General features: G+C 56.5%; 3 protein-coding genes across 4 annotated transcripts; 1 reads left to right on the top strand and 2 right to left on the bottom strand.

Moving 5' to 3' along the window:
• Window positions 1-1,794: 1,794 nt before the first annotated feature.
• On the bottom strand, window positions 1,795-16,984 carry TWNK (twinkle mtDNA helicase). Its single transcript, XM_077823283.1, has 5 exons — window positions 15,736-16,984; window positions 14,563-14,803; window positions 13,674-13,781; window positions 8,736-8,877; window positions 1,795-4,320 (listed from the first exon to the last, which is right to left on the bottom strand). Exons 1-5 carry the CDS (start codon window positions 16,982-16,984, stop codon window positions 4,063-4,065), a joined length of 1,998 nt encoding a protein of 665 aa, XP_077679409.1. The 3' UTR covers window positions 1,795-4,062.
• An 862-nt stretch (window positions 16,985-17,846) lies between these two features.
• Window positions 17,847-25,834, top strand: MRPL43 (mitochondrial ribosomal protein L43). Of its 2 annotated transcripts, none has more exons than XM_077821898.1 (3): window positions 17,847-18,021; window positions 20,960-21,066; window positions 25,591-25,834. In XM_077821898.1, the coding sequence occupies exons 1-3, from the start codon at window positions 17,891-17,893 to the stop codon at window positions 25,818-25,820; spliced, it is 468 nt and encodes a 155-aa protein (XP_077678024.1). In that variant the 5' UTR covers window positions 17,847-17,890; the 3' UTR covers window positions 25,821-25,834. The 2 variants fall into 2 exon arrangements, with proteins under 2 accessions (XP_077678024.1, XP_077678023.1); XM_077821897.1 differs by lacking the exon at window positions 25,591-25,834 and adding an exon at window positions 21,904-22,217.
• Window positions 25,835-36,728: 10,894 nt separating this feature from the next.
• SEMA4G (semaphorin 4G) lies at window positions 36,729-92,791 on the bottom strand. The gene is made up of 16 exons (XM_077822019.1): window positions 92,595-92,791; window positions 62,275-62,423; window positions 55,299-55,361; window positions 55,102-55,200; window positions 53,618-53,711; window positions 52,974-53,087; window positions 51,522-51,685; window positions 51,213-51,382; window positions 47,387-47,531; window positions 46,072-46,294; window positions 45,656-45,771; window positions 43,344-43,498; window positions 42,551-42,612; window positions 40,277-41,443; window positions 38,708-38,777; window positions 36,729-37,072 (listed from the first exon to the last, which is right to left on the bottom strand). The coding sequence occupies exons 1-14, from the start codon at window positions 92,713-92,715 to the stop codon at window positions 40,605-40,607; spliced, it is 2,514 nt and encodes an 837-aa protein (XP_077678145.1). The 5' UTR covers window positions 92,716-92,791; the 3' UTR covers window positions 36,729-37,072; window positions 38,708-38,777; window positions 40,277-40,604.
• Between the last annotated feature and the right edge of the window lie 29,105 nt (window positions 92,792-121,896).

The following is a 121,896-nucleotide window of genomic DNA, read 5'->3' as shown; positions in this document are numbered from 1 at the left end:
TCCCCAGTCAGCAGAGCTAGCAGACAGGGCCCCCCCAGCCCATGGCTGGCACCACTTCCCAGCTGGCAGTGGCTGTGCGAATTAACAAAACGTGCTCCTTGGCCCTTCCACCCCTCTCTGTCCTGGAGAGCAAAGAGAGGGGAGCGTCCTACCTGGAGCTGAGGGTCTCATCGGAAACCCAAGCTTCCTTGACAAACCTGCCCGCTAGCTGGCTCTCATCCCCTGCATTGCCACCAGGGAGTGCCAGTGAGCCCATGGGGTGCAGCAGGGCAGGTGGAAATGCACAGCGAGGGGGGGAGAACTCAGGGACAGTCACGGTCGGGGAGAGGCGGTGGGGGCTGAGATTATCCCAGGGGAGCTAAGGGGGTAGTGTGAAGGAACACAAGACAAGGAAGACATAGGCTGACTACCTGGGGCAAGTGCCTCGCCAGGAGGTCTGAGCTGTGGCCATCATTCGCAATGGGACGCTTCGAGCGCAGGGACACAGGCCAGCCCAGGCCCCACGGTCCAGAGCGGCCCCGGCTCCAGACAGGGAAGGCTGGGAGCTGGCTGGTGAGTCCCAACAGGCCACAGAGAGGGACTAGTTGCCAAACACTCCCTTTGGCCCATCCCCCTTCTGTGCCGGGCACCTGGGGCTGTCCTGGGCCTCCTTCCCTTCCCAGTGCCAGCTCTTTCAGCAGGTTCCCAGCCCTGTGACTGACTCAAGCCTGGCCCGGCCAGCGGAGCCAAGCCTCGGAGCCCTTTCAGGCCTTACTGGATGTTGAGCAATGCTCCCTGCCTGCCCTGTGAGGTGGGCGTCCAGGTGGTGAAACAGGAGGAATGTCCCTTTAAATGAAGAGGACGCTCGTAACTCCACCTCCTGTGGGAGGAGTCCCGTGACTCCACCCCTTTGGGGGTGGAGCTCTCAAACTAGAGGGAAGAACATGCCAGAGCACAGCGGGACAGTGGAATCCATCTCTTCCCCCTCCCTAGGGCAAAGGCCCGTGTGGGGCTCCAGGACGCATGGGGCGTGTGACTGGAGTGTGGTGAGGGGGGCTGGAGGTGCCAGGAGGTGACCCACAGAGCTTACACCTCAGCCTGTTGAGAACCGCTGTGTTCCAGGGGCTCCCGCAGCCAGGCTGAGGCCAGGTGGGATCCTCATATGGGCTCTTCAGGGTGATGTTTAGGAAATTCCATGGCAACCGTCCTGTCCCACAACTGCCCAGGCACCTGGCCTCCTCCTGCCTGGGCCTGCTCCTGGTGTCATCACTGATCCTGATCGGCGCTGACCCCAGACTGGGCTGCACACCTCTCCAATTCTCACGCGGACGGTACTGTTCTGTTCTGTTCCGACATGTGATACACTCCCCTCGTCCTCCTAAGTAACTAAGATCGGAGTGTTTATCGTCCAGGAGGGTTCCCTTCTCTGACACCCTTCCAGCAGTGGTATTCCAGGGATGCGTTTGGATTTCTCTCCCTCTCCAGGACCTTCGCTCTTGTGTGTATTAGCTGTTCCATGGACGTGGAGTCACGCACTACCCACCAGGAGCAGGGGGATCTCACAGTCTGGCCCTGCTTGAGTTTCAAAGGGTCATTCAAAGGTAAAGCAAACCCACGCTCTGAAAGCGCTGGCTCAGCCAGCAGCCATAGCCTGAGGAATGGAGACTTCTGAGCTCAGCGTAAAATCAAGACGCTTAGTGCTACACAGAGGAACTGCACATGAGGCTGGGAATTTGAGGAAAGTTCCATCAAGTTTTCCTTTTGAAAAGAAAGAGAAAATTCAAGTCTAACGCAGACTGACACCTTGTGGGCAAAACCAGGACAAAGCAGCACTGAAAAGCCACCTTTGTTTTTAATCAAATGACAAGCTGTAGACATAATATCTAATCAACATGATATTTTTCACACCCTAGTGTGTACAAAATTACTGCCGAGTCAGTCATTGGGGAGGTTTTCCCTCCCAGTGCAATGGAACCCCAAATCACAGTAGTCAGCATTTGACACCGATTGAAAAGCACTTCCCCCGGAGTCTGCCTTCCTACGCACACACGGGAGTGCAGACGGTCATACAGGGAGAGCTCTGCAAACCATTTCATAATCTCCGTCACATTAGAGACCAGCCAGCACAGCCAGGCCTAGCCAGAGGGATTTATAAAACCCTAATTTACTTTGCACAACGGATTCCGTTTGCCTTCTGAGCTTCAGTCAGCTGAGACTGTCAGATTCAGGGTCTGGTTCCCGTGCACCAGCCCGAGGCTGCAATGTTTGGGTTCCAAATCCTGGGGAAGGAGGGAATAAATCCAAACTGTCCTCTGAAAAGTCTTTTGGGACCATGGTTTATAAAACCCCCTCAGAAATCCCCCCATCCCGTGCACTGGGGGGCTCCATTTCCTTCACAATGCCCCACTCTGGAACCCGCCTCAGACACAAGCAGCATTATTTAATCTTCAAAGAAACCCAGCGCCGCTGGGGCAGTGAGGGCTGGAATCCCAGAGCCCAGCTGAACGGAGCAGAGGTCACGACAGCGTGGCCTGCTGCAGGGCAAGGGAGCAGCTGAACAGCTGGGATTTTATTGCTGGTGCATTCACACAGGCCTGTTCTCCCCCAGATTGTGGGGCAATTCAAATCAGAGAGAATCCGGTAACAAAAGGTCCCAGCCACGTGGGCTCAGAAGCAGTCGATGGCAACGGAGGGCTCTCAGCACATTGCTGGCTTGGGCCTATTGCGATTTTAAAATAATTGTATAAGCAAAGTAGGTGCAGCCCACAGACTCCAGACATGACAACTGTGTGACGCTGGTAAGCACCCCTGGCTCCTGAGCGGCCACACAGGGGCTTCACAATCACCACGCACACACTACGAGAGCAGTGCTGGCGATTACCCCACAACCTGTTTTATGGGCACCAGGCAGGAACAAGCGCCATCAGCTGTGTCACTTCTGCTTCTCTGCCATGAGCCCCCAAGTCACTGGGCACTTGGCTTCCGCCCTGCACCTCCCGTTCCCTCCTACCTTCTCCCAGGGCTTGTGGAAGTGAGGGATTCATGTGACAGTGTGGGCCGGAGCTGGGTACCCCTCCACCCACACAGCTTTGGCTATGCACCTCACTCATCACATACAGCCCCCCACAGCTCTGCCGGTGCCCCTAAATCCCAACCCGCAACTGCCTGCTATCCCAGCCCTGCAGAGCTCTGTCGGTACCTCTCAATCCCGACCTAGTCCAGCATTGGGACCTGCCCAGTTCTGCTGGTGCCCCTCCAGACTGGCCTGCAGAACCACCATCCCAGTCCAGGACTGAAGGGAGGGAGATCTCCTGAGACAAGAGGAGCTAATTCAGCAGCAGTTTTATGACACAGACCAGACGTGCAGTAGGGACTGAGTCAAGAAGCCCTGGCAAACTCACACTGGCTTGTGACCCACACCTGGCTAGGAGTCCCGCTCTGCGGAGGGGAGGGATCTGTGCACCAGCCTGCTACACGTCCCTGGTAAGTTATCCCGCTCACAGAACAGGGAATCACACGCCGTGTCACTGGAGTTTTTAAACACACCAGTGTCCTGCTCGGTGCCAGGGTGTGGGGTCAGGATTTATCCACACTGGCTGAAATACTCCAGGGATGGGAGCAAGCAGAGAGGGTCTGGCAAACAGACATCCAGCCCAACGGCAACACCGACTCAGCACCCCAGCGTCCGGACATACGGCTCCCCAGGGACAAACAGACAGGGACCTGTGCTAAGTGAACAGACGGGGGCATAACACACAGGACTCCCCCTGTGCCCCATCCTGTGTCCATCTCGCCTTCCGTCAGCCGGGGTGTTGTTTATAGCTTATCATCTGACCGTAACGCAGAGGTAGGTGTGTGATTCCTCCTCCCCAAACACAACCCAGCCGAGGTTTCCCACAGAGGGGCGAGGAGCCTGCAGGAAACCCAGGCCTGGCCAGGCCAGCAGCACAGGGAACACCCCTTAGGGTTAGGGTTAACATCTCCTCTGCTCCAGCCCCCTTCCCCTCAGGGCTGGGGTGAACACTGGCCGAGGAGTGCCCCGGGGAAGGGATTTTGCCAGAGCAGCCCATTCCATGGGCTGGGTCACTGCTTCTTAGAGGCCCCGCTGCCTCCAGCCGGAGCCTGCTTGGGCGGCGCTCCACTGTCATCTTTCACCTTCTTCAGCCGGGTCTTCCCCTTGATAGGGGTGGAGAAGGTGAGGGACGCTTTGCTGAACTCCAGGGGGAAGACCCCCACGTCCCCATCAAAGCGGTTCTTTGACACCTGCAGGTATCGCTTCCCTGGCCCCGTCACCAGCTTCCTGTCCTGGAGGATCAGCACGTTATCGGCCTCCTGGCTGGCCTGGATGTGAGAGAGAGAGAGAGAAAGGAGAAGGCCATGGGGAGAGAGGTACCTGGACTTGGACACACACCTGTCAGACTGAAGGGTCCCAGAGTACTTCAGGCAGTGCCTGTGCGTTTATGCAAACATAAATGCCTTGTGCACCTCGGAAATGCAGCCACCTCTGGGGCAGAACGCACATCCAACAGCACCCAGCAACACTAGGGGATAGGAAGTGAAGAATTCCACAGCCAATTAAAACTATAGGAGATGGTAGGCAGAGCGTGACTCGCACGATTTGAATTTAGCCCCTGGCGCTTGGGGAAAGTGCACTGGGATCGGTAATGACCGAACTGTGAGTGGGACAGAGCGGGACGTGCTTGTGTCAGATTCTGTTTGTACCCTGTCTCCCAGTTGGTTCTGTGCTGAAAGCTGCCAGCCCCGCCAAGGGCCGCCGGCGAGCTGCATTCCCGATAGGTGCCGGGCTAGGAAAGGGCTGAATCACTAGGATTGCGAAGCCGTCCCAGAACAACCTAGGCCCGTCAGCTTTGATTTGCTGGCCCGACCCCATGGAACAATGAACTCTCTCGAGGCAGGAGCCTGGCTGGGGGAAAGGGCTGGAGTTTCTCACCCTGGGCACCTGGAAAAAGGGGGCAGAGACCGCGGGAGGGGGGCAGCCTGGGCAGAGACCGTAGCCACAAGCCAGCCCAGGCTGGAGAGGGAAAAGGCAGGAGGGGATCTGCCCAGCCTGACACGCTGACAAGACTCCCGACTCAGAGAAGTGCGTGTGGGAGGGATGTCTCAGGAATTTCGTTGTTTTGCAATGAACGGTGGCTCTCCAGTGGCTGGGAAAGCCCCTGTGCTCCTGGCCTTTCTGCCACGCTGTCCCTGAAGGGGTTAAACTAGGAGCCCAGAGTGGCCACAGCCTGGGTGGGGGCAAGCATAAGCCATGGGGCTAGGGGGGTTCAGGAGATCATCAGAGGCCCTGGTCCCAGGGGCAGCAGGACAGCAGAGTTGCCTGTCCCACGGAAGGGCGCAGAGATAGGGAGTGACCCCTACAGAGCCAGCATCAGACCAGCGACCAGGCTCTGCCCACACCCGAGTGGCTGGGACCCAGCAACTAGGTCCAGTCACGAGAGACCGGGGCCAGCCAGAATGGGGACCGGGCCAGGTTGCCATAGTCAGGACCTCTGGGACCGTTTCGGAGACACCGGCTCATGGCTATTTACTGTTCTGGGACACTCCAGCCCTTTGGACTCCTACATTCATAGATTCATAGATTCATAGATATTTAGGTCAGAAGGGACCATTATGATCATCTAGTCTGACCTCCTGCACAACGCAGGCCACAGAATTTCACCCACCACTCCTACAAAAAAAAACCTCACACCTATATCTGTGCTATTGAAGTCCTCAAATTGTAGTTTAAAGACCTCAAGGAGCAGAGAATCCTCCAGCAAGTGACCCGTGCCCCATGCTACAGAGGAAGGCGAAAAACCTCCAGGGCCTCTTCCAATCTGCCCTGGAGGAAAATTCCTTCCCGACCCCAAATATGGCGATCAGCTAAACCCTGAGCATATGGGCAAGATTCATCAGCCAGATACTACAGAAAATTCTTTCCCAGGTAACTTGGATCTTACCCCATCTAAAACCCATCACAGGCCATTGGGCCTATTTACCATGAATATTTAATTACCAAAACCATGTTATCCCATCATACCATCTCCTCCATAAACTTATCGAGTTTAATCTTAAAGCAAGATAGATCTTTTGCCCCCACTACTTCCCTCGGAAGGCTATTCCAAAACTTCACTCCTCTGATGGTTAGAAACCTTCGTCTAATTTCTAATCTAAATTTCCTAGTGGCCAGTTTATATCCATTTGTTCTTGTGTCCACATTGGTACTGAGTTTAAATAATTCCTCTCCCTCTCTGGTATTTATCCCTCTGATATATTTATAGAGAGCAATCATATCTCCCCTCAGCCTTCTTTTAGTTAGGCTAAACAAGCCAAGCTCCCTGAGTCTCCTTTCATAAGACAAGTTTTCCATTCCTCGGATCATCCTAGTAGCCCTTCTCTGTACCTGTTCCAGTTTGAATTCATCCTTCTTAAACATGGGAGACCAGAACTGCACACAGTACTCCAGGTGAGGTCTCACCAGTGCCTTATATAACGGTACTAAAACCTCCTTATCCCTACTGGAAATACCTCTCCTGATGCATCCCAAGACGACATTAGCTTTTTTCACAGCCATATCACATTGGCAGCTCATAGTCATCCTATGATCAACCAATACTCCAAGGTCCTTTTCCTCCTCCGTTACTTCTAGTTGATGCGTCCCTAGCTTATAACTAAAATTCTTGTTATTAATCCCTAAATGCATGACCTTACACTTCTCACTATTAAATTTCATCCTATTCCTATTACTCCAGTTTACAAGGTCATCCAGATCCTCCTGTAGGGTATCCCTGTCCTTCTCTAAATTAGCAATACCTCCCAGCTTTGTATCATCTGCAAACTTTAGTAGCACACTCCCACTTTTTGTGCCCAGGTCAGTAATAAAAAGATTAAATAAGATTGGTCCCAAAACCGATCCCTGAGGAACTCCACTGGTAACCTCCCTCCAACTTGACAGTTCACCTTTCAGTAGGACCCGTTGTAGTCTCCCCTTTAACCAATTCCCTATCCACCTTTCAATATTCCTATTGATGCCCATCTTATCCAATTTAACTAATAATTCCCCATGTGGCACCGTATCAAACGCCTTACTAAAATCTAAGTAAATTAGATCCACTGCGTTTCCTTTATCTAAAAAATCTGTTACTTTCTCAAAGAAGGAGATCAGGTTGGTTTGGCACGATCTACCTTTTGTAAAACCATGTTGTATTTTGTCCCATTTACCATTGACTTCAATGTCCTTAACTACCTTCTCCTTCAAAATTTTTTCCAAGACCTTGCATACTACAGATGTCAAACTAACAGGCCTATAATTACTTGGATCACTTTTTTTCCCTTTCTTAAAAATAGGAACTATGTTAGCAATCCTCCAATCACACGGTACAACCCCTGAGTTTACAGATACATTAAAAATTCTTGCTAATGGGCTTGCAATTTCTTGTGCCAATTCTTTTAATATTCTTGGATGAAGATTATCTGGGCCCCCCGATTTAGTCCCATTAAGCTGTTTGAGTTTCGCTTCTACCTCAGATATGGTGATGTTACTCGGCAAGACATTACTCGGCAAGACACTGGGAAGCAGGTACAAGCGTCCCTGAGAGACAGATCCTCCTTTGCACTCCACGCGTCACCACATGGGAGGAAAGAAAACCGGCCTGGATCCTCAAGAAGGAAATTACAGCCCCACTCCCTCGAGGGTGGCTGGCACATCAGAAAGCGTTTAATGAAGGCAGACCAGGACGGGTCTAACCACTGGCTTGGAGCCGCACTCAAGGGCTCTCCGTTTAAAGCCACATGAGGACAAACTCACTGAACAGAGATATAAGACTGGGGCTCGCAGGAGGGCACAGAGCCTGTTGAAGCCTGGTGTGGCCCCGACGCCCCGCTGTGCGTCGGGACTCGCCTTCGTATACACCCCCCCCTTAAGAGACTGCATGCTCCCAGATCACCTAGAGAGCCCAATACGGCTCAGGGAGGGTTGTTCATGCACACATCCCCCCAGTCTCCCACACTAAGAGTAGGTCTACACTCTCCTTCACCAGAGCATGCCCCTAGCTGACGTCCCGCTGTTCACTGATTTTATTCCCAGAAGAGGGCTCCTAACCCGCTCTGGTCCCAAAGGGATAAAGCGCCACCACCAGGACTGCAAAACAAACCCACCGGAACTTCCACACGTAGGTGCCTGGAAGAGGGGTCTAGATACTAGGGGAAGGTGCCAGACCTGGAACTGCCTAAACCAGTTTTACTCACAATTTACAAGACATCTGCTCCTCTCTGGGCTGAGACCAGAAGTTATCAGTGACCCAGGTGCACGAATTGCTACCAGTGACCATCAGGACTGTGCTGTAGGGAACAGCCCCGCATGGGCACGGGCTCATTTCTACGCAAGCAAAGCCATATACAAGGGCCACGGCAGCCAGGAAGACGCATCACGACAGAGCACTGCATTCTGGGAGATGGAGTCCGCATGGGCCACGAACTCTTTTAACAGGTTTCAGAGTAGCAGCCGTGCTAGTCTGTATTCGCAAAAAGAAAAGGAGTACTTGTGGCACCTTAGAGACTAACCAATTTATTTGAGCATAAGCTTTCGTGAGCTGTAGCATCCGATGAAGTGAACTGTAGCTCACGAAAGCTTATGCTCAAATAAACTCTTTTAAGACAGGCAATTGTAAATTGCTCCATTTGACACACGACTCCTGGCCAGCTGCTGACACAGCCTGAGCAGATCCAATCCTGGGTTATTCCCAATAGCCGCTCACCTTCGCAGACCCAAATATAGAGGCCGTCTGAAGCTCTCGCTCTTCGTCCTCCTTCCGAGGGTGGATGACCAGGCTCACGTGACAACTGTTGTCCGTGGCAAACTTCCGGAAGGCACCCACGATGTAGTCTTGGACCGCAAGCCTGGAACAGCAAGACGGCAAGGGGGTGAGATGAGGAAGAGACATTGCTCATGGCATGGCTCCGGGAAGTGCTTCCCGCACGCAGGCAACGAGCCTCTTGCAAACAGTGACAGTGCAATTAAAGAGGAGGATGGTCTAATAGTTGGAGTGCTAACTGAGGACTTGGGAGAGCTGGGTTTGAATCCCTGCTCTGCCATAGACTGGGTGATCTCAGGCACATCACTTAGCCTCTCTGTGCCTCAGTTCCCCATCTGTGAAATGGGGTAACAACCCTCCCCTGCCTCATGGGGGTGCTGTGAGGATAAATATGCTAATGATTATGAGGTGCTCAGACACACTGCACATCGACAGCTCCATAGAGGTGGTGGGTTAAAAGAACCATTATCCCCACTTAACAGATGAGCAAATGGAGGCAGGGAGAAGGGGAGTGACTCCCCAACGTTCACACAACCAGGTAGAGGCGGGACTAGTACCCAGGAGTCCTGATTGCCAGATTCCTGCTCCAAACAAACAAACCATTAGACTAGACAGAAATCTCAGTCCATCCTCTAGAAGGGGTCTAGTTGCACGCTTTGTTAAAAGCTGGTATCAGCTTCTTCTACCATAACTGGAACCTGCTGATTTTGAAAATGATTGTCACCAAGCTGAATTCTGACGTTTAGACCCTCAAACAAACATAGCCGCTAAAATTCCCCAGAAAGGTTTGAAACACCAACTGAGCGTGCTTGAACTTGTCATATTGTCTGGCATAATTCCCTTTCAGTCTCTTAAGAACAGAACTGAAATGACACACATCACGGTTTTAACACCTTTTGCACCCTAGTATTCAACTCTTTATAATATCCAGTCATCCATAGACCTTAATATTAGCAATAAGTTAATCATAGCTTGGAAGTTATTTTTCCTGTAATATGTGAAATCATTTTCTCAGATGCTTGGCCTTGGTTTCATAGCCCATCATGCTTTGTAGTGAGGGAAAAATTAACACAGAAGTGGTGGTGATGATATAGTTTACAAATAAAGCAACAGCAGTTAGATGGGGCAGTGGTTTACGACACTCCAGTTGGTCACAGTTGTAAGTAAAACATGGAACTGCATGTAAGTCTCAATAGAGCCACCTGAGTTCCTAGTCTCTGGATTATTTGCCAGGAATCAAGTAGAGAAGATGTGCGTGAAGCAGGTGAACAAGGATGCACAGAATAAGGGAGGCAGTAGCCAGTAAAGAGAAGATGCAATACAATGGGTTGGAAACAGGAGGACAGAGTCGGTGGTCACTGCCACCAATACCACCATATTCTGTGGCTGCACAAGAGGGTGCAAAAGTCAGTGATGCGGACACAGGACAACACTGCTTGTTTGTGCAGGAGCATGCAAACGTAGAAAACTGGAACAAGGTTGTGTCAATGTCTCTGACACTTAGGATGGCTGCATTAAATAAGTAGGCGTGTCATAACGAGAGACCTAATCCGAAGTTGATTCAATCTGCCGCTGTCAAGACCCAAAATTTTGTGATCTAGTACAACATTAACACGCGTGCATTCAAATGTTCTCTTAACGTTCAGTCAAGAAAGTACTTTCACTTGTTTTCAAATAGGTGTTTCCAGATTAGGCGTTGTGTTTCTAATAGTTAAATCAGCTTTTTTGTTTCAAGGTGGTAATGCTCAATATATAAGAGCTGCATAAACACGCTCTTTCCTGGTGGTATTACATTCAAATATTCCTAGTACCCGTTGCCAAATAAAAGCTGAAATTCAGTATCTTGATAAAGATTGTGCATATTGTTTGCTCACTTTTATTACATCCTGTAGCTCAGTAAAATCCAACTGAAGTTTGTTAATCCTAAACACAAAGGTAATAAAGATTGAACCGTCAGTGATTTCCATGTGCTACCTTGTTCTCACTGCAGAGGCCTTTGTACACAATGTACAGCTTGGGAACAACCGTATCCGGATTCAGCACATCCTAATTAGCCTATAACACTTGTTACCAACTTTGAACAAAAAAATGACTCTTACAGGCATGGTCATGCAGTCTCCAGTTTTAAAAAGCAGAGCTCTTTACCAGATAAAGTCCCCACTATTCCATCTCAGCAATAAACTGGGGTTTTGGATGGGCTGAAATCTGAGAGCAGAATAAAGAGCCCAGCCTCCCTGCAATCCAGAGAGCCCCGGAGCCTGTCTTCATCCCTTCTCACAGAGGCACTCAGGCGATTCCAGTTTATAGGCAGTGACGGCACCCAAAGGGATAGCATAACATTGGAGAGTCACAAGTTCCGCTCCTGCAGGGTACCAGGCCCTGCTTAAGAGCCAGAAGCGTGGCATCGAACATGCCGCTCTCTGCCCAGCTAGCAAGCAGAGGGGGTCATTTCACGTGGGGCTTGGGGATGGTAAACAGCCAGCCAGAGAGGGGTGTTCCTCAGCTCTGGTTTGCACCAGCAGTTGGGCACGAAGTGAGGGCAAGATGCAGTTTTGAGGAAAGAGGGGAACTTACACTACCATTAGGAAGTGAAATGAGCCCTGCCTGATACAGACTGTTTCTTTACATCTCTCATTTCCTGGTGATTATCCATCTCTCTAGGGACTGTCTGACTCCCACTGCCTCAGCACCTCAGGCTCACTGATGGAGCCGATGCCCCTGGGAGGCAAGGCAGAGCTACTGTCCCCATTGCTCAGATGGGAAACTGAGGCATAGAGACAGAGTGAATTGCCCAAGGTCACCCAGGAAGTCTATGGCAGAACGGGGAACTGAACCCACAGCACCCAAGTCCGAGGCGGTCCCCTATCCATTAAGCCATACTTCCTGCTAGCAGCTAGAGCGCCATGCAGTGATGAGCGCAGAAGACGGAGTCAGGACTCCTGGGCTCTATTCCTGGTTCTGACACACACTCCAGCATGACCCTAGTCAAGTTGCTTAATCTCTTTGCATTTCAATGTACCCCTCTACTAAGGCTTCCCTGCCCCACATGAGGATTCAGAGAGGATGGGATAGGTGCCGGTGGGTAGACTTCAGTGGAGCTGCACCCAATCGTATCAGCAGAGGCTCTGGCCGCTGATGTTTGGGAAGCACTTTGAGGCGCTAAGATGAAGGGCCCGGTCCTGTGTCATCCCCATCGAGATTGGTTCCTGGGGACCCGAGCGCTTGAGAAATCTCAATGTCAATCTAGTTTTGGACTAAGCTCTTTGGGGCAGGGACTGTCTCTTGCTGTGTTTTTACGGTGCCTGGCACAACAGGGTCCTGCAGCAAACAGCAAGCAGTGCCTCTTTAAAAGGAAAGGCTGCTACATAGAAAGCAAAGTGCTCATCTCTTGTGTGTCACAAAGACCCCATAATCCGGGGCCAAACGCCAACTCAGGTGCATTCTGCCTCCCTATAACCCCCTGCAGCTTCAGTCCAGTAAGCGCCCTTCCAGCACTAAAATGCTACCTGGTGTTGCTGAGCACTGTCAGACAGTTCCCCCTCATTCCCCAGAAGACACCGCATTTCAGCAGTGGCTGAAGTGACCCCTGTGCACTGTCTGTGTATCAGGTTGCTACATTTGCAAAGCTCCTTGAGATCCTGCAGGGGCTGGAGAAGCACAAAATCATTCTAGTAAATAAAATAATTTAAATATCCCCCCACCAATGAACCATTTTTAATCCATTAGGTTTTTATACCATAACTCAAACACTGCAGCACCACACACAAAGTCACCTCAGAGAGGGACTCACCTTGGTACAGTAAAAGCTGTTTTATCTGGCACTTCACCAACCAGAAAGCTCTCTAAACCAGCATTTCTGATCTTCGTTGAAAATCCAGTTTATAGTCCAGTTGGCGTGGGGCCGGCAGGGGGTTGGGGCGCAGGAGAGGGTGCGGGATCTGGGGGGCGCTCACCTCGGGTGGCTCCTCACAAGCGACAACCTGTCCCGTCTGTTCCTAGGCGGAGGCGCGACAGGCAACTCTGCACGCTGCCTCTGCCCTCAGGCGCTGCCCCTGCAGCTCCCATTGGCCAGGCAGCACTTGGGGCGGGGCTGGGGCAGCGCACAGAGCTGCTTGCCGTGCCTCCACCTAGGAGCAGCTGGGACAGGTCACCGCTTGCGGGGAGCCGCCTGAGGTGAGTGCTCCCCATATCTGGTACCCCGTGGCCCCTCCCATCCCCCAACTCCCTGCCCCAAGCCTTCTCCTGCACCCAAACTCCCTCTCAGGGTCTGCGCCATGCACACACCCTCCCGCGCCCCAACCCCCAGCCATGCGCCCAAACTCCCTCCCTCTTAGTTAACTGTCATTTTTCACTTACCAGCATCCTCCATTCCCCTAACATGCCGGATAAAACAGCTTTTAATGTATCTCCTAATACGAACCCACCTGAAGGAATGCTTTCCCCCCTTTTGCCCTGATCTTCTTGTCACGTAAGATTCCCAGCTGAGGAAACACTTTGCACCAAAAAATCTAAACCCAGAAAACGGTGTAAATGCCAGGGCTCACCTTACAGGCACTGACTAATGGGACATTCTCTTCAAAGGTATTTTATCGATAGAGCGCCTAGCACAACGAGACCTGGTCTATGACTTAGGGCCCCTAGGTGCTGCCACAATGCAGACAGTAATAAAACCAAATTCCCTAAATACATTATACAGGCAGCGGCTCTAGATGAGGAAAGACTCCCTGGCACACATGGGTCAAGGTAAGAAGGAGGAGGAGTGAGATGGGGCCCTGAGGTACCAGGTTCCACGGTTACGCTGGAGAGGACTGCATGAGGAGGTTCTAGGCCGGGGAGAAGCAGCATGAGTGGAACGCGCCAAGTAAGAGGGAAGAGGGTCACCTGTCCACAGTGAGCTGCTCCTGCCCCATCATGAACTGGAGATTGTCAATGACCACGTGGCTGATATCATACATGTACACTGCGTGCAGCATGGTCTCTATCACCGTCCTGAGGGGGAAAGGAGAAGAAGGTGCCTCAGTCACACGCATTCAGCCCAGGCAAATGAGGCACCAGAGAAACTGGTTCCTGTGAAGGTGAGAGGAGGAATGAAGGGATTGTGGTTGGAGCACGGGACGGGGACTCTGAAGAGCCATTCCTAGCTGTGCCACTGACTCACTGCAAGACCTTGGGCAAGTCACCACCTCAGCCTACCGGCTATACAAGGGGTTTGCACCCTGATCTACAGGCTGGGCCGTGTGGTTAATTAAATCGACACTCACAAGGTGCTTTGGACAGAAGGCATCACAGACACACTTTTGGCTGTAAGATGCCAAACGAAAGGCCTGATCCTTCCTCGTCTGTAATGCTGCTGCTGTTCTCTTCCCCCAGAGGCAAAGGTGTGTTCCCTCAAGTGACCTGCAGCAGACGGCAGGCATTTGCGGCATTAGGTACCAAATGGCTCTGGTGATTCAATCCAGCCCATCTAAGCGCCCCAGATCACAGTCTGCATAGCAACACAGGACCCTCCAGGTCCCTCTCGGAGGTTTGGTCCAGTGGACTGGGCACAAGACTTGGAGTCAAGAACTGCCTAGTTCTAACCCGACTCTACTGGCAGCTCTTGTGTGATCCTGGGGAACTCCCTTCACCTCCCTGTGCCCCTGTCTGCCCCACAGCACGTTATATTAATACGAAATATTCTGGGGGCAGATCACTGCCGCCATGGTGAACGTGATGCAAAGGTCTCACGAGTGTGGATGTGCAAGAGCGGGGCTGCTGGCAGATACGTTACTTGATGCTTTGGTGCCCATGGAAGGTCATGAAGTAGAGTGGCAGGTCCTCAAACTTGTCTGCCCACTCGTCGAACTGGTCCAGTTGCTCCTCCAGCCGCCTGACCGCAAACTGGGTCAGCATGATCTTGGCCAGGCGCACGTTGTTAATCTCAAAACTTCCCCACAGGGTGTTCACCCCCTGCATGCAGAGGTCCAGGGCATACTCGCTGATAAAGGTAGTTTTCCCACTGCCTGTCGGGCCTGTTTCAATGGAAATAGGTTCAATGAGAGCTAGAACCGACGGGCTCTCCTGCCTTGCCAGCCAGAGAATGCTGCAGGGGGTTGAACATCAGGAAACTCTTCCTAATAGAGACTAGGACAAGGGAAGAACCTCCCTAGTTGAGAGCCACTTATCTGGGGTGGAGAAGTCACTGGGGAATATACTGCAGGGCCCAGCCCTCCACTGGTCAAGGACTCAATGAGACCCAACAGGTCTTTTCTGTCTCTAATGCTGAAGGGCCAGATTCTGTGCTGAGTTACGTACACCCTCACAAGAGGGTTCTCCAGATGAAACCAGTGATGCGGGACTAGCGTACGACCTCTCGTGACCATGCCCGCAGTAACAGGCGGGCTAGATGCACAGGGAATTTACACCTCACTTAAAGCAGCCTGGAAAAAAGAAACTGAGCCACGTTTACCTGGATGGACTTCAACAGGATCAACTGAGCCCAAGAGTCCTTCAGAAACTTCTGCAGGTATCTTACCTTTTCCAGTGGGGGCGGGAACAAGAGGGAATATAATTTCTAAATCCAATGGTATGAAAAGAGGCTCTATCGCTTCAATGTCTGGCAGCTCCTGCTGCTCATTCCTCACTGGAAATCAAACTGGCTCCTGGTAACATCACAGTCAGCTGTTACAGTGCAGGATATGACATTACCAGTAATTCCAGGTGGGGAAGAGAGGATTAAACAGGAACCCACAAGTCTGTAGGAGCCACCTCAACTGAGTCCTGGCTATAGGAGTACTATCAATGACAAGGGGAGTGACAAGAGCGCCTCTGCAGGAATGGAGAGACCCCACACCCCGACTAGGTCAAAGAAAGACAGAGGGATGAAGTGCTCAAACACAGAGGCCGAAGGTGTCAGAGGAGTCCCATTCTCCCAGCCCCCTCCCTCATGCCACTAGCCAGTCACCTGTGAAGATGGTGAGCTCCCCTTTGCGGTGGCCCTTGAGGAGTTTGTTCAGCTCAGGGAAGCGGGCCCACTTGACCCCGGACACCTGCTCCACGTTGGACAGCTCCCCAAAGACCTCGTCCCGCAGCTGGCGGAAGGAGATGATTGACTTGTGACCGGCAGGCAGGGCGGAGCGGAGGATCTTGGAGAGGTTCATGCCGCGGGTGAAAGCCTCCAGGGGCCGGGGCTGCTGGTCACCGGGTCGCACCAGGGAGCAGCGCTTGGGGTTCAGTTTGCGGGCGAAGAGCTTGGCAGCCTCCCAGGAGCGGAAGTCTTCGCCCAGCCACAGGGTGATGCGCTTGAACTGCTCTAGGTAGGGAAGCAGGGCTGGAGGCAGGCAGGTAGCCCCCCGGGGTAAGGACAAGCTGGGCAAGCCAGTAGCCTGGTACAGTGCCAGGGTGTCCAGCTCCCGGCCTGTCAGCACCACCTCTGTGTCTCTGCGGCCGATCAGGGGCAGCCCGAAGAGGTTGTGATAGGCACTCGGCCGCGGTAGAGTGTTCTCCACGTAACGTACCGTGTCCCCCTGGCACTCGGCCCCCAGCAGCTTCAGGCCCTTCAGGCCGGTGCCACGGGGGCTGAACCAGGGGAAGACTAGGGTGCGAGCAGCCCTCAGGTAGCGCACCCCAAAGCGTTTTAGGGTGGTGTCCGACACCTTGGAGATGCCGAACATGGCCTTGGCCGTCCGAGTCTCCTCCTCATCCAGCAGCTCCCAGAGCGGCAGGGCCCGGTCCCAGATATGGCGGGCATCCTCCCCAGTCTGGTCCACCCAGTCAAGCTGCTCCAGGCCAGCATGAGGGACTCCTTTGTGCTTCAGCTCCACGCTAGCCTGGAAGTCCTGCCAAGTGCCCTCGGCCAGGGTGGCCGTGCACACGAAGCTGCCCGTGGTCTTGTCGATGAAGAGGCTGTAGCGGGCGCTGCCAGTGGGGGGCTGCTGCTGCTCCCCCGGCCCCTCCACGAAGAGGCTGGGCACATGCAGGCAGCTGTAGCCGTCGCGGAAGGAGATGCCCTGGGCTCGCAGGTACTGGCGGATCTCGGTGATGGTCACGGGCGGGATGGGGCCCTCGGAGGCAGGGAGCGTCTCCTTCTTGTAGTGCCGCTGGGGGGGGCCAGCGAGGGCCCCCAGGCTCCGCGGGGCTCCCCGGCCCCTCGCCCAGCCGGCGAGCACAGAAAGCAGGCGCAGGGGGACTCTGGAGGGGGGCATTCCCATCATCCCACTGGGGCCAGCCTCCAGGACAGGGTGCCCCAAGTTCACCTGGCTGCCCCTGGCAGCCCCCCCCGGAGTCTCCCTGCCCCCCCGGCAACCCCTCTTTGGAGTCTCCCTGCACCCCCTCTCACCTCAACCCCCTCCTGCCCCCCCGGCAGCCCCCCCGCAGAGTCCCCCTGCCACCTCAACCCCTCCTGCCCCCCTGGCAGCCCCCCCGCAGAGTCCCCCTGCCACCTCAACCCCTCCTGCCCCCCTGGCAGCCCCCCCGCAGAGTCCCCCTGCCACCTCAACCCCTCCTGCCCCCCTGGCAGCCCCCCCGCAGAGTCCCCCTGCCACCTCAACCCCTCCTGCCCCCTGGCAGCCCCCCCGCAGAGTCCCCCTGCCACCTCAACCCCTCCTGCCCCCCTGGCAGCCCCCCCGCAGAGTCCCCCTGCCCCCCCTCCCACCTCAACCCCTCCTCCCCCCCGGAGTCCCCCTGCCCCCCGGCAGCCCCCCTCGGAGTCTCCCTGCACCCCCTCCCACCTCAACCCCCTCCTGCCCCCCGGCAGCCCCCCCCCCGGAGTCCCCCTGCCCCCCCGGCAGCCCCCCCTCGGAGTCTCCCACCTCAACCCCTCCTGCCCCCCCGGCAGCCCCCCCTCGGAGTCCCCCTGCACCCCCGGCAGCCCCCCCGCGGAGTCCCCCTGCACCCCCGGCAGCCCCCCTCTGACCCGGCGCCCCTCCCCCCAGCAGCGCTGAGCCCGGTCCCGCCCCTCAGGCCAGCGCCCCCCGCGCGCCCCCGCCCGCTCCCGGGCCCCGCACGTGCAGCGCGGAAGGCGCCATCCTCCCCCGACCCCGGAACCACAACAGTTGCGTCACTTCCGGGGCGGGGCGGGGCCGGAGCCGGAGCCGGAGCCGGAAGAGCCGCCCGGCGCCATGACCGCGCGCGGGACTGCGAGCCGCTACCTGGGCAGCGTCCTGCGCAACGGGCTGGGCCGCTACGTGTGTCAGCTGCAGCGCCTCAGCCTGGCCTTCAGCCCCGGCGGGCAGACCTCGCGCGGGGCCAGGTGCGTCCCCCGCGACCCCTAGCCGGGGCGGGCAGAGCCCTGACCCCCGACCCCTGAGCTGGGAGCGGGCAGGAGCCCTGACCCCCCGACCCCTGACCTCTAGCCTGGGAGCGGGCAGGAGCCGTGACCCCCCCGACCCCTGACCCCTGACCGGGGCGGACAGAGCCCTAACCCCCCGACCCCTGACCTCTAGCCTGGGAGCGGGCAGGAGCCCTGACCCCCCGACCCCTGACCTCTAGCCTGGGAGCGGGCAGGAGCCCTGACCCCCCCGACCTCTGACCCCTGACCGGAGCGGGCAGGAGCCCTGACCCCCCGACCCCTGACCTCTAGCCTGGGAGCGGGCAGGAGCCGTGACCCCCCCGACCTCTGACCCCTGACCGGGGCGGGCAGGAGCCCTGACCCCCCGACCCCTGACCTCTAGCCTGGGAGCGGGCAGGAGCCCTGACCCCCCAACCCCTGACCTCTAACCTGGGAGCAGGCAGGAGCCATGACCCCCCAACCCCTGACCTCTAACCTGGGAGCAGGCAGGAGCCATGACCCCCCCCGACCTCTGACCCCTGACCGGGGCGGGCAGGAGCCCTGACCCCCCGACCCCTGACCTCTAACCTGGGAGCGGGCAGGAGCCCTGACCCCCCGACCCCTGACCTCTAGCCTGGGAGCGGGCAGGAGCCCTGACCCCCCGACCCCTGACCTCTAGCCTGGGAGCGGGCAGGAGCCGTGACCCCCCGACCTCTGACCCCTGACCGGGGCGGGCAGGAGCCCTGACCCCCCGACCCCTGACCTCTAGCCTGGGAGCGGGCAGGAGCCCTGACCCCCCAACCCCTGACCTCTAACCTGGGAGCAGGCAGGAGCCCTGACCCCCCGACCTCTGACCCCTGACCGGGGCGGGCAGGAGCCCTGACCCCCCGACCCCTGACTTCTAACCTGGGAGCGGGCAGGAGCCGTGACCCCCCGACCCCTGACCTCTAGCCTGGGAGCGGGCAGGAGCCGTGACCCCCGACCTCTGACCCCTGACCGGGGCGGGCAGGAGCCCTGACCCCCCGACCCCTGACCTCTAACCTGGGAGCGGGCAGGAGCCGTGACCCCCCGACCCCTGACCTCTAGCCTGGGAGCGGGCAGGAGCCGTGACCCCCCGACCTCTGACCCCTGACCGGGGCGGGCAGGAGCCCTGACCCCCCGACCCCTGACCTCTAACCTGGGAGCAGGCAGGAGCCCTGACCCCCCCCGATCTCTGACCCCTGATCTCTATCCGAGACGGGCAGGAGCCCTGACCCCCCAACCCCTGACCTCTAGCCTGGCAGCGGGCAGGAGCCGTGACCCCCCCCCCCGATCTCTGACCCCTGATCTCTATCCGGGGCGGGCAGGAGCCCTGACCCCCCGACACCTGACCTCTAGCCTGGGAGCGGGCAGGAGCCCTGACCCCCCGACCTCTGACCCCTGACCGGGGCGGGCAGGAGCCCTGACCCCCCGACCCCTGACCTCTAACCTGGGAGCGGGAAGGAGCCGTGACCCCTCTGACCCCTGACCGGGGCGGGCAGGAGCCCTGACCCCCCGACCCCTGACCTCTAGCCTGGGAGCCGGGCAGGAGCCGTGACCCACTGACCTCTGACCCCTGACTCCTGACCGGGGCAGGCAGGAGCCCTGACCCCCCTGACCTCTAGCCTGGGAGCGGGCAGGAGCCGTGACCCCCCCTGACCTCTGACCCCTGATCTCTATCCGGGGCGGGCAGGAGCCCTGACCCCCCGACCCCTGACCTCTAGCCTGGGAGCGGGCAGGAGCCCTGACCCCCCGACCCCTGACCCTGGCGGGCAGGAGCCCTGACCCCCCGACCCCTGATCTCTATCCGGGGCGGGCAGGAGCCCTGACCCCCCGACCCCTGATCTCTATCCGGGGCGGGCAGGAGCCCTGACCCCCCGACCCCTGATCTCTATCCGGGGCGGGCAGGAGACCTGACCCCCCCGACCCCTGACCTCTATCCGGGGCGGGCAGGAGCCCTGACCCCCCCGACTCCTGCACTCTGACCTTTAGCCCGGGAGCGGGCAGGAGCCGTGACCCCCCTGACCCCTGCACTCTGACCTCTAACCCGGCAGCGGGCAGGAGCTGTGACCCCCCCCGACCCCTGCACTCTGACCTCTAGCCTGGGAGCGGGCAGGAGCCGTAAGCCCCTGATCCCTGACCTCTAGCTGGGGCGGGCAGGAGCCCTGACCCCCAACCCCTGACCTCTATCCCAGACGGGCAGGAGCCCTGACCCCCCCCGACCCCTGCACTCTGACCTCTAACCCGGCAGCGGGCAGGAGCTGTGACCCCCCCGACCCCTGCACTCTGACCTCTAGCCTGGGAGCGGGCAGGAGCCGTAAGCCCCTGATCCCTGACCTCTAGCCGGGGCAGGCAGGAGCCCTGACCCCCAACCCCTGACCTCTATCCCGGGCGGGCAGGAGCCCTGACTCCCCCTGACCCCTGCAGTCTGACCTCTAACCCAGGAGCAGGCAGGAGCCGTGACCCCCCGACCCCTGACCTCTATCCCGGGCGGGCAGGAGCCATGACGCCCCGACCCCTGACCTCTAGCCAGGGCGGGCAGGTGCCGTGACCCCCCGACCCCGACCTCTAGCCAGGGCAGGCAGGTGCCGTGACCCCTGCACTCTGACCTCTACCCTGAGGGGGAGGTATGTACAGGCAACCCCTGACCCCCAGGCACTCTGAGCACTCACGGAGGACAGATTAAGATCTGTGCACTAAGCTCCTACTCCCTGCACTCAGACCTTTCATCCTGGCTCCCGTGTCTCACTCAGCGGGCTGCTAGGTGCCAGGTGGGTGGTCCCTACATCAGGGGAGCACACCTGTACCCTGACTCCTTCTGTAAGGTGGGTCATAGAGCTCACATGTAGGTGGTATAGTACTGACCCCTCACCTCTGATTTCTCCCTGCTTTTTTGTTGTAGAGGCTACATAGAAGAGAAGGTGTTGGACTTTGCCAAGCAGAACCCTGGTGTGGTGGTGTATGTGACCCCACAGAAATGCAGAAGTCCCACAGTGGTCGCAGAATATTGTGAGTATGAAACATGCTGCTTCCAACTTAAATGAAGGGGAGACTTGTTGAGAATTCCCCTGGTATTTAACAGTCATCCCGGAGAACGGGTTTTAAAGCATCACATTGGAGGGTGCTTCCTCCCAGATCAAAGAGACTTGCATTAAAGGGAAGAGCTGTATGAAGGTAAAAGATAACTTAATCCTCTTTGAAAGTGGAGTTAAACCAGAACTAGGCATTCTTACTTTAGAATAAGAGAGTCCACACATGGAATTATTCAGGACTAGCTAGAGTGCTTTAAATGTACATGCTGTCTTAATCTGAATTAATTTTTAAGCGCTGACAAGCCCCAGCTTCTAGACTTATGACAATGGACTTCTCTGGCGGTAGAGCTGCGAGTCTTTTGTGGATGGAGAGAATCAAACTCCACGAAGTAAAGCTATACCCAGACCAGACAGATGGCTGGATTGGGGGAATAAGCTCTTGGAAGTATAATGCAGTTCATATTGTGCTGTCAAAGTGCCCAAGAAAATGATAGCTTTTGTTAAATGGACACCCAGTTTAGTCATAGTCTGAAAATCATGCATCTGTTAAAGCAACAAAGAGAACTAACAAGAAACTAAAAGGAAGTTTGTGTAAGCTTGCTTTTGACAGCACGTATGCCTCATGTACTCCAGTTCCCCTGTTTGGGGTCTCTTGCAGCAGGAAAGAAGAGAAAAAACAATTTAAAAATGTGATTGTAAGACCACAGCAGTTGGTCAGGACCAGATGTAGGACCTGAAATTATATTTAGATCAGCTTGAAATCCACTAGAGACAAGGTGTGTGAGAGAGTCTTTTACTGGCCTAATTTCTGCAGGTGGAGGAGACAAAGACAAGCTTTCAACCTACACAGAGATCAGCCCTGAAGAACAGCTCTGCATAGCACAAAGGTTTGTCTCTTCCACCAACAAAAGTTGGTCCAATAAAAGTTATTATCTCACCCACCTTGTCTGTCTCATTTCCTGGCAGGTGTGTGGTTATAGCAACACTGCTAATTTGAAATCTAGGCAGTTTCAGTGGGCTTTTAACATCTTGCCAAGGAAGTACTACCTTAGCATCGCAGTACGGCTTCTGAAGGGTAGGTGGTGCTGTCTCCCTGAATAGATTTCTCAGATGCACAAATAAGACAAAAAGCAGAGTAAAGAACTGTATCTGGAGAAGAAAATGCAAAGCACTCAGCATTTTGCTGTGGACAGAAAGGCTTAGAGAGGCATTGACGTGATCACGTGTGGAAATGCATTGATCTGAGACATGTCCTCTTCGGATCAGCTCTTGCTGGCAGTAGGTTATTGTTTGGCAATTCAGAGCTTGGAGTAGCTGTACAGAAAGTCACTTCTGCCTCTGAGTTTTGCTCACTGGAAATGGTGAGATCATTGCACAGTGCCCCCAAGCAGCTAGGTTGCTGGCAGAAGACAGGACCCTGTCCCAAAGTGCTTACAGGCTGAATGATGGACTAGACAGACAAGGGAGGATATAACACATGATAAGAAGGGACCCAGGCTGCTGAAAGAGGATCACTCAGTTTAGTTGCTTAGATGATCTGGCGAGGAGAGCCCTGTTAGCACTTGATCAGATGGCACAGTCGGTCACACCTGGGGCGGGGCAGGGAGGGGTAAGTATTTCCTTGTAGGTGATGCAGCAGAAGCAAGTTTTGAGGAGTGATGTGGACCAGGGGAGGGCAGCCATTTGCCCAGGAGGTTTCTGAAGGGAAGGGTATCCCAAGCCGTGGGGACAGAGGCACATGGTAGAGCAGCTATGGAGGCTGGGGTCACTGGGAGAGCAGAAAGGGGGGAGGGGATGCCAGCAGAGGTGTAACAAGGCCCTGAAGGCAAAGGGGGAGCAGTTTGGGAAGCCAGAGAAGTGGTTCGCAACGGGTGAGGGTGCAGGAGTAAGTGATGTTCAGGTGCAGCATTTAGGATGGGCTGGAGCAGGGCGAGGGGAGGAGGTAGATGTAATTGGGAGAGGGGTAGAGGAGGGGGCTGGTCGCTTGGCAAATCCCTTTGCTGCTGAGCCCTGCCCCGATCAGGCTCCCCTTCTCCCACCCTGCTGGGCCTGCAGCCCCATGGCCAGTTGTCTCCTGGTCTCTGACTGAGGAAGCATTCAAGAGCTCAGTGGTTTGGCTGAAGGCGATGGCTGTCTGCAGCCTGCGTGCAGCCCTGTTCCTATTCAGGAGTGCCATAGCATACTCCCGTTAGCCAGGCTGCCACCCGGGCATCACGCAGAGCATGGCTATCCCAGCTGGCAAACCCAAGCAGCTCTGTAAGGATCAGCAATTGTCTTAAAGTGCAGTTTCCTGCTGGTGCTTTAACCCTCCTCATGCCCGCCAGGGAACTCCCTTCCCCAGCCCTGCGTCCTCCTGCCCGCAGAGCGGGCTCTGAACACCGGGAGCGATTGGAAGAGAACTGGGCTGTCCTCGCCAGGACAGTCTGACACCAACTGAGTCCCTGCACATGCTTCTCCGCGTGGAGCTGAAACCTGCCAGTGCCGAGCTACAGGAGAACTCGCCCCCTCTTGTCCTCCAGCCTGCCCCCTCCTCAGGTCTCTGGCAGGCTCCTGATGGGAGCGCGTTACCCGGCTGTGTTCCATTCACTGAGCACTCGTTAAGATCACTCCCGTCCTGGAGAAAGCCAAGGCCTCTTCTCCCAGCAGCAGAGGGGTTAATTGGCACAAGTGCCATTGACTCTCCATAACTGGTGGGAGGGTCTCAGGAGAGACCCCTGGCCCTGGATCTCCCGCATGGGCCTTGCGGCACATTCTCCCCTTGGTCAGGCTGGAGTGGGGCTGTTGGGTTCAGCGCAGGGACGCGGGTGTTGTTACAGGGAAGCAGGAGTCCTTTGCTGGCCCTTCAGCTGAATGTTTCCTGTCTGGCTCTTCGTGAGGTGCCAGAGCACCGATCAAAAATCGTGCCCAGTGCAAGGGCCGCGGCTACCTGTCAGCCCATCCTGACTGACGCCTCTGAATGCCGCTGGCAGGTGTATTGAGGCCAGCAGTCCTGCAGCCTGTGTGCAGCGAGCTGGCGGGGTCTCAGCTTGGGGGCCAGCTGCCTGCACCCCCCCGCAGCGCTCCCTAAGACGGCTGAACCCACGCCGGAGCCCTTTAGCCGGGAACGGGCCCATTCCGAACCGCTCTCCGACGCTCCGCAGAGGCAAGGCGCCTTGGCGCAGGGAGAACCTGCCCTGCCGCTAGCTGGAGCTCTCCTGTTCGGTTCCCCCCACGGCCGGCGCAGCCCCTTTCAGCAGCACAGCCAGAGAGCTGAGCAGAGGGGGCTGCGGAGGGATTTTAAAAATCAGGCCATGAGGAACCGCAGGAGGCTGTAGCGCACACTCGCGGAACGGGACCTGCCACTGCAGATCGCATCACGCTGGGCTAAGAATAGCGGCTGCCCCTCTTCCCAGCTTGCACAACAATCGCCCCAGGGTCTGGCAGGAAGGGGGCTTGCCTGGGCGTGGGCTGCGCTGATTCCCTGGGAGGGCTAGGCACGCAACTGGTGGGAGGCGAGAGAAATGAAGACGGCCCTCTTGCTGTGCTGTGCCAGCATGGAGACACACTGTCAGTGTCGAGAGAGGGGCCTTCCTGCTGAGCTGCCGGGAGCACGGGCCCTGTTATTCCTGCGGGGCTTGATGACGCATGCAGCTGACAAGATGCAGATCCTTGTTCCTCTCACTGGAGGCAGAAGCCAGACGCCCCCTCAGCCTGAAGCTAGCTTTCAACTACCTGAAGGGGGGTTCCAAAGAGGATGGCTCTAGGCTGTTCTCAGTGGTAGCAGATGACAGAACAAGGAGTAATGGTCTCAAGTTGCAGTGGGGGAGGTTTAGGTTGGATATTAGGAAATACTTTTTCACTAGGAGGGTGGTGATGCACTGGAATGTGTTACCTAGGGAGGTGGTAGAATCTCCTTCCTTAGAAGTTTTTAAGGTCAGGCTTGACAAAGCCCTGGCTGGGATGATTTAATTGGGGATTGGTCCTGCTTTGAGCAGGGGGTTGGACTAGATACCTCCCGAGGTCCCTTCCAACCCTGATATTCTATGAGAAGCGTAGGAGTCTCTCCTGCATCCCCCTCCGAGGGGTAGCTGGGTGGGAAGGACAGAGGAGTCTGGCTTGCAGCCACGTGCCCAGACCTACAGCTAAGCAGTTGTGGATCAGGGCAATATTTCGACTGCCAAATTCCAAATGGGGAGGGTGACCTACTGCCCCAAGCCCCCTGTAGTTTAAATTGTTTCTCCTTTGCATCCCATCCTCAAGTGTTGTGTACTGTTGCAAACAGCTGCCATGTTCCACCCCAGAGGTGGCTGCATTTCAGTGGGGGAGGGGGTCAGAGTCCATGTAGCTCACATTGGGGTCCCTTTAAATGAGGCGCTGCAGACGTGTGCTTTATTACTAGCCTTGCCACTGCATTTCTTTTGCACCCCAGGCCTTCAGAGACCTCCATGCCGAGCGTAGCCTGCGTGTCCAGCGATAGGAGCAGGTCTGGGCTAACTCCCTGGGCTCTTCTCTCTCCTTCCAGTGAACGGAGCAGTGAGGGAAGAGATCATCGCTGACAAGACAGTGGCTGAGATAACGCAGCTGGTCCAGAAGCTGGCCAACCAGTCGGGGTTGGAGATCATTCGCATCCGCAAGCCCTTCCACACAGACAACCCCAGCATCCAGGGCCAGTGGCACCCATTCACCAACAAGCCGAGCACCCTCCCAGGGCAGAGCCTGCGCAGACTGGAGCAGCAGCCTAATAAAGTGTGACCTGCTGGAAAGAGTGTGACCGAGCATTGTGTGGGGGGGGGGGGGGGGGCGGCGGCGGAACGACACACCTCTCTGGTTCAGATCCAGGGATCCATGGGTTAAATACTTCTGAGAAGTGTCACCCATTGACCCAGCCCATCAGTAACTCTTGGCACTACAGGGGCCTTGCAACTGAACACCTCCAAGTACTTAAGTCCCTGGGATGCAAAGACCCCTTATCCCACCTTGCACATGGGGAAATAGAGGCATAGAGGAGGGAGGAGTCTTGCCCTGGTCACTCAGCAGCAAGTAGAACCGGGAGTCCTAATTCCTGTTGTGTCTAGTAGTCAGCTGCCCTGTTCCACCCCAGAGACAGCTGCATTTCAAGGGGAGAGATCTCTACCCCGAGTCTGTAACGCCCCAGGGGATCAAGGAGCTATGGGAGGCAGCTGTTCTTTCAGTCCCAGCCCCCACACTCACCTTCACAAAGTCCCGAACTTTTCTCCCATCCCAGCTTTAAGGCCTTGCAGCGTTACCTCCCAGGCCTGGGCCCCTGGTGGGCTGTTCACGGGGGGAATAAACGAAGCGTTTCTTGTTGAGGGGGGTTTCAAGTTCCCAACGGATGTGGTTGTCCCCCCACTTGTCCTCGGGGCATTCCACTGCCAGGCTGTTCCGCCTGATTCTCCACGCTGCCTCGGTGGGTCTGCTGCCGATTTCCTGCAGCAGGAAGCAATGAGCAGCGTTTCTCGCTGTGATGGGGAGATCTGGCAGGCCTTCAGAGCAACGGCTGCCCTCCCCCCCGAAACACGGCCAGACAAGGAGCAAAAATTCAGGTCCTGCTGCAAGGCTGGTGCGGCTCTGGAGAAAACCCGGGGGGGGGGGGGGACCCTGATCTTCAGCCCATGGAATGGGGGAAGGGGTGGACTGCAGGGACCCGGAGTCAGACACAGCCAGGTGGTAGATGGCCAGCTGTTCACCAGGGCTCCCTCAACCCTGGCTGACTGGAAGGTGGGTGGATGAGGGGGCTCTGTCCCAGGGGAAGCCCCCCACGATTGGCCTAAGGTGGGAGGGTGTTTATGCACCTTGGAGGGGATTTCCTGCCAGCGAGGGGCCTGGGCTCAGCAGCCCTGGGGTAGGAGAGTTGGGTTGCTGGCAGAGCAGGATCCGTAGTAGCCAGTTCCTCCCCACGCTGGCCCTGCACCGCGTGGGGTCTCTGTGACCCATTCAGCCCTTGGCCAGTCAGCATGAACAGAGGGGGGGGGGGGCGGTTCTGCCACACAAATGGGGCAGGGGCCACCACCCACCCACCAGCCCTGAGCGGTGCCAAGGACATGGACCCTGCAGTCCCCTCCCGGGCCAGGGCAGGCTGTACCACACTTCCCTGACAGTGGTGGGTGGGGTGCAGCCCCCCCAACCCCTGCTGAAGCACCTGGGACCTGGCTGCTCTCTCCCGGGGAGGGCAGGCCCAGCTCCAGCCAGGACAGGGGCAGTACCGTGGGCTGTATGGCCCAGTAGCCCCTTCCCCAGCCTGTGCTAGCCAGGTGCCTGGCCTCCTCCTGCAGGTGTGGGGGGCAGGGGAAAGGCCAGACAGGGGCTTCACCTCAACAACTAGTAAAGGCCACTGACCGGAGAGCTAGGGGCCTGCTACCCCCCTTATTCTCCCCCCCCACATGATCCCCGCCCCCCCCAGCTGGCACAGGGACGTGCCACCCACCAGCCCATCCACCCCCTGCCCTGTGCTCCCTGCCCCCACAGCCATTCCTGGGCCCAGTGGGGCGGTCATGCCGTGCTGTGCTGGGTCACGCCCCCGTCACCAGCAGGAGGTACCCGCAGGGCCTGAGCATGGCTCTGGGCAGACCCACGCCAACCCCCACCCCCCAGCTCGGTTGGGGGTCCTGGCAGCACCAGCCCAGTCCCCTACTTGAAGGGCAGGCGTCTGGACTAAGCCGCCCGTCTGGCCAATGCTGGCACATCCAGGCCTTCCCTGGCCGCGCCTTCTGTCGCCTGCCTCCCTGGCTAAGGGGGCCCCTGGCTCCTCCGCTCCCCGGGGGCCCCAAACCCCCTTGCCCTGGGAGGAAGCTGGCGGCATCCGACATGGCTAGACAGGGCAGCCCGCAGGGTGAGGGGGTTGGCAGCCCTGGCAGGGTTCCAGGCTCCGGAGCGGGGAGGGCAGGAAGCCCCTGCCAGTTCGTTAGCACAGCCACGGCTTCCAGCACCTCTGCAAGGGGCTGTAGCTCAAACAGCCGGGGCATGGCCCCAATTCCCCCCCCGCTCCCCCGGCTGATCCTCTCACGGGAGAATGGGGCCTTACCGCCCCACTCCCTTAGGCCAATCGCGGGAGGCTGCCCAGCAGCCAGCACGGCTCCCCCTGGGACGGAGCCCCCTCATCCACCCCCCCTTCCAGTCAGCGAGGGTTGGGGGAGCCCTGGTGAACAGCTGGCCATCTACCTCCTGGCTGTGTCTGACTCCGGGTCCCTGCAGTCCACCCCTTCCCCCACTCCATAGGCTTGGGGTGCACACAGAGCCCCTGCCATGGGGCTGGGGAATAGGGGATCCTGGCATGGGGGGAACAGAACCCCGCATGGAAGGGGGGAATGTGGGGAGTTGCTGAGAGCTCCAGCTATAGAGGAGGGAGACTGGGGGGGGCAGTGAGCTCTGAAGTACCCTGCCTCACTAACAGATGTTGACAGCGTCTTTCACCCTGCAGGATCCCCAAGGGCCCCAGAGCACAAACACTCCACCCACTGCTGAAATGCGACCACTTCTGGGGCAGGCCGTGGCTGCCGCTTTTAACACTGCTATGCAGTTTAGGCCAGGAAGCCATGCCGTGCTCGTTCACTGGTGAGGCGGGGTGCAATGGCCTGAGTCAGAGCATGGCCCGGACACCGGGGCTCACCCCCTGTGCCAGTGAGTAGAAGCGATCTTCGGGGTCTTGAGCCTGGCACCAGCAGGTAGCAATCCAGCTCTCCCTTCCTCCTGCCAGCTCTCCTGGCTCCTCAGGCCAGCTTGGGGGGAGGAGGAGGAGAACTTATGCACGAGCTAATCCTTCCTCCCTGCTAATCCTTCCTCCCACCTGCATGGTGCAGAGCAGGCTCAGCCCCAGGTGCGTAAAACCAGCCTTACCAGTGCAGGGCCCCATGTTCTGAGCCGCCTCCTCCCAGCACACACTGCTCCCCTGCCCCCAATCCCTGGGGTTTATAGTCAGCTGGCCCACTCACAGGGCTTGAGAGAGCCAGCCCCTTAACCCTTCCCTGGCTGGGCCTGTGCAGATCAGCCTGGGGCGGGGCAGATTCGGAGCTCAGCTGGGCAGGATGCCCCGGCATGGGGCAGGAGGGGAGCACAGCACCCAGCTCATGTGGGGACACCGATCTCCCAGCGTTGGCATCTCTGCCCCTCACATGGGTGGGTGGGCGGAGGAAGCCACGAACTCCCTTGCGCCCAGACTCCGGCTCTGGGGCTCCTTGTCCCCACTGGGGCCGGGCCAAGGGGTTTCCCCACCCCACACACGCAGGGCCCTCAAGGGCTTAGTCGGCAGCATCCCCAGCACTGGCTCTGGATGGATGCTCCCGGCCGCAGCTCGCAGCCCTTGCTGGGATGGGACCCGCCGGCTAGTCCCTGTTCGGTGGTGTTAAAAGAGCAGCCATGGGTGGCGGTGGGGGGGGCTATGAGGCTGAGATCTTGTTCCCCACCCCTCTGTCCAAGCGTGCACCATCCTTACACCCTGCCACCTTCGGCGCAGTCCCATTGCTGAGGGGTTGAGCTTTTCCCAAGGTTACTAAGGGATCAGTATTTCTGCAAAGTGGAATTTCCTGCACCGATCACCCCCCGGGGCTCCTGGCTCGGCTGATTAAACCCAGCTGTTCCTGCCTGACAACGGCCCGGGGAGAGCAGCAGAGAAATTGAGAGGGGAGCCAGAGTGCCTGGTTCCCGCTGGAGCCTCAGACCCCCCAGCCCGGCTAATCCGTGGCATTGGACGTGCCTTGGAATCTGCTACCGGGATGTGGCCCAGCCGGGGGAGCCAGGGCCTGCACACATGGTCCCCGCCTCGCTCCTCACGTGCGTCCGGCGGCAAGGTCCAAGCACAGGCCTGGGAAGTCCCAGCAGCGAGTCTCTGCCACGCACCCCCCCCCCCCAACACCCCCTTCCCGGACCGCTAGCTTGTGCCGGTGAAAGGCAGTCACGCCCGCCTAAAACTTAGCTGGGCTCTTTGTGACCAGGCCTTTCTGCAGTGTTTGGGCAGCGCCTGGCACGCTGGGGCCCAGTCGGGTTGGCCCCTCGAGGGCCCACGGCACCGGACCCCATAGATCCTAATAGCCGCGAACCGTCCCAGCCCTGTGGCCATGCGGGTGGGGGTGGGGGTCTTGGGCTACCACAAGCAGCCAGGATTAAATTCCTCCATGCCGATGAGGAGCCCTGGGGTGACCCGGTGTGGCTGCTTTCTGGCAGGGCCAGGATCAGACCTTCACAGGGGGCTTTGCCCCATTTCTGCAGGGTTCTCACCCCTTTCTCTGGGCCACACTCTGCTCCGGGATGGGGACTCCCACGGCAAGGGTGAAGCGTTTCCTGCTAGCCAGCTCCCCCAGCTGCCCTCCTGGCCAGGGGGGAGCAGCCAGGCCTCAGGGTTAGCCCCCCCCTCCAAGACCTGGGCTTCTCCACTGAGTCTGGCCATGACACCAAGGGCCAGTCGCCTTCATTGCCCCAAAGGGCTTAGCTAACTGGAAGGGGCTGGGCTCCTTCCCAGCAGCTGATCCCCTGGTGGAGCTGATGGCTCAGCAAAGGGCTTTGCAACTGGGGGGTGATTGGGGGGGGGACACCCATCCCCCCTCAGCTTCAGGCAAGGCAGAGATGGTCCCGGGCAATCTGAGGGGATGGGCAAACAACGGAGACACCTGGCGTAAACCAGCATGGCTGCTGACCCCCCGGCTGCTTGGGCATCCCACCACCCCGGTGCTATCTGGTGTTGAGACACAAAGCAACCAGCTGCCTGGGAATCTCTGCCACTGACTTGCTGGGTGAGCCTGAGCAAGTCCCTGCCCCCTCTGTGCCTCAGTTTCCCTCAAACCTCTCACCTGTTTAGCATGTGAGCTCTTGGGGGCAAGGACTGCCTCGCTCTGTGCCTGTACAGCGCCTGGCACAATGGGGCCGTAATATCAAGGTGCCACCACAAAGTCCTGCTACTGACAGTAATCCTGGGCTGGCCCGTAGTGCCAGAACCCCCTGGGAATTGCAGCACTGATCAGTAGGTGTGAACACGCTTTGAAAAGGAGGGGCAGGATCATTTGCTCTATGTTACAGATGGGGAAACGGAGGCACTGGGTGTGCGGGGGAGGGACTTGATCCAGCTCACGCAGTGATTCAGCAGCAGAGCCAGGAAGAGAACCCAGGCGTCCTGCCTCCTCGTCCTACACCCCGAAGAAGGAAGCTCTGTCATTTTTTTGGTGGCTGCTAACCCCGGCTGTGAAGGCGCTCCTCTCTAGAGCAGGGCGCAGTCTAATGCCAATGCCCAGCTGAAGGCCTCACAAGCGCAGACCTTAACAAAGCTGCTGGGGGGGGGGGTGCCCCAGCTCCGACAGCACCGTGATTGAACCCACATTGCTATGGGCTGGCATTGTAACAGCTTGACCTAACACCCCCCTCCCCCCCCCGCCATTAGCTGCTCCAGAAACTTCAGCTCCTCGCTGGTCTGTCACACCCAGCTGTGGGGCACTGTTCAGGAGGTGGCGGGTCTAGGGCCAGCTGCTGTCAGGGCTGAATGAGGTAGGTTGCCAGGGCCAGAGAGTGGGAGGGCTCACTGGCTGGCTGGGAAGCTCTCCCCATCCAAGGGCGGGGGCTTGCCCGTGCCGGCGTTGGGCCAAAGGGTGATGGGCCAGGAGAGGAGCCTTTCTTGAGCCTGGTCTCAGCCTGGCCAACCCTTAGGGTTCAAAGATCACGAGGCTGGCTTAAAACCATCAGCCTCTGAAAACTCCCCTTGTGCCAGAAGGGGCCGATGGCTGCCGGCTGCGGGAGTCTTGGGCCCAACCCATCCCAGCCGTCGGGAAAGCCACGGTGCGGCCAAGCATCCTGCTCAGCAGACAGCACCTCACGCCCCTTCATGGGGATAGACCAGCTGCAGGCGCTGGCTGGGCCACCCGCAGTAACAGACTGTGGGTGCGTCCGCACTGAGCCCCGTGGGCGAAGGCCAGTCCCTGGAGGGCAGTTGGAGACTGTGGGTGTGGCAGCTGTGAGTGTGTCCCCGATGGGAAGCAGACCATGGCTTTTTGGGCACAGAGCTGGTAGAAGGGCAGGCGTGGGGGTTTCTTAGACAGGGACTGGCCATCTGCTGTTCACTTGTCCAGAGAAGCAGGCCGGGGTCACTATACAAGTTTACACCAAGAACACCCCTGATTCATATGGTCACTGTCTCAGCGTAATGGAAGCAACCCAGTGAACCTCTGGATTTTGACCCCCCAGGTGGGATAAAAGGGGCACCCCTAATACATTCAAGGGGTGTTTTCTTTGCCTTTTGGCTTCGGCCCTTTCAGTCACACTTGGGTCCCGTTTTCGGTGAGAGTCTCTCCTAATCACGGGACTCCTGGAGCTGGGGCTTTAGGAGAAGCACCAAATATGAACATTGGCAACGCTGTTCTGGTGAACCTTTGTGCACTAGGAGCTGAGCGGAGGCCACTACCCATGGCACGAGGGCCACCAGCCAGGTGGTAACAGATCCCAGCCATTCCAGAGAAAACGCCCAACCCAATCCTGTGCATGGAGCTCCCAGCAGCTGAGGGGCAGTTGGGCTGGGATCCTGCTTCCCTCTCCTGACCCCAAGCCTCACACCTAGAACTCCCCTCAGCATCAGAGCAGAACCGTACACCTTGGGCTGGGTTCAGCCTATGAGGTCAAAGAAGCCAGATACCACGGTGATGGGCACAGTCTCAGAATCTGAATAGGAGTGAGGTGCCAGCTGGTGGCCAGATCCTCAGCTGGTGCTAATCAGCACAATTCCAGTGAGGACAACGCAGCTGAGCCCGTCTCCACCAGCAGAGTTCACTGTCATTGTTAACCCTTGAAACTACTGAGGGCACTTAGACATTATAGTGCCGGGGGCTCATACCAGTAGCTAAGAGCCACATACTGCCCTCTTATACTGTAGCAGAGACGGTCCAATGGACCCACATGGGGTGACCCCGGGGCTGTCCCAGTACAATGGCCAGAGAGAGCTCTCTGATGCCAAATGGGTTCCCTGGTTTGAATCTGGAGGGTCTGCAGTGCCCTAATGAACGGTGCCTCTTTACCCTCGCAGCTCTGCCCCCACCTCAGCGGTGCCACACACTAGCAGAGAATGGACCCCCGAGACCAGATTCACACCACACTGGCTCATTCAGACAGATCTAGGTTTATTGAGCAGCTAGGGGCAGAGGCAACCAGACGCAAGGTGCTATACGCTGCTGCTTTGACTGTCCATGGTGGAATGTCACTGAGGACAAGGCAGGCCGCTGGGCAGCCAGGTTGGTACATAGGGTTTAGATCAAGCCATCCTGGAGACGAGGTGCTTCCATTATGCAGGGCTCCAGCCCTGCTCCTTCCCAGGGGATCAGCCACGGATTCAGCCCCGACCATGCTGATTCCTCCCTCCCTTTCCCATTCCAGGAACCGGGTGCCAAGGCTGGCCGACAATCTGCCCTGGAGCAGGGCTCGAGAACTCCCCTGGCACGCAAACACAGCCCTGGGTCTGTGCTGTGCTCCCCGAGCCATGCTGACCGGGGCCTTTCCCAGGCATGGCTGGGGAATAGGCAAGGCCCAGCAATGCTGGGGTGCGGGGTACAGCACCAGCCTTACCAACCCCGCAGCAACAGCCTGGGACGGCTACAGCAGCACCTGGGGCCACTGCTGTCAGATCACCAGTCGGCTCGTTCTACATTTCTACCACGCTGTCCCAATGCTGGAAACCTCCCTCCCCGCACCTCCCAACAGCAGGGAGGGAGAAATTACCCTTGCTTTATGGAGGGGAAACTGAGGCTCAGAGAGGGAAGGTGACTTGCCCAAGGTCAGCCAGTGAGTCAGTGGCAGAGCTGCGAATAGGCCCCAGGCATCCTGACTTCCAGTCCCCTCCCCGAGCTGGGAATAGGACCCAGATATCCTGACTCACAATCTGCTGCTGCTATCACTGACCCAGACACCCTCCCACTTGAAATATTTTCCACACGAGGGACGTTCTGTACACGTCTCTCCTCCCCTCCTTCCGCCCCCCATTCCCATGCACTGAGCCTGGCATAGCCAGGTCTAGGATGGCCGGCAGCATGGCAGGCCAGCGGGGGACAGCCTGAGCCACGCAGACTCAGCGACATTATTGCCCCAGGCAAAGCACCACCCAGCCCTTCCTCCACTCATCTGGGGCAGTGCATCCCCTGGAGCTCACAGAGATCCACATCAGTGGGGCAGGGCCTGGGGGTGCCAGTGAGGGAACCCTCGAAGAGCACAGCCTTCCCCTGTGATTGTATGGAGAGGCAGGCAGGAGGGCGATGCGGAGGTGGGGAGCCCCATCGCCTGGGCCATTTAAAGCTAGAGCAGGCAGGTGCTCAGAGACCACAGGAGCGGGCAGCCTGGCAGCCCCTCACAGGCCTGGCGCAGTTGCTTCGGGGGGGGGGGGCCTGTCGTGCCCTGGCCAGACAGAAGAACCACCTCTGTTGCTCACTTCCATGAGGAACCACGGCCTGACCCCAACTCCAGCTCTCCAACCCCAGGGCTGCGGTCCGCGTGCTCGGGGTGCCCACTCCACGCAGAGGGAGAGGTGGGGGGCAGGAAGGCAGACGCTGCTTGATGCTGCCCCTGATGCTGCAAACGAGGATTGGGGGAGGATGCACGGGACATCCACAGCTCCCATCTGCCTCTAGGGGCTGGCCCACAGGCTAAGAGCCAGCTTGTTTGCTCTGCCAGAGCAGTCTCAGGCTGGGTGGGGAGAGGAAGATCCACCCACCCTGAGAGCTCGCCCACAGCTGGGAGCGGTGGAGCCGTGGGGGTGTTTGCCCAGCAGACCTGTCTGCATACACCTCCGCTGCTCTGGTTACAAGGTGGTGGGTGCGGGGGGGGAATGCTTGTTCGGGAGCTGTCTGCTTCCAGCCACAGCAGGGTTTCGAAGCGGCTTCGTGGGTGGTCTCTCCCCCCCTCCCCAGAACACCAGGGCAGCCTGGTAACGGAGCGAAGGCCAAAGTCAATTAGCCGGGGAGAGCTGGTGCCGAACTCCCACGGCGAGACAGCCTGCGAAGCCTCCCGAGGAGGAGAGCGGGCCGGGGCTCTGCCAGCCTGTGGGAACGGTGCCCCGAGGGACTCAGAGCCAGCCCCATCGCTTGGGCCCCTTCCCACCGCGCTGGCTGGGCAGGGGGCGCGGCCGGCCTGGTCTCTCCGTGGCTGCGATGTTCAGGAGACGACGCGGAAACTCGCGCTGCCTAGCGGGCTGGCCAGATACCACCGGAGCCGGGGGTGTGCGCCTTGCCTTAGCCACGCAGTCTCTCTCTCGCTCGCCAGGACGCTCGCGGCCACCTGCCGGCGGCCGCTCGGGGGCCGACTGTCCCTGCGCTTGAAGCGACGGTCGTCGCCCGCCGTTCCCAAGCCGCGCTGGAGGCCCGGGCGCCGAGTGCTCGTGAGCGAAGCAGTCACTTCGCACGGCCGGGGTGAAGCCGCGGCCGAGCGGGGACGGACGGAGGAGGCGGTGGAGCTCAGCTGGGAGCCGGCCTCTCTCGGGACAGCCGAGCGCCGTCCCGGGCGGCGTAACGATAAGCGGAGCAGGGGGGCCGTCTCTGGCGTGTGTCGCACACCCGCACGCTCCGGGGGTCCGTGGCTGGGATAAACCCAGGCGGCGGGCACAGGGCTTCGGCACCGGCGGGGGCCAGAACTCGGAGCTTGTGCTCCCCAAACACCCCCTGCAAGGGGTCCCCGTGGCGGCAGGCGTGCTCGCGAGCAGGTACGGTCGCGTGGCGTGTCTGCCATTCCAGGGCGCGGAGCTGGGCGTGTGCACCCACCCCCACAGCAGGGCCTGTCACGATGCCCTCCCCTGCCCAGCTAGGCAGGGGGCGCTGGGGCCGGATGGGCAGGCAGGGGGCGCCGGGGCGGGAAAGACCCAGGAGGCAGACAAGGGAAGCCAAGGGGAGCTGGAATCCGGGACCGGCGCCTGCTCCCCGCTACACCAGAGTTACCCGGGCGCCTGCACTGGGAGAGGGCACAGGATGGGGCCCTCCCCTGGCTGTGAGGACGAAGGAGGCTGTTTGGTTAAGTGCCACGTCACCCTGCCCCCTCACCTGCCCCGTCCTCTGTGCTGAGCCTGGCTCCTGGGGTCTTGGTCCCCAACGGCCGGGGGGGCCTGGCAATGGGAGGGCACTGCCACAGGCAAGGGGTGACCCCCACACGCACCACTCCACGGCCACGCTGCCGTGACCCCCACACGCACCACTCCACAGCCACGCTGCCGTGACCCCCCACACGCACCACTCCACGGCCACGCTGCCGTGACCCCCACACGCACCACTCCACAGCCACGCTGCCGTGACCCCCCACACGCACCACTCCACAGCCACTCTGCCGTGACCCCCCACACGCACCACTCCACAGCCACTCTGCCGTGACCCCCCACAAGCACCACTCCACGGCCATGCTGCCGTGACCTCCCACACGCACCACTCCACGGCCACGCTGCCGTGACCTCCCACACGGACCACTCCACGGCTACGCTGCCGTGACCCCCCACACGCACCACTCCACGGCCACGCTGCCGTGACCCCCCCCACGCACCACTCCACGGCCACGCTGCCGTGACCCCCCACAGGCACCACTCCACGGCCACGCTGCCGTGAACCCCACACGGACCACTCCATAGCCACTCTGCCGTGACCCCCCACAAGCACCACTCCACGGCTACACTGCTGTGACCCCCCACAAGCACCACTCCATGGCCACGCTGCCGTGACCACCCACATGGACCACTCCATGGCCACGCTGCCGTGACCACCCACACGGACCACTCCACGGCCACGCTGCCGTGACCACCCACACGTACCCCTACGCATTCACTCTGCAGGGCCTGTCTGCCCACTCTCTGCCCCACGACCTGGCTGCAGCCTGGCATCGCTAGGATAGCTCCGGGCTACTCTTGCTGGCGATGGAGGGGCCAGGCACAGCTCGCTCCCCACCACGTCAGGCTGTGTTGAAAGCCGGCGTCCCCCAGCCCTGCGCTCCGGCCTGTGGCGGTGGAGCCAGCCCCTTCACGGCCACGTCGGCGTTCTGCACAGACTAACGGGCTCCTGCTGAGAGACAGACAAGGGCTGGTGTAAGGCATTTGCACAGAATGTGCAGCAGGGTCCCCAGCCCCAGCTACACCCCCCTGCACCCCCTGAGCTGAGACATCCCCTGCATCCCCCAAGCAGAACAGGGATGCCCCCTTGCACCCCCTAAGCGGAGCGGGACACCCCCTGCACTGGGAAATGCCGTTCAGTTCCACCCGTAAAACCAGCTGGGTTCACCAGCTCCAGCTCCAGGGCCCGGTCTGGCCCCAGCCCTTCTCCTCAGGAGCCGGGTTCGGGCTATGGCACCGGACCCTTGCCATCAGCTGCCGGTTCCTGGCTGGCTGGGCACGTCCTGGCAGTGCTGCCCTGACACCACCCTGGCCCCCGTGCCCCGTCGCCGGTGCCTTTCCCTCTCCGTCATTTCTGCACCCCCCCCCGCCACGCCGGACACGGCCTGCCAAACCTGTCCCTCCCCCTGCCTGTGGGATGGGCACCGGCGCCAGGAGGCGGGCAGTGGGAAGCCGGCCGGGGCAGGTGGGAGAGAAACCGACAGCCACGCCCGCGGGGGCAGCCTAAGCAGGGCCGGGGCAGGGTGTCGGGAAGTGGAGGGGAGACCCCCCCCCGGCATGCTGGCTTGCTGAGAGCAGCAGCCATGGCTGCTTGGCAGGTGGAACTCTGCCCTCCGATGCAGATGGCAGAGAGTTGTCATCAGATGCCTATCACCCGGGCAGCTCAGTGCCAGCCAGGGCCCCGCGCTGCTAGGAGGTGGCTGGAGAGACGTAAAACAGCCCCTCAGCTTGCGGGCACGACAGCTCCCCTGGCAGGCGGGGGGTGCCGGCCCTGGCGTCCCGGCCGAATTCCAGCAGGGGTGATTACATCCCCTGCCTCGGGGTCTCGTGACTGGAATCTGCAATTGGGCGGCCTGGCCTGTCCCGAATGCCGAGCGGTGCGGCCCTGCTGCTAAAGGAGGCCAGGGCCCAGGGATTTGCAAAGAGCTGTGGGGGTGGTTCCTGGAGAGGGGGGCATGCGGAGGCAGGTTGCTATGGGGAGCAGCTGAGGACGGGGCCGTGGGTCTGGCTTCTGTCCCCCGAGCCGCTCGGTCTGGCCTAGCCTTTCTGGCCTGGAGAAGGGGGAGCCCAGCCGCCCCGGATCAGCGATGGGACAAAGTGATTCGTTAATGGGCTGGAGGGAAAGGGCCTTGTTCAGCACAGGGCCCCGGGGGAGGCTGGGGGTCTGCAAACCCGACCTGGCCAGACCCAGCTGCAGGAGGGGGCTGGAACCAGCCCAGCTGCCCGGCCCGAGGCAGGGGGGCGCTGCGCTGGAAGGGCTCAGTGCAGCCAGGTGGGATGCGGGCTCAACCCCATCGGCAGGAGCTGGGCGACAGCCTAGCCTGGCACTGATGGGCCGCACTGCTCCCGTCTCCTCCTCCAGCCCTCGCCTTGTCCCCACTGCTCAACGGCTCCTGACCCACTCCTGTCTGGTGCCTGGACTCTGCCAGCTCCAGCTGCCTGCTCCCTTGCCCGCCCTCCACCAGTGCCACCCCGAGGTGCCCACCCCCGAGTCCCTGCAGACGGGCTCCCCTTGCCATGTGCTCAGCTCTCCAGGCAGGGACCGACCTGCCGAGCCCCTCTTCAGCGCTCGCATGGATCCTACCTTTCCAGCTCTCCTCCGCGCCGGGTTCCCCGTCTCTGTCTCTCGGCCCAGCGGGTCCCAGGGGCCATGTCTGTGGCACAGGAAATGGGGGGCACTGCATCTTCCTTCCAGGCCAGGACCGCTTTGGGGCTGGCTAGGACCACACGCTCTGCCCGGGTCCCCAGGGACGCCAAACAGACTCAGCCCAGGCTGGAAGCTGCCGCTGGCCACAGAGCTGGGGGGTGGTTTTCTGTGCCTTCCCCCATCTGCACACGCATGGTGAATTGCAGGGCCCCATGACAAACGTGGAGGGAGGGGAGAGCCATGCAAGAGTCACACTGGAGTGCATTGCTGCCCCCTCACCTGTCACCCCCAGGGCTGAGCCCAGCACCCCACGTCGGAGCAGCTCAAAAAGCTGGCAGATGGGAAACCCCCTCCTGCCATGGGGAATCCACCCCCCAAATCACCCCAAGGCGTCACGCTGCCCAAGGCCACAAAGTGCTTCTCTTCTTTGCCAGTACAGACGCCAGGCCAACCCCTCACCACGGGCCCACCGCCCGTTGGGATGGGGAGCCCTGCCCCACGCTGGGTGTGTGGGAGGGAACTTCCTCCCCACTGAGCACCGGGAGCCAGGGAAATATGGCCCCTGGTGGGACAGATGGAGGGAGACAGAAAATAATCCCAATGTAATTTGTTCAGACTTTGAGAACTATCCCTAAAGTGCTACCCACAGGACGGGCGGGGGAGGAGGGGGGCCGCCCTCATGGGAGAAGGGCTGGGTCACCCTGTGTGTGCCACGAAGCCACCCTGTGCCTGCTGGTCAAACCATTGGACTGCCCTGCCAGCCAGGTATCCACAGACACCTCCTGCCGCTCCAAGTGTGTCACAGGGCTCTGCACCCCTGCACCTCCCCTATCATTGTGCACATCCCCCCTCCTATCCTCTGCGCACACAAACACCCCCCGTCCTTGTGCACCCCTCATCCTGGTACACACACACACACGTATTCTGTATATTGAAGCTCCAAGGTCCTTCAGCAAACAAACCACACAGCCGTCGTCAGGCAGACTGGCCTACTGGTTCAAGCACTAGGCTGGGACCCGGGAGCTGGGGGTTCAATCCCTGCTCTGCCACAAACTCCCTGGATGAGTCACTTAGCTCTCCTCTGAACGGTGGGGATGGCGCTCCCCCTCTCTCCCCCCATTGGTCTGTCTCCTCGGCTTAGACCGGGTGCCCCAGGGGGTAGGGACCGTCTGACTGTCTCCGTCCAGCCCCAGCAGGATGGGGCCCCGATCTCAGCTGGGGCAGCTAGAGGCTGCTCTACCAGAACCAACCCCCCACCGGCAGCCGATGAAGTGCCCAAGCCGCAGTGCTGGGCGAGCCCCTGGCAAGCAACGGCCAAAGCATTGAGCCCGGACCTGGCGCTGGGACGCTACACGAGAGTGGGGCAGCCAGTTTCCCCCGGCGCCGCCGTGCCCCCAGGCAAGGGCGTGGAGCCCCCTAGCAGGGAATCAGCTGAGTTCTTCAATCCCGGGGGAGAGAGGCCTTAGAAAGCAGCTCTCAGGCAGGGCTTTATTAATTGTCACCTACCTCTTCTCAGCACACAGGGGCCAGCTCCCACCTCTCCCGCAGGAGCGGTCCGAGGCCAGCGTCCGGGCAGGCGTCTCCTCCCGCCCCACCCTGACACAGCCGCGTTTCCGGATCGTCATCTTTTATCCATAAATAGAATTCCCATTTCAGTCCACGTCTCTTTACAGCAGTGTCCGAACCCAAGCGGTCCCAGCAAGGGGGATCCCGGCGCCCCGAGGCCTGGCCCCGCGCTTCGGTTCCAGAGGTAGTTTCCCGTGGGTTTGTGTAACACTGGTTGGTGGGGGGGGACGGGGACGGGGGACTGAATCCGACCGGCGTCCGGGGGCCCCTACACGGAGCTCTCGTCCAGCTTGTCCACCAGCTGCGTGTGTTTCCGCTTCTCCAGGATCTTGCTCAGCTCCTCGGCGAAGGAGGTGGTGTACAGGGGCGAGGGGCTGGGCTCCTCCTGCTGCAGCAGCATGTAGCTGTTGCCGTTCATCTTGCGCAGCACGTTGGGCAGGGCGATGCCGTTGGTGAACTCGGCCGGGAGGGGCGGGGGCGGCGGGGGGGGCGCCGGGGGCGTCTCCCTGGCCGGGGAGGCCGCCGGGGGGGCCTCGCCCGGGACGATCTGCAGGCAGCCGGCCTCCCGGCCCAGCTCCTCCTCCGCGGCCTCCCGGGCCCTGCCCAGGCAGCTGGCCGAGACCGTCTGCAGCTCCACGGAGGGGGCGCGGGGGGCGCCCAGCACGTACCTGCCCTTGCGGCGCTGCAGGCAGGAGACGTGGAGCAGCACCGTGCTCAGCACCAGGCACAGCCCGCCCAGCACCGTGATGACCGCGATGTAGACGAACTTCAGGTCGGGGGAGGCCTGGCGGGCGGTGCGGGGAGGCGGGGGGGCCGTGGGCGCCGCCGGCTCCTGGGGAGGCTCTGGCAGCACCGTCAGGGCGTAGGCGGCCAGCGGGGAGCGCAGGCCATTCTCCTCCCCGTAGCAGCCGTACTCCCCGCTGTGCTCCGGCAGGGCGTCCGTCACCAGCAGCCCGTCCGCCCCCAGCCGGAAGTGGCCCTGCCCGGCCGCCAGCCCCACCGTGCCGTTCACCAGCCACGTGGCCTGAGCCAGGTTGGAGCGCTGCTCGCACGGCAGCAGCACGTCGTCGCCCCGCAGCACCGTCCGGTTCTTCTGCACGGGGGGCGCTGGGGGGAGAGACGGGAGGGGCGGAGCTCAGCCTGCGCCCCATGGCCTGCGCCGTGGGCTGAGCCCAGAGAGCGCTCCCAGAATGCCTTGGGACTGGCCCCCCCCCCGCCCCAGTGACTGCCATGGTAAGGCAATGGCTGTGCCCAGAGAGCACTCCCAGAATGCCTTGGGACTGCCCCCCCCGCCCCAGTGACTGCCATGGTAAGGCAATAGCTGAGCCCAGAGAGCGCTCCCAGAATGCCTTGGGACTGCCCCCCCCCGCCCCAGTGACTGCCATGGTAAGGCAATGGCTGTGCCCAGAGAGCACTCCCAGAATGCCTTGGGACTGCCCCCCCCCGCCCCAGTGACTGCCATGGTAAGGCAATGGCTGTGCCCAGAGAGCACTCCCAGAATGCCTTGGGACTGCCCCCCCCCGCCCCAGTGACTGCCATGGTAAGGCAATGGCTGTGCCCAGAGAGCACTCCCAGAATGCCTTGGGACTGCCCCCCCCCGCCCCAGTGACTGCCATGGTAAGGCAATGGCTGTGCCCAGAGAGCACTCCCAGAATGCCTTGGGACTGCCCCCCCCCGCCCCAGTGACTGCCATGGTAAGGCAATGGCTGTGCCCAGAGAGCACTCCCAGAATGCCTTGGGACTGCCGCCCCAGTGACTGCCATGGTAAGGCAATGGCTGTGCCCAGAGAGCACTCCCAGAATGCCTTGGGACTGCCCCCCCCCCGCCCCAGTGACTGCCATGGTAAGGCAATAGCTGAGCCCAGAGAGCGCTCCCAGAATGCCTTGGGACTGCCCCCCCCGCCCCAGTGACTGCCATGGTAAGGCAATGGCTGAGCCGTGAGAGTTCCCAGAATGCCATGGGACTGCAGCCCCCCTCCCCCCCAGCGCAGTGACTGGGCAAGGCAGGGGACACCTCCCTCCCGGGGAACTGGGGGTGAAGGTGGGGGCGGTGAGGGGGCCAGCGGGACGCTTCCCCTTCTCTCCTGGGCAGTGCCAGAGCAGCTGGTGCTGCCCACAGCCCCAAGGCGCCAGGGCCCAGATGGCCCCTGTGGCTCCTTGGGGGGGAGGCTGGATGGTCCCAGCATGAGCACACAGGCCCGGGGCGGAGCCTCACCCTGAGCAGAGCCGTCCCTGCAGCCCTCCCTGCCGTGCTGCACGTCCTGGGTCAGCTGGGTCCTGTGAGGAGCAAGACGGGCCGTGTCAGCAGGGGGTTGGTGGCCAACGGCCCCAAGAGACACGCACACGCGTTCACACGCAGCCCCGCCTGCAGACACACACATGCAGCCCCGCCCGCAGCCAGGCACACACACACACGAACACAGACTAGCTGGTCCCCAGCAGCCCAGCTCTGATCAGAGCCCAGCTAACGGTGCCATTCTGCGTGCCTTGTTGCCCGGGGGCAGCAAGGGAGCCGGGGTGAGAAGTCGGGGTTTCCTGAGCACGAGGGCCAACTCTGGGAAGGGGCCACCAGTGCCAACGAGGGGCTAAGATGGCACCGCAGAACCTCCGGGCGGTGGAGCTGGCAGGGGGGTGGTTTGCTTCGTGGGCCGGGGCGTAGGGAAATCCCAATGTTTCGGCACGCGCCCCTAGCAAGAGACACCAGGATGGGGGTTCACCCTGACAGGGTGAGCCGTCCTGCCGGGCGGCGTTGGAGGAGGCTGCGGTGCCCCCATCCACACCTGGCTCTGGGCAGTGTTTGCACATGGCAGCGATCCAGTTCCGAGTCCAGCTGGGAGGGGATCCAGCATCACTCCAGCCCAGGCTGGAGCAGGGACGATGGCTGGGCCGGCAGCCTCTCTGACCTCATGGCCGTGTCTCACCCGGGCAGCAGGAGCTCGGTGGGGCAGGCCGCGCAGGGGCCGGGACCTCCCCACTGGGAGGCCTGGGGCAGCTCAGCGGATCCGTACCTGTTCGCAGCGCCGGCCAGCTCCCGGCAGCCCTCGCCGTCCCAGGTGCAGTAGGGGTCCCGGGCCAGGATGCAGTCGTAGCAGGAGCCGTACCTGGCGCAGCTGGACAGGGGGAGCTGCAGGACTCCGCTGCCAGCCCCCACGTACACGCTTCTCTGCCAGGCAAAGAGCGGAGACCCCGGTGTTACGAGCCGGCAGAAACTCGATCACATTAAGGTGGGAACGCGCCGTCCCTCAGGGCATCGTAAGACACACACCTGAACCGAGGCCTAAGAGGATCTGCCCAGAAACGAGCCCCAGCCGGGCAGCAGCTCCGCTGGGCACTGTGTAGAGCGCGAGAAGACATCCAGGCCGGGAACAGGCGGCACAGAGAGAGGCAGAGACAAGCCGTGAGGAAGCCCAGTGGCCGCCTTTGGGCACAGCGGGACCCTGGGAAAGCTCCGGAGAGTTTTGGGGTCTGTTGGCTACAGAGGCTGGAAGCTGGGAAATGCCCCTTCATTCCCGGTTCCGCCCGCGTGCGACACGGCAGGACGCGTGACCCTCCTTGTAAATAAACAGGAGTGCAGCAAACGATGCCGCCAGCTGGGATGTCCCCAGAGCCTGCGCTTTGACCAGCCGCTTGGGCTGAGAAGGGGCCACGCTGGCTTGGCGCGCCCCGGTGCCCCATCAGGCAGGCTGGGTGGCAGCATGGCTGGGAGGGGGCCGAGGTGAGCTGGGGTCTCAGGACAAAGCCAGCACCACAATCGCCCCTGGTCGGCGACCTCCAGGGGCCGAAGGGAGACAGGGCGCTGCTCTCGTCCCCTGGGTCCCGCCCCAGGCCACGCCATGGCAAGGGCTGGGTGGGAGCTCAGACAGAAGGACAGACTCCCACGGCCCCGTTAAAGCCACCTGGGAAACCCGGAGCAGAGCACGGAGCCAGCACCTGGCCTGAGCGAAGCCACAGAGCCCCCCCGCATCCCCCCATGCAGCTGCCCAGCCTCGCTACACAAACTACCCTGCTGGAGGCTGGGGGCCTGGACTCCTGGGTTCTCCTCCCAGCTGTGTCACTGACCTATGTGTGTCCTTGGGACGGGGCTCACCCCCCAATCGACTCACTCCCGTGGTGTTGGGGAAGCGATGGGGGCCTGGGGTTGGGTGGCACCAAAGGGATCAGTACGTTCCTGGATGCCTGGTTCCTAGGATCCGGGCTGCACCCCGTGACTGAGGAGATGGGATGGGGGTGCTACGAAGAGGGGGGTTTCCCTTCCCCCATGCAGAGACCCCAGTAACAATGGCCCTGGGGGAACAGCCCCAGGCCCTGCCCCACTGGGCTGGCGGCAGGGCCTGGCTCTGCCGTTGCTGCCTCCTCTGGCTTGCTGAGGCCTGTGCTTGGAAAGCCAGCAGGGGCACGGGGGGGGGGAGCCTCCCCAGGGCCTCGGATAAGGACAGCAGGGATGGAGAGAGGGGGGCTGAGACCCCGAGGGCAGGGGGGGGCCCCAGGGATGCCCCTCTCATTCAGCAGAGCCCCCTGCCCCACGTGGGTCAGCCAGTGCCTCGCCGAGGAGGGGTTAACGTTGGGGTGTGGGGAGGCGCCCTGCCCCACAGCACAGCTCTGAGCCCCTTCCCTGGGGCGGGCAGGCTGGCAGGCAGCCGAGGACACCCAGGCTCCGATAAGCTCTGGCATTCCAAGCTGGGGTCAGCCAGTGCCAGGCAGAAGTGAGGCCGCACCTCCGCCGTGGGCAGGGGGCCAGGCTGGCTAATCAGAGCCACCCTGCGGTGCTGGCAGCTCTCTGGGCGAGACGGGCCCCAGGGAGCGCCGGGCACCCACCGCCAGGCCTCTCTGCTCGGCCAGCTGCCCCAGAAGGAGTTTAAAGCGTGGCTGGGTGGGAGACAGGCTCCCGGAAAGGCTGCGGGGGCCCCATTCACTGCCGCCCTGCAGCACCAGGGCCTGGCAGCCTAGCTAACCATGCAAAGGCAGCTGTTTCTCCTGCCCCCGCCTGGGCAACTGTACAGAAGGGCAGCGGCTGGGTGGGAGTTAGTGGCAGACTCTGGAATAGAACTCAGGTGTCCTGGCGCCCGGCCCCGTGCTCCAGCCGGCAGAACTCCTTGCCCGTCTTGCCCGCCCTGATCCCCCCTCACGGGGTGCCCCGATGCGCCACTAGATTTCAAGGGGCCTGGCTGCGGGATGCGGCAGCTGCGGATTTCAACACGCCCATTTTGTTCTGCCCTCTACAAGCGAGAGGGCCCCTGGAGGGGCAGCGTGTCCCTCGGGGAGCCAGTTCTACTCTGTGCCCCCCGGCGGAGTCGGGGTGCAGCCCGGAGCAGCATCTCACCTGGCCTTTGGAGATCACCAGGCTTTCCACGGGCTGGGGGGTCCCGAAGACCTGCAGCTCCTCCACGATATGTACGGCAGAACCGATCACCACCCCCTTGTGCAGCCAGCCGTCACCTGGGCAAAGGCAGAGGGGCACGGTCAGGGTGGCACCGGGCGGGAGAGTGCTGTGCCCATAGGCCAGGGCTGGGGCCGGGCAACCGCACTGCTAATTTCCCCCCTGGCCTGGGCCCCTGGCTGCTGCCCCGATGGGGGGATGGGGCTCTCTGCTACCCCCCTTCTTCTGTGGGTCCCGTCTCGGGGGGCAGCTTTCGCCCGGGCACCCCAGCCACACTGGGGTCCCCCGTCCCGCTCAGCCTGGGCGAGTGACACAGGGCCCCCAGATGACACTGCCCCCCCAACCCCTGGCCGACGCACCCGTCCCCATGAAGAGCACGTCGTACTGCTGGCCGTCCAGGGCCGGCGCCCTGTCCACCGCCAGGGCCGTGTAGAGCACATTCTTCTTCACCAGCAGAGGCTCCCCCCGCGCCGGCTTCACCTCCTCGAACATGAGCGGGTGTAGTTTGACGAAGTCCAGCACGCCGTTGGGCAGGTCCTGGGAGGAGCGGTAGCCGTCCTCGCGGGAGCGGTCGGTGATGCACTGCAGCGGGGAGGAGAGGTGGCTAGGGACGGGTAGCAGGCTGCCCGCTGGGGCAAGGCGGCCACCTCTGGGATCACCTGGGCTTGTCTCACCTACCCAGTGCCCTGCCTTGGGCGCTGCTGTTCTTTTCAGTCTGACTGTACCTGGCCTCAGCACGGGGTGAAACACCTGGTCTGTGCTTTGCGGGAGGTCAAACTAAATGATCTAATGATTCCTTCCGGCCTCAGACTCCAGGGCTTTCCTCGACACCAGGGCCAGAAGCCTGACCCCCTGCAGAGCACATGCCAGAGACCTGCCCCCAAATCCCTCCTCCAGCAGCGTTCAGACAAGCGCTCAGGCTGGATTTCCAAACCGCCAGTGACGGGGAATCCACCAGGCGCTTGGTACGTTGCTCCAGTGGTTAGTTACTCTCACTGTTCACATTTACCCCTCGTTTCCGGTCGGAACTTCTCTAGCTTCAGATGGTGTTAGAGCTTCCTCTGCCAGACTGCGGAGCCCGTTAACCAATATTTATTCCCCACCTAGGTGCTGACAGATTGTGATCGGTCCCCCTTCACCTGCTCTGTGTTCAGCGAGCCAGACGGAGCTCCTTGAGTCTGTCACTACAAGGCAGGTTTTAACCCTTTAACCATTCTACGGCTCTTCTCTGAGCCCCTCCAGTTAATCAACATCCTTCCTGAACTGCGGGCACCAGACCCGGACACAGGACCCCGGCAGCGGTCGCACCAGGGCCAAATACAGAGCTAAAATAACCTCTCTTCTCCTCGAGATTCCCATTTATACAGCCCCAGATTGCATTAGCCCTTTTGGCCCCAGCATCGCCTTGGGAGCTCATGTTCAGCTGATTCCCGCCCTCCCCTCCCAGCCTCCCAAAACTCAGGAAGTGGCTGGGGCGCGAGCACCAACCCCTGCCCCCCACGCCCCGAGGAGGGAGCCATGCATGCTGGAACCGGTGGGCCTGGCCGTGAGTCAGCAGCAGAGCTGGGACCAGCATCCAGGCCTTCGTGGCCCCTCACCAATCCCTCCTGGGGATGAAGCCCGAGGGCATGTTTGCAGCCCAACAGGGGGCACTGGCGTCTCCGGGTCACTTACAGAGCCCGGCCGTGGGTCCGGCACCTCCCCGTCATAGCGGGTCCATTTGCGGGTGGTGTCCTGGTATTGCATGTAGGGGCCCTCGAAAGCCCTCTGCAGCTCAGAGATGTTGTACTGGCAGACGGCGGATGCCTCCATGCTCCTCCTAGGAGAGACAGCGACAGGATCAGCGATCCGTGGCCGCCCCACGGGCTACACACACCTCCCTGCTCCGTCCGCCAGACGCCCCAGCCACTGACCACGCCGCCCGCTCCCTCACTGAGAGCTGGGGCCTATAGAAACAGCTCCAAACACCCAGGCTTTCCTGGAGGGGGACAAGGAGCTGCTGCCCTCTCTGAAATGACAACAGGGCCATCCCACGGACCAGCAGCTGGAGACCTCAAAGTGGATCTGTTGCATAATGTCCATTTTACAGATGGGAACCCAAGGCCCAGAGTGGGAAGGGGCTTGCCCAGAGTCACACAGCAAGGCAGTGGCAGAGAACCCCAGTTTCCTGAGGCCCAGAACTGTCTCTCCAGGGAAAGGGAATGGAAAACGGAGAGACCCCCATTGCTCCATCAGGCACTGGCTGGCAAACGCCAGAGCGGCAGCTGGCATTGGCAGAGCTGTGGCAGGATGGGACGTGGGCGCAGCAGGCCCTAGGAGGGACGGGGGAATGGACAGTGCGTCCACAAACGACACAGAGCCGCTGTCCAACCCCAGCATAGGGAGCAGATGGGCGACCTCACCAATCCGGGCAGCACACAGCTCTGCCAACGCCCCTCGATCCCGACCCGCAGCCCCCGTGCTGTTCTGGTCCTGGTCTCCCAGGTGGGCTGCTCCGCAAAAGGAACCAGCAAAAGCCCAAGTGGTTCCGGTTCTGCTCCCAGCAGCTGCCTCGCTCCGGCAGTGAGGTCGCAGCACCCCCGCGCTGTTTGCCACCCCCTGCGCGCAGCAGCCTGGGCAGATCAGCCCCAAAGGCACCAGAGATGAGCTCGGAGGGAACGGAGATGCTAATGGCTACACGGCAATAGCAGGGTCACCCGCCGTACGTCTCCTGCCTCAGCGGGGGGTGGGGGAGTGTCAGGCAGAGCCCCTGCAGGTCGGGGAAGAGCCCCCAAGTTTGGGAGCCTTAGGGCTGGCGATTTCCCAAGCACAGGGCTCTCCAGGGAGATCCCAAGGGTGCCCCAGACCCGGCCTGCTGGAGGTGCTGAGCGCGGCAGGCCCGCAGCCCGCTGGGCATGCGCTCACCAGAGAGGAACGCTGCCCAGCCAGGCCTGGCAAGCTGGCACGTCAGCAGGAAGGGAGGTGGAGAGAAGCAGCCATTCAAGGACTCCAGGAGTCAGGACGAGCCCCAGCCACAATGTGTGCCTCAGTTTCCCCACTCTGTTAAACCTACCCTTGGAGATCCTCTGTTTAGCGGCTGTCGCATAGAGCCGAGAAAGCACAGCCCCTGGTGAGCGGTCAGCCCTCTGCACGTGGCTTGGGGGACCCCTGCTGGCTCTCACGGCCCCCCGCTGGCTCCTACAGCCCCTGTGACTCCAGAGGAAATTCCTTCCCAACCCCAGACAGCCTGGCATCCACCCCCACAGTAGGGTGGAGTGAGAGGGGGCTTCTTCCTCACTGCTGGCCTGGCCCCATTCCCACCTCCCAGTTGCTGACCTCACCAAGATCTGAGCCCCAGCCCAGCGCCCTCTGCCCAGCTTACGGTACAGCTGGGAGGGTGACCGCCCAGCTCCAGGCTTGGTAGCGGGGTGGCCCTGTGATCCCCAGAGACTCTTGCCCTGGGCCGCTGCCCTTCCTCGCCCAGTGTGCTCAGTGCGAGAAGCTGGCACTGGGGACAGGGACCTGGGGGAGACCCAGCTCAGGAGGTGGTTTCCAGGTCCCTGGTCAGCAGGAGTGGGATGGATTACTGCTTGCTGCTGCCTCGAGATGCTTCCTCCCCTCCCCGCAAAGGACCCGCTCATCTTCACCCTGCTGCCTCACTGGAGAGTGGAGCAGGGCCCCTACTAGGCTAGGTGCCTCAGCTGCTCTCCTTTTAATTTAACCCTCTCCCACCTGCATTCTTCCTGGCTACCTGCACACTCCCCCGGCAGACCCGCTCCTGGGGGGTTAATGAGCCACCTGAGTGATCATTAATGAATTTCTCTATAGAAACCATCCCCTCCCCACCGCCCAGTTGCTCTCCCTGTCCCATTGTGCTATAAATAGCCACGGTCAGTGTCAGGCTTCTAGAGGCAGGCCCGGCTAATTAGCCAGGCAGCGATTCATTAGAATTCATGTCGACGTCAATAACCAACAGGAAATGCCCTTTTCCATTAAAACGGCCGTTGGAGCACGGATATGCCCAAGTGAAATCCACCCCAGCTCCTCAATAGCTCCCGTTCCTGCTAAACCTCCTGTTTAACTGGGCTGCTTTTCCACCAGATAAGGCGGAGATAGGAAGCCTGCCAGAATGGTTCAACTCCCTCCCCTGCCACCCGCGATGTAACGCACGCAGCAGCGATTAACCGCGCTGCGGGAAGCCTTCGGGCTCCGGATGGGTTCTCTGTGCCCCGTCGATCCCCTGCTCTCCAGGTCTACCCTCTGCACACAAACGAAGCTTTGCAAACTGGGTCCCTACATGTACGTTCCCGTGCTGCGGTGTGGCCAGATCTGCGCACACTGAGGTGGATCATCACTTTGGGGTGGGGCGGAGGGGGACACGCTTTGCGGGATTTGGCTATGTACAGCTCAGGTAGTCTGGTTCATTGGGTGAAATTCCTGTATCAGTGAATGCCTCAATGGGGCATGAGTAGGGTGACCACATGTCCCGTTTTTATAGGGACAGTCCCTCTTTTTGGGACTTTTTCTTATACAGGCGCCTATTACCCCCATCTCGTTTTTTCACAGTTGCTATCTGGTCACCCTAGGTGTGAGTCAGCCATGGGGCCCCCTGTCTCTATAACCACCCCTTGGTCTGGAAGAAGTGGCAGACTGAACAAAGGAAGTTGTTAACCTTACCGTCTGCGCTCTGGCAGGACAAGGATTATGCTGAAGAGCCTGCCTGAGCTGGGGGAACCAGAGCTACCCAGGTGGTTGGCCAGGAGGAGGATTTGGAGCAGTAGAATTTCCCCACGAAGGGGAAACACAGGCCCAGAGTCAATACGAATCTTTAAACCCACACAGAGTGATGGAGAGGGGAAGGGCGGTCCAGGACCCTTGCAAGGACGCTGCAAATCCTGCAGAGTGGGGAGGAAACTGAGGCAGGGGATGGCGTACGGGTGGTTTAGTAGGCTGTCTGGAGCTGCGTATATCCCGGGCTGTCTATAGGAAAGAGGGACTGGTTTGGGAACAGTTTGCACAGCCTGTGCACAGCTCTCAGAAGCGGGAGCTAGGAGGAACATCTGCCCGCCCAGAGTGCGCCGAGAGAGCCAGAGGCAGGGCCTGGCTTGGCACAGATCAGGGAGCTGAAAGCACATGGACCCGGCCCGGCAGCCTGCCTGGCCAAGCAGGGTTGTGATGGGGGAACGGGTCAGATGCTGGCAGTGGACAAAGCACAGAGCCCACTGCTGAGGGCCAGTTTCTGGAAGAACCCGCAGTGGAGGAGGACCTGTTTGGGGACTGCAAAGGGGAAGGAGCTGTGACGTGTCCATGAGGGGAATGGCCAGAACCGGCTATTCCGACCAGGGCAGGCGCCCGTGCGGCCAGGGGCAGGGGATCAGCCGTTCCATCAGCTCTCGGGGTCGCCCGCAAGGGACAAGGCGACCCTGCTGAACTGCTCCAGCCCGCGTCCCCCCAGTGGCTCCATCACCCTGCTCTGGGGACGAGCCTGTGGGCCCCGCGGGGAAAGCAGAACCCTACTCACCAGTGAGCCGACAAGGTGAACGTGGCGTAGAAGACGGTGCTGGGCCAGCTGCCCCCGTCCACGGTGTGCACGGCCTTGAGCACTTCGTAGTAGGGGATATAGCAGACCAGCCGGGCCTTCATGAAGGACGTCCATTTCCGCTGCAGGATCTTCTTCCCACCCAGGTCGCTCTGCGAAGGGAAGGGAAGGGAAGCGCTGGGAGAGGGCGAGGCTGTCACCTGGGCTGACCCCATCACAGCCTCTGAGCCCCGCGGGACTGGGGTGCTCCCAACCCCCCTCCCTGCAGCTGCTCTGGCAGCGTCTCTTCACCTTGCACACCCGGGCCACTCTGGCCACCCTGGCCACCTGGCTCTTGTCAAAGGAGGCACTCTCCTCGGCCGCCCGCTCCATGAAGAAGTAGTAGATCTTGTCATCGTCCCCCACTGGGCTGCGCACGCTCTCCTGGACCAGCACAGAGGCCACGAACTCTGCATCTGCAAACAGCACCGGCGTCAGACGCGCCCCGCCACCGGGCGGGTGGTGGATCTGATTGGTACCTAGCTCTGCCGCTGCCTGAGTCCCTTTCCCTCTGGATGTCTCAGCTTCCTTCACTCTAAATAAGGACGGATGATACCGCCCACCCCTCTGCCTGCAGGGTTATTGCAGGGCCTGACAAGAGCTTTGAGATCCGCACTTTAGTCAACTCTGTGTCTCATCCCCTCCCCACCCAGCTCTGAGCACTCCAGCTGGCCTCTGTGCCCATGCTGGTCTGCTTAGCGAACCCCCCAACTCTTAGTGATCTCGGGCACCCCGCCCGCCCAGACATGGCAAGAGGTTCAGGGTGCCCTGTCACCGGAGTGACCCAGATTCCCAGGGGCAGGTTCTTGCCAGGGTTGGCAGCGGGACGGGCTGCCACTCAACATGGGGCAAGGGTGTGAAAAGGTTTGGAGAGCGATCACCGCCAGGACACTCCCCAAAAAGAGGCGGAGGGCAAAGACTGAAGGGACAAACACGAGAAGGAGGAAGGAACTCAGCCGTATGGACAAAGCAGAGCCGCCCGCTCCGTGGCCAGTGCTGCGCCCTCCCGGGGAGTGAGCACAGAGGCGGCTTGCTAGGATCAGTGCCAAGGCTCCGAGGACGGCCCTAGGCTCCAGTGACCGTGGCACATCATGCCACACATGCCCCCTCTGCCCTGCTCTCCGCTAACGGAGAAGGCCCCGGCTTCTGCCCTCTCCATGGCTCAGGCCCGTTTGGCGCTCTGGGGAAGGCGGGCATAAGGAGCAGAAACCTCCCCACGTTTGTGTGAATATCCGCAGCCCCACCGAGCCACGGGCATCTTTGCCCCACTGCCAGGCCCGCCCGCCTGCCGGCCGATCTGGAGGTGGGCAAGGCGTTGCGGAAGCACACAGGAACGACCCGCCCTCGTGAGTCCGGCTGACGCCCTCGGCCCAGCTTGGGCGCGTCGGAGGGCAGTGTAAACCCCCCCCCCCCCCCGAGCACACCACATTGTGCCACGTGCCAGATGGGCAGCGAGGAGGTGCCGGGCTGCGGATCAAACGCACAGCCGAGCTTCGGACCGCAGGACGCCCTTCAGACCCCGGGTGACGCGGGGCTGACTCAGACGAGTCTATTCTGCCCGTTTAAATGTCCCCTGGGCGTTACTCTGCCCGAGGACGGCAGGGTTTGGCCCGGAGGGGGCAGCAGTGCCTTTGGTGGTGAAGGGGGGCTCAGAGCTGGCAACGGAGGGGGAGGCTCAGGTCTCTCCTGGGGGCTGGATCTTACCGTTTAGCCAGTGCACGGGGGACTCTTCCGTCTTCAGGGGCCGCTGGTGCAGGTTACGCCTGACGTCCGGCAGACTGCGGAACTCGTACCGCGTGGCCGTGTACAACCCGCCATCTGAGATCGGGGGTGGGGAAGGATGGGTCAGGGTCCCCCAGCTGTTTAGCCACGTGTGGCCCAACCCGCATCCCAATCACTTAGCCCCGGGGCCGGGGGAGGAGGGTGGAGGAAGGGGAAGCCGCATGGCCAGGCTGGACCCACTTCGGGGACTCCTACGTAACGTGGAGCAGGTGATGCCCGTGGACACTGCTCCCCAGCCCTGATCGCATCGGGACCTGGCTGGACCCTCGCAGAGACCCTGTCGGGAGGGAGGGAGGGGAGGAGAATTTCTCCTTCGTTAGGGCTCGGGCAGGGTTCGGGCCAGAAGGGAACTGGCATGCCATGGGGCAGGTGGGCGTTGTGGGGAGGTGACTGGCTGTGAAAGGAGAGGTGGGGAGAGGCTGGCTCCAGCCCCTGAGGGGTGCACAGAGTTTTGGGCGGGGGCAGGGGGAAAACCTTCCTGGCTGCTCCAACTCACTCAGCGACAGCCCAGAGCCAGATCGAGCTGCGACCTCCCCGGGGAACCCCAGGTGAGCGGCCCCACCTACCTACGATGAGGCCGGTGTAACCGCGGGCGGGGTCATATGGGCACTTCTCCTTGCCCTCCTCCAGGTGGGACGGCAGCGCGAACCTGTCGGCATCCTGCAGAGAGAGGGGAGCAAGGGGGTGAGGAGCCGCTGGGCTGGACAGGACGGCATGAAAGCAGCACCCACAGCTCCAGGGGCCTTCATGCAGCCACGGATCAGGGACAGGTGAGGTTCCCCCACGTTCCCCAGGTCATGAGCTGGCAGGACCCCCCTCCAGGGGCAGACAACCACACCAACGTCCTGTGATGTGGGCATTTCCCGACCAGGCAAGTGGGCAGAGACTGCCCCCCACCAATGCAAATCACAGAGCCCCCAAATGGCTACGACTGTCAGCCACTGCCCATCTCGGGCCGGGCGGGAGCTGGCAGCCTGGGGATGCAGAGCTCCAGCACTCATTGGCCTCCCCCCAGGCCATGCACGAGAGCCACCATCCCCACCCACCCTGCCAGTCTCAGGGCATGCCATGCTGTCACTGCTGGAAGCCAGCCCACCGGGACGCGCCATCGTTACCGGCGGGCTGGGGAACACGGTGGAATCAGGAGGCTACCAGGGCTTGGCTCTTCCAACCAGACGCCTAGACTAACTAACGGAGCAAGTGGCTACCAGACAGACACGGTCAGAAGCAACTGAAAACAGGGTCTTATAATGGAAGTGTCAGGCAACCTTCCACCAGCCCTGACTATTTTTATAAATTTGATACCCCTATCTATGCCCATGTCCACAATGTCTGACATCAGCGAAGGGACCTTCAGATGAAAGCCCACACACTGGTTTAAAATGTGCCCTCTCCTGTTTATCAATGACCAGAGGTGAAGAACAGAAAGCCCAAAATGGACTTTTTCACTCCCTGTGCTGGGTGGGGCAGCGTGAGGTGGAGGCCAAGATCCAGCCATGTTCCTTGCGAGCCACATTTAATTTGTGACTGTCACGCGGGAGGGCCTGGGCAGGGGGTTTCGGGTTGCAGACGCTGTGAGGGGAACGCTCAAATAAAGACACTGATGTCCCTGGATTTTGTTTTTCCCCTTTACGTTTCCTGAAAACGGTTCTGCCCATCTTCACGTTTCTAAAACAGCCACAAGCTGGGGCCTTGAACCAATTCAACCAGCTCCCCCGAGAAGAAAAACTCAACCCTAGGGGTTTTTCTCCTTCCCATAAAGTGACAGGCCCATAACCCTTCCAAAGAAGGGCTGGCTGGAGCGCCCCCTGCTGGCTAACAATGCCCCGCTCCCTGCGTTGAACGGGTCCATGGATCAACCACGAGGACTGGCGGCAACTTGTTGCCAGGAGGTTATTGCCGGCCAGGAGGGAGAGCACCGAAGAGCGACAGAAGCCTGTGACGGGGCCGGAAGCACAGAGCAATGAACAAAGACGGAGGGAGCATCCAACACCCAGCCAGGGTTTCCCTCCTCGTGAATTCCCTCCCCACCAGCCGTGCTTGCACTCACGATGGCTGCGCACAGCGGGTGGAAGGCGTAGGTCCCGCAGGCGTACAGGTGAGTGTCGTTCAGCCTCTGCACGAGCCGGATGTGGTTGAAGCACTCGGTCTGCAGAGAGGAAGAAAGAGCATCACGCGGGGGCCCGACTCCCGCGCCTGCAGGCCGCCCGCGCCCCCCCACACGTGCAGAGACCCCGCCGCAAATACCTTGTTGTTCTTGCCCTTCTGGAGGCAGTCGGTTTGCTTCTCCGGAGACGCCTCCCACCGGATCTGTGAAGGGGAAAGGGGTCGTTACTCACCGGCGCCTCCTGGCTGTGGAGACAATAGCTGCCCCGCAACGCCCTGGAGTGATGTCACCGAAAGCCCCTAAAGAGCCGACGAGGCTGGTAAACGCTAATGGCAGGTTGACCAGTGCCAGGAACAGCCCCATGCCTGGGTCCATTTATTTTCCGCGCTTCTTGACTAAAATAAAGACCTGGTTGCTATTAATCCCAGGCCGGGGGCCCGCTGAGCAGAAGAAGCACCCAACTCACCTGGAAAATGCCTTTCACAAACTGGGGTTTTAGTGCTTTGAGTTCCCTTGCCTTCCCCGCGCAAAGCAAAGGGGCAGACTGTCCAGACTGACGAGTTCACTTTGTCCCACTTATGGAATCATAGGACTGGAAGGGACCTTGAGAGGTCATCTAGCCCAGGCCCCTGCACTGAGGCAGGACTAAGTATTATCTAGGCCATCCCTGGCAGGTGTTTGTCCAACCTGCTCTTAAAAATCCCCAGTGACGGAGATTCCACAACCTCCCTAGGCAATTTATTCCGGTGCTTAACCACCCTGACAGATAGGAAGTTTTTCCTAAGGTTCAACCTAACCCTCCCTTGCTGCAGTTTAAGCCCATTGCTTCTTGTCCTAGCCTCAGCCGTTAAGAAGAACAATTTTTCTCTCTCCTCCTTATAACAACCTTCTATGTACTTGAAAACTGTGGTCATGTCCCCTCTCAGTCGTCTATTCTCCAGCCTAAACAAACCCAGTTTTTTCAATCTTCCCTCACAGGTCATGTTTTTTAGACCTTTAATCATTTTTGTTGCTCTTCTCTGGACTTTCTCCAATTTGTCCACATCTTTCCTGCCATTTGGCGCCCAGTTGAGGCCTAATCAGCGCAGAACAGAGCAGAAGAATTACTTCTCGTGTCTTGCTTACAACGCTCCTGCTAATACAGCCCAGCGTGATGTTTGCCTTTGCAACAGCGTTACACTGCTGACTCATATTTAGCTTGTGATCCACTATGACCCCCAGATCCCTTTCCGCAGCACTCCTTCCTAGGCAGTCATTTCCCATTTTGTATGTGTGCAACTGATTGTTCCTTCCTACGTGGAGTACTTTGCATTTGTCCTGATTGAATTTCATCCTATTTACTTCAGACCATTTCTCCAGTTTGTCCAGATCATTTTGAATTTTAATCCTGTCTCCAAAGCACTTGCACCCCTCCCAGCTTGGTATCGTCTGCACACTGAATGAGTGGACACTCTATGCCGTCATCTAAATCAAGGATGAAGAGATTGAACAGAACCGGAAGGAGCTTAAATCACCCAGCTTATGCGCTGGAGAATCCACCCCAGGAGGGGCACTGCCCTCCAATGTGAAACTCTAGTGCCCAAACCCACCACGTCCTGGGCCAGAGAAGGCATGGGCCAGAGAGGGTGCCACCATAATATACATAATAAATACATAATATGCATAATAAAACTATCGTGCAACTAGGACACTGCTGCCGTCGTGACAAAAGCCCAGGGGCCCCTCGTGGGAAAGGCTTGGAGAGACAGAGACGGGAAGCAAAAATGCCCCTCCACCGCCCAGCGACACCGTCCTGCCAATGCAGTGGGGCTGGCAGAGAGACGGCCTGGCTGTCAGTAAGACCTCCGGATGGACTGGCACCTCGCGGGGGAGGGCAGAGACAAGATTCATCACCCGCCTATTTGTCAGGTTGCGAAATCGCATCCGCTGCTCCCGTCAGTGGGGGGGGGGTGTCTTAAAATTGGGACACAAAAGGCTGTGTGTGTGTCCAGGACAACAGGATCTGGAAGGACTTAATGGCTGGAAAGCCTTAACTCTATCCTGCAATGGTCTGACCTCCCAACCACCTGTGGGCACGTGTCCTTAGCTGTCGGCTACCACCAGTCCTGCAGGCCCATTCTGACAGCGTCCCTCATCGGGGCCTCTGGGTTGGCACTGCAGGAGACCCTGGGCAGAGAGTGCTGGGGTAGGATGTGCCGGCTCAGTTCATCCCATCGAGCCAGCACCCTGGGGGGCGGTCCCATTGTCCCAGGCACCCAGCAGCAGCTGCAGAGTTGGAGGGGAGGGAGACAGGGGCGCTCGGCAGGTGTCAAGTTTCTTCAGGAAGGGGTGCCCAGGGGATCCGGAGAGGGGGGTGTCCAAGCATGGGCGGGGGGAGAGAAGGACTTTAGCGGCAGCATTTGGGATGGGCTGTTGGGGGAGGGGAGCAGCAGGAGCACCTGCGAGTGGGTTACAGAGGTCACGGCTTGGGGGAGGGTGCTGGGGTTTGGGGCTGCAAGGAAGGGGACACTGGACCAAGGGGCGTGAGCCAGACAGGCGGAGAAGGATCCAGGACGGGGCGAGGCGTCCAGCTTTGGGAAGACATTGAACTGGCCGCAGGGGAGCTGGCAGCTCCACTAACCAGGCTGCCTGCCCCACTGCCTTCAGGCTATGCCTCTCCCCCCGCATCACCCCAGGCCTGCTCCCCCCGGAGCTCCCAGGAGCGGGGCTGGGCAGAAAGGTGTGGGCCTACAGGATTCAGAGCTGGGAAAGCCTGGGGCGGGGGTGCTGCCTATGCCATGAGTTTGGGGAGGAGGAGTGGACAGATTCGCAAGTGAGCGGCTGCCTTTGGCACCTGCTGGGTGGCTCTGGCCTAGCCCAGCACGGCGCACTCAGGCCGCCAGGCAATTCACGGAGGACAGTCGCAAGGCTCCCAGAGAGACGTTGGCATGCCCCTGGCCGGCCACAGACAAGCAAAAGCTGCCACAGCAGCTGGGCAGCTAGCCCGAGCTCGGACCAAACCACCCCTCCACCAGAGGACAGCTCACCCTCGCCCGCCTGTCTGCCGGCGTCCCCCAGCACCATCTCTGGAGTCTCCGCCGGCTGGCCCTGCCAGAGAGCAGGCGAGCCGCTCGAACACGCAGAGCTAGCGGGTGGCTCGCCGTCTCTCGCCGCGCCGCTCTGGGTCATTTCCACAGCAGATGGAAAAGGAAACGAAGACAAAGCCACAGCAGGCAGCTGCAGGGCAGGGGTAAACCCACAGGCCTACAAAGGGGACCCACTGCTGACGGCTCCTTCAGTTGCGGCATGGCCCAGCAGCCGGGCGGCCAGACGCCCTGCGAGGCCTGGCGTGGAGGCTGCATGGACTTCAGTGGACCGTGTTGCAATGGCAGCCCAGGAGCATGGCATGTGGGGGGGGCCAGTGAGTCCGGGGGTTAAAGGTCACTTGGGGACACATCTGGGGAGGAGCTGGGCGCCAGATGTGTTTGACCACGTGGGGTTTGGGGGTAAGGAGCTCTGCGAGATGGGCACGGATGCTGCCTGGTGCCCGTCGCCGTCCTGGCTGGACGCACTGCCCGCAGCTTTAGATGAAAGCAAAGGGCTCTTCCGCGGCACAGGGAACCAGTGCTCCACAATCCCCGCCCGCCTCAGCCGGAAGAAGCTGCCAAGGGAGACTGAACAGCGGGCAGTGGGGCTAGCGGAGAGCCTGGCCAAAGCAGTGCGGCTTGCAGCGCTTCCTCCAAGTGGCCACGCTTGGGCTGGGGACCAGCAGAGTCCACGAGGGAGGGCTGACTGCTGAGGACACGCTGCCCCCGGCTCCCTCCAGCCCCCTCCTGCACCCCAATTCCCCGCCACGCTCTGCCTGGGGCAAACAGCCTGGACTTTGGCCTGCTCCAGATTCCTAAGCTCCCTGCTGGGTGAGGGTGAACAGCCTGTGCTCTACAGCAGGTCTGGCTAGGTTACCGGGGGGCCCCGTCTGGCCTTAACGCCTGTGACCCCAGACCGGGTGCTTTATAGAACCATGGGTTGGGTTGGGTTGGGTTTCAGCTGCTGGGTGCCAGGGCCCAGGGAGGAATTTGCAGGAAGGGTGTTCTCCCCAGCCCACCTTGCTCAGCGGACAACAGCCGGCATTGCCGGGGGGCTTGGCATGTACCCCAAAAAAAGAAGGTAAAGCAGCTGAGCTTTTGAGGGAGAAGCACTTGAGGGCATCAGCTGGGAGGACAGATGGACCAATCCCAATATGCAGGAGTGGTGGCAAGTCACTGAAATGGACCCGTATGCCCGCGGGTGATGGCCCGGCCCCAGGAGGGGACGGAGACCCCGGGGAAGGACAGGAGCAGCAATCTGCACCCTGGTCAGGCAGAGGGGGTTGCTGGGAGCAAACTCACTTAGTACCAAGAACTAGCTCAGCTAAGTCAGGCAACGGAGAGATGATGGAGCCTGGTCATTGTTACTAATGACTGAAATCACGGTAGCACCAGCCGAGATCCGGGCCCCCTGGTGCTAGGCGCTGTGCATAATGAGAGAAGGTCCCTGCCCTGAAGAGCTCACTATAGACGCAGCCAGGCAAACAAGGGAAAGATTACTAGCCCTGTTTTGCAGATGGGAAACTGAGGCACAGAAGTGACTTGCCCAAGGTCACGTGGGGATCCTGAGGCAAAGCTGGGAAAAGAACCTTGATCTCCTGGGTCCCAGTCCTGTGTGTTAGCCACATGCCCATCCTCCCTCTCTCATGGACTTGAGAGTCAATTTTGCCTGCTCTGCCAAGGAACAGCCTCCTTCGGCCTCCTGGTCCTGTGGGCGGGAGTGGAGCTGCTTGCACTGTGGTTGCTGCACCTGTAAAAGGCGTCTCCTTTGGGGCTGTCAGCCCAGAGCCGTCCACTAGCATGCAAAGCGCTTGTTCCTGCCCCAGAGAGAGGGCAGGTGCGGTGAACAATGGTCGTCACCCCAATCAACTGGACAGCAACACAGGGGGCTTTGGGAATGGCTAGGGGAACCCGACCCATTTCTGCCCTTTAAGTCCAGGCTTCAGAAACAGCCAGCACATTCCCTGCACCACCAGGTTGGGAACTCTCTGATGAACAGGTGTCCCCCCCCGCCCCCCCCCAAAAAAGCTAATTTATCGAAACCCAAACTATTCACAAAACTCGGTCAGGATCAACAGAACACCAGACTTGGAAACCTTTCGTCAAAGAGACCAGAGACAGGCGAACCGGAACATTTCGGTTTGTTGTCAAAATTACTTTTAGTTAAGAAATGTCTGTAAATTTACACTAAAAAAAAAAGCGGGGTGGGGGGAGGCTAAAAAAGTCAAAACGTTACGTTTGGACTGACCTGGACAGTGGATCTTTGGTTCTTGAACATTTTGGACATTTTGACTTTTTTCCACAATTTGGGACAGGAACATTTTTCAGACTGTTGAAAATTCTCCTGGGATTAGAAAACCGTGTCTCACCCAGCCCTAACGAGCATCCAACCGGAGCTGTTAATTGCGCTCCAGAATCTCAGCTTGTAGAACAAAATAAAAAGTCTGCAGCTGTCCTCCTTAGGAAGACAATCTTGAAAATGTGACAAGTGTCACTGAGGCATAGAGCCTGTGGCAATCGCTAGAGGAAGTGAAAACCGCCTCATTCAGCTCTGCCAGGGGTTAGCTCAGACACCCAGGGATGCCAATTCAGACATCAGCCTTGTTCATTCTGTCACTGCTTGTGTGAGGAAGCAGAGGGAAGGTCACCGATCCACACATTCTCCTGGGAGCCAGGCCTCGTTTTGGGGACACACGGGCAGAGTATATTTTTGTGGGTGGGGCTTATATTTGTGGGTGGAGCTTAGACGAATACCACCACCTTGCCCTCCCCCCATACCAATCTGACCCCTATATGTCATTTAAAAAAAAAAAAAAAAGGCAGCTAGGAGCCAAGGAGAAGATTTCAAGTGACCAGTGACTTGGTTTTGCCCAGCTGCAGATGCCTGATACTCAGCACCTGTGACGTTCGGAGTGGAATCTAATATCTCATTGAAAGGTGACACAGGGCCAGAAAGAGTTAATGAACTCCCAGACTGACCTGACCCAGGGCCGAACTTTAAAGCCTGGTTAGGAAGAGACGGAAATGAACAGAGCTTTGAAATGCAGCCCCATTGTTAGAGAGAAAAGGGGAGCTGTGTGCTCAGGGCTTGTGATGTCAGCAAACAAGTCTTGTCTATTACTATGGCTTTGATTCAAAGATCAAAAAAAAGGAGTGTTAATATTCAGGAAGACACTTGAGTGAAATAGCACTGTTGTCTAGATGTCTCTTTGAAGGTTGTGGTAACCTGTTTAATGGATAAATGACCCTGTGCTAATTGCCAGGATGTTTGGGAGAAGGAAAGTTAAGCCAATAGTCTTCTCAGGTCAAAAGGCTTCTGGAAATGTATAAAAACCCTGGGACACTATCCTTCTTCATCTCAGATCTGCTTTGGGTTTCAAGAAGGGGAAACCCTGAGCCATAAGGATTGAGATCCCCAGTCACTGACTGGAGTCACCCTGAATATGGACATTGGACTGTAACCTGTGGACTATTTCTAAAAGGACTTTTGGCAACTACAAACTCACCATCTCTGCTAGGTATCAGGACCTCAAGAAATGGAACTCAAGTCTGTCTGTATATTGATCTTTCAACAAACTCTCTCTCTCTTTCCTTTTTTAACAAATTTTAGTTTCGTTAACAAGCATTGGCTGTCAGTGTGAATTTTGGGTAAGATCTAAGTTATCATTGGACCTGGGTGTGTGGCTGATCCTTTGGGACTGGAAGACCCTTGTCTTTTATATGATGAGATAACACTTCCAGTAATCATCATCATATCTGACATGTGTGTCTGGAGGGAGGCCGGAGGCTGGGCACTTTAAGGGAATGGCGTTGTTTGGACTTCTGAGTAACCAGTGAGGTAAGACAGAGGCTGTTCTGGTAAATCTACGTACTGGAATATCCACCAGGGGTTTGTCTGCCCCGTTCTGTTTGCAGTTCACCCTAATTGAGTGACCTCAGCTGGCTCCTACAGGCAGCATCGTTGCCGCACCCAAAACAATCCACTGGCCATGCAGGAACCTCAGCCAAAGCTGCTGCAAAGGGAGCCAAGACCAGGCGAGATATTGCTCACCTCCCTCTGGGAGCCATCGGCAATGTTGCTGGAGTTTAAGGCGAATATGGCCCCTCGCGCTCCCACATAGAGGATCCCCTTCTCGTCCTCCAGCAGCAGGGTGGTGTAGTTCAGGGCGTGGCTGCTGAAGCGCCGGACATCGGACAACTCTGCGGAGGGAGAAGCACAGGGCAGTGTTAGAACAGGACACCTGGCTAGCTGGCTCAGGTCACCTAGGGTGAAATTTGCCCCTACAAGAAGGCCCAGGTCCCATCCAGCCAGAGAGATCTAGGTCTCTGGGACTAGCCCTTTGTCCTAGCCCACCAAACAGGGGTGAATTGCACCTCTAATGTACCTGCATGAGACAGGAGTGGGGATAACTTCACTGGCATTAGAAGGGAAATCCACTTCTCTGGTATCTGCAGATCTATATGAACGTATGTTTTCCCAGGCCCGGGCCAGAGGTTCTTGGGTGCTATTGTGAGATTTCAAAGGGGGGAGAAGGATTCAGGATTTGGCCGTGCACAGCGAGGAAACCGTTTGCACCTCCAGAAGAAGACGGACCTGGGGTCTGTTGGCCGTGTGCGCGCGGAGCAGAACTAAACTGCAGGGGAATTGTCACTCCCGTAGACAGGCAAAGCAAAGCAGGACCTGCGGACAGCACTCAGCGTCGGGATGCGTAGGCAGCAACGTGGGTTTTGGAGCAATCTCCCGGACTCACACAAATGTGGGGCTGGAAGGGACCCTGAGAGATCACCCAGCTGATCTACATGGGGTGGGAAAAGGAAACCAAGCGTCTGGATGAGTCTGAGCAGAGGAACCGATGCCCTTCTGCAGACACACCAGGGCACATGCAGACAGATGTGATCGCTGCTTCTGAGCTGCATTTATTAGGAGCTGAAGGACAAGGCTGCTTCCCCGGAGCCAGTGTGACTCATCTCTGGAAGTGCCCGCGAGCCGCACACCAGCTGTCGATGCTGAGTCCTGGTCACTTGGATTCAGCGCTTGCTCTTTGTTGGGCTGCTGTATCGGGTCCCCCAGCTCCAGGGAACCCCTCTCTCTCACCAATCTGTGTTTAAGTGCTGCATCTACCAGGCACTCGGCTGTCACTCCCCCGGGCTGCTGCTGCACAGTTGGGTTTATTTCACGCTCGTATCTGGACCTTTGCATTGGCTCAAGAGCGTCCATAAGAAACATGAATCTGTGCTTTACAGTCAGACGGGAACAGCAAACTCCTGCAGCTGTGGAGTTGGGTGGGGAAGGTGCTGGTGCGGGAGACGCAGCCCCCCCCCGCCCCGACTTTGCCCAAAGGATTGCATGATGACACAGAGCTGCTGCTCCTCTATCCTGGAGGTGGGGGTCTGTGGAGAAGTGGGTCCCAGCATGCAACAACAGCACTGCATGCTGGGCCCAGGGCGTCCTGGCAGGAGAGAGGTTTCAGGAGGGAGACTGGTTTAGGGAGGGCATCCCGCTGGAAGGCACATGGGCACAGGGGGCAGCATGAAGGGGCAAAGCTGAAAGTGGGAGGAAGGACGGAGGGGAGCGGAGAGAGAGAGCAGGAGGGAACAGGAGCAGAGACATGCAGGGAGGGTGAACAACCAGAGCTTAATGCAGAAGGAAGCTGGGGAAGGGATTCGAGGAATCAGGGACTCCCAGGAGCCCATCCCCGGACTGTTATACCCTCTCAATTCCCACTTGGCAAAGGGAGCTTCTCACAAGCTGAGCTGGCCGTCTGAGGGCTTGGGGGCTCAGGCCAGGGGTAGCCACCTCTCCAGGTGGACGAAATGGGTGTGGGCCTTACAGGACGCAGCAGGGGGCTAGAAACCAGGCCTGAGGGGGAAGAGAAGGGCAGCCTGAGGTCAGGGAGAGAGGGAGAGCCATGCAGGGAGCAGGAGCCTACTGGGTGAAAAGCCCCCGCTCAGAGGACCACCAAGGAGTCGTGTGGCTGGAGGGAAGGCAAGGCAGGCTGCAGGCCAGGCTGTAAGCCAGGGGAAGCCCTGAAAAATGAACACGGAGACTTTGGAGCCTAGAGGGAAACTGAGGCAGCAGATGGGCCCAAAGCCAGCCCAAGTGAGTCCCTGCTCAGAGTGTCTCCCCTGCCCTCTGGCTTTAGTGCATTATAGGACCTCCCCACATCAGCTTGCATCAAGGGCCCACATGGGAGAGGGGATCTCGGCTGGGAGAAGGCACCTTTCCAAGCGGCAGCAGCTGGCAGGGCTGCCCATGACTGTGGCCGTGGCCCGTTCAGTTCCTCTTAGAGCTGCCAGCCTGGCTCACGCCCAGGGGCAGGGAGAGACGGGAAGTGGGGGCTGGCTGGCGGCTTGCTGCTTCCCTTGCGGGGGGCCGAGGCCGGCTGGGGCTTCGTAAGCAGAAGTGGGAAAGCCCCACCCGGCGGCGGGGGGGAGCAGCTGTGACGTCACAAACGCCGCAGGAAGACGGGGCTCCGCACCGCCGGCCTGGGGTGCAGCCACAGGAGCCTTACGGCTGTAACTGCCGGGGCAGCTGCAGCCGGAGTGCTTTACCGGCTGCGTTATCGCCCTGCCCACGCAGGAAGGGGGGATAAGCTAGGGGCACCTTTTCCCCGGTACAACGGCCCTGGTTTAACTCGACTTTAAAGCTGGGTAGTCCCACGGCAGGCAGCCCGATGCAGTGCTGATGCTGGGCCTGTCGCGTGTACGTTCCCTGAGTTCGGCGAAGCCCCTCTGACCCGGCTGAAACGGTCTCCACCCAGGCCAGCCGTATGAGCGTTTGTGTCCGTTAGTTAAACTGGTGCCTCTTCTGCCCGGCGACGAGGCCTCAGTGGGATTTCCCCTCACGAGCGGGAGACGGCTCCAGCCAGAATCCGCCATATCGTGCGGGTTTTAAGCCAGGAGACTGGGCCTGGTGGGCCACGAAGAGGGGCCCGTTTCCAGCCAGACGGTGGCTCGGGAATCCCCAGGCCTTGCTGCCGCGAGACAGGCCGATCTGTCGCATTTCACAGCGGAGCGCGACGCAGGAAGCACGCGCCGCTGGGCAAAGCGGAGAATGTTTCCCTGTGGCATTTCACACCCGCGCGGTCACTGGGCTCACAGCATGGCGGGAAAAATGAAAACAAAAGCCAGTGGCCTAGGAAGGGATTTAGTGTAGTGGCGAAGGACTAACTGCCAGGAACTGGGGCTCCTTATCTTGGATCTGCCACTGCTTCCTTCTGAGGCCTTCACCAAGTCACCTTCTCTTTGCCCTGGTTTAAGAAGCGGAACCGTGGGGTCCTTACCCAGCCCAGGGAAGGGACTGGGGCAGAGCCGGCCGGAAACCCGTTTAGTGAACAACTTAAAAACTGTCTTCATTCGGAAGTGTTCGAACGAGCACATTTTAAGTTTTGTGGGTGAAATGTATGCACTTCCCGCCCCCCAAATTCCTGAAAACATTCTCCCAAACATTCCATTTCCATTGCCCAAACCCCTGGCTGTGGGGAAACAAAACACTGCCATACAAATGGGACGCACTTTCTTTTTAAAAAGTGTTGTTTTTTTTCCCACCCAAAAAAAGACCTTTTCATCTGAAGAAACTGAAAGCAGCCCCAGGGGTGAGGATTAACCAACGTTTGTAAAGCACTTTGAACGTGCACATCGAGTATTATTATTTAACCAGCTTGGCTAACGAGCGAAGAGGACAAAAGAAATAAATGAGGAGGAAGGTCTTGTGGAAAGCAAACAGCCCTAATTGCTTTCAGTCTCGTGTTGGAAAGTTTTCTTCACTAATTAAAATCCCTCTTCAGATTCAGGAGCCACTAGTGTCTGGGTCCTGCTACAACAAATCACACCGTTTATGACACCGGTGTCTTTCCACGGCTGGAAGGAGAAGAAAACACATCCCTGGAGAGCCCGGCTGAGGGCTGTGTACAGAGTCCGGCTGGAATTCATCAAGGAATAGTGTTGTCTAGGAGTTATAGAGCCAGGCACAAAAGGAAGATGCACGGAAACCTGACTGCGGCTGTAGGGAAAAGAGCCAAACCTTTGCACCCACTCCTTAAAGCAGCAGTGCAGTCTCCCTACAGGTGCCCAGAGGCAGCTGTCTGAGGTTTGTGTCTTGTTCCTGGGTCTAACGCGCACAGGAGCTGCAATTCGAAACGGGAGGGACAAAGGACGAGGTGCTCCCGGGGCCCAGTTCCACGACAGAGGGAGCTTTCCAAGGGTTTAGTAAGTTGCTAGGGGAAAAGAGGGACTCAGCCTCTGTGGCCCACCCAGCTCATCGTCCCCCTGCTGCGGCTGCTCACCTGGGGCACAATTGAGCCCAACAGTGAGGGGGAGGGCGGGGTGCTTCCTGACTCTAATTTCACACAGGCCGCCGAGGAGCCATTGCGCGGGAACAGCGTCTGGGCCCAATCCTGAGGGGCCTGCAGAAAGAAGGTAACTAACCAAAAGCCCCAGGCGGGGGCTCCTGCCAGCTGGGCTTTGGAGGTGCTGAAGGGTGAAGCAGCTCAGGAGATGAGCTCCCCACAATGGCACAGTCTGTCTGTGGCTTCACCCCCCACCCCGATTTGCGCCGCTGAGAGATCCTTTCAGGCCCCAGCCCGGCGGGCCGAGCCAGCCCGGTGCTAGGAGATCGAAGCCCGTTTAGGTGCAGGAAGCATGGGGGACCTTGCTGCCCCCGCTGGCTGGCTCATAACTCTCTGGAGAGCAGGTGCAATGGGCCCATCGCAGTCACATACACGCACCACTCAACCCTGAGCCCTCCCAGAGCTCTTTGCAGCCTTTAGAGCTCAAAGCTTAGTACAGAACAGGGAATGCAGCTTTCACTCCCGTGCACAGGGTCGCCCTGGCCTGCAGCAGAGCTGGGAGCAGAATCCAAGCTTGCAATCTGGTGCCTTATCCATTGGCCCATAGGCACCAACTCTGTGGGTGGAGACCCACTGGGAAAAATAAAGTCAGGGCCTATGCAGTGGCCCACATAGTCCCCACTGGACCCACGTTTGCACAAGCGGCATCATCGGCTGCCCGCATCTTTCCCCCAGGGGTACTTTGGAGGCCGAGTGGCCGACTGTGGTCGCCGGCTGGGTGGGAGAAGTGAAGCAGCTTTTCCCTGAGACGGCTCAGCGCGGCGCTGGGCTTCACTCCAGCCTGTGTCAGGGCCCTTGGCCCCTCTGCTGAGCCTGCCCCCAAGGCCCAGGCCCGCGGCTAAGGCACTGGCGGGGGAATCAGGCCACCGGGGTTTGATTCTTGGCTCCGCCGCTGAGCAGACGTCAGCACATCGCTGCCTCTCTCCGTACCCCAGGTTCCCCTCTGGGAGGCTGCGCTCGAGACAGGAGATATCGAGAGCCAGAGCTGACAGCAGGGACTCAGGTGTGGACGGACACCGCTCAGACCACCCACGCAGCTCTCAGGCACGCCAGGTGTTATTGAAGGCCAAAGCTCAAGGGAGAGGAGCTCGTGGCTGGCACGACGCCCCTCACGGCTCCAAAGGCGATCCCCAAATGGCTGTGAGGCAGCCAGCTCCGCTCTGCGAGGGATCCATCCCCCAGCAACGGGGAGGGAGAGATTGTAACCTGGCCCAGGGACTCCGCCCTTGGTGCTGGGATCCCAGGAGGGGGAAACCTCCGAGGGTCACCTAGCTGGCGCAGAAGTGCCACTGCGGACTGCAAGGAGGAAAAACGCTTCCCTCTGACCCAGCACTGAGTCAGCGACGCGAAGGGGCCTCCAGAGGAGGCACAAAACTGAGGTCTTAACAGGCTGGTCATCGGCCATAGAGCAGATTTCTCTCTGCCACATTTCCACATCCAACTGAAAGTGCAGGAAAAGAGCCAGGGAGGTGGAATTCCTGTGTCAGCTTTTCAGGCCAGAAGGGACAATTAAATCATCTTGTCTGGCCTCAAGGAAGCAGTCCAGGACTAGCAGAGGATGGAACTGTTATGTACCGTTGCGCGGGGCCATTAGATAGCTGCGAGGTTTCGCCCCAGAGGTGGCTGCATTTCGGAGGCCGGTGGAAGCGGGCCCTGCAGATCAGTTGAAGTTTGGAAACCACGTTGGGATCCTTGGGCTGGAGGGCGCTGCAGAAACTAAAGTTATTCGTGAAACAGAACGGGTGAGGCTAGTGTGGGGCACTCTGGGCTCCAGCCCCACACCCATGAATGTAACCAGCCAACCAGGGCCGAGAGCTGGGCTCCCAGGATTCACTCTCCAAAGCACTGACATTAGACAACCGATAGAAGCAGCTAGTTCACCCCAATTTCACTTGGACGGAGAGAGGGTGGGGCTAGGGAGTTTGGCCACCTGGCAGCAATTCATCAGCTCTCACAAAGCAAGAGCCTGGCAGCTGGCCCGCAACAACTCAAACCCGCCCAGCAGGGGAAAGGGACGGGTTGAGGAAGGTGGCATCAGGGCTGGATTCAACGGGTGCCAGGGAGAAGGAGCAAAGAGATGGCCAGCATATCCTCTCCCCGTTCCCTGCTCGGCAGGAACACTCAAGAGCTGGTTGTTCGAGCACGGTGGAGTGGTTAGAGCACGTCACATCTCTTGTAAGCTCGGGGGCTGTCTTTTCAGGGTGTGTATATACAGCGCCTAGCACCACAAGGTCCTGCTCCCTAATAACAACGCACTAAATAAACAGCAGAGCGAGGAACAAGGATCTGTCCCCAGCGCTGCCTCGGAATCACTGTGTGACTTTAGACAGGTCACTTAACCTCTCTGTGCATCAGTTTTCTTGGCACAATGCAGATAATGCGAGACAGAGAGAGTGAGTGAGTGTGTGTCTGTCCATCCGTCCATCTCCATCCTACATGAAAAGCCAGCAATGGCTGTGAGGGGGTTTGAGATCTTTGCTATTGGCCAGTTCTTCACAAAGTTCAGGCACACAATTGGATGCAGCATGGCCTAGTGGATAACGCACTGGAGTGGGATTCAGGAGACCTAAATTCTACTCCCAGCTCTGTCACTGGGCTGCTGGGTGACCTTGCCTCAGTTTCCCCATCTGTAAAATCGGGATAATAATACCGCCCTCCTTTGTAAAGCATGTTGAGATCTGCTGCTGAAGACTGCTAGAAACACCAGGTATTATTCTTTTGCACATGTAATATTGCTTGTACAGTCCTGCCCAGCGGCCCCACTCAGGATTGGGGGCCCACTGTGCACGATGCTGTACATACAATGAGGTAGACACAGTCCCTTCCCCAAAGAGCTTCCAGTCCACTAAATGACTGGCCTTTCTGACTGCACACGCCATCACTGTGACGGTGCATACAACTGAGGTGCACGACCGCCTGCCCAAACGACCTGGAATTCAGACAGGCAAGGTATTTGCATCGTTAGACTTTTACAAACAAACAGGCCTGTGCAGAGTAAATAAAGGATCCCCCCCAGCCCGAGCAAAGCACAAACCATCTGATCTTGGCCTCCAGGCTGCTGGAACCCTGGCTGAGGGGAGTGGGAACAGATGGCAGGTACCTGCCTTGCAGAGCGACTCTCCAAAGCGGCCAGGAAACAAACACGACTTTCTAGGCTCCGGCCGTGGGGAGGGAAGGCAACTGAGGCCAAGAGCTGCAATTAACCAGGTGACTTCCCCACCGACAGGACCCCGGCTGCCATCTGCTGCGACGTGGGAAATCAGGCACTTGCCAGCAGTCGCCGCATGCGCGTTCCCCGCTGGTTTTCGGAGTCAGTGACCTCACGCGGCGCCAGGCAACGGCATGCTCTCCCTAAAGGTCCCTGGAGCGCTAGACAGTGCAAAAGCCATGGCACCCCGGCAACCGCTGCTTCCCTGGAGAGCCGGCGGCTGACCGTTCCTGCCCGGATCTGAGACCGTCAGGCTTGTGTGGCCCAGGGAAGAGATCCAAAAGGCCACGTGGCGGGGAGGGCTGGCAGCCACTTGCCCTCCTTTTTGGGGCGTCCTTTGATTGCCTTGCCAAGGCGCTCCGGAGTGTGCTTCTGCTCTGAGGGAATGACTGGGGAGGGAACCCCGTTCTACGTAGCTTCCCACCCAGTGGGTCGTGACAACGGCCCAAAGCCAGAGCTCTCCTCTCCGGCAGCCTCCCAGGTAAAGCACCGGGAGTTCTGCCAGAGTACGGCCAGAGGAACAGGGCAGGAGGGCCTGCTACCTATGCCTTATGTAAGGGGACTGTTGACCCCTTACTAACAGTCAGTGGGGTGTTTTGGTTGGCTAACTCCCAGTACTACAAGGGGGAAGGGTCGCTAGGGAATCAGGACCCTGAGACTGACAGTCCCCAGGAACAATGGGAGAGGCCAATGCTCCAGGTCAGCCTGAATGACAGGGTGAGCAGGCTATTCAGGGAGTCAGGAGGCCAGGGAGGTCCCGTCCTCCATCTGAGCTGGAATTGGCTGGGTCAGACAGAGTGGGGCTGAGCTAAGGAGAAAGCAGGGGCCTGAGCTGAGCTGGGGAGCTGAGCTGGGCCAGATCCAGCAGCCCAGAGAGAGCAGACCCTGTCCTGGGAGCACAGCTGCAGCCCCAAAGCCAGAGGCACAGCCCAGAGAGAGCAGACCCTGTCCTGGGAGCAGAGCTGCAGCAACCAGAGCCAGAGGGACCAGAAAAGCAGCCCAGGAAGCAGGTCAGTGCTGGGAGCAGAGTCACAGAAGCAGCCTGCAGAGCAGACCTGTCCCGGGAGCAGAGCTGCAGCAACCAGAGCCAGAGGGGCCAGAAAAGCAGCCCAGGAAGCAGGTCAGTGCTGGGAGCAGAGTCACAGAAGCAGCCTGCAGAGCAGACCTGTCCCGGGAGCAGAGCTGCAGCAACCAGAGCCAGAGGGGCCAGAGCAGCAGCCCAGGGAGCTGGAGGCAGAGCAGCAGCCGTGCAGAGACAGAGTGATGGAGCTGGGGCTGGAGCAGTCCGGAGCTGGGTGCGGTGAGCAGCTGGGGAGAGCGAGAGGGGACCCTGGGCAGTGGGCCCAGCACAGGGAGATGCCTCAGCCAGGAGGCTGCAGGCCAGACTCGGAGGGGGATTGGTAACCCTGACAGGACGGGGGCGACACTGGGAAGAAGGGTTCTGCCACCTAGAGCCTGAGAGCGTGTGGCCACCACCAGAGCAAGTGTCCAACCCGCAGCATCCCTGCAGCACGGCCAGGGCCTGAGCAGGAGGCCTGGGGCTTACAAGGAACAGACTGTGAACTGCCCTGACGTTCCAGAGACACTGTTTGTGATGTTCCCTGCCACAGAGCGGGGTGATGTGTTTCCTTTAACCTTTCCCATTTTCCCTTATTCTTTTTAAAATTAATTGTTGATTAAATAACTTGCATTTGCTTTAACTTGTATGTAATGGTCAGTGGGTCAGAGAAGTGCCCAGTGCAGAGAGAATACCCCGGAGCGGGGACACCCTAACCCTGTCCTAGGTGACCACAGCAGGGTTGGGGGTCGAGCCCCCCAGGAATCCTGGGCCCAGCCTTGTTGGGGTTACGAGGACTCTGCCAGACAGGAGAGTGGAAGGGGAGTCCTCAAGGGCAGGGAGGCCACTGGGTAAAGGAAGTGGAAGCGAGGACTCAGATCCTTTCGCTAGCCCACTTCACCGGGGTAGTGCAGAAGCCAGGAAAGTTCCCCACAATAACAGGACTGTTCCCCCGCTTACACTTAGGAACTGTCACATTACCGTGTTCACCTGGAGTGATTATTCTCTTCTAACGCAGAGCGTCCCCAGCCAGCCCGACCCCACCCAGGCTCCAGCATGATGGAAGGACACCAGCTGCTGGCAGCATAGGGCTGCTCCGGATTGAGACCTGGCCTTGCTCGCGCTTCCCACGTGCTTCCTGCGCTCACGGCCTGGGTTGGGTTGGCTGGATTTGCCTGGAGGCTGGGACCATGCAAATCTTCCCTGGCTAGTCACAGGAGCCGGGGGGGGAAGAGGGGGAAGGGCCCTTGGGGAGGATGCCGACTTTTCAGCTCACTGCCCTCCCCAAGCTAAGGGGGCCCAAGCCTATGGGAAGGCTGGAGCCCGGAACTCCCACCTGCGGGTCCCTCGCCTCACCCCGCGCCCAAGCCGCGACACCCATCTGATTTGTGTTAATTCAGTCCCACGGCCCACTCTGCTCCAAGGAATCAGAGCTGGACGAGCCCCCTCTGCTCACTGATTCTGTCTTCCCTGCCCGGGGCCCTGCAGTGTAAGATTCTGGGTTGGGACAGCAGGATACACACACTGACACAAAGGCCTGGGAACCGGAGGAGAGATGCCGTTTGCACGTGGGCGTGGAGAGCAGAAATCGCTCGCATCATAAATCCCCCAGCGGCCATCCCTTTGCTGGGGCGCCAGCTGCCTGGGGCCCAGGTTTCGATCTCTGTGAGATCCTCCGAGTTTCCTTGAAGCTTTTCACCTTCTACTCACCAGCTCCCTGCCTCCCCCAGCCTTGGGAGCTGGGAAGATGGATGTGGAGGGAGGGGAGCGGACAGGGCAGGATGGGCAGGTGCTGCCTGCGGGGAAGTACAGGTCTGGGGTGGAGCTCAGCCCGGGTGATATCCCAGAGCCACATAAACCCGACCACGCCCCCTTTCTGTGCTCCACCGCTTGCCCCGCAGCGGCATTGCAGCCCCTCTGGTTCATATGGTGCCCTGGGATGTGCTGAGACCCCTGCTAAGGACCGAGACAAGCTACGCCTGTTATCAGGCTGTAGGGTTACGACTGGATACTGCAGGGTTGCTGCGTGAGAGCCAGCACGGGCAGCTGACGGAGACTCCTGCACTGCAGGAAGCCGTGTGGCTTGCGCCCGAGGCTCCCCCTCTCCTCCCCGCAGCACCAGATGGGGACCAGGGGCAGGGCAGCGAGGTGGAAGAGAGCCATGCAGATGGTAAGGGCTACCGAGGCAATGGAGCCAGCCTGCCATCACCCTAGCAGCCAGAGCGTGTACAGAACCAAAGCCACGGGCTCATCTGGCCATGGGCCACCCCAACGGCAGCCTCCACCCCTCCTCCCCCTGCCACGGCACTGCTGGAACAGACTCACAGCTCCCAAGGCCAGAGGGGACCAGTGTGATCATCTTGTCTGACCTCCTGTCTCGCACAGGCCAGAGACCTGCCCCAGAATAATCCCTAGGGCAGATCTCTTAGAAACTCTTATGTTCTACAACCAGCCAGCCTTATTTTAAAATTGCCAGCCATGGAGAATCCACTCCGGCTCTTGGTAAATTGCTCCAATGGTTAATGACTGACTATTAAACACTGACACCTTATTTCTAGTCTGAATTTGTCTAGCTTCAGCTTCCAGCCATCGGATGGTGTTAGATGTTTGTCTGCTAGACTGAGCAGCCCGTTATTCAAGATTTATTCCCCATGCAGATATTTGCAGACTGTGATCAAGTCACCCCTTAAGCTTTTCTTTGTTAAACTAAAATAGATGGATCACCTTGCTACAAGGCAAGTTTTCTAACCCTTTAATCAATCAGTCTTGTGGCTTTTCTCTGACCCCGCTCCAATTCATCGACATCCTTCTTGAACGGTGGGCACCAGACCTGGACACAGGATCCCGGCAGCGGTCGCACCAGGGCCAAATCCAGAGGGAACATAACCTCTCTGCTCCTACTGGACAGTCCCCTGTTTACGGATGTCTGGCCACAGCACTGCGCTGAGACCTCAGGGTCCCCTGATTCTCTACCTCAACCTCCAAATCTACAAGTTGCTGCTTCCCAAGCTAGCCTCACCCGTCCTGTAAGCACGGTGGCATTCTTCCTTCCCAGACGGATACATTTACATTTAGCCATATTAAAACACATTGGTTGCTTGTGCCCAGTTTACCAAGGGATCCAGATCACTCCATCAGTGACCTGTGCGCTTCATTCTACACAGACCCCCACAATTCTTGTGTCATCTGCGAACGTTACCAGTGATGATTTCATGTTTCCTTCCAGGTCATTAATACAAATGTTAAATAATGGAGGGCCAAGAACAGGACCCTCCTGGAAACACCCCCGTTGGGTGCCGCTGCCCCATTTACCATTCCCTTTTGAGACCTCTCAGCTAGCCAGCCGTTAATCCACTTAACATGGGCCATGTTAATTTGATAGCTTTCTATTTTTTTAATCACCGTGTCAGGTGGTACCAAGTCAAATGCCTTACAGAAGTCTTAAGGGGGTCACAAGCATGTTCCGGACCCAAGCCTCCCCTAAACCAGCTGGCAGCTGATCTCCCCCTCAGCACCTGGAAGAAAGGGCAGCCCTGGGGGGCGGTGTGGACGACAACGCAGGAACGGTGGGAGAAATGAGCTACTCCTATGTGCTGCGGCTGGCCAGACAGGGCCAAATCCAACCTCTGGGGAAGACTGCGGGTTTGCACCAGTGTAACCAGGAGCAACATTTGGCCCAATGGGGGTTGGCCCATGGTAGAGGGATGGGAATGCAGGTCAGGTGATAGGCTGGCGCATTCACTCAACACCTATGCAGAGGGCTGGGCCGGAGTCTCCATGGACAGGCAACGGCACAGCCAGGATTCAAATTCTGCTTCCTCCCCAATCCTTTGCTCAGAGCAGCAGCCGACACTGACTGGCAGATCTGGGTGTTTCCTAAAAGCGGAGAAGCAATCTTGGTCTGATCGGCGTCTAGGGCGCAAGAGAAATAAAACTAGCAGAAGGCAAACAAGCAGGAGGCTGAAAGATCCAGAGATTCCACACGGTGCCTTGCTTAATCAGGATCTAATGAGGCCCGGAGCTACAGAGCCCCAGTCAGCTCCACCGATGTGGATGATGGTCTCTGCTGGCAGATTTGAGTGAGCCTTTTAACAGCCCCATTGGCCTGGTACCAAGGCAGTCGCCCCAGGAAGGAGCTGTCATCCCTGGGACCTGTCTGCCTGCTGATAACACACCCAGTGGGTCCAGAGACCAGAGCTGGACAATGGAGCCCTTAGCTTGGATGCTGGGGTCCGCCCCAGGTTGGCCATGCTCTGTGGCCCGGGGATAAAACCGGTTGATGATGGTTCCAGGGGGTTGGGTGACCATAGCACAAAAGGCTCCATCATGACTGATCCACAGAGAGGCCCTGGCTAAGAAGGCCTGGAGCCTACCGTCCCCCCTTACTGGCAGCAGACTGGGCCCTGGGGCGGGGTAAAGCACAGTGCCAGAACATGGGGGAGGGAAGAAAGCTTGCTGGGGGTGGGGTGGGGGGGTCTGTGCTGTACCTGTCCCAAGGGAGGGCAGAGGAGCAGGTTTTCACTCCAGCAATGGAGAAGAGGGAGGAATCTGCAAGGACGGTTTTCCCCAGCAGCTTCCAGCTTGACCCAGTTTTGCTTTCTGCAGTGAAACCAGGTCTCGGGAACGGCTGCGTGCAGGACCCAGGCACGGTCTGATTGTGCATGTGGCCTTGATAAGGATTTTTACGCAGTTGCTGATGGAGTCAAACGATGGTGCCGCCCCGATGGAGCAGAGAAGCTGGCTCCCTTAGCACAGATTCCACAGGCAGGAGCTCTCCCTGGGTCCTCGTTCCACCTCTTCCCCCTCTCTGCCCTGCTGCAGCGACCCGACGGAGCAGAGGAGAGAGCTCAGCTGATCAGAGGAAGAGAGGGCTGTGTTGCACTCCCAGTACACAGGTGGGCTGGATGATAGTGCCCTTCACAGTCACTTTAGAGGAAGGGAAGCCCAGGCTGCTGTGAGTGGATCCCGGCCTGGGCTCACCACCACGCTCGCACAGAGCCAGAGGAGCATTTCTGTTTTTAGAGTGAGCTCTTGGATCCCCCCCGAAAGCGACTGACCCGGCGTAAAACACACAGCAATGTCCCAACCCCAAGGGACGCTCGCTCCCCTTCTCGGCGGGCAATAAGCTCATCACTGCAAGGGCAAGAGACACAGCTGGCCCGGCCCAGCCCACAGGTTTGCTGAGCCTTCCTCCAAAGGGTTAACGGGGACTTCGAGTGTTATTGTCCTGGAAAACAGCCGAGCAGCGCTCCTCCCTGCACAGGACAGCTGGCAGCTGGTCACACACCTGAGGCCGGGTGTGTGCTACAGAGTTAGGCTGGCATAGCTCTGCTGGCCAGGGGTGTGAAAAAATGACACCCCGAACCGCCATAACTGCTGGCAAAATTCCCAATGGAGACGTAACTATGCCGGCAGAAGAGCACTTCTAACAGCGGCCTGACATCGGGTTCGGGGAGGTGGGGCAGCTGTGCCAGCAGCTGCCTTACGGTTCATCTACACTAAGGGGCTCTGCCAGAGTCAGGCCTTAGCGACGGGCGACGCGTCGGGAAGACGCCGGTCCTCAGAGAGGGAGAAGCATCGGGCGAAGCAATGCTTGGGGGGAGGAGGGGCAGCACGGAGCTCGAGGAGGGGCAGAGCTGGCCTGGCCAGATGAGGGCTGCAATGCACTTGGGGGTGACGTGGCAGATGGGCTGCAGCGCTGGGTGACACACTTCCACGACGGCGCAGGGGCCCCAAAACATACATCGCAGGCGGCTTCGCTGGTCCCGCAAGCCACAGATGCAGGACAGACCGCCACAGCGGGGCTGCGTGGTGGCCCTGCGCCAAGCCCTGCTTCGGCTCGCTCCAGCCAGGGAGAGGGAGAAGCCGGTTTACTCCACGGAATCCTGAATTCTTCTGTGGAGGAACGGGGCCGAGGCCTGACAGCGGCCGGTTCACGTCTCGGCAGGGGCCCATGCGAGCAGTGGTCGGCCACGGCACACCCAGCCGGGCTCTGGCAGTGACAGGAGTGAGCCAGAAGGCCCCAGAGTGCACCTGGAGCTCATGGAGGGGAGGCGGACGCGAGTGGAAAGCAGTTTCTCCCTGCCCCCATCAGCTTCTTCCCCGAGGCGCGAGAGAGTCGGTCACCTGGGCTGTGCGTGTAGAACTCCAGGGACCGGCGTCCTCCATGCCCTTCCCAGCCAGGCCCAGCGGCAGAGGACCCACCTGCGGCGTCCGTGGCACAGAGGCAGCAGCCGGGGGGTGGGATTTCAGGGCAACGCAAGGGTTGAAGCGGAGCCAGGCTTTTATCAAAGTGCTAAGTTCCCTTTCCCACTGTGCCCGCCCTGCAGAAGGCAGAGAACGGCCGTGGCGCGGGGACATGCAGAGTCAGTGCCCTGAACGGTCAGTCTATTCTGAGCCCCTTGCTGGACTTCACGCTCCTTCCGATCACCCCACATCAGAGCCCAGTGGGCACGCCGATTCCAGCCCAGCTTGCTTTGCCACCTTCATTCACCGGGCCGCTGCCCAGATCCGGGCTCCCCGTCACCCGGACTCTGCAGGGCTCGGTGCTTGCTTTTCCTCCAGCAGTCCCCGCTCCTGATTCAGCATCCCCGGCACAGACAGGACACACCCCAGCTTCCTTCTGCAGCTCTTTGACAGAGAGGGCTCTATTCGGGACCCCGGACCACCTTCCCAGCACTCCCGCCTTACCCGCCTGGGAGAGATGCAGCGGTGCGGACTACAGCGACACAGCGCGCCCATGCGCCTGCCCCCAGCACTCCCACCCGTGCTCCAGGAGCACTGGCAGGAGGAGACAGGTCCACAGCAATTATCCCCCTGCCCAGAGCACACAGCAGTGGGCCCAGCTCCTACGGGGCTCCCGTACTGCATCCAAAGGAAGGAGGAGCTACATCTGGGAGGTCCCAGGGTGTGGTACAGAGACCAGCAGCATTCTCCTCCACTCTCCGGATAAGTATCCCCGTAGATGGCACATCCCCTACTCCCTTGGGAGAGACTATTCCCCAGGCTACCTGAGATCTGAGTTCAACACTGGCCTCTGAAACCAGATTTTCCCCTGGAGGGTGCTCAGAACCTCTGGGGGAAAAATTCAGGCTCCTTGTGACTTGGGATGTGGTCACCTACATCCTCAAGTCACTGCCCAAGGGGCTCAGACACCACAGCTGGTGAAGAGGGCCCAGCTGCAATGGATCTGGGATGAGGTCCACCAGCGGGATCGGGCCCACGGTCCCTATAATCTTCATAAGAACAGCCATCCTGGGTCAGACCAATCATCTGTCTAGCCCAGTATCCTGCCTTCCAATGGTGGCCAATGCCAGACGCTTCAGAAGGAATGACCAGAACCGGGCAATTATCAAGTGATCCATTCCCTGTCATTCTGTCCCAGCATCTGGAAGTCAGAGGTTTAGGAACACCCAGAGCACAGGGTTACACCCCTGACCATCGTGGCTAATAGCCATTGACCGATCTAGCCTCCATGAACTTTCTAATTCTTTTTTGAACCCAGTTACATTTTAGGCCTTCATAACATCCCCTGGCAATGAGTTCCACAGGTTGACTGTGCGTTGTGTGAAAAAGTACTGTTTGTTTTAAACCCTGTTGCCTATTCACTGGGTGACCCCTGGTTCTTGTGGTATGTGAAGAGGTAAATAACACTTCCCTATTCACTTCCTCCACACCTGTCATGACTGTATAGACCTCTATCATATCCCCCCTTCGTCGTCTCTTTTCCAAGGTGAACAGTCCCAGTCTTTCAAAACTTTCCTCATACAGAAGCTGTTCCATCCCCCTGATCATTTTTGTTGCCCTTCTCTGCATCTTTTCCTATTGTAATATATCTTTGTCAAGATGGGACGACCAGAACTGCACTCAGCTGCTTCAGAGAGTGGCTAATTCTGGCAGCTGTTTGAGTCCAAAGGAAATCTCCGAAAGCCTAGGCAGCCCATTAAGCCCCCTCTAACTTTGATAACCCAGGGCACTGCTGAGCTGCCGTATTTCAGGCAGCTAAGCTCACTGCAAGAAGAGCTGAAAGCTTTCCTGTTTGCCACAATTGTGGCACATGTATATTGGAGCCCCAAGAGTCAGAGATTAGCTTTACCCTTCCTTCCCTCTGCTCACCTTACAGGGATGCAGCCTACAGTGCGAGAGGCAATTTAACAGGCCTGGGAAAGTTAGACGGAACCACTCCAAAACATTGTAGGCCTAAAAGCAAACCCGCCCTGCGCCCCTCTTGCTGTCTCACAGCTTCCACCTGGCCGCAGGAAGATTGTAGAATAATTGGAAAATGATCTTCCGTCAGGGAGTTTTAAAATGTATTTCCCTGCAGAGGTTCGGAAAGGCCCCCTCCAAACACAGCAGTGTGTCAGATTGAACTGGGCGCTACGACAGCAAGAAACCAGCTGGGAAAAAATCCAGAATTGTGCTCCACACCTGAAGCATCCATTTGTTCCAAAATGGGCCTCTGTTTGCACCTGCAGTCAACTGCATCCCAAGTCGGCACGGCAGGAAGCTAACGCTTCAGCACACGGATTCAAGAATCAATGAGAAAGGAAGTTGTGGGTCACATACTCCACCTTACCCTGCTGGGGAGGTCAGCCATTCTGCACCGGCCCACCTGGGTACTTGGATCAGTACCCATTCTGCACCAGCCCACCTGGTACTTGGTACCCATTCCGCAACAGCCCACCTGGTACTTGGTACCCATTCCGCACCGGCCCACCTGCTACTTTTTGGGGCATAGAAGTTCATCTCAACCACTTCACTGTCACTAGTCAATAAGACCCATCTTTGTCCCACCTCTACCTTGCTGGCCATCTAGCTATCCCTTGCAGGTCCAATGCCTCTTGTTTACAGAACCTCAGATTGCGCTGGTCCCTCGTCCATAGAAAGGGCCCTGCTTTCCACCCATCCTTCTGCCCAGCACAGCTGAACTCCATGGCAAAAGTCAAAAACAGCTGTGGGGCCCACGGCAGAGAAGCACGTATAGACCTACCCTACAGGGAAGTCCAGGATTATTATTCCTCAAATGGTGCATTCTCTCGCTCCCTCTTCCCTGAATCCGTGCTAGGGCAGCTATATTTCCAGTGCCTGAGGCACACGCAGGGCCCCCCCCAACCCACATTCTGATCTGTTACAAATTTCCCGCAGCATCGCTCAATTCGGACTTCAATGAATTTACTCTGAATTTATCCCAGAGTCTCCCGGACCAGAATTTATGAATCGACCCCCTCTGCATTTAACACAGGATACATTCCATAAAGAGGGTCACATCTGCAGCATAAGCCACAGCGTCCAGATCTTCAGTCTAGACCAGTATTTCCTGATCCCCAGGGGAGGCTGCCTGATGGGGTCATGGCTTTTTAACACATTTAGATGCGTCACAGGGGGACTCCTGGCCAAACACAGGGCTGGAAAGCCTCTTCCCCTCCGGCTGCAGCTGCAAACCTCCCCTTGGGCTTCCCGCCTGAAACGAGCCCTTTCAGCAGCTCTAGCGAGCAGAGGTGACGGGGGCCAGCCCAGGTGGGGAGCTGTGGTGCTGCAAGGGGCTGTTTTTAGAGACCCTCACGTTCAGCCCTCAGCACAGGGGCTTCAGATGATGCTGGTGAGCATCGAGGGGCAGCTCTGAAGAGCTGGGTCGAAAGCTGGTTGCTACAAGATGGAGCTGTCCTCAGAGGGAGGAAGTGGGGCAAGACCTTCAGGGAGGCAGGAAGGGGGGTGGGGTGCAGCGGCCCCTGACCGTCAAGAAACACATAGACTGTTTTTTACCTGAAAGAGGGCGACTGTAACTTTTCACACTCTCTCCCCAATCTCTCCATCCTCCTCCTCAAAGGAAACCTGGGCAGCACCTTCAAAAGACCAGCCGGGGGGCTCAGGCCTCATCCACACTTCAAACGCGACAGCGGCCCAGCTGCGGTGCTTAGTGTAGACGCTCCCTACGCCAACGGGGTTTCGGGGAAGGTCTCCCAGCAGCCTGGGCAATCCACCTCCCCGAGAGGAGAGAGCCAGAATGACGGAAGAATTCTTGTGTCGACCTAGTGCTGTCCGCGCTGGGAATTAGGTCTGCTTAACTGCTTTGCTCAGGGTATGGATTTTCACACCCCTGAGCACCGTGGCTGGGTCGATGGAATTTTCTAGGGTAGACCAGCCCGTAAATTCATAACTGCCAGGCCCCAAAAGCCATGGACTCAGTTGTGACGCTGGTTTACCAGCTCATCACAACAATCTGAATCACACTAACTCTCCTTTGTCCCGGGGCAGCAGGAGGGTTAACCGCCCACTTCACTCTGAATGGTCTCTTGCAACCCGTGCAACTCCTTATGCTTCACAGAGCACGTCTACACTACAAGCTTAATTCAAGCTTTGTTAGGTCGATTAACAGCCGCTGCAGTAATTATTTTGGTGGCTGATGTCCACACTACCCTTCTGTCCTCACCAGGAGCGCTTCCACCCACAGAAGAGGGGTTGGGTGCGGGGGGCTGAGAGCCAGGACTCAGCTCTGCATAGCTCCCTGCTGGGAGCCCAGCTGTCCCCGGGCCGTCATGCCTTCCTGCTCCTAGCTGGGAGCGAGGTGGGAAGCCACCTGGAGCTACTCACCTCGGCGGGGAGATCCTGGAGGGCAGGTGTGGGCACCATGCGCTCATCACACAGCTCCTTGGGAGATCTGACTAGCCCCGGGGGATCCCTCCTGGCAGAAGAGGTGGATTCCCGGGGAACCTTAGAAGAACAAACAAGATGGAGGAGAGAAGCCCTAGCTCCAAAAGACAGAGTTGTGAGACGAGAGGAAACACGCCAAGATGACTCGGGACCCCGTTATTGTTTCAAGGCCCTCGTTACACCGTGCCCAAGCCTAGAGAGCAGGCTCAGCTCCCTCGTTCGGATGGAATTTAACTCCTCTCTGATCCAGGCCACGAGCCCGCCATTGTGGTAATTCAGGGCGAGACCCAGTGATGCACGGTGCATCTCGCTGTGCCGTGGGCTGCACCCACAATACTCCTGGAATGGCCCCCATGCTCCTCCTGACCACCCAGCTCCTTCAGGAGCCATCCCCTCTGCCCAGATCTCGGGCTCCCCGCACCCAGAGGGCAGGGAAAGAAGCACTCACTCCACACGCACTATGGAGAAAAACCCCAGACAGGGACCAATACGGGTCTGGATTTCTCTCCTCCCCAGTGACCACGTCCCTGATCCCCAGAACTTCTGTTTCAAGAGAGATTCTGTGGATTCCACAGGGTCTGAACATGCCTGGGTGGCCAAGAGGCCATGAACTCACAAATCCACAGTTATGGGCTATTCCAACTTCTAGCCAGGCCCCAGTAAGGGCGTAAGGAGCCGCCCTGGTACAAAGCTGCCCACCATGAAACGCCACCAAGCCAGTGTGGAGCCATTTCACTTTTGTGCTCCGATTCGGGGAGTGGGTCTAGGATTCCAAAGATCACCAGGGATGGAACCAAATCAGGTAAGATGAGGTGGCTTCAGCCCTGCCCTGCACTGTTCCCCTCTCGGTGTGGCCCCTGCAACTGTCAGGAGAGGGCAGAGCCAGGGAGCTCAAAACACCCCAACACAAGCAGGTTCCCGGGAACGTGTGATCTCCAACTGTTTATATTCTGCACGTAAGTGTTCTGTACAAGCACCGCTATTCACAGGCCTCAGATTGACACAGGGACACACACCCGGGGTTTGCAGATTTGCATCTTAAGACGCTGTTCTGTCGAAGTGTGAAGAATATCTTAGCACCTCCCGTGGTCTCTCTCCCCCCACTGCGTGCATGCCAGGCGCACACCGGGGGTGTATGGGAGGAGTCACACACACACACACACACACGTACGTCGTGTGCATTCATATGTCTAGGGCCTGGACTGGCTCCGTCCTCAGTGGTTCACCAAGCCAGGCCTTTATTTTAGAAGTTAATGTCTTGTCTCTAGCCTGCAGGTCACACGCGCAAAAAAGCCTTCAAAAGAGGAAGGGACACAGGGACCCCTGCTGGAGTGTGCAGCACCGGCTGGTGCAGCGAGACGGGGTGTCGGTGCACAGCACCCCCCGTGCCAGAGTTACTGGAGGTTGTCCCCCGGCTCTGTTTCACTGCTGCTTAGAGCGTGCAGGGGAGGCCGCGAATGGCCGGGACAGGAAGATCTAGGAGCACCGTCTCATGGTGCGGGAACAAACCACCACCTTCCTCCCCCACCCCGCGTGGCTCCTGTGTGCAGCCAGAGCCCTTTGTCCCCTGACTCACAGCGGTCTGGGGAAACCCAGAGACGTGCTAAATGCTTCACACTAAGACGTGACATTCTGGGGACACAGTGACCTCGGAGGAAAGAGATTCCACGCAGCTATCTGCTCCCATCCCTTGCGGGGGGAGAGCAGTCACCTGCGCCGTGACACGCTGGCCCAGGGCAAAGCCCTTTCAAACGAAACGGGCGAACGGCAGCGGGCGGCACGGGCCGTGTTCAACAGGCCTGGAATCGCAGGGCGGGCTGCTGATCACGCCGGCGGTGCTTGGCCAGAGCGACAAATGGCCAGCTTGCGCTAGGATTAGCTCCAGCCACTCCCACCGGTTCTGCATTTCATGGAGTGCCAAATACAGCCGAAAACTGAAGAGCCGAGCTAGTGCAGCGAGAGGCAGCGTAGCCTAGTGGCTAGGTCACTGGACCCAGACCTGAATTCCAGTCCCAGCTTTGCTACTGACCTGCTGGGTGATCCTGAGCGGACAAGTCACATCCCCTCCCCTTGTCTTACAGCCAACTGGCAAAGGGGCTCCTGGAATATCCGGGTTCTGGTCTTTACACTCCAGTGGGGCCTCTAGATGCTATTCCAATAAAAAGTGACCCCAAAACACACGCACCCCCACGCACTTCCCTGGGAAGGAAACGTCCTTATTTTGTCAATTGCTCGGGGTTGTGGCAGGTACAGAGATCTCTAGACAGCTTAGGGTGACCGGATAGAAAGTGAGAAAAATCGGGATGGGGTGGGGTAATAGGCACCTATATAAGAAAAAGCCCAGAATATCTGGGCCATCCCTATAAAATCGGGACACCTGGTCACCCTAAGACAGTCTGACTCAGCGAAGGAAAACAAGTATGTTCCGGTTTCCCAAACCTCACTGGGAGGGTGGGGTGGATTGAGAGCCACGTACAGAGACAAACAATCCAAACAGAGTGGGGACGCTTGGAACAATCTTTCAGACGTGAGGCGAACGCCCCAGAATCCGCTCGCTAATTCATGCCCACACCCGCCTGTCTGCTCCAAGCCTAGGCGATGGAGGTGACTGTCTAATAAGAAGAATTCCTAGCTCTTATAGAGCTGTCTCTCGTCAGATCTCAAAGCGCTTTACAAAGGAGGTTGGGGGCATTATCCCCATTTTACAGATGGGGAAACTGAGGCACAGAGAGGTACAGTGACTTGCCCGCAATTACTCCACAGGCCAATGGCAGAGCCAGGAATAGTACTCAGGTCTCTTGAGTCCCAGTGCCCTCCCCACTAGGCTATACTGCCCAACAATACCTGTGAACACAACACACACAGGCAGGAACACCCGCCAAAGCTCCAAAGAGCCATGGCGAATCCCAAGCACTGCCCATGGCTGCAAGCTTGCACCCAGATCATGAAAGCACAATACGGGCTCTGCTGGGTGGACAGGTCCACGCTAAGTGGATTTTAATCACCTGGTGTGTTGGGCTTATTTGAAAAGCCTCCAGAGCGCCATTCAAACACTATTAATTGCCAATCTCTCTTAATGTGTGCAACATGCCCGCACTGTCTCCGTGCCATGGTGGGACGCTCGCCCAGCTGCTAGAGCCCATCATTCAGACACCAGCCACAGCCACTTAACTTCCTCATCTGGGACCCGTCAGACGGATCCCACACAAGCTGAGAGTCATCATCAAGTGAAAAGGCAAACCAGCTCGTTTCTCTCCTCCCGCCCCGGGCCTTCCTGCTCTGCTAGGTCTGTAGCTGCATCTTCCTTTGCAAACCCACGCTGGGCAATCCAGGGCACGCAACATCACGGCTGCAGAGTTAAGCGGCAGCCCGGGAAAGCATTATGGTTCCTACAGCAGCCCAGCTCCCTGAACCTCAGGGGGGGCGGGTTTGCAATCAAATCAGCAGGCTAGATGAGTGAGGAACATGCTAAAGCCCAGCTAGCTGGAAAGAAACAACACACAGGCGACCTTGGGCCACCACTTTTAACGATGTCGCCAGCTGATTCCACGCGTCGAAGCATGAGCCTCGACTGCCAGGTGCAAGGGACACAGGCCTGTCAGCTCAGGGCGTCTATGGGGGCCACAATTCCTCGCACGCGCTCGGCCCAAGCCAGCATGCTCAAAACCAGCAGCGTGGATGTTGCGGCACGGGCTGCGGCTTGGGATGGCCACCCAAGTTCCAATCAGCCTGAGCTTGGGTAGCTAGCCTGAGCCGGCCCCCCTGCTTCAACGGTGCCCCGGCTATTTTGAGCAGAGCGGAGCCGGTGCAAGTCTGTCTGCCCGGGCTGGGAACCGCAGCGTAGACGTGCCCTTGGCTGGTGGAGGAACAAAGTCACACTGCTAGCGTGCGCAACGGGGCCAAAGTAAGCAGACTTTGGGTGCCCGGTCAGTAGATCTGACCGGACATTGTCAGGTCCCCTTTTTGACCAGGCTTTCCGGTCGAAAACCGGTCACCCGGCAACCCTACCAGGGCCATCTTAGCAAAGTTTTTGGCATTTCATTTCCTAGGATTTCTTTTCAAAGATAGGACTGCAGGTAACCCCAGGATTTCTTGCTCTTTGGGGTGCATGGGCTTTTCGTCAGCTCTCCTGGATGTCCTGGGCTTTGGCCAGGAAGGACTCTTCTGCGTGGAGCAGTAAGAGTTATCCCCCCGAATCGCGCCAGGTGTCCCAGCAGCAGCTCAACCCAGGCAGGCAAAGTGCACAGATCATCAAAGGGGGAGGGAGCTTGTCCAGGCTCTGCTCAAAAGCTCCACTGATACCCACTGAGCGTGCACAGAAATTATTCTTCACCCCTGCATGTTCTCGCGCCCTGTCATCATCTAGCACACCATGCGCTCCTGGAGGGCGGGGCCCAGCCCACTTTGGCTGAAGCCTTGTTAAAAATAATGCATTCGGATTTTCTTTTCGAAAAAGCATCACAAGAAGGGAGCCCTCCCCCAACCCGCAACTTCCCCTCCTGCAGGAAGAGGTGATGGATTTTAGTGTGTAGTGGCTCAGGCTTTTGGGGGTGATCTTGGGCTACTCCTTTCCCCTCTCTGTGCCCCATCAATACATTTTTGGAAACTTTTAAAACACCACGATAACAGAGGCTCCCCCGAAGAAAAACAGAAAACGGTGAGAAGGCCAAAAAACCGCCCCCCTAGCAAAACAGAGTAAAAGAGGCAAAAAGACATCCTTTCAAAACGGGAAGTCAAAATCCTACTGAGGAAAACAGAAAGGACCCTAAACTCTGGCAAGTCAAGTGTAAAAGTATAATTAGGCAGGCCCAAAAAGAATAGAAGAGCAACGAGCACAACTAAGAGCAGATTTTTTAAAGTACATCTGAAGCAAGAAGTCTGCCAAACAGTCATTAGGCCCACTGCACAATCGGGGTGCCAAAAAGCACTCGGGGAAGACAAGGCCGTCACAGAGAAGCTAAATGAATTCTCTGCATCGTTCTTGACGGCTGAGGAGAGGAGGGAGATACCCGTACCTGAGTCCTTCTTTTTTGGTGACAAATCGGAACAACTGTCCCAGATTGAGGTGCAAACAGAGGAGATTTTGGAACAAACTGGAATTACCATGTAATTTAAGACACCCCGACCAGATGGGATTCACCCCCAAAGTTGGAAGGAACTCTAATATGAAACTGCAGAACTACTAACAGGGGTATGTAACCTATTGCTTAAATCAGCCTCTGCATCAGGTAACTGGAGGGCAGCTAATGTAACCCTGGTGTCAGAGTAGCCGCCGTGTTAGTCTGTATCTGCAAAAAGAACAGGAGGACTTGTGGCACCTTAGAGACTAACCAATTTATTTGAGCATGAGCTTTCGTGAGCTACAGCTCACTTCATCGGATGCATAGAATGGAACACATAGTAAGAAGATATATATATACACACAGAGAACATGAAAAGGTGGAGTAAGAGGCTAATTAATTAAGATGAGCTATTATCAGCAGGAGAAAAAAAAACTTTTGTAGTGATAATCAAGATGGCCCATTTAGACTCCTCCTGAAGGTTGAAACAACAGACTGGACTTCTACATAGAGTGTTTCCGTCGACGTGCACGGGCTGAAATTGTGGAAAAGCAGCATCACTTGCCCCATAACCTCAGCCGTGCTGAACACAACGCCATCCACAGCCTCAGGAACAACTCTGACATCATAATCACAAAGGCTGACAAAGGAGGTGCTGTCGTCATCATGAATAAGTTGGAATATGAACAAGAGGCTGCTCGGCAGCTCTCTAAATTCACATTCTACAGGCCATTATCCTCTGATCCCACTGAGGGTTACCAAAAGAAATTACACCATCAGCTCAAGAAACTCCCTGAAAAAGCACAGGAACAGATCTGTATAGACACATGCCTAGAACCCCAAGCAGGGGTATTCTATTTGCTACCCAAGATCCATAAACCTGGAAATCCTGAACACCCCATCATCTCAGGAATTGGGAGGATTGTCTGGCAATGTAGACTCCCTCCTCAGGCCCTACGCTACAAGCACTCCTAGCTACCTTCGAGACACCACTGACTTCCTGAGGAAACTTCAATCCATCGGTGATCTTCCTGAAAACACCATCCTGGCCACTATGGATGTAGAAGCCCTCTACACCAACATTCCACACAAAGATGGACAACAAGCCGTCAGGAACACTATCCCCAACAAAGTCACGGCAAACCTGGTGGCTGAACTTCATGACTTTGTCCTCACCCACAACTATTTCACATTTGGAGACAACTTATACCTTCAAGTCAGCCGCACTGCTGTGGGTACCCGCATGGCCCCACAGTGTGCCAACATTTTTATGGCTGACTTAGAACAACGCTTCCTCAGCTCTCATCCCCTAATGGCCCTACTCTACTTGCGCTATATTGATGACATCTTCATTGTCTGGACCCATGGAAAAGAAGCCCTTGAGGAATTCCACCATCATTTCAACAATTTCCATCCCACCATCAACTTCAGCCTCGACCAACAAGCGGCCTATTTCCTGGACACTACAGTGCTAATAAGCAATGGTCACATAAACACTACCCTATACCAGAAACCTGCTGACGTCTATACTTACCTACATGCCTCCAGCTTCCATCCAGGACATACCACACGATCCATTGTCTACAGCCAAGCTCTAAGATACAACTGCATTTGCTCCAATCCCTCAGACAAACACCTAAAAGATCTCTATCAAGCATTCTTAAAACTACAGTACCCACCTGCTGAAGTGAAAAAACAGATTGACAGAGCCAGAAGAGTACCCAGAAGTCGCCTACTACACGACAGGCCCAACAAAGAAAATAACAGAACGCCACTAGCCGTCACCTTCAGCCCCCAACTAAAACCTCTCCAGCGCATCATCAGAGATCCACAACCTATCCTGAAAAATGATCCCTCACTCTCACAGATCTTGGGAGACAGACCAGTCCTCGCTTACAGACAGCCCCCCAACCTGAAGCAAATACTCACCAGCAACCACACACCACACAACAAAAACACTAACCTAGGAACCTATCCTTGCAACAAAGCCCGATGCCAACTCTGTCCTCATATTTATTCAAGTGACACCATCATAGGACCTAATCACTTTAGCCACACCATCAGGGGCTCGTTCACCTGCACATCTACCAATGTGATATCTGCCATCATGTGCCAGCAATGCCCCTCTGCCATGTACATTGACCAAACCGGACAGTCTCTGCTTAAAAGAATAAATGGACACAAATCTGACACCAGGAATCATAACATTCAAAAACCGGTAGGAAAACACTTCAACCTCTCTGGCCACTCAGTAACAGACTTAAGGGTGGCAATTTTGCAACAGAAAAGCTTCAAAAACAGACTCCACCAAGAAACTGCTGAGCTTGAATTAATATGCAAACTAGATACCATTAACCTGGGTTTGAATAGGGACTTTGAGTGGCTGGGTCATTACACATATTGAATCTATTTCCCCGTGTTAAGTATCCTCACACCTTCTTGTCAACTGTCTAAATGGGCCATCTTGATTAGCACTACAAAAGTTTTTTTCTCCTCCTGATAATCATCTTAATTAATTTGCCTCTTATCCACCTTTTCATGTTCTCTGTATGTATATAGAAAAGGAGGACTTGTGGAACCTTAGAGACTAACCAATTTATTTGAGCATAAGCTTTCGTGAGCTACAGCTCACTTCATCGGATGCATTCAGTGGAAAATACAGTGGGGAGATTTATATACACACAGAACATGAAAAAATGGGTGTTACCATACACACTGTAAGGAGAGTGATCACTTAAGATGAGCTATTACGAGCGGGGGGGTGGGTGGAGAGAAAACCTTTTGTAGTTTTAATCAAGGTGGGCCATTTCCAGCAGTTAACAGGAATGTTGGAGGAGCAGTGTGTGTGTGTGTGGGGGGGTGTTCCTGTTAACTGCTGGAAATGGCCCACCTTGATTATCACTACAAAAGGTTTTCTCCCCCGCCCCCGCTCTTCTGCTGGTAATAGCTCATCTTAAGTGATCACTCTCCTTACAGTGTGTATGGTAACACCCATTGTTTCATGTTCTGTGTGTATATAAATCTCCTCACTGTATTTTCCACTTTATGCATCCGATGAAGTGAGCTGTAGCTCACAAAAGCTTATGCTCAAAGAAATTGGTTAGTCTCTAAGGTGCCACAAGTACTCCTTTTCTTTTTGCGAATACAGACTAACACGGCCGCTACTCTGAAACCTGTATATATATATATATCTTCTTACTATATGTTCCATTCTATGCATCCGATGAAGTAAACTGTAGCCCACGAAAGCTTATGCTCTAATAAATTTGTTAGTCTCTAAGATGCCACAAGTCCTCTGTTCTTTTTAATATAACACTGATTTTTTAAAAAGGCTCCAGAGGCTATCCTGGCACTACAGGCCAGTGAGCCTAACTTCAGTATCAGGCAAGTTGGTTGAAACTATAATAAAGAACAGAATTCTCACACACACAGATGAACACAATATGCTGGGGAAGAGCCAACATGGCTTTTGTAAAGGGAACTTACGCCTCACCAATCCATTAGAATTCTTTGAGGGGGTTGACAAGCATGTGGACAAGGGGGATCCAATGGATATAGTGTACTTGGACTTTCAGAAAGTTTTTGGCAAGGTCCCTCACCAAAGGCTTTTAAGCAAAGTAAGCAGTCATGGGATAAAAAGGAAGGTCCTCTCATGGATCAGTAACTAGTTAAAAGACAGGAGACAAAGAGTAAGAATAAATGATCACTTTTCAGAATGGAGAGAGGTAAATAGCAAGGCCCGCCAGGGACCTTTACTGGGACCAGCACTGTTCACCATGTTCATAAATGATCTGGAACAAGCGGTAAACCGTGAAGTGGCAAAGTTTGCAGACAATACAAAATTACTCAAAATAGTTAAGTCCGAAGTTGACTGGGAAGAGTTACAAAAGGAACTCACAAAACTGGGCAACAAAATGGCAGATGAAATTCAATGTTGATAAATGCAAAGTAATGCACGTTGGAAAACATAATCCCAACTACACATATAAAACGATGGGATCTAAAATAGCTGTTACCACTCAAGAAAGAGACCTTGGAGTCATTGTGGAGAGTTCTCTGAAAACATCCACTCAATGTGCAGCGGCCCTTGAAAAAGTGACCAGAATGTCGGGAACCATTAGAAAAGGGATAGATAATAAAACAGAAAAATATCAAATTGCCACTATATAAATCCATGGTACACCCACATCCTGAATACTGTGTGCAGATCTGGTCACCCCCTTTCAAGAAAGGTATGTGAGAATTGGAAAAAGTACAGAGAAGGGCAACAAAAATGATAAGGGGGATGGAACAGCTTCTATATTAGGAGAGATTAATGAGACTGTGACTTTTCAGCTTGGAAAAGAGACCACTGACGGGGGATGTGAGAGAGGTCTGTAAAATCATACCGGGTGTGGAGAAAGCGTATGGGGAAATGTTATTTACCCCTTCACATAACACAAGAACCAGGGGTCACTCAATAAAACTAATAGGCAACAAGTTTAAAACAAACAAAGGAAGTATTTCTTCACACAACGTCCAGTCAACTTGTGGAACTCCTTGCCAGGGGATGTTGTGAGGCCAAAACCATAACTGGGTTCAAAAAAGAACGAGCTAAGTTCATGGAGGATAGGTCCATCAATGGCTATTAGCCAGAATGGGTGGGGATGGTGTCCCTAGCCTCTGTTTGCAGAAGCTGGGAATGGGCAAAGGGGGATAGATCCCGTGATGATTGCCAACTCTGTTAGTTCCCTCTGGGGCACCTGGCACTGGGCACGGTCGGAGGACAGGGTGCTGGGCTGGATGGACCTTTGGTCTGATCCAGTCTGGTTGTTCTCATGTACTGGGCTAGACGGACTATTGGCCTGACCCAGTGGTGCCGTTCTTATGTAAAATGGAACAATGACACCGAACTGTTTCGTGGCTAAGGGTTTATAAACATCTCTCTGGTTTTCAAAGCAGTTACACCCTCAGCGGTAGATGTGTGAAAAAGCTGGGACCAACCTCTTGGCTCCGAGCCCTGAGCTAAACCCGCTAGCCCACATGGTGCTCATGGGACACTTCCTACTCATCTCAAGCATGAACTTTTAACCAAGCTCTCGGCTTCTCCTGAGCATTCTGCAGGGATATTTCAGTCAACCCTTTTGCGTTGCAAAGAAATTGCTGCAGTTAATTGAAGGTTTTATTTTTCCATGAGAATTGAATTCTCCTTGCTCCATTAGCCTTTAAATTAACGCTGTGCAAATGTTAGCTAATTAATCAGCCCTCGCATCATCCCTGTAAGGTAGAGACTCTTGCCTAGGGTTCACTTCCAAATTCTCGTGAAGTATTTAGCAGCATCTCAGGTGAGATGTCACCAAGCCAGCCCGCAGGGCAAAGGCCAAGCCTTCTTCTGTCTATCCAAGACAACTGCAAGACTCCCACTCCTTTCCGACCTTGCAACCAGGAGTCAGTCCACGGGCTGGGGGCAGATGATGCAGGAGGCTGGATAAACCAGTCCTGCCAAGAAAGCCATGCCATGGTGGGCCTGCGACAACCTATCTGACCACCCTCCAGCTCACCACAGGCGGAATTCACCCCTAGGCAGAGGGGCCAGGACAAGGTTCATGCTCCACCTTATGAGCTGAACTGGGGTTTTCGTGGGATGGTGGGTGGACCCCAGGCCAGCCCCTCTGCAGAGAAGACAAAATCCTCCCTTCAAGCCCCCGGGAAGGAAGCAGGTGGGGATGTCATAGGGAAGGTCAGTCTAACGCAATTGCTCGGGGAAGCTCTAGCAGCTGGGGGCTGAGCAGAGGCAGCCAGGAACAGGCGGCCTCACCAAAGAGCCTCCATGCTCGAGCGGCTGCGGCCATATGTCCTTGTGCCACGGCGGCCTGGGAAAGCGGAGATGCTGATGTCATCGACCAGGCAGATGCTGCCGTGCTGACAGCTCCGATCTGGCATGTAGCAATCGGCAGCAGCCCCCAGACAGCATGCAAGGCAGACTGATGGCTCTCCGAGGAGGTTCCCCCCGCAAGCCCCAAGAAGGCCTACCACTCCCGGGGTAGGAGTCAAACCGAGCTTTTTTACCGTTATCGGCGATCGTCATCCTTGGGGTGGCGTCCAAATCCACGGCGGATCGTCGAGAGGGGTAGCCCGTTGTTGCGGCCGCCAACAGGACCAAGAGGTAACAGGCCATACGGCTTCTCATCTTCCCAGGTGACCGAGGTCGCTGCTCTGCCGACACAAACTCTTTGCCAGTGGATGGGGGCCCAGCTCACAGAGATCGCCCGCCGGCTCCTGCGCGTCTCACGGCAAACCACGATCGTGCTCCTGAAATACAGAGAAGAAGTTGAGGAGTGGAACACGCCGGTCCTTTCTCCTGAGGATCTCAAAGCACTTCCCCAAACATTACGCTTCACAACAGCCCCATGAGACAGGGAATCATAGAACCGGAAGGGACCTTGAGAGGTCACCTAGTCCAGCCCCTGCACTCATGGCAGGACTCAGTAGGCTATTATCTAGACCATCCCTGGCAGATGTTTGTCCAACCTGCTCTTAAAAATCTTCAATGATGAAGATTTCACAAACTCCCTGGGCAATTTATTCCAGTGCTTCACCACCCTGACAGTTAGGAAGTTTTTCCTAATGACCAACCTAAACCACCTTCACTGTAATTTAAGCCCATTGCTTCTTGTCCTAGCCTCAGAGGTTAAGGAGAACAATTTTTCTCCTCCTCCTTGTAACAACCTTTTATGTGCTTCAAAACTGTTCTCATGTCCTCTCTCAGTCGTCTCTTCTCCAGACTAAACTAACCCAGCTTTTTCAATCTTCCCCCATAGGTCATGTTTTCTAGACTTTTAATCATTTGTGTTGCTCTTCTCTGGGCTTTCTCCAATTTGTCCACATCTTTCCTGCCATGTGGCGCCCAGAGCTGGACACAATACTCCAGTTGCGGCCTAATCAGCGTGGAGTAGAGAAGAAGAATTACTTCTCGTGTCTTGCTTACAACGCTCCTGCTAATACAGCCCAGAAGGATGTTCGTTTTTTTTGCAACAGCGTTACACTGTTGACTCATATTTAGCTTGTGATCCACTATGACCCCCAGATCCCTTTCTGCAGCACTCCTTCCTAGGCAGTCATTTCCCATTTTGTATGTTTGCAACTGATTGTTCCTTCCTAAGTGCAGTACTTCGCATTTGTCCTTATTGAATTTTCATCCTATTTACTTCAGACCATTTCTCCAGTTTGTCCAGATCATTTTGAATTTTAATCCTGTCCTCCAAAGCACTTGCAACCCCCTCCAGCTTGGTATCATCCGCAAACTTTATAAGTGTACTCTCTACGCCATTATCTAAGTCACTGATGAAGCTATTGAACTGAGCTGGACACAGAACTGATCCGTGCGGGACCCCACTCGTTATGCCCTTCCAGTATGACTGTGAACCACTGATAACTACTCTCTGGGAACAGTTTTCCAACCAGTTCTGCACCCACCTTATAGTAGCTCCATCTAGGTTGCATTTCCCTAGTTTGTTTATGAGAAGTATTATCCCCTGCTGATAGATGGGGAAACTGAGGCAAAGAGAGGGGATGCAATTTACTCCAAGACACAGAATGAGTCAGTGGCAGAGGTAAGTATAGAAACCCAGGAGTTCTGGGCGTCGCCTGCACTAGCCACTACACATCACTCCCTCTGGCTAGGGATTCTGTTCTGATAGGTTCTCCTCTTTCAACGGTATTAATTTGCTACATTTAATAAACATGCACAGCCTGTGGGAAAGACATTCAAATAGAAATGGCACCTTACCAAACCCCAGAAGCCTGCTATCCTCATTAAATCCAAACGCAAAAAGATCTACATCGCTACATTCTCCCACAGGCAAACGGTGGCCCACGTATTACAGAAATTGGAAGATGCCGTGCAGCTGGGTAACAGCTCAGTTACTCATTCTATCTGCATCATAACTACAGCGTCTGAAAGGCTTGGGTGCAGCCATTTCCAGAACGGGTGGTGTGGGAATAAACTGATTTATCCCTGCTCCCCCAGAGTTTTTTATGCAAGATGCTAAGATGCACAAACACGTCACATTTACACTGCAATGAATTCGAGAAGGAGAGGATCCTTCGTGTTTTATTATACCTTGCAATCCGAGCACTTCATTTGAAATAATCAAGGTAATAAATATAATTAAAAAGAAGAAGTGGGACTTCCAGCCATCCTTGTGGTACCAGAGTCCCTATTTGCACTCTGCGTCCAGCACAGAGTCCTATGGAATGCATTGGGCATTTAGGGCCAATATTTCAGTCTCGTTTCGGCTAGTTTTTTGTTTTCCTACTGTACTAACCTGCCCCACCTGAAAGAACAAGCTAATCTAGGACCAAATTAAAGCCAAAAAAATCCAAGAGGAAACACTTGAGGGAGCGGGCAGCCTGCGGAACTCCCTGCTGCATGATGTCATGAAGCCTGATCCCAGGTCTGGGTTTTTAGAAGATGCAATGCATTTATTACTAACCCTTGGACCTATCTAAGCTGAGGAGCATTACAGAATTCATGCTTCAGACAGCAACCTAGGTGGAGTCACCCCTCCCGTGTACTGCAATTACCAATTTGCACCCACAATAGATTCCAGTTCAAGGTCTATCTATCCCTTCATGCAATTGGCCCCGGTTCCCAGGGAGATCAGCACACCCTCTACCACTACAATCTCCTAGGTCAGCTCTGAGCTACAGGAACAATGACAATGCCAGCGGGGAGTGTGGGGGAGAAAGGCAGCAGGGAGAACGGTCCCGGGACTGGACAATTTCAGTGCTTTCATTCGCCCTTGCAAGAGACCTCCCTGACTAAAAACCTCACCCGCTTCTTAGAGTTAACTGTCCCTGAAAGTGTTTTCCATATGCCACCCACCTGCTCACCCCAGACAGGAGACCCTGGGAACCAACCAAACTGCTTCTACAGGCAGGGAAGGAAGAGACAGAGTTTGGGTGATGTCTCTTTTTAACTGCTCAGGAGGCACTCAGACACTATGGAGATGGGTAACGGATAACACTAATAACCGATTACAAATGGGGGCAAGAAAGAATTAAGTAAGAACACAAGAACAGCCATACTGGGTCAGACCAAAGGTCCACCTAGCCCAGTACCCTGTCTTCCAACAGTGGCCAATGCCAGGGGCCCCAGAGGGAATGAACAGGACAGGGCAACTTCAAGTGATCCATCCCGTCACCCACTCCCAGCTTCTGGCAAACAGAGGCTAGGGACACCATCCCTGCCCATCCTGGCTAATAGTCATTGATGGACCTGCCCTCCATGAATTTATCTAGTTCTTTTTTGAACCCTGTTATATTTTTGGCCTTCACAGCATCCTCCAGCAAAGAGTTCCACAGGTTGACTGTGCCTTGTGTGAAGAAATACTTCCTTGTGTTTGTTTTAAACCTGTTGCCTGTTAGTTTTATTGGTTTGTATGTTATGGGAAAGAGTAAATAACACTTCCCAATTCACTTTCTCCACGCCAGTCATGATTTTATAGAACTCTGTCATATCCCCCATAAGTCGTCTCTTTTCCAAGCTGAACAGCAGGGCCGGCTCCAGCTTTTTTGCCGCCCCAAGTGGTGAAGAAAAAAAGAAAAAAGAAAAACCCAATTGAGCTGACGCCAAATTGCCGCTGAAGAGGAAGAGAGGGAATGGAGGGCTCACCGCCGAAGACCCGGACGTGCCACCCCAATAACGCAAGGAGTGCGCCCCTTTCTATTGGCCGCCTCAGACACCTGCTTCCTTTGCTGGTGCCTGGAGCCGGCCCTGCTGAACAGTCCCAGTGGAAGCTCTTCCATTCCCCTAACCATATTTGTTGCCTTTCTCTGTAACTTTTCAAATTCTAAAATACCTTTTTTGAGATGTGGCGACCAGATCTGCACGCAGTATCCAAGATCTGGACATACCAAGGATTTTTATGGAGGCAATATGCCATTTTCTGTCTTATTATCTATCTACAGTATATATATATATGTATCATTAGAGGCAGAGCTACTTGCCTAAGGTTCTGGGGAGGTCACTGGAAGAGAACCCAGGTGGTCCCAGACTCCTGCACCAGCCCCCAACTGCGTCTGTGCATGGTGAGGCAAGGTCATCAGGGAAAACCCCTTGAGACAATTTTAGCTCGTTTCCAAGACAGCAAGTTGTGATCACAGCCACACCATGGCGTTGAAGGTGCACTGCCCCTGATTCATGCCATGCGACGCAGCCATCGTTAATTGAACACGCTGCAATCGTTAAGCCAAACTAGTTGCAGCAACTTGCTAAACCGTAAGCCAGAGGTGGAAACCATCAGCAAAAATCTTCCCAAAGTGCCGAGTCGTTTTCTAGCAAGTCTAGGGAGAGGTGTGAATTCCTCCTCACACCAAAGCAGAGGGTGAGCATGGCGCGCCAGCTTCCCGATCACTTTGAGTTTTGCTGCAGCTGGTCTTCTTCCAATTCAGAATATTGTGGCAAGAAACAGGGCCCTCCGGTGCACCTGCCCAGGCTGAAAGAGTGTGGGGAGCAAGGGCCGGCAGACAGCTAGCGACACCAAAGGGAGCAGCTCTGCCCAATGCCTCTGGCTTGAACAGTCACACTGCTCCAGCCACGTGAAAGGAAGGATATAGCACTGAGGTTTCCTTATCATCCAGAAACTTACCCAGCCATCCCAAGGGACAGCAAAGCCACTTAGACATGCAGGAGGGAGGAGAGACTTGGCAGGGCTGACCGTTTGTTCCAGCTTTAAGCTTCTAGCTAGCTAAATCGGGAGCAGAGGGCAGCGGGGGATGTGGCAGCTGTGAGCCCCCCATGGAAGACAATCCCATGATACCAGGGCTGTGGGTTAAGTCTCACCTGAAAGACAGCGCCCCCTACTGCCACGCTGCAGGAATACACCCACTACCACCCCAGAGGGAAGGCTGCGGCCTGTTGACTGGCACCTCCTGCCGCTCTCCCCTGTCTTGCCCCTACAGGTCTCTCTGACCAGCCCTGAACCCGCTTAGGGGAAGCTGCAGAGCTCAGAGGGAGGCCGAGATACTGCAGGAGGCAGTGAGCGATTGCATACATTTCAGGTTCTCTTTCACAACCAGGGGGGTGGGCACAGAGAGGAACAGTAGCCGAGTCAGGCAGCCAGACTCTGTTCTCTTCATTTCACAGCTTCCGAGCTGTTCAGACTCCAATAAAAGCCGTCACCTCTGATCCCTGCCAGCTTTTCAGTGCTCTCCAGCACTGCGAGTAAGTTAGCGAGACGCTCCAAGCTTCTATCATGGCAGCTTTTCTGTAGGCGTTCTGAGCAATGCCGACTCGTCCCAAAGGATCACAAAGAGCCGGAGCTATCATTTAGCGTCTCTGCGAGCCACCAGTCACAGCAGGAACTCGGTCACTTTAATGATTCAAAGCGAGGGAAGCGCACGTTAGAGGTACCCCTGTACCATCACAGGCCTGGTAGGCTGGCTCGTAGCCAGGCAATTTTACTCTCCGCTTATGTGGTTCAACAGCACTGGCCGTATATAGTTAATCTCTCACCAGCACCTTTCAAAATCCAAACGTGTGTGTGTGTGAGAGAGAGATTCACACCTACCACTGACAATGCAGCAGCTGTGTCAGCTGCAGGGATTTTAGGACAGGCAGTGAAATGTTGGCAGGACACAAGGACAGACCACTCCTGACTCCTGAGTGGCCACGGGGGATACAGCAGGGGGTCTCAACTTTTTTCTTTCAGAGGCCCCCCCCAACATGCTATAAAAACTCCACGGCCCACCTGTGCCACAACGCCTGGTTTTCTGCATATAAAAGCCAGGGCCGGCGTTAAGCAGGACAATTCCCCCGGGCCCCATGCCATGGGGACCCCCACAAAGCTAAGAAGCTCAGGCTTCCGCTTCAGCCCCAGGTGGCGGGGGTCAGGGACCTGGGATTCAGCCCCATGCGGTGGGCCTTCGGCTTTCTGCCCTGTGTCTCAGCAAGTCTAATGCTGGCCCTGCTTGGTGGACCCCCTGACACCTGCTCACGGCCCCCAGATCCCTGGTTGAGAACCACTGGGATATATCATGGCTCCATGTGGTTAGAGCCTTGGGTTTAAGTTTTGCCCAGCAGATGGCACCTGCAGTCTAGCGCCCTGGGGCAGCATGCTGGGGCATCAGGGCACCACTGGCCCGGGTACAGGGCTTTCCCCATTTCAGAGCAGTTCAGCCCTGGATCCTCCATGCCTCTGGGAGGGTCTGTCCCCGTTTCGCAGATAGAGAAGCTGTGACAGAGAGATTCAGCAATCTCCCAAAGCCATGTGGGGAGGCAGGGCAGGTGCTCCTAGTACAATGTTCAGTCGTCCAGTCTTCTGTTCCCATCTACAGTCACCTGCTGCCAGCAGGCTGGCTCTCTCTTGGTCGGACCCTGCTTTTGCTTGCAAGCCAGGGCAGCACGGCCAGCCCCTACAGTTTCTAGAGATTTTAGGCGTAGGTTAGAGACCTCCATCCCCTGCAAGAAGTGTTATGGAGAAAGATTTCTCAGCCTGCCACCAGAGCCTCTGGAGCAGAGGGGAGACCATGGGACAGGAGGCGTTGGTTCTCGTTACTGGCTGGGAATCCATCTGCTTCAGAATGGGAAGCAGGAGAGGCTTGGCTTTCAGGTCCCTCCAGTCTCTCCCCATGACTGATCCCCACAAGGTATGGCTTTCCTCTTGGGTTTGTGGTCCCTTCCAGCCGTAAACTCTGTGCCTTGGCACAGTGCCTTGCTCCGAGCTGCCCCTGAAGCAGGCTCCCTGGAAATCAAACCAACAAGGTTCCTTTCATGGCAGGCCGTGATGTCACTGTCCCGGAGCCACTCCTGCCCGGGAAGGGCGGCTCAGTGGTCAAAGCAGGGGAGGTATTTGGAGTCGAACTCCTGGGACCTACCCTCAGCTTTGCCACTAACTGCCCTTGGGCATGTCAATTAGCCTAGGTAAAGCAGGGACAATGCCCAGGGCCCAGTGCACTGGGAGACTTACTGCTTTGCAAGACCCTCCGATGACTGGTGCTACAGCGGCAGTTCCCAAACCATGGGCCGTCCACCCAAATGACATCACCCCATCAGCAGTTGGGATTGCCGCAATCCCTAGTGCAGGGCGGATGCCATTTGCTCCACTCAGCGTGACCTCGCATGCCCCACTGCTCTTCACGATGATGCCCTCCATGCTGTCTGGGGCCCCAGAAGAAATAATTCATTACAATGGGGTTGTGCTGGCAAAAAGTTTGGGAACCCCTGTGCTGTGGGAAGGTGACGTGATAATCTCTATTATGCTAGGACCGAGGGACCCGATCCTGGATCGAGGCCCTGCTGCGCTAGGCGCTGTACACCCCCCACACACACACCCTGAAATGACTGTCCCTGCCGCACACAGCTTACAACCTGAGTCAGAGACAAGTGACAGCCAGTAGAAGCACAGGGAAACCACCGGTCAGCACGGGCAGCGGTTGTGGGCCCTGGCACCTGGCCTTTGCACGGGGGGTTACGGTAACAACCCTGTTCCAAGGGGACAGGTGTACCCGCTGCATCGTACACGGGAATTCTGACTTCAGCCCTACAGCAGGCAGCAAGCCTGCGGCTTTGCCTGCCAGGCTGTAAGCGTGCTAGCCAACGGCTTCATGGAGGCCGCTGGGTTTACTCCCCATTCCACCGCTGACTCACCACGGGAGGCCAGGGAAGGCAGGTAGGCTTTTCCCTGCTTCCCAAAGTTGGGTTACAGACCCATGGCTTCGAGAGCTACGGCTGGAAAGTACTAAGTCATCTTGGCAAGGAGCTAGACTAGCCGACCCTCACGGGCCCTTCTAACCCTACGGGTCTATGGAGCATGGTTCTGACTGCAGCCCACTCAAGCCTGGGCTGCTGGAAGGGATTCACTGAGAGGGGAAAGCGTGGATATCTGTCTGGAATAGCAACCGCTCGGTGCTCGCTCTCTCCCAGATGCACAGAGCGGCTTTCCTTTGGAGGAGACCAGCTGCCACCGCTCACTCACCAGTTGGCACTGGTCTCGCTGGCAGACCCCCCATGCTGCCAGTGCATGCTGGAGACCACCCAGCGATCAGCGTTCGAGGGAGGATATTTGCAGACGGTAGCTCATTGCAGCCAGGCTGTACCAACACAAACGTCCGTGTTTATGCAACAAGCTCCGGGCCGTGCTGCAGAGGCCTGACTTTCACAGCAAGAACGCCTCCGTGCCTGGGGTAACGGGGAGGCTGGTCTCCGTCGGGGCATCTAACTGGAGATCAGCTGGAGCAGCACGCACTTGGCTCAGCTGGAAGTTAAACCAGCAGCGAGCTGCGTTTTCAATGGGCTGTTCTCAACGTGTGCAGAGTTAAGTACATTGTACCAGACCTAACGGGGAGCTTGAATTACATGCCAGGTAGGGAGGTCCCGGATGACCTTCCCATCCAGCCCTGGGGCAGAGTATTCCTTGTGTTATTCCCGTCCCGGGGCTCAGGCATGGTGAAGACAATTCACTTCCACTCTGAGCCACGGGCCCCTCTCCGCTAGTCCAGATCTAGGCCACCCAGAAAGCCTGCATCAGACAAGTGGCACATGTGCACAGAAATGGGGAGAAGCCACCAAATTCGTTATCGCCCATGACCCAAAGTTGCACCTGTCAATGTTTCAGGAAAGTAGAGCTTATTTCATGGCCGGGTGGCTGGAGAAACTTTGGCTGCTCTCTCTGCTTCCTGACTCAAGGGAGCGTAGCATCTGATCCGACATTCCTTGGGCACCCCAAGCGCACCGTGGGAGTTGAGGGGGTGACAGGCTGTGCACAAGGGCAGAAGGGGCTTGCCAGACCTCGGCTCATCCGCCTTTTGCTACATCATTGCCCATAACTTCAAATCCAACGTGCTTTGATCTGCAACAACGGTACCTCTGCCAGCTTCCCTAGGCATTCTGGCCTGATGGCTCTTGAGGCTAGGAATTACCTTCTTTAAAGTCTGGCCTAAACTTTTCCTTCCTTCGCCTTCAGGCCATTTTTTGCACTGCTGACCTGTGTGAAGAGTAATATGTAGGAGAAACAATTGATCTTAGTCACACGGCAGAGCTGGAGGGGGAAAGGAGGAAATTGCTGACTCTGAAAAGAAACCAATGAAAAGATAAAAAAAAACCAACAGGCCGTTCTAGGAGAACCTTAGCAAAGACCACTCCCTGCCCTGGTTGGCCTAAGGAAGAAGCAAGTGGGAGAGCGGGTCCACCATGGTTGGCTGGCCTAGGCTGACGCAGATACTGTGAGGGTGTCTGAACTGCCAACGGTGTCAGCTCACGTGAAGGGATTTCTGCAGATTTGCTCACCAGCTCGGCGCGCAGAGATCAGCACTTCCAGAGGCGAGAGAGCTACAGACAGACAGACAGATACGCACCCACACACACGGAACTAATCTCTGACAGAGATGTGAGCTTTAATCTGGGTGCATCTCTGCCTGCTCGGTTAGTCACTTTCCACTCCGCTCTCACATCCTGCTGGGGCCTGGGAAGGCAGGTGGCTGAACTGGATCAGAGAGGAGGGTTTTCCTGGGAAGAGCCGCATTAAAGTTGTCCAGCCTGACGGAAGGTGCATTTAGACAGGAGGCCTCCCCTGCTCCCTGTCTGCCCTGGGACAGGAGAAGAGCCACAGTCCACGTCCCTTAGGGCACAGAGGATCCATTTCCAGTGGCACGAGGAACACAAGCAGGCCCGGTTTAACACAGCACGCGTGCTTCACACGCACCAGGTCACCTCCACAACCCCTAGTTCTAGGCCCCAGCCCAGGCACTCCCCTGCACTGCGTGGCACGCTCTGTGTCGGCAGCAGAGCAGGGCGGAGGGTCGCAGTAACAGAACGAGGGGATGGGGGGAGCTTTTCATGCCCCACGATGCCCCACGAAATGCAGCCACGGGCAGGACCCATTTGGCCGGGGGTAGAGGAAGCTCAGGCCAGCAGGGCTAAGGGGACCCACGGCGGGACAGCTTTTGGCCAGCTAATGGCAGTTTTGGAGGTGGGGGTGGGGGACAGGAGGAGCCAGACAACAGCCGGGGGTCCTAAGCCAGCCAGGTGCGGAGCTGAGACGCCTCCAGCAGCTCTGCAGCTCCTAGGGCTCCTGCTGGCACAATTAGCTCCAGGGCTGCATGACCCAAGCTCTCTTACTGCCCGGCTCAGACGCCCCCAGGGATAGGCAGCGCTGCGCCCACTCCTCCCCAGGACAACGCTTCAGCCCTTTCCACTGAGAGGCAGCACACCCATCACCCAGGAAGGACCAATCTCTCTCTGCCGGTCCCTGCTGAATGGAAGATGGCACGAGGGAGAAGTAGCGAGAACCCTCATGCTATGGCAAAGGAAGCGGGGTACGGTGGAGAGAGACAGAAGGGGGCAGCCGCTCGTCCTATACGGCTCATTCTGCAATTTTTCCTTAGAGTTAGGGCTCCACTTTCATCAGCTTAGGGGGCTCAAAGGTAGCTCGGTTATGTCTACACGTGCAGCAATCACACCTCCTGACTGCAGTGTCGACAGACTCTAAGGGCAGGTCTACACTTAAAACACTGTATCGGCACAGCTGAAGTGCTTCAATGAAGATGCTCTCCGTCGACGGGAGAGAGCTCTCCGTCGGTGTCATTAATTCTACCGACAGGCAGTAGCTATGTCGGCGCTGTCTACATCGGCGTTTAGGTCGGTGTAACTAAGTCACTCAGGCATGTGGATTTTTCACACCCTGGGGCCATGTAGTTACACCGAAATAATTCTGTCGTGAAGACCTGCCCTGCTAAGACGCCTCTCCAGACAGGGACAAAGAACACGGCAAGCGTTCCATCTGATGAAGTGGGTTTTAGCCCACGAAAGCTTATGCCCAAATAAATGTGTTAGTCTCTAAGGTGCCACAAGGACTCCTCCTTGTTTCTGCTGATACAGACTAACACGGCTACCACTTTGAAACCCAAAACCAGAAGGGCGCTTTCCCCTTCAGTTGAAAGGTTTATTGGATGTGATGCAACTGGACAACTAAGTCAACAGGAGTGTAGCTCCCTGCATTGTACATTTAAAAACCAAAGCCTGGGCCAGCCTCTTCAGAAGAGAAAAGCTAGCCAGGAACAAACCTGACCACGTGGGGAAGAGATTGAAAAGATCCAGATGTTTTCAATTTCCCTACCTCCTCCTGCAGCCCGAGGGAGCTGGAAGCCTTCTTTCATGAGGCAACATCTGTTCTCAAAGGCAGCCCTTTCCTGTACAGCTGGATTCATGCCTCTTTTGGCAATTGAGAGAGACAAGGTAAGGGGAGGCGATATCCTTTACTGGCCCATTCTCTTTGCAATTAACACGTGGAGCCTCATAACAAGATTTTTTCAGCTTTGACGCAGCCGTGTCCTATGCCTTCAGATGAAGGATGGGCTCTGAGACGGGATGGGGAAGGTGTCCCTGAAGTTGCAAGTCACAGCGGGGAGACTTGAGCGGACGGGGCCTTCAGGTGAAGACATTTCAGGCAGTGACCAAAAACAAAAAGGAGAAGTGGGAGAATACAGGGGCAATTTGGCACTTTAGCCGAGTTGTTTCTAGGGTGAGCGGGTTTCCCACCATTATTCCACTAGATTTCAGCTTCTCCTTAAAAAGTTGCCTGGAAATTCAGCATCTGCCTTGGATTCTGTTCCAGCAGGGAGGAAATTCCGGCCAAAACCCCACGCAACATGCCAGTAACCTGATCCGGTCGTGCAAACCCGTCTAATCCAGCCGGGCATTTCAGAGGAAGGTGTAAAACTGTAATGGAGGGAGCCAATTAAGCAATGCGGTGTCTAGGGAAAAGCCCACTTCCTGCTGTCCACAAAGAAGGTGGGAGGATTAAACCAATCCAGCCACACAAGATTTAACTTGCTGGCCTTCTGCAGCAGCTAACTCCAGCCAGTTTAGTGGTAACTAGGGTGATGAGATTAGGTGCCCAGAGTGCTCAGGGCACGAGATACATTACAAACACAAGTGCTTGCCCCGAAGACCTTACACAGCCGGCCGCCGGGGTGGGGAACACAGCACAGTGTGCAAGGAAAGGGGTCGAGGCAGGATGCAACACTGTAACATTGTGCAACCCGAGTCTATGATGCTGGTGTTTCACCACACAATCCCTTGTTTTCACACTAAAGGTCAGGGTAATAAAGCAGGGCCTGACGCATATGACGTGCCCTTGAGGTTCCCAGCTAGATAATTATTCCTCTGGGACTAGGGCTTTGGAGCTGTTCTCCGGCTCCGCTCCAGCTCCAGGCAAAAACCTGCAGCTCCACTGCGCCGCGCTCCAGCTCGGGGCTCTGCTCCAAAGCCCTGTCTGGGACTCTTCAAGGCTAAGCAAGCCTTGCGGGGCTGCCACCTGCAAGCCTTGGGCCAGTGGGGCACAAACTTTTCCAGTTGTGCCCATCCTTACCATTAACAGAATCTGTCTGCAACCTCCCCCAGCCGGGGCAGAGTGGAACTGGGCCTGGGGCCGGAGCTGGGCCTGGAGGCAGAGCTGGGTTGGGGGCAAAGCGGAACTGGGGCTGGGGGCAGAGCTGGGCCTGGAGGCGGGGCAGGGGCAGAGCAGAACTGGGCCTGGGGGCGGAGCTGGGCCTGGGGGCGGAGCTGGCCTGGAAGCATAGCGCTCCTTCCCTGTCCCCCATGGGGCTGGCCCGGGCCTGGACGCCGAGCAGGACTGGGGAAGGAGAGAGGCTGGGGACGGAGCAAGGCTGGGGATGTGGGGACCACTGCCTTAGGGGGAGTGCCATCATCACAGTCAGTATACGTATTGTGGTTGTGGAGCAGGGCAGCAAGGCACTAGGCGCTGTACAAACACAGAACAAAGACAGTCCCTGCTCCAAGAGGGGAAGCCGAAGGAAACAATCAGGTGATAGTGGTCAGCACACAGCAGGACAGGCAGGGGTCTCAGCACACCAGCTGCCCACCCACAGCATCTGATCACTTCCCAGCTTAAAGTAGATTGCCATATTGAGGTGCCCAGCAAACCTCATTGAATCTCCAACTCTTCTCTGGTTATAGGAAGCTCAGTGTGAGGTAACAGGGTCCCCCCAACCCCACACGACTGGCGATTAGGGGGCTCTTCTGCACACCCTTCTATTTGCTATCTCAGACAATTGTACCAGCCGTTAGTTCCTTTCCTGGCAGAGGAGCAAAGGGCAAGGTCTGGGGTCTGACCCAGAGTCTGACAATTAAGTTCTTTCACCAAGACAGGATGACGCAAGTTACTGGTGGATCAAGGTGCTATCGGAGACTTATGTGGAGCGAAGGATGGTGTCCCTAGCCTCTGTTTGCCAGAAGCTTGGAACGAGCGACAGGGGACGGATCACTTGAGGATTCCCTGTTCTATTCATTCCCTCTGAGGCACCTGGCATCGGCCACTGTCGGCAGACAGGACACTGGGCTAGATGGACCTTTGGTCTGACCCAGTCTGGCCGCTCTGATGTTATGTTCTAAGGGGCCTCTAGTGAATCATCAGTCCTTGCACACAAGCTGTGACAGCCAGTTCCAACCTTCCCGACCCTCCCATCGCAGGCGGGTGCAAAGTCTAACCCTGATTATCTCTGGTCAAGACGATCCCCAAAACCTCAGCTCGTTCCATCGGCTGAATGGCAAGGATTGTGCCTAGAACTTACACAATGTTTTCCCTGCTGCATCATAAACCAACAGCTTCTGGTTTCATCCCTGGGGCCTGGTAAGCAGAAAATTGGCTCCACTATATAAATATGCCTTTAAATATCCGCTGGGGGCACGGCCAGTGGGGAAGGGAATGCCAGGAAATATCTAATAACGGGCTGGAGCTTCGAGAGCTCAGAACCCCACCGGGCGGGTGCGTCTGGAAGCCCAGTCGGGCACTTCGGAAAATACTGGCCAATGTGACTGATGGGAAAAGACACCATCTGAGCGAAAACGAGAGAGACTCAGCCCTGTCCTGTGTCTGACCCCGCATCATACAGGCAGGGAGCCCCCAGCCTTTTAAACGGACCCTCGCTTTAACAGCTTCTTGCAGCCAGGGGGCCCGAGGTGCGTCACAAACATGGCGCAAGCGTCACACACCGGTGAGGTGGCCGTTCGACCCAGTTTAGAGTGGCTTGAACGAGGTTATATGGAGAGTCTGCCACAACCAGGAATGGACCCAGCCACCCAGCTCAGCGCCCGGCTCTAACCACTCAGCAACACTCCCGCCCTGTGCCTGTGGGCATGACTGACTTCCTTTGCTCCCAATGCAGATGGAGCAAGAAGCTTTTCAGAGAGATGGCTGGCGAGGTAAGCTGTCACTGCAGTGCCCGGCTTCCTTGGTGGACAGTTCTCCACAGGGATTTGCCAGGGCTGTCTCTCTCGGCACTGCTCCTTTCAGGGAGCTGGAATATTTCAGATGCCTCCGAGCAAAGCGCACCCAAGGAAGCCACCTGGCTGCGTTCTCGGGTCATCTCTGCAGCGTCTGCTTTTGCCCAGGCTTTCCCTCCCTTGCAGAATTGCTGCTATGCACCCACCGTTTATAGAGAGATTGAAAATCAGACTCTTGCTAATATGCCCAACGCAGCCATGCCCAGGGCAGGCGACTGCCCGGAGGATCAGCTCCCGTTACCGCCCCAGTAGCTGCGGTTAGCTTTGGAAGCCTGGATGCCCATGAGCCCTGCCCCGCCCGCCAGCGCTATGGAAAAGACACGTGGCCTCGTCACATGCAGAGTCACGGGAACACGTTTGTTCCACTCAACCCTGGAGCTTGAGTCCTCCCGGCTGAAGGCTCACCATGTGCCCGCAGGAAAGCCACACTGTTTGGCTATAGATATTCAGGACTGTCTGTAAAGGCCTGTACTCTAAGAATTTAGGTGTATTCTTAGCACTTAGCTAGTTACAGAGGCATAAAAGAGAGAATCAAAATCACTGTCTGACTGTATAGGGCCTTCTCTCACTGTGACAGTCTGAGGCCCTGTTCTTAGGCTAAGGCCTTTGGCTAAGCAGCAGAGGCAGCCATAAGCTGGGAAGCGAATGGTCAGATCCTCACATTCCAACCGAGTCACATTGAAAGAAGGTGCTAGTGGGCTGTTAGGATACAATCCTGTCCTGATAGTGCCTATCACCTCCAGAGAAAGGGAAGTGCCTAGAAGATGTAAAAGGAAACTTAGTTTGAGAGCAACCTGGTCTGGCAAGAACTCACTTATCAATAGCTGGGATGTGAAATCCTCACTTCTATATTGTTTTGTCATTATAGTTCCCACTTTGCTATTGTTTGTCTGTATAATCTCTGTCTGGTTCTGTGATTGTTTCTGTCTGCTGTATAATTAATTTTGCTGGGTGTAAAATAATTAAGGTGGTGGGATATAATTGGTTACATAATCATGTTACAATATGTTAGGATTGGTTAGTTAAATTTCAGTAAAATGATTGTTTAAGGTATAGCTAAGCAGAACTCAAGTTTTACTATATAGTCTGCAGTCAATCAGGAAGTAAGGGAACAGGGAATGGGGGTATGGAAACTGGAATCATGTTTGGCTAAGGGGGGAACAGGAACAGGGACACAGGTGTAAGGCTCTGTGGTGTCAGAGCTGGGAAGGGGGACTCTAAGGAAGGAAACTGGAATCATGCTTGCTGGAAGTTCACCCCAATAAACATCGAATTGTTTGCACCTTTGGACTTCGGGTATTGTTGCTCTCTGTGCATGCGAGAAGGACCAGGGAAGTGAGTGGGTGAAGGAATAAGCCCCCTAACACACACGTTTGGGAGCATGATGGGGCCCCCAACACTAGAGGGCATCAGGCAATGAGAGTTGGGGCTCAGAGCTGTGTCCCCACATCCTGCTCTATACTGACTCCTCTGGCTGAACTGGGAGCTGTGCCGGCAGCTTCTGCAAGGACTGGGGGCCAGCTCTTCCAGCAGGGCACTGGGGAGGGAGAACAAAAGGACCCCAGAACCCGACACCGAGGGCTTCAGAGAACCTGCAAGCACCACACTGCTGATAAATGAGGGTGAGTCTAACCCCACGCCCAGCTGAGGTGGCGCGAGCCCCGCAGGCTGTGACCTCGGCAGCTCTCCCAAGTGACGCAGGGTCGGGTCCGGGCAGCGTTTGAGAGAGACCTCCCAGGAGAAGCCAGAAGGCGGCAGGCAGTGGGGACGGTGGGACAGATGGTGGCTTTCCTCCCCTCTTAGAGGGAGCCACGAATCACTGCATCGGGCTGGGCCATCCTGCCGGGGGTGCGAAACAGACTCCAAACACTTGTGGTCCTGGAAGATTGGAGGGCATTTTTTGCAAGACGAGGGGCTGTGGAATGTCCTGACCTTCCCCCTGGAGCTTTGACTGGATATTGTCTTATGCTTTACTCCTCAGGTTCACAGGCACTGCATGGTGTCAGGTGTCGCACAGTGGTCTGCCACCCAGAGCGCCCCCACCTGGCCAGAAAGGGAAAGATGGGTGGGAGAGTCCCCTGCGCTTTCCAGCCCCTTGGTCGCCCCTGCTTTCTCAGGAACGTCTTTCACCTGGTGCGACCCAGACAGTCTCCTCTGAGGAGTTACCTGCAGCCCCGGCCTCAATCGCCAAGCCCAGCACTGGGTTGTAGCCATCGGCTCTCGGGAACGCAGCAGAGACATTTCCAGCAAAGAGCATTTCACAGCGGCATGTTGCCAGCTGGCTCAGCTTCCCACTGCCGCTGGGCTTTGGAGACTTGAAACGGAGGGGGGTGGGGGGGGGGAGGGAAAGCAAGACTGAGTGAATTGGTTTCCCAGGCCCTTCTCTATTCTCTGCCAGCACAATGCTCCGTGCTCACACGGGTCCTTGATCATAAGCCAATGGAGGATGCATTTGTGGAAACACCCAGGGTAAGACCCCTGGTAGTGCCAAATGATTCATGCAGGGCTCCTATTCTCCAGGGGGTTGGACGCCTGGCCCTGGACTCTATGCACCCGGGGCCAGGTTCAGAGACCAGCCATCCCAGGGCAGGTCCAGCACCAGGGCTGGCCTATCCCTCCCCACCCCACCAACAACCTCAACCTTGTTACGAGACCACCTCCACGGACTCGCCCTTCGTGCCCATCCAGTCCTGGTCCCCCTATCGAGAGGGCTAGTGGAGCTGTTGTATTAGAAACCCGACCGGGACCCACCAGCTTGTCTCACCCTCGGCTGGCTGATACCAGAGCAAAAAGCGGGGGGTGGGAAAGGCCTTGCACTGAGTATGTGGATGCAGGTCTGAGCAGCAAAGCGGGCAGTGCTGCTCCTGGAGAAGCAGCCGCTCAGCGAGACACAGCTGTGCGTACTGATAACATCTAGTCTCATACATGCTCGCTTCACAGGATCAGGCCTCACGTGCACTGGAGAAGGGGAACCCTGGCTGTCCCAGCAGTCAGATGCCCCTTATGCAGCATCTCCCGCAATAGCCAGCGAGGGAGGAAATACCCGACCCTAGTGAACTCATCACAATTTACATCCACTTATGTGGGCCGGCTCATTAGGAACACAGATTTAGGATTAACGATTTGCAGTGGTTCTTTGGCCATGGGGGTGAGAATGAGACTCAGGCAAGTCCTGACCCCGCTGCACACAGGTAACCAACAGCAGGACTGGCCTCTCATTGCCACTCGGGAGACAAGACAGGCTCCAGTAAAGCACAACCGGAAAAGCATCAGAGAGGGTGAACGTCAGACAGCCACAACTCTGCCTCCAACCCCACGCAGTCACCTTTAAAGACACCTCTGTGCTAGCAAACAACAGCACATTTCCAAACCCGGGGGAGCCCAGCAATGGAAACCACGCCCTCTCTCCCCCTGCACAAAAAGCAAAACATTAGAGCGGTGCCTGATTACGAGTCATGAGCAAAGAAGCTATTTCCAGCAACACGTTTTGATCAGCAGCGAACAGCGGAAAGGTCTCCCTATGCCCACCTAGGTAACGAGTCAGTCATTCTTTGTACAGTTTCATTTCGTTGCTTCTGCACTTGCAGCGAGCAGCTTTAAACACCCTCCCGGAGCGTCTCCCACCTCCCCCCCCCCGCCTTTGTTCCACTCTTCGGTTTCAGGAGAGGATAGAGAGGCGTTCACAGAAGCAGCAGCAGCCCTGGGATAAGCTTTCGAGCTACTTCTCAAAGCGCTTGCCAGTCTCAAGCAGGGGAAGTCAGAATATCGAGTGGCAAAAGCTAATCCGTATCGAGAGTTTTGTAATTTACCAAAAAATCCTTGACGTTGCCCTGGGGCCTGCTAGTTCCTGTTTTAAAACAGCACAGGCCAGACTCTGGGGAGGTGGGTTTTAAAGGCCATTAACCAAACCTTGAAGTTGATGTCTCTTTATTGCCCGCTTTTGCGTTTCTGCCTCTCAGTTGGGCTCTAATGAACAAAATCTTCATCTCCTCTAAGCTGTTCAGTTCCAATCCCATCGCAGGAATAGCCATTCCAGCAGAAGCTGCCTGCTAATTTTAAAAGGAACTAATGAGAACAGGAGAGATGGGCCAAGAACTCTGAATAGAAGACCTCTTGATAAAGCAACTCATGTGGATTGGTTTGCTTAAGATTTTCTTTATATGTATATTGTTTATATATATATATATATCACACACACACCAACTACCTAGCCCTCCAGAACACTGTTCAAACATGCTTGCTGCAGATGTTTTCCCAAGAGCAAATATTTCATCAGATCTGAAACAGAGAACAAACAAATTCTAAAAAGGCTAAACGAGATTCCAGGCCTGGAGAGAAAAGCTGGAGGGGTGAATTTTCCAGGCAAGATCAAAAGCCAGTCCCATAGGATGGCTGTGTTGCCCCCTTCTTCTGACACCAGTGTCCCATTAAAACATTTCTGCTGAGCAGTCGCTGATGTCTGGAGTCTTGCTGGTTAGCTTCCCAGCAGAGGAGAAATTAAAGTCAAAGAATTCGGGTACACTCCAAGGGTAACTCCTTGATTTTACACACACACCAGTCCTGGAACAGAGGTGGTCAAAAGAGCATGCAAAGCCATCCCTTCTTCTAGGAATCTCAGCCCAATAGCAGTGCCCTGTTCCTCCTTGAGGCATTGGAGACCAAGGCAGAGAGCAAACTCTCCTGCTTGCATAGCAACCTCTCTCCTCAGGCTGCCTCTATGCAGAAACCTCCCATAACACAAAACTCAACATGGCAGCATGTCTCCCCAAGAGTCAAAACTTGCTCACATGCTAAGAACGTGGATGACTAGGACAGTGCCACCTGGTGACACCTGCCATTAGAGCAGCCACGGCCATCTCTCTTTTCCTTGGCAGTCCCGTGAGAGCCATGGAGGCTGTTCAATTATCCCAAGAGGTGCAGTTTATTGGGCCGCGAGCTGGAGCACACTACCAAGGCAGGTGTGAATGGGGGCAGAGGGGGATAGGAGAGGAAGGAAGGAGCTAGCCTGTGCTGGACTTGTTCTGTGCATACCTATGATTTCAATCCCTGATAGCACTAAGTGGATTCTCTCTATAATTCTCTCTCTCGGTATAATATTTCTATACCATTTTACTACTCCCCCATCCCCAAAATAGGGTCACATTAAGCCACCTCTTGGGGGTGGCACCATCATTTTGCTAATGAAGCCTTTTTCCGTCCCCTCTCCCCAAGCACAGACGAGATCGCAGTCTTCCCCCAAGCATCCTCCCAAGTTACAGAGGGGCGCGCAGGAGCCTGGCTGACTCAGACGTGGGTCAAGGAGAGAAATGACAGGCGAGAGTGAGCTTGCGCATTTCTGCGCAGAGCACAAAGGGGGAACTCATCTCTAACTCCAGTAACAGGAACCTCTGAGATCAGACTTCTGGAGTCGCTGGGCCACCGACTGCCCCCTGCAGTTGGGAGCGAAAAGGGGCAGTTTGGATTTTAAGTGTGTGGAGCAAAATCTTTGCCTGGATTTTTTGTTTTAAACTTACACAAAAAAGAGAGATCTCTGCTCTCCACCACGGGCAGCGCTGCTCTACCTCACGATCACCGAGCTATTTCAGCCCAGCAGCGTCTCTAGACTGGTGTCTTTCTGGGACCAATGTAATATGCTTCTGAGGAAGCACACCAGACCTGGGTGGAGGAGAAGGCGGGGGAGTATATTTCGCAAAATATTTTGCAAGGAACTAAGGTGTTTTTGTTTTGTCTGAAATTCCATCGGCCCATGAAAGTGTCAAATAAATTTTGTTGGTGAAAAAACCCGACAATATGATTTTGTTGGGGGAAAAACCCACTTGCTCTTTTACTCTTCCCCCATCCCAGCTGGAAAAGAGGGGGTTGGCGGTGCGGGGGGGAGATCAAGTGAGAATTTCCCCCAACAAAGACAAAAAGTTGTGTTTCAAGACTTAAAAAACGGTGTTTTGACGAAAATGAAATTTTTCTGCAAATATTTTTATTTTGGTCAGGAAAAAGAAGCCACTTTTCATTTAAACACCCACACCCACACAGCCCTAACTTTACTGAAAATGTTTCAACCAGCTCCCAAGAGAACATACCTACAACCCTCCCACCTAGGAGGAAATGGGCATTTGTGCTTCCTGCTCCGAATGCCACAGGACAAAGTGTTGGAGGCCCCGTAGGTACCCAGATTAGAGGTGCTTTGCCATCATCCCAACCGCCAGCTCAGCAGCGCTGGGCAGAGTACAGCACGGCCAGAGACTCCTTGCTGGTCCTCCCAGTTTATAGCATTTGCCTGTAGCTGTCTCCCCCCATCCTTTTACTCTCCACTCTGTTGTAGATTCAGCCCCAACTTCATCACTTCTCTTATGACGGCCACGTTAGCTTCTCCAGAGCAGGTTAACGCTATCCTTCACCTTGGCTTGTCCTCCCGTCTCTCCAGGGGAAACGGCCCATCCACCATCCCACGCCTCACTGCCCAGCTGTCAGAAAGCTGGACTCCAGCTTCCAGTTCAGCAGGATGTACTGAGCCAGACTGTCCCCCGCTGTGAGCCTTTTCTCATCATAAACACCCACGCAAAGCGAGCGGCAAACGCTACTCATCATCCACACGGCCACTTGGCCTGGGCAATGGAGAACCAGGCCCAATGCATGCAGCCCTTCAGGAGGGCTGGGTACGGAAAGGGTCCAATTCTGCAAACACTGGACTGCCTTGAGACAACCAAGCGAAGCCTCCAAGAGGAGTGAGGGGTACAAATCCTCGGCATCGGGCAACTGGTGGGAACCGCCCACGTAAAGCAGGAAGGTACAGTATTATAGCAGCTGCGTTAGGAGGAGACTCGGTAACTGGAAACAACCCTGTTCTCCAATCCAACACCAAGATGAAAGACTGAACCAGAAGCCCCTACTGTAGCTAACAGCCCGACAGAGCCGGGTAAGACACTGAAGAATCGAAGCTCTCCGTTTACTCTAGAGTGGCAAGGCATTTTTAAATTACTGGTTGATTCAAGTGTTTATTGAACAGTAATCAGAGCAGAGACTGGCCGTGCATGCCTTCCCTCCCCCCAGCATGGGTCTGGGCTCCGCTCTGTTCCACTAGCCTAGTCAAAAGAGCAGGGAATTTAGCAGTGACAGCTCTGACAAGCTCAGCATCCTGACAGGATGTTCTTTTCCCCATTACACAGGCCAATCTGCTTCCCAGGAGGAAGCCCTCACCAGCCAGACGGCCGCTCGCCCCACGTCCGTCCCCAGCACTGTCCTCCTTTGCAGAGCTAACAGTGGGAGCCGTTTTAATTTTCATGGCCATATAGGAAAAACTAAACCACCGTCCTGTGTCGCTGCCCATTGCTCCGGGATGGCGATTACATCAGCGCAGCCATTTTCGTCGGCTCTGCAGACCCAGCCCGGCAGAGCCCGTGCTTTGTTTCAAGTCCCCGGGCTCTATGAGCAGCCAACGGGAGTACTCACGTGCTTAAAAGTGCTTTGCTGGATCAGGGGTCAAAAGCCTCAGGCCTGAGATTGCGAGAGGTGCTGAGTTCTTGCTCTTCCCGCTGGGGTCTGATGCTGGCATTCAGGGCCTCGAAAGAATCAAGGGGGAGCTGTAACATGCTGACCCTCCTCCCCCGTAGCAATCCATTCCCACCTGGCAGTAGCTGCCAACAGAACATTGGGGCCTGCCACTTTCTCCCATTCCTTTGTACACCAGCGGCCGTTAAAAAGCTCCTCATTAGCTCTGTGTGCGGATATTGAATGCAGCTGTCACTGTTCCCCTCCTGCAACAACAAGTCACCCGAATATTCCCCTCTGGATTCCTTTTCCCACAAAGCACTTCTAAAACCGCCGCAGCCCACCGAGAAATGGATGATCTTGTTTTCATTTGCGAGGCATGCACAGAAAGTGGCCTTGCTTAGATGCCCCCATGGGATCCGTTCCCATCTCGGCTCCGCTTATTAATGGCTTGTAACTTTCTCACATCTATTTAGAGACACCAGTTCGCTTCCCAGCCTGCCTGAAACACACACAGTGGCCATTCCCCCCCAGACACGGCTGCCCTTCGTTTTTACAATAGTACATTTGTGCATTCTGTTAAAAGCTCACCAGAGCGGTGCAAGTTCTGGGTGCAGCACAGGAAAGGGAGAACCGGCTGGCGTGGGAGACTGATAAAAAAGCACACAGAGCCTCCGCCCTCAGTCACTGATTTTAAATCAGCCCAGCTGATTAGTGGTCCAAGCCAGCCGACTGCTGTATGGCGGCCTATGCAACGCAAATCCAGTGCTGAGTCTCAGAATGGCTCACGCCCATTTATGTCTTATTTTCCTTGCTCTATACAGACAACCAACAGGTGGGCCTGGGGCTGGAGTTAGAGACCCTCCAAAGTCTAGATTTGGAAACACGTCACTGCAAGATTAAGGTGATCCAGAGACCCACAGTTCTGAACTTTGCTACTGAGCCAAAGCCAACAGCGTACATGGCGATCAGTCAGTACGTAAGCCAGCACCCTTTGCAGGGCTACTTCATAAGAACGGCCATCCAGAGTCAGACCAAAGGTCCATCCAGCCCAGCATCCTGTCTTCCGACAGTGGCCAATGCCAGGTGCCCCAGAGGGAATGAACAGAACAGGGAATCATCAAGTGATCCCTCCCCTGTCACTCATTCCCAACTTCTGGCAAACAGAGGCTAGGGACACCATCCCTGCCCATCCTGGCTAATAGCCATTGATGGATCTGTCCTCCAGGAACTTATCTAGTTCTTCTTTGAACCCTGTTATAGTCTTGGCCTTCACGACATCCTCTGGCAAAGAGTTCCACAGACTGACTGTGCGTTGTGTGAAGAAATACTTCCTTTTGTTTGTTTTAAAACCTGCTGCCTATTAATGTCATTGGGTGACCCCTGGTTCTTGTGTTATGGGAAAGTGTAAATAACACTTCCTTATCGACTTTCTCCACACCCGTCATGATTTCACAGACCGCGATCATATCGCCCCTTAGTCGTCTCTTTTCCAAGCTGAACAGTCCGTCCTCTTAATCTCTCCTATGGAAGCTGCTCCATCCCCCTGATCATTTTGGTTGCCCTTCTCTGTACCTTTTCCAAATCCAATATGTTATTTTTGAGATGGGGCAACCAGATCTGCAGGCAGTTGGCACACCCTTGCTCATCACCAGAGACTGGAAATTGGGCGTACATTTTTAATAGTGAGAATAATTCATCCTTGGAACAATTTACCAAGGGTCATGGTGTATTCTCCATCGCTGACCATTTTTAAAACCACGATGGGATCTTTCTCTGAAAGCTCTGCTCTCGGAATTATTGGGGGGCAGTTCTCTGATCTCTGCTGTACAGGCAGGCAGACAACATGATCACAATGGCCCCTGCTGACCTTGAAATCTATGTTTCTAGGATATTCCTGGGTTTGGATCTTCGCTAACAGTTTCCTTCTCTTGAGTTTTCCTGGAGGGGCTAAAGCTGGGATGGATCCAAATGGAGGCCTTCCCAGAACAATGCTGCAAGGAACCCTGGGGGGATGCACAGAGTTTCTGCACACACACTGGAAGTTTTCATTGTACTGGTGTCTCTTCGCTGCTTTGGACGATGGACAAACCAAGTCTGGAGCAGGACCGTTCTCTGGCCTGCATGTAGCGAGCCAGCGACGGGCTCGGCAGTCCCTGAAGGGTGGGCAGGATGCGGGGAATTTCACTGGGGGGGGCCAACTGGACAGGCACAGCCCCTATCTGAGCAGTCGCTGTGCCAGCGAGGGAAGACACAACACCCAGTTCCGCACAGACCAAGGGCAAGCACCAGGGTGGCATTTGTCTGAGTACCGTTGGATGCACTGGCATATGCGGGTGCACAGTGTACCACACGCCACCGGGGGCTGCAACACCAAAGTGCTTTCATGCAAACCGGCTTCGGGCACCCAAGCAACAGATCCCTGGGACTCCTACACACGAGCCCCGCGCACCGCTTTGACCACGCTGCATCAAGCAGAAGCGAGAACATGAAATTGTTTGTCCGAAGCCAGTGGATCGCTCCCCGCCCCAAAAAAGTCATGCAAGTAAATTGTACATCTGGGCTGGTAAATGTTAGGGCTACTTGTCTTCCGTGCACCAGACGAAAAACAGATCAATAAAAATCATGCCACTTGCCTGGCTACGGACAGGCGTGCACAGTTTGTCTTCCAAAAATAAATAAGCCCTGAACTTTGTTTCCTTGCCATCTCCTCCCCTAGAAAGCTGGCAGACCGCCGGCCAAACCCGGCCTCAGGAAAGATTGCTGGGCCTTTCTTTATCGCAAAGCAAACTCTGCTCAAACAGCAGTCTAAAACGTAACCAGATAGGGCAAAGCAAATGCTAATGGCAGACCCGGATTCTTGGGTGTGCGCGTCTTCCCAATGTAGGGGTTATGAAGTCAGCTTTTCGGTGTTTTTGCAGAGCAGTAATTACACCTCCTTCCCAGTGCTCCTTTGTCTGCGATCAATGGGTAGCTTTTTGTCTTGAAGGACAATCATCCAATTAGCTATAAAAGCTGGTTAATTTTTTACCCAGTGAATATAGAAAGAGGAACTGCTGGGGTTTAAATTTTATTTTTATTTATATTTTTTTGCAAGCAGGGGATGTTAACTCATCCTTGGCCTTGTTCGATTGGCAAACCCGAGTGCTCAGAGACCTTCCCTTGGCATGGGGAAGGCGGAGAGAAACCAGACCCTGTTCCTCAGCAAAGGATCACAGAGTCACACAGCAGAGTGAGTTCAAGCTGGGGCAATACAAACGTCGGAGTGCAGTGACAAGGAAGTGCCCACACGGACCGGGGGGACTGGCTGGCTGGCATTTCACACCCACAGGAAGCTGGGTTTGTTCTGCAAGTTCTCCAGGTGCATGGCTTTCCCCGGGGGAATCAGCGATGGGGAGGGAAGGCAAAATTCTGTCCCAGCCTGAGAGCTCACTTGTTTTTGGAAGTTTGATACCCAGGCAGGCCCCAAGCACTTCCTCCCTGAGCCAGTACATGACTGCCCAGAAAGGGATGATGGGAGAGAGAAACAAACAGAACTGCAAGATCTGACCGGACAGATGCATCTCAGCTCTGCGGGTCACACTCAGGCCTTAGCTAGCCTAGAGGTATATTCAGGCCACGTCTGCCACAGAACGTGCCAGCCTACATTCTAACACCAGCATCCACGCACGCCGCAGCTCAGGAGGGGAAAAGCTACAGGATGAAAGAAACCAGTTATCCATGGCCACAACAATGCAAGCTATTGTGCACTGGGCAGCTGCAAGCAGACGGTCTAAGCCAGACAAGACAGTCCTTGCCACCCTGAACATCGATCCAATTCTGTTCAGCAAGAGGGTCCCGGTGGGGGGAACAGCCCCTTGGAAATTTTCCCCAGTGTAGACCAACATAAGCAGCCCAACACAGCCCACCTGACGTAGTGGTAGGGACGGGAGGGAGAGCAGCCGACTGGCAGCTGGATCCAATTCACTTGGAGGGGCTGCGCAGGTTCCTGGAGAAGGTCAAAATTAGGGAGGCCCAAAGCCACCTTGGCACTCGCTGGCCTGCCCCAGGTTCTCCAGAGCCACAGAGTTTAAGGCCAGAAAGATTCACCAGAACATCTAATCTGCCCTCCTGCATATCACAGATGAGAATTAAGACATAAGAATGGCCAGGGTGGGTCAGACCAATGGGCCATCTAGCCCAGTATCCTGTCTTCCAACAGCAGCTGGTACCAGATGCTTCAGAGGGAATGGACAGGGCAATTATCAAGTGTCCCATCCCCTGTTGTCCAGTCCCAGCTTCTAGCCATCAGAGATTTAGGGACACCCAGAGCATGGGGTTACATCACTGCCCATCCTGGCTAATAGCCATTGATGGACCTATCCCCCATGAACTTATCTAGTTCTTTTTTGAATCCCATTATAGTTTTGGCCTTCACAGCACCCCCTGGCAATGAGCCCCACAGGCTGACTGTACATTGTGTGAAGAAATACTTCCTTCTGTTTATTTTAAACCTGCTGCCTATTCGTTTCATTTGGTGACCCCTGGTTCTTGTGTTATGGGAAGGGGTAAATGACACATCCTTATTCACTTTCTCCACAGCGTTCACGATTAGACCAAAGTATAATAGCTCTCAGGAGACTAAGCCCCTGGTATTTAAACTACTCAACTAAAAAAAAAAAAATTCTACACAGTTTATTTACATTCCAGCATTCCCCTGCCAAGCTGGTAACCCAGAGAGTCTTGTTCTAACACGTGAGAACTGGAGAGCAAAACTAACCCATCTCCAGAACCATCACGCTAACCACATGGAGCCCAGACGTCAACAGCCAGCATAAGATAAACGAGGGCATTATAACTCTCATTCCAACACGCAGGGGTGTTAACAAAGTCCCGTACACAAGTGGCATGAACCTATTTGATTTTTTATCTTGACAGGGCCCTTTTCAGGGGGAGTTTTGCAGCATTCCTGGAGAAACGGGGCAATGCTTTGTTGTGAAATGGGCTTTGCCAAAGCCACATCAAGTTCGCTGCCAACTGAGAGCGGGATCATGAAGTGGGAAAGTTCCACTTCAAAAATCAATGCTGAACTGGACTATACCATGATGTGGCTGTATATGTGGTGACTTTCTTCCTGACCCTACTCCGCAAGTCTAGGTTGTGCCCTGAAGCATGACAATAGGTACCCCTTTAACTTTTACTCTAGCGGGTGTAATTGCATTGCTACGTTAATATAGCAATTTTCTACTTATTATGGCCGCTCCAGATAAAATAGTGCAGGGAAATAGGTTAGCGTCTAACAGACTTTTGAAAATCTCCCGGCCAGGGCCCGGGAAGAGGGATTACATTTCCATGTGCTGCCGTTACCCGGACCTTCACACAATAACCAATAGCTCAGTGTCTGAAAACACACTCAGCAGCACCATGTGTTTTGGCTATTATTTTTTAAGCTGATATTTTTAAGCTGGCTGAATAGGACTCCTGGCTAAAGCACAGCTTACGTCTCTTGCCAGCCTGTTTTTCCTGGGGCAAGCTCCTTGCTTAGTTTCTGATCCTAATTACATTTTTCTGCTTCTAATTTAAAAGCTTCCTTTTAAGAAAATGGAATGACTTACAATACTCAAGAGCTGAAATCCTATCTGTCTTCTGATCCTTCACTTACACAGTGGGGCCTCTTGATGTCTTCACAGAGGGCTCTGAAACCTGTGTCAGACTTCTGGGAGTTGAGAAGGAAAAGGAGTGTTCCCAAGAACCCAGTTGTGGCATGCATGCTGTATCCACCAGCTGTTACTGAGTACTTTAACTGCAGTGTAGACATATCTTTACAGTAGAGACCCATGGCTGGCCAAAGGCTCAAGGGGCTCCAGCTGCGGGGCTGTTTAATTGTGGTGTAGACGTTGAGGCTGGGGCTGCAGCCTGAGGTCTGGGACCCTCCCACCTCGCAAGGTCCTAGAGCCCGGGCTCCAGCCCAAGCCCGGAAGTCTACACTGCAATTAAACAGCCATGCAGCCCAAGCCTTGCAAGCCCACATCAGCTGGCACGGGCCTGCTGCGGGTTTTTAACTGCAGTGTAGACAGACCCAAAGAAGACACCACATAGCACTGCGAGAGGGTCTTACAAAAGCTGCAGTGATTCTAGCCTGCCCCGTCCGTTTGTCAAAGAACAGAAAGGTCCCGCTCAAAGGCAAGGGAGCCAGTGTTGAGCAAAGAAACAAATCCATAGTCAGTGCGGACCTGTTGGCTCCTGAGGGCCCCCACTTTTCACTGCTGTCCCTTCAGTGCTCACTTGAGGTGTTTTCCCACATGTGAGGTATTTCCTTATCACAGCGTGAAAAGGCCCCTGGGGTAGCAGGCAGGAAGTGCACCTTTACCTTCTCCTTGGGGCCTGATTCTGATCTTGCTTACGCAAGCGTCTGTTCACTTCAGTGGAGCTGTTCTTGATTCTTACGCTGATGTAACCCTCGCTTAATTGTTCTGCTGGAAAACGAAGCATCTGTTACTTTTAAAACTTGTTCCCTGATCCCTATCATCCAAGCAGTTAATATTGATATTAATGAGTGATAGCAGCTCAGGTTTGCCATACAATGCGATACAGGGCTGTGCACCCAGCCCCCAACCATGAGACGTGTCCAACTGTGTTCTCCTGCCACCATTGTTCATACCACCTTCTCCTTTCCGGCCTGGCTATACTTTTGGGGGGATCACAGGAATAGAAAAGACACAAGGCTAGAGTTGGCCATTGATCTGTTCCAGCCATGACAGTGTCTCTGTTCCTAGGGGGGAAAACAGTCCCCATGGGCCACGCAAAACATGAAGCTGAGTGGTGTGAATTCAATTACAAGGGTGAATCAGGAAGATTAGCTGCAGCTTGAGGACACGGTTCATATTCATCTCAGTTCACTTCATTTAAAAATTAACAGTCATAGGTCTGCACTTTGGCCATTGCTGTGTCCGATTTTCATGAACGGATTTTACCCCATGAGCCCAAAGTTTCGTAACACTGAGCTCATCTAAATACTTCTCATAAAGTGATGAGCTTTGCACACAAAGGGAATGGAGAGGGTGGCTCAGACATAGCACAAGCCCACATGGGCTGCATGCTATTCCGCCAGTCAAGACACTCCTGCGCCACTCCAGATCAGAGTAAGTTGTGTTGGGCTTTACGTTTTTAGTGTCCGTTCAAATTCGGGGGCATCAAACCGGAAAGTCAGTGCCCAATGCCCAGCTGTTACATTTAAAGCGCAGTACTCTGTTCAAGAAGCCACAGTCCCACCTGCCAACTGTCCAAAGCCTTACTACACTTAAAAGAATCGATTTTAATGGGCAAGGAAGCCTCATTTGAGTTCCTTCCGGCCTAATGATCACCAGACTGCATGTGGAAAAAGCCTGTGATCCCGTCGAGTGGGCCTGCCGGGAAAAAGCTGTTCTTGGACTGGTGAAGGAACATCTTAAATGAAACTGCTACCTAGCGCTCTGAAAGCTAGACTCCAGCTTGGAGTAGAAACAGCCCCTGTCACCACTGCATTGTAGTTATCACTTAGGCTGCCCCACCTCCCACTCCTAGTTTTTACCCTTGTGCTTGCTGTTGGCTATTAAATTGTGT

The sequence above is a fragment of the Eretmochelys imbricata genome, chromosome 7 (assembly GCF_965152235.1).
Source record: "Eretmochelys imbricata isolate rEreImb1 chromosome 7, rEreImb1.hap1, whole genome shotgun sequence".
Lineage (NCBI taxonomy): Eukaryota > Metazoa > Chordata > Testudines > Cheloniidae > Eretmochelys > Eretmochelys imbricata.
The sequence above is the reverse complement of the archived record's forward strand: the minus strand, read 5'-3'. Positions and strand labels throughout refer to the sequence as shown.

What these genes read in the sequence shown, in the direction of transcription:
- TWNK (XM_077823283.1), bottom strand. Translation starts at nt 16,984, where the DNA reads ATGATGGGAATGCCCCCCTCCAGAGTCCCCCTGCGCCTGCTTTCTGTG. An exon ending in GAGCAGCTCACTGTGGACAG is followed by an intron (nt 8,878 to 13,673) that starts GTGACCCTCTTC and finishes TTGCTGTTCCAG; the next exon opens with GCTTGCGGTCCAAGACTACA. An exon ending in CTATATTTGGGTCTGCGAAG is followed by an intron (nt 4,321 to 8,735) that starts GTGAGCGGCTAT and finishes TCTCACATCCAG; the next exon opens with GCCAGCCAGGAGGCCGATAA.
- MRPL43 (XM_077821897.1), top strand. Translation starts at nt 17,891, where the DNA reads ATGACCGCGCGCGGGACTGCGAGCCGCTACCTGGGCAGCGTCCTGCGC. An exon ending in CAGACCTCGCGCGGGGCCAG is followed by an intron (nt 18,022 to 20,959) that starts GTGCGTCCCCCG and finishes TTTTTGTTGTAG; the next exon opens with AGGCTACATAGAAGAGAAGG. An exon ending in CACAGTGGTCGCAGAATATT is followed by an intron (nt 21,067 to 21,903) that starts GTGAGTATGAAA and finishes TAATTTCTGCAG; the next exon opens with GTGGAGGAGACAAAGACAAG.
- SEMA4G (XM_077822019.1), bottom strand. Translation starts at nt 92,715, where the DNA reads ATGAGAAGCCGTATGGCCTGTTACCTCTTGGTCCTGTTGGCGGCCGCA. An exon ending in TTACACCGGCCTCATCGTAG is followed by an intron (nt 53,088 to 53,617) that starts GTAGGTGGGGCC and finishes CCCCGATCTCAG; the next exon opens with ATGGCGGGTTGTACACGGCC. An exon ending in GAGTGGCCCGGGTGTGCAAG is followed by an intron (nt 51,383 to 51,521) that starts GTGAAGAGACGC and finishes TTCCCTTCGCAG; the next exon opens with AGCGACCTGGGTGGGAAGAA.